This window comes from Mesoplodon mirus (assembly GCF_964341445.2).
Source record: "Mesoplodon mirus genome assembly, chromosome: X".
Lineage (NCBI taxonomy): Eukaryota > Metazoa > Chordata > Mammalia > Artiodactyla > Ziphiidae > Mesoplodon > Mesoplodon mirus.
Genome location: NC_138981.1, coordinates 40,821,764 through 40,965,942, shown reverse-complemented (window position 1 = coordinate 40,965,942; position 144,179 = coordinate 40,821,764). Strand labels below are relative to the sequence as shown.

The following is a 144,179-nucleotide window of genomic DNA, read 5'->3' as shown; positions in this document are numbered from 1 at the left end:
GTACCCATAGGCAAAGTAAGGAAGATTGGAGTTTATTCTAGGACCATTCCTGTTGCTCCAAAATCACTCCCTAGCTCACTTATTACACTATTAAATTGTTCTCTTAGAAGTTCCTTCTTGACAAGTGAAACAAGCCAGACACAGAAAAACAAATTCTGCACCATCTCACCTAAATTAGTCGAAGCAGAGAATAGAATGGTGGTTGCCCGGGACAGGATGGAGGGAGAAGTGAGGAGGTGTTGATCAAATGGTACAAAGTTTCAGTTACACAAAATAAATTCTGTAGATCGATTTTACAACATAGAACCTATGATCAACTATAATGTGTTATATACTTTTAAAATTTCTAAAAAGGTAGATCTTATATTAAGTGCTCTTATGACAAAAGGAAAGAAGAAAACAAAGGGTGCAGGAGGAAACTTTCAGAGGTGATGCATAAGTTTATGGCATTAATAGTGATGACGGCTTCACAGGTGTGTGCTTTTTCTCAAACACGTTAAATTGTATACATTAAATATCTACAGATTTTTCTATATTAATCTTGCCTCAATAAAGTGATTTTTTTAAAAAGTGCCTTCTTTAGATGAAGACCTTGCCCCTCTAAGCATCTTGTCTAAAATATTACTTTTAGGAGGAGCAAGTATGTAAATAATAATGTGCAACAGTGTATCTCAAGATTGGTCTGCTGTTTTTCCAAAGAGTGTAACTGACTGCCTGATTTCAATGTGTATCCCTTCCATCAGTCAGCAAGAAACGTCTATTTAGCCTTTACTCTACAACATATTACTACTAATAATTATAATAGCTCCAATTTATTGAATACCTACTAAGCGATTGGTTTCTGAATCTACCATTTCTAACACTTCGTAGTTCTAGGAAGTAGGTTTTATTATCTCCATTTTTTTTTTTTTTTTTTTTTTTGCGGTACGCGGCCCTCTCACTGTTGTGGCCTCTCCCGTTGCAGAGCACAGGCTCTGGATGCGCAGGCTCAGTGGCCATGGCTCACGGGCCCAGCCGCTCCGCGGCATGTGGGATCTTCCCGGACGGGGGCACGAACCTGCGTCCCCTGCATCGGCAGGCGGACTCTCAACCACTGTGCCACCAGGGAAGCCCTATCTGCATTTTGCAGGTAAAAATCTTGAGACTCAAAAGTTGATTAGTTTTTCCAGTTGTACATAGCTAGTAAATTTAAATCATGGTCTACTTGATAGCACTTCATCTCTTTCTAATGCCGCATAATTTCAGAACTGATTCTGACAAAGATCTTACTCTCAGGGACCTTGCAGACTAGTAAATGAGCTCAAAGAATAGAAATGAAGTAGGTCATGATGAGGACATGAGGGAAGAACTCTACTTCCTTAGAAGTCGATTACTGCCCAAACATTTTATCACTAGTGATGTTTTAACAGCAGGTCCAGAAGATGATGAAAACCCTGACAACACTGACAATAATGATGATTTCTAGATCAGGAAATTTGAAGATCTTCAAATTTTATCTGTAAGAGGACACCAAGCATGAGATCATTTTAAAACAGACCCCGTAAGACGTTTTAAATCCATCTTGAGGACTGACATTTTTTAGTGTTAACTTTTTGCTGATTATAAAAATAATGTATGTTCATCATTGAAAATTTGGAAAATACAGAGAAGTATGAGGAAGAAAATACAGTAGTCTATATTCCTATTTTCAGTGATGATAACATATTTGTGAATGTCATTCTGGTCATTAGTTCCATGAAATTTTAACATGGTTGAGTACTGACTATATATTTGATTTTCTTCCTATTTTTTAAACTTAGCAACTATATTTTGTCTCTAAATTCTTTGTGAACATTATTAATGATGCAATACTATTTTATTATTTAGATATATCATTTATTTGATTAATATTAGACTGTTTCCATTATTTTATAATTTGAATTTTTTCATGTACAAATAAATGTTTGCATTTAGAATTATTATTGCTAAGGATAGGTTCCCAGAAGTGGAATTACAGAATCGGAAGAGAGGAACACTTTTAAAACTGCTGATAAACATTGCAAAATTGCTTTCACAAAGATAATTCTTATTTTTATTTCCACTGGCAATATAGTAAACACGCATTTCACTTCCCCTTCCTTGCCAATTTTGCGTTTCATCTTTTCTTAATCTTCTATAATTTGATAGGTAAAAACATATTCTAATAGTTACTTTTAGTTTGCAGTTATTTGATTACTACCATTTTCAGTAGTTTATCACAAGCTTACTTAGTAATCGAATTTAGAATTTTGAGGAATATATACTCATAACATGGACTCATTTATAATTTGAGATCATATTTATTTTTGTGTCAATTTCCATTCTCTTTAATTTACAAAAATTTATTAACGTGTTGTGTATAAATGTTTGTTGAAAGTAATGTTCTCAACTTTTCTCATTTGTGTTTAATAATTCTCGACATTCAGTTTTTTTTTCTATCAATCAGATCTGTGTTTCCAAACACAATCTTAAATTTAAACTTAGAAATTCTGTACATGGAAGTATTAAATATTCATGTCTATTTTTTGTATTTACTTCTTGTATTGTTCGTATTTTCTTGGTTTTGATTTACAGTAATTCTTTACTCCAACTGAAATTTATTTCAAGTATTTTGTGTGGTGAGGATATAATTGATTTTGTTCCCAAATAGCTAAGTAATTTTCCAGCTCATTTTACTGATTAATTCCTCTTTTTGACCACTGATTTATGGTGCCACCTTTATTACACATTACGTGACTACCTGTCAATGATATACAGATTTATTGATCTGTCAAGGAATTCTTGCATCATGTAAAAAAAAGCTTTTAATAATTGAAACTTTATGATGCATGTTAAATATTATTATTTTGAATTTCTGCTTCCATTCAAAATGGAATAACAGGGACTTAGAACAATTTTTAATAGAAAAAAAATGAATGAAAACAACAGTTTTCAAACATTGGACATCAGGCAGTGGAGGCCACTGATCCCTGAGAGAGGATAAACAAATGAGTTGAGCAAGTTGAGCCTGCTGCTCAAAAAGAATTTCCTGGCAGCAATGCAGGGAGGGAGAACCCCAGTGAAGCTTAGTGGTTTCCCTGAGTTGAGTTTTCAGGACATATACTGAAGAAGAGAGTGTCTAAAGAGAGTTTTCCACAGATCTTGCATAGGGTCCTTTCAAATGAGAGCTGATCGATGCATGTGCATAAGAGAACTACCAGAGGCTGGGGAATGGAACAATCCAAAAACAGGAGAAGGAACAATCTCCAGAATTCACAGAGTCAAGAATAGTTTTTGATCCTACTAGTTAGACAGTAAAACCTCATAATTCACAGGGCATCAGAGAGAGTAATAACATGGATATTGACTGAATCATGAAATAAAAATTAGACCTTCACTAAAGGCTACTCAGGTCTCATCTTAACAAAGCTTAAAACAAAGCCCTAAAATAATCAAACTGTTTTCAAGTAGCTTAATTACATCCTAGAACAAAGCTTGAAATTTTTTTTAGGAACACAAAAATATCTAACTACCAAAAGGTAAAATTTACAGTGTCTAACAACCAATCAAAAATTATCAGGCATGCTATGACAAAGGAAGCAAGCATATACTATGGAGGAAAGGCAGCCTCCTCAATAAGTGGTGCTGGGAAAATTGGACAGCTACATATAAAAGAATGAAATTAGAACACTCCCTAATACCATACACAAAAATAAACTCAAAATGGATTAAAGACCTCAATGTAAGGCCAGACACTATAAAACTCTTAGAGGAAAACATAGGCAGAACACTCTATGACGTACATCACAGCAAGATCCTTTTTGACCCACCTCCTAGAGAAGTGGAAATAAAAACAAAAATAAACAAATGGGACCTAATGAAACTTGAAAGCTTTTGCACAGCAAAGGAAACCATAAACAAGACGAAAAGACAGCCCTCAGAATGGGGGAAAATATTTGCAAATGAAACAACTGGCAAAGGATTAATCTCCAAAATTTACAAGCAGTTCATGCAGCTCAATATCAAAAAAGAAACAACTCAATCCAAAAATGGGCAGAAGGGCTTCCCTGGTGGCGCAGTGGTTGAGAGTCCGCCTGCCGATGCAGGGGACACGGGTTCGTGCCCCGGTCTGGGAAGATCCCACATGCCGCGGAGCGGCTGGGCCCGTGAACCATGGCTGCTGAGCCTGCGCGTCCGGAGCCTGTGCTTCGCAACGGGAGAGGCCACAACAGTGAGAGGCCCACATACCACAAAAAAAAAACAAAACAAAACAAAAATGGGCAGAAGACCTAAATAGACATTGCTCCAAAGAAGACTTACAGATGGCCAAGAGGCACATGAAAGAATGCTCAACATCACTAATTATTAGATAAATGCAAATCAAAACCATAATGAGGTATCATCTCACACTGGTCAGAATGGCCATCATCAAAAAATCTACAAACAATAAATGCTGGAGAGGGTGTGGTGAAAAGGGAACACTCTTGAACTGTTGGTGGGAATGTAAATTGATACAGCCACTGTGGAAAACAGTATGAAGCTTCCTTAAAAACTTAAAAATAGGGCTTCCCTGGTGGCGCAGTGGTTGAGAGTCTGCCTGCCGATGCAGGGGATACGGGTTCGTGCCCCGGTCCGGGAAGATCCCACATGCCGTGGAGCGGCTGGGCCCGTGAGCCATGGTCGCTGAGCCTGCGCATCCGGAGCCTGTGCTCTGCAATGGGAGAGGCCACAACAGTGAGAGACCCACGTACCGCAAAAAAAAAAAAAAAAAAAAAAAAAACTAAAAATAGAGCTACCCTATGACCCAGCAATCCCACTACTGGGCATATACCCTGAGAAAACCATAATTCAAAAAGAGTCATGTACCACAATGTTCATTGCAGCTCTATTTACAATAGCCAGGACATGGAAGCAACCTAAGTGTCCATCGACAGATGAATGGATAAAGAAGATGTGGTACATGTATACAATGGAATATTACTCAGCCATAAAAAAGAATGAAATTTTGCCATTTACAGCAACATGGGTAGACTTGGAAGGCATTATGCTAAGTGAAATAAGCTGGACAGAGAAAGACAAATACAGTATTTCACTTAGATGTGGAATCTAAAAAATATAACAAACTAGTGAATATAACAAAAAAGCAGACTCACAGATATAGAGAACAAACTAGTGGTTACCAGTAAGGGGGAGGGAGGTAGTAAAGGGGTGGGGGAGTGGGAGAAAAGGAAAAAAAATTAGAATAGTTGTCCTTTGTGCTGTTGGTTATATATACTAAAGGCAAATGAAATAATATTTGGTGATTTTATAATACTAAAAAAATGCATATGTCCTTTTTCATGGCTGAGTAGTATTCTATTTCATATATATATATACCACACCTTCTTTATCCATTCATTTGTTGATGGACATTTAGGTTGCTTCCGTATCTTGGCAATTATAAATAATGCTTAAGTGAACATTGGGGTGCATGTTTCTTTTTGAATTAGTGTTTTTGTCTTTTTTGGATATATACCCAGGAGTGGAATTGCTGGATCATATGTTAGTTCTATTTTTAGTTTTTTAAGAAACCTCCATACTGCTTTCCACAGTGGCTGCACCAGTTTATATTCCCACCAACAGTGAGGAGGGTTCCCTTTTCTCCACATCCTCGCCAATATTTGTTATTTGTGGTCTTTTTGATGATAGCCATTCTGACAGGTGTGAGGTGATATCTCATTGTGGTTTTGATTTGCATTTCTCTGATGATTAGTGATGTTGAGCATCTTTTCATGTGTCTGCTGGCCATCTATATGTCTTCTTTGGAAAAACATCTATTCATATCTGCACATTTTTTTAATCAGGTTTTTTTTCTTGATGTTGAGTTGTATGACCTATTCATATATTTTGGATATTAACCCTTTATCGACCATATCTTTTGCAAATATTTTCTCCCATTCAGTAGGTTTTATTTTCGTTTTGTCAATGATTTCCTTTGCTGTGCAAAAGCTTTGAAGTTTAATTAGGTCCCATTTGTTTATTTTTGCTTTTGTTTCCTTTGCCTTAGGAGACAGGTCCAAAAAATATTGCTACAATTTATGTCAAAGAGTGTTCTGCCTGTTTTCTTCTAGGAGTTTTATGGTTTTCTAGCCTTACATTTAAGTCTTTAATCTATTTTCAGTTTTTTTTTATGATGTGAGAAAATACTCTAATTTTTTTCTTTTACATGTAGCTCTCCAGTTTTTCCAGCACTACTCATTGAAAAGACTGTCTTTTCCCCATTATACATTCTTGCCTCCTTTGTCATAGATTAATTGACCATAAGTGTGTGTGTGTGTTTATTTCTGGGCTCTTTATTCTGTTCCACTGGTTTTTGTGTCTGTTTTTGTGCCAGTACCATATCGTTTGGATTACTGTAGTTTTGTAGTATAGTTTGAAGTCAGAGCATGTGATACCTCCAGCTCTGCTCTTCTTCCTCAAGATTGTTTCGGGGCTTCCCTGGTGGCACAGTGGTTGAGAGTCTGCCTGCCGATGCAGGGGATGCAGGTTCATGCCCCGGTCTGGGAAGATCCCACATGTTGCGGAGCAGCTGGGCCCATGAGCCATGGCCGCTGAGCCTGCGTGTCCAGAGCCTGTGCTCCGCAACGGGAGAGGCCACAACAGTGAGAGGCCCGCATACCGCAAAAAAAAAAAAAAAAAAAGATTGTTTTGGCTATTCAGGGTCTTTTTTGCTTCCATACAAATTTTTATATTATTTGTTCTAGTTCTGTGAAAAATGCCATTGGTGTGTTGATAGGGATTGAACTGAATCTGTAGATTGCCTTGGGTAGCATGGTCATTTTAACAATATTGATTCTTCTAATTCACTAACACAGAATATATTTCCATTTGTTTATGTCATCTTCAATTTCTTTTATCAGTGACATAGTTTTCTGATTACAGCTCTTTTACCTCCTTAGTTAGATTTACTCCCAGGTATTTTATTCTTTTTGATGCGATTCTACATGGGATTGTTTCTTTAATTTCTCTTTCTGATATTTCATTGTTACTGTATAGAAATGCAACAGATTTCTGTATATTAATTTTGTATCCTGCAACTTTACCAAATTCATTGAGGAGCTCTAGTAGTTTTTTGGTGGTGTCTTTAGGGTGTTCTATGTCATGTCATCTGCAACAGTAAAAGTTTTACTTCTTCCTTTCCAGTTTGGAATAAAATTTTGCCATTTGCAACAACATGGATGGACCTGGAGGGTATTATGCTTCGTGAAATAAGTCAGACAGAGAAAGACAAATACTGTATGTTATCTCTTGTATGTGGAATCTAAAAAATAAAACAAATGAATAAATATAACAAAATAGAAACAGACCCACAGACATAGAGAACAAATTAGTGGTTGCCAGTGGGGAGAGAGAAGAGGAGAGGGGCAAGATAGGGGTAGGAGATTAAGAGGTACAAACTACTATGTATAATATAAATAAGCTACAAGGATATATTGTACAGCACAGGGAATATAGCCAATATTTTATAATAACTTTAAATGGAGTATAATCTATAAAAATTTTGAATGACTATGTTGTACACCTGAAACTACTGCTGTAAATCAACTATACTTCAATAAAAAATGGGAAAAAAGGCATATGCCGTTTGATTGAATGCCCTTTGACTGAAGGATTTCAGTCTTGAAAATCTCCTCCTTACAAGTAAATTACCAGTATATAATGATGTTTGTACAAAAATGCTTATTGTTAGGTGGTTCATAGAGGTAGAATGCTAGAAACAAATGGAATCAAAGAGGGAATGGTTGAATACATTATGTCCATCAACTGTAGACTATTATCCAATCATTGAAAAGAAGGTACCACTTGATTTGGAGGGATTTTTAGAGGAATGTTCAGGGGGAAAAAAGATGCACAAATAAGTGGTTGAGAGTCCGCCTGCCGATGCAGGGGACACGGGTTCGTGCCCCGGTCCGGGAAGATCCCACACGCCACGGAGCAGCTAGGCCCGTGAGCCATGGCCGCTGAGCCTGCGCATCCGGAGCCTGTGCTCCGCAGCGGGAGAGGCCACAACAGTGAGAGGCCCATAAACCGCAAGAAAAAAAAAAAGATGCAAAAATAGATGTGTAGTATGATCCACTTAGTAGTACAAATAAGCTATAACAAACACCCAAACGTGTGTATGTGTATATATGATTATATAAGCTTGGTAAGAACTATGGAAGGATACATGCTAAGTAGTCAACATGGTGTGTGTGAGTGCACTAATGCGTGTGCGCATGGGTGTGTGTGTGTGTGTGCAGGAGGACTGGCTGTCGGTGACAGTGGGGGGGTGGATGGAGGAGCCAAGCAAAAGTGAAAAAGGAAACAAAAAGTTTACATTATTGAAATATATGTATATGAACACATGTATGAATTCACGTAAAATTTAAAAAATGCATTTTAAAAAGAATGTTATAAATAACAATGCTTTGTGTGCTTCATATCCATACTTAAACAACTTTGGAATTTGAAGCAGACTCTTACAGATGTCTTTTGTTTTGAGAGCCTTGAGCTAAATAAAGGAAGCATTGTTTTCCTCTAGGAAGGATTTCAGGATCATGTAGTTCATAACTTCTGATCTTACTGCCAAGAAAATATCAGAACCTCAATCTATGAAATACATCCTTTGTTTTATGTCCACATACACACGCCCCCTCTCCATTGCTTTGTCTCAGGCATATACATCTGACCAACTTATTTTAAAATGTTTGTTGTTATGATCAGAATTCGATATTTTATGGTTGTTTCTGAAGCAATTGGAGGATAATATAAAATTTATCCCAGCTAAAATTTTTCATTGCTTTGGATGGTTTGGGTCTGAGCAATTACCTTGAAAAATCAAATAAAGAAGCTGTGCTTTCCCCCTAGAATTTAAATAACACCTGCTTTTTCTCAGGACAGTTGGATCAAGCCCTGTCATGTGCTATTTTACTATAAAGAGGTCCGAGATATGAAGCACCTTGGGCACCAACGTAATTCAGAATGACTTAAAGGGCACCAGCTGAATGAAAGGTGGTATCTTGAATCAACAGATGGGCTTAACAGCATAGGAAAAATACAAGAAGTATTTAAGTCTGAAACACACAGGACAATGTACAAGCTGCTGCTCCTTATCCCTAAAAATTAAGTGAACAAACAAACAAACAAAACCAGAAGGCTTCTTTAGGGGAAGTGAGATTCTCTGGGGTGTTTAAAAAAATGGAGGGACTATGGCTATTGTTTTTATATGGAAATGACAGGAGACTGTGACCAAGAAAGATAAAAATATAATTCAGGCACAATTTTTTTTTAATCTAACAGCCCTGGAGACTTGTTGCTGTTTGAAACTAACATATATTTGAATCTCAGCATCTAATAGTTTTATAGAAAGTTAACCTCAAGCTTAATTTTTTATGTCTCTCCATCCTGAATTTTGATCACACTGCAGTGGATAACTTGCCTGCAGAATCTAAACATGTGGGACTTCGCTGCTCAAATATTAATTTTGTGAATTTATTAGTCTCTAAGACAAAGCTTTAATGTGTCTGGATTGTGTGCATAAAAGAACTGTGGAACTACATGCACTGCCTTCCTTGTGGGACATTTTGGTTTGTCTCTATGCTACCAAGTGCACTTAGGGTCAGAAAGAAAATGGATGCAATTGACCCCAAAGAGTACTTTTAACTGGAAATGTAGTTAAAAGCTAACTCTTGAGTGATTTGAACCATCACTCAAAATACCCAAATTCTGGGCATTCCAAGTAACTTATATTCTTTTTGTTTTTAATTCTTTTGAATTTTTTTTCTTGACCATGCTAAATAGTAGGGGTTTTTTTTTTCTAAATTTTTATTTATTTATTTATTTTTGGCTGTGTTGGGTCTTCATTTCTGTGCGAGGGCTTTCTCTAGTTTTGGCAAGCAGTGTCCACTCTTCATCACGGAGTGTGGGGCTCTCACTATCACGCCCTCTCTTGTTGCGGAGCACAGGCTCTAGACTCGCAAGCTCAGTAATTGTGGCTCACGGGGCTAGTTGCTCCGTGGCATGTGGGATCTTCCCAGACCAGGGCTCGAACCCATGTCCCCTGCATTGGCAGGCAGATTCTCAACCACTGCGCCACCAGGGAAGCCCAATAGTAGGTATTAAGTAAATTTTAGTTGGACAAATTGGTATTTAAAACTCCCCCTTTGAGGCAGCTAATGGTGTAATTGCATCTGCTTTGATTCAGATCCCTCCACCCCTTTCCGGAATGATGGAAATACATACTCTTGACAGTCTATAGAGTCCCCCACATCCCCTTAGGTTACTGAAGTCAGCAAGATCAGCCTGAAATTCAAATTCTTTTCCAGCTTAAAATTATTCAGCAGCTTCCCTTAATTTTTAGGATACACTTCAAATTCTTTACCCTTGATATGCAAGCAACGTGATTATGCTCCTGTTTATCTCTCCACCTTAACCTTCTATCACATCCTTCAGATTCCCTTCCTTTTGGGAACTTTAAGACATCTTGTACAAACAATAAATGCTGGAGAGGGTGTGGAGAAAAGGGAACCCTCCTACACTGTTGATAGGAATGTAAATTGGTACAGCCACTATAGAGACGGTATGGAGGTTCCTTAAAAAACTCAAAATAGAGCTACCATATGATCCAGCAATCCCACTCCTGGGCATATATCCAGAGAAAACCATAATTCAAAAAGATGCATGCACCCCAATGTTCATTGCAGCTCTATTTACAATAGCCAAGACATGGAAGCAACTTAAATGTCCATCAACAGAGGAATGGATAAAGAAGATGTGGTACATATATACAATGGAATATTACTCAGCCATAAAAAAGAACAAAATAATGCCATTTGCAGCAACAAGGATGGACCTAGAGATTGTCCTACTGAGTGAAGTAAGTCAGACAGAGTAAGACAAATATCATATGATATTGCTTATATGTGGAATCTAAAAAAAGGGTACAAATGAACTTATCTACAAAACAGAAATAGAGTTACAGAGGTTAAAAACAAACTTATGGTTACCAGGGGGGAAAGGTAGGAAGGGGAGGGATATATTGGGAGATTGGGGTTGACACATACACACTACTATATATAAAATAGATAACTAATTAGGACCTACTGTGTAGCACAGGGAACTCTACTCAGTACTCTGTAATGACCTATATGGGAAAAGAATCTGAAAAAAAGTGGAGATACATATATATATATATATCTGATTCACTTTGTTGTACACCTGAAACTAACACAACATTGTAAATCAAATATACTCCAATAAAAATTTTTAAAAATAGACATCCTGGATGGTGTGCTGCATTCATAGAGCTACTATACCCTTCTCACACAATACTGAGTCTTTCAAAAACAGTCTATTCATCTTACAAATTCTGACTTCTTCAAAATGAATTTTTGTCTGTAACATCCTCCAGAAAGCCTTCCTAGTTAAAACTTAATTTTCAAGTAACAGATACTATTTAGAGGTAGGTTAAAGGGGTGTGTGTTTTTAATAAGTATGGGAACCGTGTTTTGGTCAGCAAATCATCATAGAGAAGAGAGATTTTAAGCTAAACCTTTAAGAATGGAGAGGATTTAGATAGGGGAAGAGACTCAGGCATTCTTAGGCAAGAAGGAAAGGTTTCAACGAAAGTATTAGAAGAAAAGGTACTTATGCCAGATTCTGAACTGAATGATTTTAGTATTTATTCTGTTCCCAGTATTACAGTTTATGAGTAGACATTCGTGCTTACCCTCTTGAAGTTAAAGTATAGCATCATGTACCTTTAAAGACTATTAAGTAAACTTATAAGGAAATTTCATAAGAAGATAAGCTCGTGTTATTACAGGGCAATTAGAGACTTTGTAGATTAAAAATAAGGACAATACATACTAAAGAGCTGACAGCGAGATTAAGTAAAATGGATATTGGAAATTCAATGAGAATTGGCCAAGAAGGAACTCTAGATTTAAATTCCTTGAAATTTAATATACTTTGCCCTAGGTAAGATTTATGGCTTGCATGCTTGTGGTCTTGTATTCTTAGTAAAATGCATCTAAGGCAAAGCCTAAGAATGGCAAAGAGAATGAGTTTAAGCTTACTTTGGCAAAGTAAGTCCTTTAAGGTGTAGGGTACCTGATATATTAATGCCTAGTTACAGGGCAGAGGTCATGGGATCTCAGTGGACTTATTATGGATAGTAGTAAAATTATGTCATGATTTGAAGTCAGTGACATTATCATGAACCAGCAATTAAAAGCCTTTTTCTCCACCTTTTTTTTTCTTTAAAAGAAATGTAATCATAAAATATATAGGTATGCATGAAAATGCACAGACAGTAGTTCCTTCTTTATTCTCAAACTGGGCAGGACCATGCTAAAATGCCATATCTATTCCATGCTCTCTAATGTAGGACAGATCTAGAGACCTAATAGTTCAAAGGAAAGTCACTTTGCCCAGGAGAACAAACTCCATAAAAAACTGTTATTATTTTTGTCTGAGAATGAGATGACCTAGGGGTCAACTTAACAGTGCTTTAAATATACAAAGCACAGGTTGATGAGAGTGAGGTTTATTTTTCCATTTCATTGAAAGAAAAACCAAAGCAAGACTTTAACAGAATGAAGCTCTTAGATAAGATGGAATGAAAGAAGGGCTTTTTGACAATAAGTATCTAATAAACACTCAAATGAATTACTCGATGACCTTGGAAATCTTCCAACCAAATCTTCTGTAGACAATTACAAGAGTGCTGGGCTGGGGATCAAAAGACCTTTAACCCTTAGTCACTAATTAGTTCCATGACCTTGGACAAGTTACTTAGTTTCTCTGGGTTCTAATTTCTTTATCTGTAAAATGACAGCTTTCGACTAATAAAGGACACTTTCAATTCTTACCTAGATTCTCATTTTGCTGAGATGATTCCTATCTCAAGTCAAGGAAATGGAATAGATTTCTTTGCTAGGCTAGCTAATGGCTGACCTCTTATGCTTTTCCTCTTAAAGCACTAATTCCTTCACATTTTCTTATCATTTCATCAGCACTCTGAAATAGAAAAATGCAAAATATCCTTTTTTTTCTAAAGATTCATATCAAACATATATTTACACTGAAAGGTCAAACTTCTATGTTGTTTGAACTTTGATGCTTTGCAAAGAGTACTATATGATTTCTTGGAGCTCTATACAACAATTCACCCAGTACCAAGAATAACTTCTATATGCTATGATGGAGGCAGATGTGTGAGTCCAAATGTGCCCAGAAGAAGGTATTCAGGCCAACTGAGGGGGTTCAGGGAAGGCTTCCTGGAGGACAGGACATTTGAAATGTATCCCAAAGAATGAGTAAGAAAGCATTCTAGTTAGGGTGGCCAGATACAATACAGACACACACTGAAATCTGAATTTCACACAAACAATTTTTTACCATAATTTTTAGTATAAATATGTCTCAAATATTGTATGGGACACACAATTATTTATTGTTCATTTGAAATTTACATTTAACTGGGCATTCCGATTTTTTTTTCTTTTGCTAAATGTGGCAACCTGAATTCCAGTCTCAGCTCTATCTGCTCTTCTATGCCTCTGACATACTACATTACTCATCTCTCTCCAAGGCAGTATTATCCCTTCTATAGCATCTTCCCAGAATGGCCATCCCTGACCATGGGGGCCCCACCCCCATTAAAGTTAATTACTCTCTACTATGTGCCAAGCCCATTCTTTAACATTAATCTCTATGTAAAGACATCATACTGTATTGCAATTATTTTTTATGTATTCAATAATATTTTATAAGGAGCCAAAAATACACAGCGGGGAAAAGACTGAGTCCTCAATCAATGGTGTTGGGAAAACTGAACATTCACATGCAAAAGAATGAAATTGGAAACTTATACCACTTTAGAAAACCTGAAATAGATTAAGGACTTAATTGGGATTGTAGGCATAAAACTCATAGAAGAAAATATAGGAGAAAAACACCTTGACATGGGTCTTGGCAATGATTTTTTAGATATGACACCAAAAGTTCAAACAATAAAAGCAAAAATAAATGAGAGACTTAATCAAATTAAAAATCTGCTTGGGCCTCCCTGGTGGCGCAGTGGTTGAGAGTCCGCCTGCCGATGCAGGGGATACGGGTTTGTGCCCCGGTCTGGGAGGATCCCATATGCCGCGGGGTGGCTGGGCCCGTGAGCCATGGCCGCTGGGCCTGCGCATCCGGAGCCTGTGCTCCGCAACGGGAGAGGCCACAACAGTGAGAGGCCCGCATACCGCAAAAAGAAAAAAAAAAAAAAATCTGCTGTACAGCATCAGTAACAATAAACAAAATGAAAAGACAATGTACAGAATGGGAGAAAATATTTTCTTCTTTTTAAAAAAATTTTTTACTGGAGTATAGTTGATTTACAATGCTATGTTAGTTTCAGGTGTGTATTACAATTATTTATTTAGTGTCTATCTTACTATTGGAACATAAGCATCTGGAGGGCCATGTCTTATTTATCTTGGTATGTTCAGAGTGCCCGGAAGTAGATGAGATCTCTGTGAACATTTGTTGCCTAAATGAATATATGGATGTAGATATGAGTGAATGGTTCATGTAACACTGATTTCCAAATCAATCAGAGAACAAATAGGAATGACACTTTGAATAAGACCATTTATATATTTTTTTCTATTTTCTTCTGCAAGTTGAGTATATTGGACATTTATCATGTAGTGGATATTTTTCTCCCTTTTGATTGCCCAGGATCTAAACTCCTTTCTTTTATTTGGGGAATCTGCTATTGAATTCACACAATGACATGGTGGGAGACAGGTCCTGGCAACTAGAGCATGGTCATGTGACCCAAGCCCAGTCAATTAATATGGACTTTAAATTTAGAGTGCATTCAGGGTTTGGAAATCAGAATGAATGATAAGGGGAGTTTAGGCTTTATTCTGCCATTGCTAGTGGTGGCCAGCAGTGCCCAAGGGTGACATGTTAACCAGGGAATTTTCCTTCTGCATGACTGTGACAGTCCTGAGTGCTGTTTGTCACCTATCTCCAGTTTTTTTCCTTCTTCTGGGAACATGGTACAACTTTCATTTCCTGGCTGCCTTGTGGTTGGGTGGAGCCATATGACCAGTTATGGCCACTGGCAAGGTTTGAGATGGTGGTTGCCTTATCAGCCTGGGGCCCTGAGCGACTATGCTGAGCAGAGGTCCTCTGTCAACCCAAAATGGATATGTGGATTGAGTAAGAAATAAGCCTTTATTGATTTAAGCTGCTTAAACATAACCTAGGCAACCCTGTAACTTTGGTTCCTGTTTATTTATTAGCCTAGTTCTTTAGTCTTCCCACTGATTCTGTTAGCCAACCTATATCTTTCCAACAAATCTTTGTTTCGTAAGATAGATAGAATTGATCTCAGTTGTTTACTCAAGAATATAAAGTGGCCCACTAGGGATATAGTGACAACTGTGACAGAAGATGGTCATTGCAATGTCCTACCTTTAATTTGTAAGAAGAAAGTTATTTGTGCCTAAGAGTTGTTTTCCCAAATTGTTATGAACAAGAAGTAGAATATCCAGGAGGAAAGAACATTGTCAGAAATCCTAACATTTTATGGCTCGGTAGCTATGCTACCTCTGGAATGCAGCTGTCACTGTTACCATTTATCTATTCCTCCCGGGTTGATGTGAAGGTCACATAAGAAATGTCATGTGAAATTGCTCTGTAACTTTAGCAAGGTTGTACACATGTGACAGCTTATTCCTCACCCAGGCTGGGACTGAACCAGTCTAGACCATGGAGAATTGAAGGAGTCCCATTGCAGTAACACTTGAGACTGAATTATTAAGTCTTTATGCAAAGAGAAGATCACTGCAACCACTGTGTAAATATGGGAGGAAAGTAGGAACCTTGGGAAGTAAGAAACCAAACCCTAAGACATCAGCTTGAGTTTCATCTGGGTTTGGGTACATGGCATGTTAGAAGAACATCTGCCTGGATGTAAGCTTTTTCTATACAGAATGGATAAATAACAAGGTCCTACCGTATAGCACAGAGAACTATATTCAATATCCTAGGATAAACTATAATGCAAAAGAATATTAAAAAAATAATGTATATATGTATAACTGTATTGCTTTGCTACACAGCAGGAACTAACAGAACATTGTAAATCAACTATACTTCAATAAAAAAAATAAAATAAGATAAGTTGCGCTTCCCTGGTGGCACAGTGGTTAGGAATCCACCTGCCAATGCAGGGGACGCGGGTTCGAGCCCTGGTCCAGGAAGATCCCACATGCTGCGGAGCAACTAAGCCCGTGAGCCATGGCCGCTGAGCCTGTGCTCTAGAGCCCGCGAGCCACAACTACTGAAGCCTGTGCGCCCAGAGCCCGTGCTCAGCAACAAGAGAAGCCACTGCAATAAGAAGCCCGCACACTGCAATGAAGAGTAGCCCCCACTCACCGCAACTAGAGAAAGCCCGCATGCAGCAACGCAGCCAAAAATAAATAAAATAAATGCATTTTAAAAAATAAGTAAATCAGGGCTTCCCTGGTGGCGCAGTGGTTGAGAGTCCGCCTGCCGATGCAGGGGACACAGGTTCGTGCCCCGGTCCAGGAAGATCCCACATGCCGCGGAGCGGCTAGGCCCGTGAGCCATGGCCGCTGAGCCTGTGCGTCCGGAGCCTGTGCTCCGCAATGGGAGAGGCCACAGCAGTGAGAGGCCCGCGTACCAAAAAAAAAAAAAAAAAAAGTAAATCAATAAAATAAGTTAAAAAAAAAGAAGAAAACCATCTGCCTGCCCTCCCAAGCTGTCACTGGGATGAGGCCAGAAGCGCTATAGGCTAATGGGGAGAGAATTACATCCAACTGAAGGTTCAGTTGAAACCTTGCTTCTTATCATGAGGCAATTGCTTCTGGATTCTTCTACTTGACAAAAGCATTGTATCAGACCCTTCAGGTGCATTGCCTCATATCCTGCTAGCACATCATTTACCCCCACTCTTGAAGTAGCAGCCCGTTTTGCTCAGGTATATGCTCATCGTTCTGTCATTTACCAGTTGTGTGATGTAAGGAAAGCCCCCATGCCTGGTAGTCATAGTGTCCTTCTGTGTGTGTTTTTACTGAGGAGGTGACTTGGGTTTCAAGTCATCTTGTAAATAGCCAAAGGTAAGGCTGTGACCTCTGGAATTTGGACTCTGCTACCCTTGCCCCTCTGACTTTGGCGACCTTTGCCCAGTTAGGAATTCTCAGTCGCTCTGCTATTGCTTGTGTGGCTGTTATTTTTCCTCACAGTGATTGGGTATACACTTACTTTATTTTAGAGTTATTTGTAGCTTGGCATTTCTGGTTTTGTACACTCTTACTCTGTTTAGCCTATTTTAAATAATTTTTCTATGAATTACTACTCTATTTTCTTTTCTATTCTTTGACCCTCTAAGATGTATACTTTAAAAAATTCTTCCCTTTGATTATCTCTTCATTTTCTATGACCTTTTATTTTTCAAATCACCTTTATAGTATTTTCATTCTTTTTTTACTTCCAAGATACTAACAAACTCTTTTGATTTCAACTCCTTACATTTTCACCATTTTGTTTAATTTTATTCAAATGTTTAATATGCTAAATATCCCTTTTTACTACAAGTTTTTAACTGCTACATTTCCCCATCATTTTCCCCATCATTTCTACAATTCACTGTAATTGTAACCTGCTGTTACAGTTTTTCAGGAAGAAACTGTTTTTTTTTTTTTTTCACATCCAGATCCCAAGCTGAGATATGTTCTTTTTCTTCTGCCTTTCAGGCAGGTGGCTTGTGTCCAATGAGCCCTTTCATTGACCCATTCTTCTTAGTGTTTGGGCTTCATCCAGCGGTCTCAGCTTCAACATCTCATGCAGCATGAGTCCAAAGCACTGCCTCCTATCCTGTGCTGCCCTTAAAAGCCAGTTCCCTTGGTTAGGAAAATCATCAAAGCCGCACTAGAGCTATAGTTTCATATGACCAATTTCATTTCCATCTGCCTCCCAAATTTTAACCCCTCGTGATTTCTATCACTTTCTTATTAACCTGGCCATACATTTATTTATTTATTTATTTATTTAAATTTATTTATTTATTTATTTTTGGCTGCGTTGGGTCTTCGTTGCTGCCATGGGCTTTCTCTAGTTGCAGCGAGCGGGGGCTACTCTTCGTTGCGGTGCATGTGCTTCTCATTGCAGTGGCTTCTCTTGCGGAGCACGGGCTCTAGGCACGTGGGCTTCATTCAGTATTGTGGCGCACAGGCTCAGTAGTTGTGGTGCACGGGCTTAGTTGCTCCACAGCATGTAGGATCTTCCTGGACCAAGGATCAAACCTGTGTCCCCTGCATTGGCAGGCGGATTCTTAACCACTGTGCCACTAGGGAATTCCCAGGCCGTACATTTAAAAAGATGTTTGTTATGTCTCTCTATGTTTTGTATTGAGATAAATTTCACATAACATGAAATTAACCATTTAGAAGTGTACAATTCAGTGATATTTAGTACATTCACCATGTTGTGTAACCACCACCTCTGTCTATTTCCACAACATTTTTATCATCCCAAAGGGAAACCCTGAACCCATCGAGCAGTTAATCCCCCATTTCCCAACCCCAGCCCCTGGCAACCACTATGCTGCTTTTTGTGTTTATGGATTTACCTACTCCAGATATCTCATATAAATGGTATTGTATAATATGTGACCTTTTGTGTCTGGCTTCTTTTATTTAGCATAATGTGCTGTCTGTTATATTTTATCTAGTGTTTTTAGCTGCTTTGGGTTGGGAGAATTTTCAGGACATCTAGTATATACATCATGTTGCTGGAAATAGAAGTCCTATATCTGATTATTACCGTGAGTAGGAAATTAAGGGACATTACTGAAAATCCTTTTCACTGATATTTATCTGTTGGAGTTCAGAAACTTTCACTCAATGTTTTACTTTTTTTTTAAAGCAAGAAAAAGAGAGTTTCCTCTAATATTTGGTCAATAATTCCCTAAAACAGTAGGCATTCAAAGTATACATTCATTTTATCCATATTTTGAATACACTAAATTGCACTTAATAAATTACTAGAAAAAGTGAATTTTTTCTAACTTCACTATAGGGAAAAAATTCTTGAATCAGGAAAAAATGTGTTGTGAATACATCTCCTTGCTTATCTCTCCCATAGGGATCAATTCTTAATGAACTTCCAAATACTAGTTAGAAGTAGCAATTGTTTCTCAAAGTGAGGAAATAGAGTCTCTAGGATAGTATAGCCAGAGGCAAACAGTATGGCACCTACCTCTTTTGATAGAATAATTTTGAATGTGCAAGATTTTCGTGCGGTTTTGAACTGATAGAACAGTGTTTATCAGCTGAAGAGATTTGCCTCTTGGGAGGTTCTCCAGATTTTCAAGGATCTTTCTCCTTTTCCTTTATCATGGGCAATTTTTCTTCTCCCCCAAATTGTAGATGAAGAAACATTTGTTAAAGGTAATCATCTCTGTAATTAGCCAGTAATAATCTGGCTTTCATTTTCAGATGCACTTATTTTAATGAGCAAATCTGATGAGGTCAACACAGGACCACTGAAGACAGGATCTTTGAAGTGAATGTGTGTGATCTTAATGGATGTAGTTCATCATTTGCCTTTTCATCACCCAGTATTCATGTCTCGCAGCACCTTTATTCATCTTAGAGATGAGCTTCTCAAATGCATAGGCCTTATTTGCTCAAATTGTCCCTTATTTGTCTCAGGTGGATAGGAAAAGAATTACATTAGAGACTTCTTAGACATCTAATTCAACCAGTATAGGGTGCTTTCATCTAGACCAATGGTTCTCAACAGGGGGTGTTTTCCCCCCCCAGGGGACATTTTGCTATGTCTGGAGACATTTTTGTTTGTCATAAACAAATGGCGGGGGAGGGGAGAGCAGTGGTGATGCTACTGGTATCCAGTGGGTAGAAGCCTGGTATATCATTTAGCGTTCTCCGGAGAAACAGAACCAGTGAGATGTACATATATAGATGATGAGGAACTGGCTCACCCAACTGTGAAGGCTGAGAAGTCCCATGATCTGCCATTTGCAAGATGGCGATCCAGGAAAGCCAATGGTGTAACTCAGTCCAAATCAGAAAGCCTGAGAACCAGAAGAACCAGTGGTTTAAATTGCAGCCTGAGGGCTGGAGATCAGATGAGATCTTTCAAGTCAAGCAGGCAGGCAGGCAGCAAGAAGGGCAAATTCTTCTTTCCTTCACCTTTTGCTCTAGTTAGGCCCTCAGTGGATTGTGTGATGCCCACCTACACTGGAGAGGGCAATCTGCTTTACTAAGTCCAAAGATTCACATGCTAATCTCATCTGTAAACGTTCTCATTGACACACCCAGAAATAATGTTTAATCTGGGCACTCTGTGGCCAGTCAAGTTGACACATAAAATTGACCATGATACCAAGAGTGCTGCTAAGCATCCTACAATGCTCAGGACAGCCCCCATAACAAAGAATCTTCCTGTCCAAAGTGTCAGCTGTGCAGAGGTTGAGAAACCCTGATCTAGCCTGAAGCAATTTCAGAATTTAAATAATGTTCCTTCTTGGTCTCAGATGATTTTTAAAAATTATTTATTTATCTATTTATCCATCTATCTATCTATTTATTTTTGGCTGCATTGGGTCTTAGTTGTGGCATGTGGGATCTTTCATTGCAGTATGCAGGCTTAGTTGCCCCACGGAATGTGGGATCTTAGTTCCCCTACAAGGGATTGATCCCGCATCCCATGCATTGGAAGGCGGATTCTTAACCACTGGACCACTAGGGAATTCCCTCAGGTGATTTTTAAAGACTTTTAAAAATGCATTTGAAGTCTGCCAGGCCAGAGAAAATGCTGTTCTACTAACACTTTCATAACAAAGTGTTAGCAATCTAAGATTTAGTCTCTCACTTTTTAAAAAAACATCTTTATTGGAGTATAATTGCTTTACAATGGTGTGTCAGTTTCTGCTTTATAATAAAGTGAATCAGCTATACATATACTTATATCCCCATACCTTCTCCCTCTTGCGTCTCCCTCCCACCCTCCCTATCCCACCCCTCTAGGTGGTCACAAAACACCGAGCTGATCTCCCTGTGCTATGTGGCTGCTTCCCACTAGCTATCTATTTTACATTTGATAGTATATATAAGTCCATGCCACTCTCTCACTTCGTCCCAGCTTACCCTTCCCCCTCCCCGTGTCCTCAAGTCCATTCTCTACATCTGCATCTTTATTCCCGTCCTGCCCCTAGGTTCTTCAGAACCCTTTTTTTTCTTTTTTTTTTTAGATTCCATATATATGTGTTAGCATACAGTTTTTTTTCTCTTTCTGACTTATTTCACTCTGTATGACAGACTCTAGGTCCATCCAGCTCACTACAAATAACTCAATTTCGTTTCTTTTTATGGCTGAGTAATATTCCATTGTATATATGTGCCACATCTTCTTTATGAGGAAACAGGCAGTCTACCTGAAAAAGAATTCAGAGCAATGATAGTAAATGATGATCCAAAATCTTGGGAATAGAATGGAGAAAATACAAGAAATATTTAACAAGGAGCTAGAAGAACTAAAGAGCAAACAAACAATGATGAACAAACACAATAAATGAAATTTAAAATTCTCTAGAAGGAATCAATAGCAGAATAACTGAGGCAGAAGAATGGATAAGTGACCTGGAAGGTAAAATAGTGGAAATAACTACTGCAGAGCAGAATAAAGAAAAAAAGAATGAAAAGAATTGAGGACAGTCTCAGAGACCTCTGAGACAACATTAAATGCACCAACATTGGAATTATAGGGGTCCCAGAAGAAGAAGAGAAAAAGAAAGGGACTGAGAAAATATTTGAAGAGATTATAGTTGAAAACTTCCCTAATATGGGAAAGGAAGTAGTTAATCAAGTCCAGGAAGGGCAGAGGGTCCCATACAGGATAAATCCAAGGAGAAACACTCCAAGACACATATTAATCAAACTATCAAAAATTAAATACAAAGAAAAACAATTAAAAGCAGCAAGGGAAAAACAACAAATAACACACAAGGGAATCCCCATAAGGTTAACAGCTGATCTTTCAGCAGAAACTCTGCAAGACAGAAGGGAGTGGCAGGACATATTTAAAGTGATGAAAGGGAAAAACCTACAACCAAGATTACTCTACCCAGCAAGGATCTCATTAAGATTTGACAGAGAAATTAAAACCTTTACAGACAAGCAAAAGCTAAGAGAATTCAGCACCATCAAACCAGCTTTACAACAAATGCTAAGGGAACTTCTCTAGGCAGGAAACACAAGAGAAAGAAAACACCTACAATAACAAACCCAAAACAATTAAGAAAATGGTAATAGAACATACATATCAATAATTAGCTTAAATGTAAATGGATTAAATGCACCAACCAAAAGACATAGACTGGCTGAATGGATCCAAAAACACGACCCATATATATGCTGTCTCCAGGAGACCCACTTCAGACCTAGAGACACATAAAGACTGAAAGTAAGGGGATGGAAAAAGATACTCCATGCAAATGGAAACCAAAAGAAAGCTGGAGTAGCAATTCTCTTATCAGACAAAATAGACTTTAAAATAAAGACTATTAGAAGAGACAAAGAAGAACACTACATAATGATCAAGGGATCGATCCAAGAAGATATAACAATTGTAAATATTTATGCACCCAACATAGGAGCACCTCAACGCATAAGGCAAATACTAACAGCCATAAAAGGGGAAATCGACAGTAACACAATCATAGTAGGGGACTTTAACACCCCACTTTCACCAATGGACAGATAATCCAAAATGAAAATAAGTAAGGAAACACAAGCTTTAAATGATACATTAGATAAGATGGACTTAATTGATATTTATAGGACATTGCATCCAAAAACAACAGAACACACTTTCTTCTCAAGTGTTCACGGAACATTCTCCAGGATAGATCATATCTTGGGTCACAAACCAAGCCTTGGTAAATTTAAGAAAATTGAAATCATATCAAGTACCTTTTCTGACCACAATGCTGTGAGACTAGATATCAATTACAGGAAAAAGTCTGTAAAAAATACAAACACATGGAGGCTAAACAATACACTACTTAATAACCAAGAGATCACTGAAGAAATCAAAGAGGAAATCAAAAAATACCGAGAAACAAATGACAATGAAAACACGATGACCCAAAACCTATGGGATGCAGCAAAAGCAGTTCTAAGAGGGAAGTTTATAGCAATACAGTCCTACCTCAAGAAACAAGAAACATCTCAAATAAACATCCTAACGTTATACCTAAAGCAATTAGGGAAAGAAGAACAAAAAAACCCCAAAGTTAGCAGAAGGAAAGAAATCATAAAAATCAGATCAGAAATAAATGAAAAAGAAATGAAGGAAACAATAGCAAAGATCAATAAAACTAAAAGCTGGTTCTTTGAGAAGATAAACAAAATTGATAAACCATTAGCCAGACTCATAAAGAAAAATAGTCTCTCACTTTTCAGTGTTCCAGCTCAAGAAACTTAACACCTATATTCTGGTTGGATATTTCCCAAAATACAATCCTTAAAACACTAATAGGTGACAAGGGTTCCCCTGGAGAGCTGTAAACAGACCTAAAAATGTAAATTTTTACATTGCATCAGTGTTTCTGATCACATGCAATTCCATAGACTTTTACTGAATTTTGTGGTACTAGTTCTTTTTCTACTGGAAAGTGCAATGAGTAGCATCAACAGCTATGGAATCTTTCTCTGCCGAAGTCATCCTCAGTCAAAAAATGATTGAGAACCACTGCTGTGAAAACTTTTCTTTTCAACAGCTCCTCCCGATCAGCCTCCTGCTGAGATGGTCCATTCTTTCTCTCTGCTACTCTTTTCCTATAGATCTTGGTCTTCCTTCAAGACCTACCTCAAGACCCTTCACACTCATGGATGCATTCATTTATTTGTTCACTCATTACACGCACTGAGAATTTACTAAACACCACTACCACTATGCTAAGGGCTAGGGACATTGGAAAACCCCCCAAAGACAGAGTTCCTTGAGTAGCTCATTGTTGGAGGAATTCTGACCTCTGTTAATACTTCCCTTTCCCTGCACCCCACAATTTAATACTTAATTATATCCTGCTACTTATTACTCTCAAATTGATTTTTTTGGCGTTGATTTCTCCTCCTGAACCAGAACAAGATATCTTTTCTGGCTAGGGTTGCTAGATAAAGTATGGGCCATCCAGTTAAATTTGAATTTCAGATAAACATCTAATGTTTTCAGTATGAGTGTGTTGCAAATGTTGTATGCAACACATTTATATTTTAAAAGATTATTCAAACAACAAAGTCCTACTGTATAGCACAGCAAGCGTTCTCTAGTGTTTTCCCTACATCTCCAAGGACATATGAGAGAGGCCTGGATGTGCAGTCAGGACTCAAACAAGCACTGAAATAAGCAGCTGTCTCATTCCTTTGAGGAACACAGAAAGTTAAAATACTCGTCCTCCAAAGGTAGGAACAGTGAGTAATTTGTTCTGGTTGATAGTGACATCATAGCTAAATCAGTTGTGATCTGAAGCAGGAGCAGGTTTCCAGGAAATGGTGGAGTTTAGGATGTAACTTCTAAAATATCAAATTAGGAGAGAAGAGAATCCATGCCCTAGGGATTTTTTTCTTCCCTCCAGGAGGATAGGGTGGATGACAGTCTGTCTTTTAGTCCCATCCATTCCAAGGTGAGTTTCACATAGGGCATGTATACTGATAATGCAGGGAAACAACTTGTTTCAGTCTCAATTATTTGGATAATTAATCACAGAAATTTAACCACAAATAGTATTTTTTTTTCCATCTAGCACTTTGCTATCAATGAACACTATGCTATTTCTGTGGTCAACATTGTAACTGAAAATACCCGGAGCTGTTCCTGAAATCTCAACAGTGATGAAATGACTTGACTTAACTGCCCAGAAAGCATAAACAGCCATTGCCAAATAGCATCCATTTTGAGCCCAGCAGGTCAGAGTTTCTGTTTGCAACCTCAACTACAAGTATTGCTTTTTGGAGCCTGAAAATGCCCTGCTATGTGGAATTGGTCGGTAAATGTCACACACATATAGTCCAAGTATTATATAAACAGGAACTACTGTCACACAAAATGCCATGACAACTTCACGACACGTGAGCTTTTTCATTCTTGTTTTTCATTGCCAGGAGTCCTGCATTTTGGCTGTATAAAAGGGTGCTATTTTTTGCAGGAGGAAGGAGTATCAGAGATGAAATTACTTCTTGTTCCTATTTAGAGCCTTCTGTCTGTCTCACTGTCTCACTATTAGGGCCTGCCTGACGCTGACATTGCTCCTTGGTCCCGAGGCTTTAGGTGGACTGCTATACGGACGTGACTGGAGATGTAGACCAAATAGCTCCAAAGGTCTTTTCCAGCTCTGTGGCCCACATCATCATTCCTCTTAAGATGGGAAGGTATTAACTTTTCATCTGTCTTGAGGAGATGGAAAGTTTATTTGAATTTGTTCTAGGTTATTCCAGGTGGAGAACCAAGAAACTGAATAATTTACTAGAGTAGGAAGTAAGGAAGATGGGGAAACTTTATTTTCTTCGGAATACAGTAAATCCTCTATTATCCAACATAATTGGACAGTATTTTTCAGATTAACACAAATTTATCAGCCAATGACCAGTTTTCAAATCTTTTGAACATAATCAAATATGCTTAATAAAATTACAGTAAACAGATTTTTTAAAATATCTTATTCTGAAAAATTTCATAAATGACACAAGTAGAAAGAATAGTATATAAGTGAAGTAAGTCAGACAGAGAAAGACAAATATCATATGATATCACTTATATGTGGAATCTAAAAAAAAGGATACAAATGAACTTATTTACAAAACAGAAATAGACTCACAGACATAGAAAACAAACTTATGGTTACCCAAAGGGAAAGGTGGGGGGAGGAAAACTAGGAATTTGGGAGTAATGTATACACACTACTGTATATAAAATAGATAAACAACAAGGGCCTACTGTAGAGCACAGGGAACTTTACTCAATATTTTGTAATAACCTATATGGGAAAAGAACCTGAAAAAGAATATATATGTGTGTATGTATATATATATATAACTGAATCACTTTGTAGTATGACTGAAACATTGTAAATCAACTATACTTCAATAAAAAAATAACAAAATAATGTATTCCTCATGCACCTATCACTTATCACCCAGCTTCAATATCTATCACCATTCTCCTAGTCTTGCTTTATTTACAGCAATCACTATGTCCTCTTAGTGTATTTTAAAGCAAATCTCAAACACTATGTTGTTTTACACTCAAATATTTAGTATGCATCTCTAACTGTTAAGGATATTTTTATATAACCACCATGCCCTTATCACATATGTCAAAATGAACAATAATTGCTTAATATCATCTAGTAACCAATCCATAGTCAAATTTCTCCATCTGTCCCCAAAATATAATTGGTGTACTCTAATCAAGATCCAAACAAGTCTACACATTGCATTTGGTTGAGCCTTTCAAGTTTCTTTTCTAGCGAGCACAATTTAATCTGTTTTTATTGGACAATTTAGAAAACATTCCAGGATTTCAGAGACTCTTGGGATCCTTAGCATAATAATAATTACACTGCACATGGCCAGATGTCTGTGAGTAAGTGATTATAGTATACAGAACATCAGACTGTGGTTTAGAGCTTTGGGATAGAGAGCTTCTTCCAAGTGATACACAAAGAACCAAAGTGAGACCATGGCCTTTGTCACATAGCTTCTTTCAGAAAAATGTGTAAAAGACTTAGTTGAGCTTTGTTGCCTTTGTTGTACAAATGCTTTAGCTAGCATTTTCCAGTTTAAAACAAACACCTCCAAAACACTACCTAAAGTCAAGACTATCTATTAGAGAAATCACAGTAAAATTTGAAGACATTTCTACTGCAAGAATTTTATGGGTGTAAGGTATGTCAAGAAAGAGCTAATGGGTCATTTTGATTTACTGAGAGAGAAAATACACCGTTTCCAATAGGATGAGAGGCTTCACCAAAGCAGCTAGCTAGGCTCAGGAAACTGGGGAAACCACATGACAGGGGACCAAGAGGGGAAAAAAAAAATCAAGCAGCGGTAACACAGAAGGTTATTGGGTTGGTCAAAAAGTTCGTTCGGTTCGTGAATACATTGTTTAATACAGTTCTTGGTGAAAATGAAAAATGTCTTATTTTTACTTAGAACTGAATGAACTTTTTGGCCAACCCAATACATGAGGTTTCAGCAAAGTGACTCAGAAAAAGGTACCTGAAGAGGGCTAAGATAAGAGGAGAAAAAAATCCTGATACTGTGCATTAATCTGCCATAACAAACTGTCACACACTGGGTGGCTTAAAACAACAGAAATTTATTTCTCAGTTTTGGAGGCTTGGAAATCTGAGATCAGCGTGCCAACATGGTCAGGGTGTGGTGAGGCTTCCTGGCTTGTACGTGGCCACCTTCTCGCTGTATCTTCACATGGCAGAGGGAGAGAGAGCAGGAGAGAGAGAGAGAGAGAGAAAAGGAGAGAGAGAGAGCTAGAGGGCTTTGGTGTCTCTTTCTAATAAGGGCACGAATCCTATCATTGGGGCCCCGAGGAAACCCATCTAAACCTAATCACCTCCCAAAGACCCGACCTCTAACTATTATCACACCGAAGAAAGGGCTTCAACATATGACTTTTGGGGGGACACGTAGCACATGGGAACCAAGGGAATGGAAAGGAATGAAGGGCAGGGTCGTGCCAATTGTCTGAAGACAAGAGTGCCACTGTTCTCTTGGGAAATGCAAAGACAGAAAGTATATTGAACAGTTTTCCTACCCCTGTATAGGAAGTGCAACCTATATACGCCTTGGATGGAGCAGGAAAAAATGAAGGTGATAATGTAAGAAGCATGATGCTGACTTATATAAAGTATAGGAAAGCAAGGCTCAAGCAAGGCAGGCAACCGTTTGGATTTTCCAACTAGTTTTGGGTGCAGATAAAGCTGTTAAACAGCTGGACTTAGCAAAGTGCTGAAAACTAGACTGAAAGCTCTCTAAGGGTAGGGTCTGGGTCTCTACATCATTGCTGTCTTTAACACTTAACAGTGCATCTGCCCTGTGATGGGCATTCAATCCATACATGAATAAGTGAACTACTTAGTCCTCATGGAAATAAAGTGACCACAGGTGTGCAATGGTTACTGTGCACCTGCCAGCCTGGCTATAGCAAGACCTTTGAGGATGTGATAGCATGTTTCCTGTCCCCAAGGTAGACATATTCAATCAACAGAGTTTAAACCGAGTGATAGGGAATTCCCTGGCGGTCCAGTGGTTAGGACTTCACGCTTTCACTGCTGTGGGCGCGGGTTCAATCCCTGGTCGGGGAACTAAGATCAGCCAAGCAGCCAAAAAATCAAAAAAATAAAATCAAAAATTAAAAATTGGTGTTTTACGGATTCAGTGTAGGTGGAGATGAAGGGGGCCTGAGGACCCCGGAAGGTTAATGTGAGCAGAGAGACTGACCTAGACATTACAGGAGAGGCAAGGGGCTTGGGTAGGCAGCGGGAAGACAGAGCAGTCTGGTGATGGGTTGGTAAAGACAGGGAATGGGTAAAAAGCAAAGACGCAGGGGCTGCAACGAGCCTGGGTGGTGGTGAGGACGCTTGCTCAAAAGGATATGCATGGGGAATTATGGGGAGGGCCGTTAAAAGCAGGGGGACCAAGGTCAGCTCAAGGGATGCCATGAAGCCAGGTAAAGGGTCTTAGACGTCATGTGAACACCACGGGGGCAAGTTTGATCATATTTTCCCATCTTTTCGCTTAATATTTCTGCATTCGAGTCATTGTTAGGAAAGTTTTACCTACTCCTAGTTTATAAAGGATTTCTCTGAGCACTTGTATAGTTTAATCTTTCACATTTAAATTCCTGATCTGTTTGGAATGTATCCTGGTATATATTGTGAGACATGGATTCAATTTTATCTTTTGCTTTATGGTTATCTAGTTATTTCAGTACCATTTACTAATAACTCTGTCTTTGGGGGGACATGTCAGAAAGACAAAGAAGTCAGCTTGAAGGAGCACCCCAACTCACAGACAATTTGATCAAAATAAATAAAGATAGTAGTGGATTATAACCTACTGAATAAAATAAGGATCCATGAGTCCATCCTGCTGTAAATAATAAGCAAAATACACTGAAGATTTGATGAGGAATAAGATATTTACATAGTCTCAAAGTACCTCTCCACGAAATAGTTATTAACTACAAACGAAGAAAGTAACTTTATAGAAGAAGCCTGGAAGATACCACCTTAACCAAGATACCAAAATTAACATCACTAGTAACGGGACCAATTGAAATTGTACCTGATAGGATGCAATTAGGAGAACACAGACTTCTGTGAGATCCCTACCAAAGATGCATAAAATGAATCTAATCGCAAGGAAACAACAGACAAACCCATGCTGAGGGACATTCTACAAACTTCCTTGACTAGGGTCTTCTAAAATGTCAAGATCATGAAAGGCAAGGCAAGACTGAGAACTGTTCCAAATTAAAGGAGTCTAAAGAGACAGCACAACTAAATGCAACATATGATTCAGGACTGGGTCATTTTGCTAGAAAGGACATTATTGGGACAACTGGCAAAATTTGAATGGAGTCTGAGGATTAGATCACAGTTGTGAGACAACATTAATTTTCTCATTTGGGGGGCTGTATTGTGGTTTTGTAGGAGAATGACATTGTTCCTAAGAAAGACACACTAAAGTATTTGGGGGTCGTGGTGATGGGACATCGTGCCCACAATTTATTCTCAAATGCTTCAAGGAATAAAAGGTTCTTTGTACGTACTTGTAACTTTTCTGTAAGTTTGAGACTGTGTAAAACAACACAGTTACAGAGAAAAAACCACCTCCACCTTTTCCTGATTTGAGATTCACCTTTTATCACATGGTAAATTTCCATATGCAATTGAATCAATTTATGCAATTCCATTCCATTGAGCTGTGGATTATATAGTTCATGAATTAATGCCACTCTGTTTTAATCATAGAACCGTTTCTACTGTTAAAAAACAAAATTCAACTGAGTAAATTTAAAGATCTAATCGGCTTTATTCAATGGTTCATGAATTGGGCCAATATTATAAAATATTGGCTATATTCCCTGTGCTGTACGATATATCATTGTAGACAAGAGATTTTAATAAAGTAATAGGTTATAGAATAAATATACAAAAATGAAAGTCCTCCATTAAAGAAAACAACATTATATTCAAATATATAATGAAACAAAAGATCTCATTCACAATAGAAAAAAAATACCTAGGCATAAAATTAACAAGACACATCCAAAACCTATATGAGGAAAATTACAAAACAGTTTGGAAGTATACAGAATTCTACTTGATTGACTAGAAAAATATATCATGTGCTTGGATAAAAGGAGTCAACATCATAAAAATGTATGCTCTTCCCAAGTTAATTTTATAAATTTAACAGATTCCAGTAAAATCTGTCAACCCCCTTTAGGGGTTGCCTCAGCTGTTGAAAGCCGTGTCACCATCCCCAGGCAGCCCACTACCAATGGAGGATGAGGCAGGAGTACAAAGGCCTGGCCCCTGCTCCAAGGGGGAACAAGTCTGCAGGACCATTCCAGTCCCAGAATTCCCTGCACAGTTGGCTGAACCTTCCACTGGGACTGAACTACAGGTCAACTTCTCTAACTTCGTGCTTCCTTCCTTTCCCGTCTGCAGTCCTGGATCCTGAGAGCACTCCCTAATAAATCTCCTGTTCACTAACCTCTGTTAAAGTGATTAAACACCCTGATGCCTTGATAGCTTATGTGAGCAAACTAATACCTAACCGAGTTCAGGCAGTTGTATCCAAGGGATGGAAATTCAAGAACAACCAATCACAAACAGCCAGCTAGGCTTTCCCAGATAGGCAGCTGCTTAAGCTCTAGCCAATCAAATAATTCCCTTGCTTTGCTTCCTTCTCTGATGTGTAGAAGCCTTGCCCCTAGCTCCTGCCATCCAAGTGCCCCCCAATCACTTTCAGTTTGGCACTACTCCATTCGAATAGATTTTTGCTCAAATAAACTCCTGAAAATTTTCATGTGCCTCAGTTTATCTTTGAACACCTCTATTTCAGAGTCTGTTTCCTGAGTAATCTAGACTGTGACCAAGGCTGTTGGATTTGGCTTGATCTGTGAGGACAGAATCCTCCATTCTTCATGCTTTGGGCACAAGGCTGCTCTCTACCCCTGAAGAAAATTCTCTCAAACTCATTACAATACCACTTAAGTTCCTGGGGAATGGTAAATTCCTGCAGTGTCTCTAGGTTGCCCCCTCTCATAGAATATTTTTCCTCCCTTGTAGATGTGGGTGTCTGACTTGAAAAACATGATGATGCTATATAACTTCTGAAGAGCCCCCCACCAGCCTCGGCTGCTGGTCCACAATCCTGGCTGCACTGCCACAGACAAATGGATCTCTGTGTGCACTGCCAAACACTCATATTCATTATGTAATATATCTACTTAAGATATATTATTTTATGTGAATAGTTATAATATATAATTAATTAATATGGACTACATTAATATATATATATGTAATATATAGTTCTATGATTATATTCAGTCTATTACTATATGTTTCAGAGGTATGCTCAGGTTTTCTACCTTCTGTAATACATTTCAGGTTTTTGTAGTAGATTGCCCAATTCCCGCTTCACTTATTTTTACAGTTGTTCATAGTTGAAGCCCCTAATGGTCACAACATCCATAGTGAAGAATACTTTTTTCCTTCTTTAACACCTTGATTTCAATCATTTCGTATAAAGTGAATGTCTATTACTTAGAAGAGTTCAAGTAGCTCAAGCTCTAGCTATTAGCATAATTTTGTAATGTGTAACCCTCTCCACCAGGAATATGTCTTGCTGTGATAGCCGTCTATGAGGGGAGATTATTCAACACAGGACTACATAAAGATAACCAAAGGATTGATTCTGCATCCGTGACCTCACACTATGAAATGAGAATCATATAAATAAGAATAATTAATTTATTCAACAAAGAGTAGTTAGTATATGGTGGGGCTCTAATACTCATTTCTAATTTCTTCTTCCCCAAAGAATTGGTGAAAACCCTTAACACGGTGTCCTTGGGAAATGTTCTGAGCTTCTCTTCTTCCTGAGCTGAATAGTCTGCAGTTTGCTCTACCCCTGAGTGTCCCCTACAATCCTTGTCATGTCATCTGATACGTCACCCCTTGTTTAGGAAACTTTATTGTGATTCGTAGAAATATTCTTAGTCTCGACATACAGTCGTAAAAAAAAAAACAACACTTTGGGTCCAGTTGGTTTAGCACTTATGTTGCAAATAAGATTTGTTTTTCTTCATCAGGCTCTGCAACATGTCTAGGTATATGACCTCTGTCTCTCTGAAGCCTTGGAGCTTGGTGTTTTGGCCTGAGGCCATATGTTCTGGGGCCCACCCCTCTGTGTTGTGCCTCTTTGTCCCAGTCCTGCCCTGTTGTAGCAATGAAGTCATAGAGGAAAGAGGCATCCTCTGGCTCCTTGGGCAGGAAGAGTCATTTCTCTTCCCTCTCAACCCTGTGTCTATGAGCCAGCTCAGAGCATCCATCTCACTGCCGGCCTGTTAAGGGCAGTCGTGAAGACCCACCTGTCCTCTGCCTTGTTCTCTGCCAACTCTGCTTTGATCCAGTTCCTGACCAGTCCCTTGTCCCTGGGGCAGGTCTTTCCTTTGGCATCTCAAACCAGCCTGTGGACTTTTGAGTTGAATCTCAAGCTTCTAGCCCAAAGTCCCGTGAAGGGCTTTGACTTTGAATGAAGCTAGGCTCCCCCAACTCTCTGGCTGCTTGAGGATGTGATTCCCCACTAAGCAAGTCCTTGAGGCCAAAGGTAAGGTCTTGGCCCATCGAAAAATCCCCTACTGCCTTTTTGTTGTCCCCAAGGAGGGGGTTTAGACACTCTTAGATTAGGATCCAAGCTGATGATGGATTTTTCACTGGGCTGAACCAGAGGCCCTATAATATTTAACCATTGTTAAGTTGTTAAAATTCGTATTTAACACTGTTAAAAAGCAGCGATGGCTGAGACCCTTTCATCATTTGACACTTCCATGTATATTTCAAAAAAAGATTAACAGAGAAGTTGGGGGAAAGAAACTGGTAAACTCTAAAGAATCTAATTTTAAAACAAGATTTTCTATTTCCTGTCAGGCTTCCAGCGTTCAAAAACAAGTGAAATGTACAACTTAGATAATATCTGGTGAACTCTGCTCTACACAGACTGCCTCTTTATTGAAACCTCCTGTGGCATCAAAAGAGACTCACCTAGATATCTGTTAATGAAAAGCTGGACAGCAAGAAAGAAGTAATAAGGACATTTTTATCTCTTTGGCAGTCTTCTAATAAAAAAAATGAAAGGAAAGTAAGTTCATTTTAATTGATGAAAGAAACACGGATTTCATCAAGTTGGAAAAGGCAGATAAACACTGCTCAGGGCAAACAGCATTCCTCTGTGCTTCTTGTTTAAAGATGCTGAGCATTGCTCTACTGCAACGTGAATTAGGTTCATGGTAATTGTCTGTTTTCATATTTGGTTTTCCTAGGATTAGCATCATTTCTGATCGATAAGGGAATATTTCCAATGATGAGCACAGTGCCTGACACAGAGCTGGTGTTCAATAAATCATTCTGGAATGGATGAATAAAAGATAATGCAAGATCTCTTCCTGCAGGAATTTATTATCTACTTGGGAAGAGAAACACACACACACACACACACACACACGATGGTTCCTATCATTTTCTTCATTGTTAATATTTCACTGTTATCTTATTTTTCATTATTAGTTTTGTAGTGTTTGTAATAAGTCCGAAAGGTGGTCAGAAATGTTCTTTGTACCCTGGACTGTGTCCAATTTTTCCAACTCTCCAGCCTCAAGCTTGCTTCCCAACTCTGCCTGGAGTGCTCATCTTCCTCAGCAGTTGCCTAACTCCTGTTCACCCTTCAAGGCTCAGCATAGTTGATGTTCCATAAATGCTTGTACAATGAACACACATCTTATCATTAAGATCACCTTGAGATAGGTCAGGGGCTCTGGACCGTGGAGCTGGTTCTGAAACTGATGGGGAGCAGAAGCCTGGAGAAGAGTGGAATGTGTTCAAGGTGTGTGGTCCACAGACAGCAGCACTGGCTTCACCTGGGGCTTGTTAGAAATGCAGCTTCTCAGGCCCCGCCCCAGACCTGGGTGATTTGTACCCACATCCAAGTTTAAGAAACACTGCTTTTAGGGCTTCCCTGGTGGCGCAGTGGTTGAGAGTCCGCCTGCCGATGCCAGGGGACATGGGTTCGTGCCCCGGTCCGGGAAGATCCCTACATGCCGCGGAGCGGCTAGGCCCGTGAGCCATGGCCGCTGAGCCTGCGTGTCCGGAGCCTGTGCTCCGCAACGGGAGAGGCCACAACAGTGAGAGGCCCGTGTACAGCAAAAAAAAAAAGAAACACTGCTTTTAGAGGCTTCATTTTGCCACATGATACCAAGGGAGAAGATGGACCTTGGCAGTTACCCCACCTGGGAGGCCGAGGACCCTGAACAGGCCTGGACAACTGCCCGGATGTGTCTCTAAAGGCTCCTGTTCCCTCCACAACCAAGGCTTGAGTTCAAGACATTTTTGGCCTCATAGAGCACAACGTAACTGATTACTTTTTTCTGGGGAAAATGCTGTTTGCCAGTGAGTTTTCTCCGTAAACACCATGGAACTGCAGTTCCTCTCCTGGCCTTGCTGCCCGTTGGATATCGAGAAAGGATAGTCAACCTTCACTGGACTCAAAGTTTTATATCCCCAGGCCTCTGGCTGACTTTTCATTGCTGGAACCAAGCAAAAGACATTCCAAGCAGATCTCACAAGCATCCTTTCCACCCAACCCGTCCCACCCTCCTAGATGTGTGATTCTCTTGCAGGCTAGGTAAGGGGACAGAGTGTCCACAGCTAAGGAGCCCACAACTTCAGGGACCTGTGGATAAGGAAGACTTGACAAGGAGGCCAGCACAGGCTGCCTGCTGGGTGAGGCAGTGGGGACGTGGGCTCAACATTCAAACACAAGAGCTGTTTTACACCAAAGCGTGAGAGATGGAAGTTTCCAGAATTCAGCTTAGAGCTGGACCAAGACTTTCTCTGCCACCAGTGACTTCTTAGTCACAGACATGCCCAAACCCTCTTCTAACCTGAGGGCAGCAAGAGCTCAGAATTCTTTGGCAGCCAAGTGGACACACGGACTGGGGTGGGATGAGATAGAGGTGTACTTCAGGCTTCACCAATTCACCAGACCTGGAGCCAGGCCCCCACCAGGCCCACAGCTTCCCTATTCTGAACAGAAGCACTTCACAGTTATTTCTTAAAAAAGCCACAGTACACTGCTTCTTTCTGCTTTTGGTTCTCAGATGGCTTTCCGGGTGGTATGAAGAAGTACACCTCTGTATTACTTAGAGCTGCCTCAGCTTAAACGTCTGTCATCTCGTTGAATCATCCTACATTTGGCAAAGCCCAGGCCCATGTCCCAGGGCCATGACTAACTCCCCTTGCTGATTCAGGGAGACCTCTGAATTCTACCCTGACCATCCAAGGCCTCACCCTGACACCACCAGTTTCCTGGGTTCCTGCCTCAGCAGCTCCCACAAGGGACACACTGGGTTGCTCAAGGAGCAGCTGGCTGTTTTGATCACTTGGAAACATGAGACTTTTTAAGATAAACTTTAGGTGTTGCATTTGCAATACTAGGGAAGAACCTGCTTGAGTTCACCGTGGACATAAGGGCAGGGAGAGTGGGGAAAGAAGTGGGTATTCAGAAGCAGGTGAGAGGGGTTGGCAATCCCACTCAAGTATATGCCAAGGTAATGGCAATACTGTGTGGTAGATCAAGGTGGGTCTTGGAATCTCCCTGGCTTTTTACAAAAGCATTATTTCTGCCTTTTTATCTTGCCTTTGCCCCTCGCTAACTACTTTATCTCACTTTCCTCATCTGTAAAATGGGCTGTTGTAAGGTTTAACTGGGAATTATGTATGTAAAATGCTTACTACGGTGCCTGGTACCAGAAAAGCCCTCATTTACTGTTTGCTATTCTCTCTACTGCTCCTTTCCAGGGAGTCACTGGGGTGCTGGAGGAAGACACCCAATCTGCCATCCTCCCAGCCCCCAAGCTGAACAGCGCACCAGGGAAGCTGATGGGAAAATACCGTGCAGTGCAGAAGGCCAAAGGGTGGTGGTTCCAGGCATGGACTCTTGGAGGCCCTGGGTGACGACCTCTCTGCTCCGGAGTCCGCCCTCCCCAGGTTTGAGCGGCGGAGCTCCGGGCGGGATCGGGGGCGGTGCGCTCCAACCAGGACGGCGCGTAGGCGGGCGGGCGGGGCTCCGCGACCCGACGCCCTCGGCCGGCAATATAGCCGCTCGGCTGAGGCGCTGGTGCGCGGGGGCAGCGCAGCGTGCGGGGGCCGCGAGCCAGACACCGGAGCAGCTGCCACCGAGGTGGCCCGGAGAGGGACGAGCAACATGAGCAGCAAATGCGACGTGGTCGTGGTGGGGGGCGGCATCTCAGGTCAGTGGCGGCTGCGCGCCCTCCTTCCTCCTCCCGGGCTCCGACAAGTGGCCGCCCAGGGAGGCACGCGAGGCGGCAGTGGGGCGGGGTGCCCCCAAGGGCCCCTAGACCCTCCGTGCGCCCGAGGGGATCTAGAGGGTCCCGAGCGTGCACACGGAATCCTCCCTCGGGGGAAGGATTTGGTGCGCCCCTGGACAGAAGCCGGGGGCTGGAAATCTGTTGAAGGTCTGGGGCTGGACTTTGAACTTTTCCCCGGACAGTTGCCAAGCCTGAGCTTGCTGGAATTTTCAAATCGCGGGGGAAGAAAATGGGCAGGGGACAGAGGCTTGCTAGGGGGTGGCATAAAGGTCAGTCACTTTGTTGCAGCCTGACCTGAACACTCTACATCCTTACTTGGAGCAGGCGTGCACCACTGCGTGTTGTTATTCTGGTACCAGGAAAACGACCTTGAACAGCTCCCAGTTCAGAAAGGATTGGACCCTGGGGCAGTCGATTACCAACGACCCTCCTGACCCTGATTCTTTGTGGTTCCATGATTGCCATGTGTCTGCCTGGGGCTGTAGGGCCTTCTTGTCAAACGCCTCTTCTCTCATTCCCTCCTCCCCCCACTCAGTGGCGGTGGCCAAGAAGCCCAACAGGAATGGGGACAGAAACTACCCTCTTAGACACGGGGGGAGAAGGGGGGAGAGGGACCGTGCACACAGCAGGGCCCCCCAGAAAACAGAAGCCAGAAGAGGGATGGGGTCAGTGGGGGAACCCACCCTCTCAGGAGGGTCAGGCGGATCCTATGGGATGGAGTCAGTGGAAATAAGCAATGCTTCCAAAACAGCCTGGCTAACAGACCCCTGGCGATGCTTTGGCTGAACCCCCAGGACCTCCTGGTGCTTGAGCAGTAATTAGGACACCTCCACAAGCCATGAATGTGTTGGCTAAAATATGCCCTAACCAGATCAAAGGAGCAGGGCTCCACCTTGTTCTCTGTGGGGCGGGCAAGGCAGAGGTGCTCTGACTCCCTTGTGCCAGGTGAAGAAACCAAGGTGTTGGATGTTGGGTGCTGCTCTTCCACTCCAGCCTTCCTCACCTTTGAGTCAGACCTCAGGGGTTACCACTTCTGTCTGCCCAGTTCCTCCTGAGCTCACCCATGCCAGGCTCTGTGGCCGGTGCTGCAGGTACACAGGTACATAAGCACAACAGCATGCTGCGGTAGGCTAAGGCTATATAGATGCCATTGTCTTTCAGTATTTTTGACATCTTCTCTCCTAGAAGAACTTGGACTCAGAATCATATCTACCTAGGTGTTTTAGAAAATATCGCTAGATGCGCCTCCATGCTGCCTTGCACAGCACCCCATCTTAGGGAAGCTGAAGGCTCTCTTTCTGGGCCCCCAAAGTCTTTTTCTTGCCCAAACTATGTCTAACAGGTTCAGATTCTTCTGTTTTCCCTCTTACTTTGGCCTTTCTGATTCATACTCCAAACCTTCAAGCTCACTCAAATTATTCATGTTAGACTCGTATGGGAAGGATAGATAAGGTTTTAGCTATTTTTCCAACAGTGGTGAATCTCTACTCTGACCCCCAAACTCTCCAGACAAGGGACTGGTGAGTAGATCTGCCTTTTCTCAAGAACCGTACATAGAATAGGCATTGTTCTACATGAGGATAAGACCAACTAGTCAGCTAGGTTACAAGGGCCTTGTGAAAGGTAAGTGAAGCACTGTGTGTGAAAATGGCTTTGCAAAGTCTGACATATGTATGACATAAGGTCTTACAAGAGTTTTGCTCATTTATTCAAACAGTAGGCATTAGGGCCAGCTGCGGTAGAGGATGCAAAAATGGGTCCCATTGTTCTTGGCCTGGAAGATTTGTCCATTCAGGAAGGGAGGTGAGGTATCCACACGAAGGCAGTACAAGGTAGAAAGCGGTAGGTGTCACAAGAGGGGTCCACTCATTAATTCATTATCCATTCATTCAAGGAACATTTGCTTCCTGTCCCACATCTTACCCCAAAGGGAATGAAAGATGAATTAGGCAGAGCCATTGCCCCTGGGGTAGTCACACGCTGAGGCAGGAGGCATAGTCATGAACAAGTGAAACTACTGATCTATGATAGATGCCTTAGTAGCAGGAAGTTCTCGGCAAAGTGCATGTCCAACTCTGCCTGAGAATATCTGGGCAGACTTCACAGAGGAGGTGACACTTGAAGTCGATCTTAAGGAATGGATATGAATTCACCAGGAGACTAGATGAAGAAAGTATTTGAAGCTAAAGAGCAGCTTATATAAAATCACAAATGTGTGAGATGTTCTCATGCTTAGGAAACATAAGAACTTCAGTGTGGAGTGTTGGGGGGACTTGGGAGAGACCAAGCTACGAAGGTGGGTTGGGATGAACTGTGGGGAGCCTTGTATGTCATCCCACAAAGATTTAGTTCCTTCTGAGGTCAGTGAACAGCCAGTGATGATTTTTCATTCACAGAGTGGCATGTGTCAAGTGACAGAAATATGGTGATGCAAAAAGAGGGACGTGCAGAAGAAGAAGAGCAGGCTTGGGGGAAAGATGGGACATCTAGAGTGGGAGGTGCGGGGTGAACTCCCAGGGAGAGATGTCTAGCAGCTGGAAGTGCAAGGAACAAGTTGGGCGGACAGATTTGTGTGACAGAGACATTTTATCTGAAGCCACTGAAGTCCATGAAATGACCCAAACCAAGAGCAGAAAGAGAAGAGAGGATGCCTGGGACAGAACTGGACAAGGGCGTGCTTACCTCCTCCACTGGGAGGAAGATATTACAGTCATTCTTTTTTCTTTTTTAATAATAATCTTTCTTTTAATTAATTAATTAATTAATTTATTTATTTATTTTTGGCTGCGTTGGGTCTTCATGGCTGCGCGCAGGCTTTCCCTAGTTGCGGCGAGCTGGGGCTACTCTTTGTTGCTGTGCGTGGGCTTCTCATTGCGGTGGCTTCTCTTGTTGCGGAGCATGGGCTCTAGGCACACGGGCTTCAGTAGTTGTGGCACGCGGCCTCAGTAGTCGTGGTGCACAGGCTTAGTTACTCCGCAGCATGTGGGATCTCCTTGGACCAGGGATCGAACCCGTGTCCCCTGCATTGGCAGGTGGATTCTTAACCACTGAGCCACCAGGGAAGCTCTACAGTCATTCTTTAGAGTTTGATGAAAGATATGAGGAAACTGAGAAACTGAAAAACAATTAGTTAACCTCAGATCTTAGCTCAGATGTCATTTCCCCGGAGCAGCCTTCCCAAATCCCTCTAAATGGGATTAGATGCCTTTGTTTAATTTTTCTCTGCCATCTTGTTCCTTTCCATGAGTTTTTAATTGTTCATATATTAATGTCATTTCTTGTTCAATATCTTTCTCCTCCACTAGGCTGTAAGCCTCTGGAGCCCGGGGAGGTGTTTCTTTTTCTCCCTGAGAACCCTTAACCCCAGCTCCAGAGCTCTGCCTGGCCCAGTTAGCACTCAAAATGAGTTGAATTAATGAACTTTAACTTTACACCAACAAAGCAGCAGTTGATTGGATCTGATATTCATATCCATTCACTACCAATCCTTTTGCATGTCCTGCCAAATCATATTGTGAATGGGAAAAGTGGTAAAATCAGAATTTGGGGATTAGTCGGTGACTGACAAAGTGGTTTAAAAGAGTCTGAATTCGGGGCTTCCCTGGTGGCACAGTGGTTGAGAGTCTGCCTGCCGATGCAGGGGGCACGGGTTCGTGCCCCGGTCTGGGAAGATCCCACATGCCGTGGAGCGGCTGGGCCCGTGAGCCATGGCCGCTGAGCCTGTGCGTCCAGAGCCTGTGCTCCTCAACGGGAGAGGCCACAACAGTGAGAGGCCCGCGTACCGCAAAAAAAAAAAATGAGAGTCTGAATTAGACTCTGTTTTTTTAACTTTGTTAATTATTAAACTTGGGACATTCTGGTCATTCTGGTTAATTCTCTGATAGTTTGCAAAGCTGTCAGCAAATTTTAATCACTCCCTTTGGGATAAACAGATGTACTGGGGGTACAGCTGGTTAATATGTAACTTTTTTTTTTTTAGTGTTTGAAAAATTCCAAGGCAACTATAGAACAGCTTTTTTGTTTTTGGAAATGTGTGTGGTATATACATGCACACCTCCTGAAATCTCTTTCGCCCCAGGAGCAGCTCATCTCTGGAGGCTTGGCAGTGTAAATGGCATTTCCCACATGGAGCTGGACAGCAGCATATGGTTTCTGTTCCGAGTCTTGGTTTTAAAGTTTGGTTTGGTAGAACCATGGAAACTATCTTTTGCAATTCTGGAATGGCTCTTGCTCAAGCCTCAAAATAAAAGCTAAAAAGGGAAACTTGAAGCAGAAAGGAGAACTTTTTTCCCCCCCAGGCTTGAGAGAGGAGATCTGGCCATGTGAGGGTGGCAGGCACTTGGCTAAGAGTCTGGAGGAATCAGAGCCAGCTTTCCAAGTGGTAACCAACACCTGGGAGGTGATCTGTGCGGCCAGGAGGGCCAGTTTGCTGCTGGTTGGCAGGAGTGGCCTGGGCAGGGGCGTCAGAGAGGGCCCACGAGGGATCATGAGTTGAGGGACGCAATAGACAGACGTGGCCTGTATGTTAGTGGCAAAAGCCCCACCTCACCTTTGATGAAGAAAGATGGGGAACTTCCCTGGACTCCTGTAACCCACCTCAATGTTCTAAAAAATAGTAATCGGATAGAAGTGCTTGGAAATTTGTATATCCCGGTCAAGGACAGGATATAGAGAAGCAGTATGGCAATGTTTAAGCAGCATACATCAAACATCAAACAGACTTGTTATGAATCCCATTTCCTACACTTACCTATTGTGTCACCTTAAAATTTCCCTCACCTCTCTGCTCTTCAGCTGCCTTATCTTTATTTTTTTTAATTTATTTTATTTATTTATTTATTTATTTTTGGCTGAGTTGGGTCTTTGTTGTTGCGGGCAGGCTTTCTCTAGTTGCGGTGAGCGGGGGCTACTCTTTGTTGTGGTGCGTGCGCTTCTCATTGCGGTGGCTTCTCTTGTTTCGGAGCACGGGCTCTAGGTGCACAGGCTTCAGTAGTTGTGGCACACGGGCTCAGTAGTTGTGGCTCGTGGGCTCTAGAGCACAGGCTCAGTAGTTGTGGCGCACGGGCTTAGATGCTCCACAGCATGTGGGATCTTCCCAGACCAGGGCTCGAACCTGTGTCCCCTGCATTGGCAAGTGGATTCTTAACCACTACGCCATGAGGGAAGCCCCCAGCTGCCTTATCTTTAAAATGAGACTCCTAATGCCTTTATTGGTGGAGAGGTTGTTGCTAGGATTAGAAAGAATGCACATGAAGGACTGTACACAGTGGTCATTATGGTGTCAACTTGTACCTTTTTTTTTTTTTTTTTTTTTGCAGTACACGGGCCTCTCACTGTTGTGGCCTCTCCCGTTGCGGAGCACAGGCTCTGGACGCGCAGGCTCAGCGGCCGTGGCTCACGGGCCCAGCCGCTCCGCGGCATGTGGGATCTTCCCAGACTGGGGCACGAACCCGTGTCCCCTGCATCGGCAGGCGGACTCTCAACCACTGCGCCACCAGGGAAGCCCTCAGCTTGTACCTTTTGAAAAAGACATCTTTTTTAGCTTCTAGGGTTTTTTAATCTGTGGGAGCAGAGGCAGGCACCTCTGTGTAATCACATCTCCCTCTTTAGTAACCAGTCATTTTTCTTGCTGTGAGGCATTTATAAGGTGGCAACAGGATGCAAGGTATATACGCAGGCATGGTTCCGGCCTCATCCTGTCACCCCCATCCCTTGATTCCCTCTGATGAGGAGCCTGAAGAGCTCAGGCTTACCTTGGGCTTCAGAGCCACTAAACCCACTGTGCTCCTCTTCAGAAGACATTTTAAAAGCACTAGATCTGGGGGCTTCCCTGGTGGCGCAGTGGTTCAGAGTCCGCCTGCCGATGCAGGGGACACGGGTTCGTGCCCCGGTCCGGGAAGATCCCACACGCCGCGGAGCGGCTGGGCCCGTGAGCCATGGCCGCTGAGCCTGCGCGTCCGGAGCCTGTGCTCCGCAATGGGAGAGGCCACAACAGTGAGAGGCCCGCGTACCGCAAAAAAAAAAAGCACTAGATCTGTATCTCATCACTACCCCAGCCCAGCTGTTATTCCGATTCTGACCTGGTCCTCATTTTCAGCCACCTGACTCCTATCTTAATTATAAGAAATAATAAATGGGACTATTATTTATGTCTTTAATAATATTAATTATTTAATAATAATAAAAGAGCCAGCATTTTGAGTGTTGTCTATATGCTAAATTGAGTAACAGTGAGGTGATCCTAGTATTAACATCTGCCGAGCACCAAATGAATTCAAAATCTTCGTGTAGAAGTCTGTTCTGTGTTTAGAATTTCTGACATGTTTATCTCTTAAATATATATTAAAAATAATTGGAGTTGAAGATTTTTCTTTCAGTTTAGCTGCTGACTTTCGTATATCATCTGAGTTAGTAAATCACATACAAGCCAAGAAAGTAGGGCTGCAAAGCAGCATCCCTGTTACAAGATAATATTCCATGAGTGTGTGTGTGTGTGTGTGTGTGTGTTAGGGTGTGTACATTCACAGCCACTAGCCACCCCCTCAACCCAAGGTTTGACAGTGGAGTCGACTGGCACACTGCCATTTCAGATCCATTAGTGGTTAGTGGCCATTTTGTCAGCCTGATTAACAATAATAGCCAAGGTCTGCTGTGTGCTTGCCAGATGCCAAGCCCCATTCCAAGCACTTAACATACATTTTCTCTTTTAACCCTTTAAACCGCTTTTTGAAGTATTATCCCTACTTTCTAGATGAGAAAACTAAGGCATGGAAAGGTTACCAACTTTGCTTAAGGTGGCACAGCTGGTTAGTGGTGAAACCACAATTAACGCCATGCTCTTAACCTCTATGCTCTACCAATGCTGATTTCTTCTGCTCCCAGAGAAAATGTCATTGCATGAGCGGTTCCAGCCTCTTAACCTTTGCCCATCATCAGACCAACCATTTCCTCTGTAACAATAACTTAGAATTTGCTTTGATACAATTTGTTCACACTGGAACAATGGAAAAGACATACACACTGAGTAATACAACTGATATGTATGTCATCAAAGTTTGAAAATCAGCTGGTTTACAGCTTAATATTAAAAAACCAAACAACCCAATCCAAAAATGGGCAGAAGACCTAAATAGACATTTCTCCAAAGAAGACATACAGATGGCCAACAGGCACATGAAAAGATGCTCAGTACCACTGATTATTAGAGAAATGCAAATCAAAACTACAATGAGTAGTTGACCTCACACCAGTTAGAATGTCCATCATTAAAAAGTCTACAGACAATTGATGCTGGAGAGTGTGTGGAGAAAAGAGGACCCTCTTACACTGTTGATAGGAATGTAAATCGGTACAGCCACTATGGAGAACAGTATGGAGGTTCCTTAAAAAACTAAAAACAGAGTTACCATATGATCCAGCAATCCCACTTCTGGGCATATATCCAGAGAAAACGCTAATTCGAAAAGATACATGCACCCCAATGTTCATAGCAGCACTATTTACAATAGCCAAGACACGGAAGCAACCTAAATGTCCATTAACAGATGAATGGATAAAGGTGCGAGATCTATCTATCTATCTATCTTATTCAGCCATAAAAAAGAATGAAAATGCCATTTGCAGCAATATGGATGGACCTAGAGATTATCATACTAAGTGAAGTCAGACAAAGTCAAATATCATATGATAGCAATTATATGTGGAATCTAAAAAATGATACAAATGAACTTATTTACAAAACAGAAATAGACTCACGGACATAGAAAACAAACTTATGGTGACCAAAGGGGTTAGCGGTGGGGGAGAGATAAATTAGTAGTTTGGGATTAACATATACACACTACTATATATAAAATAAATAACCAACAAAGACCTGCTGTATAGCACAGGGAACTATATTCAATATCTTATAATAACCTATAATGGAAAAGAATCTGGAAAAAAAAATATATATGTGTATATATATATATATATATATATATATACATATATGAATCACTTTGCTGTACACCTGAAACTAACACAACATTGTATATTAACTATACTTCAATTAAAAAATGGTTAAGGGCTTCCCTGGTGGCGCAGTGGTTGGGAGTCTGCCTGCCGATGCAGGAGACACAGGTTCGTGCCCCGGTCCGGGAAGATCTCGCATGTCGCGGAGCGGCTGGGCCTGTGAGCCATGGCCGCTGAGCCAGCGCATCCAGAGCCTGTGCTCCGCAATGGGAGAGGCCACAGCAGTGAGAGACCCGTGTACCGCAAAAGAAAAAAAAATAAAAAAATAAAAGATGGGAGGAATAATATAAGGCCATAGGCTCCAGTTGACAGGTGATATTTCTGTTTATAGGAAGGTAGAAAGTACAGCAAGTCTAGACTAGTAGGATGGGGAGATAATGGGTAATAAAGTTAGAAGGAGGAGGGCAGGATCAAGCAAGGAAAAGCAAAGTGAGTTGGTTACGTTTTTCTGTGGTTGGAAAGAAGGAAGCATTGATAATTTTTACTATAAAGATAAGATGGGCAGTTGTGTGCCTGATAGGTGAAAGAGGGCAACCCTAGAGCCAGGGCAGCCAAAAGATGGGTAGTAATTCAGGAATAGGTTGAGAGGTGATCAGCTGTATATCATGAATTGAGTTATCCTGAAGCTCAAGGCAGGTCGCAGGAGAAAGGGAGGGGAGGCAAGAATGGAAAGAACTACTGCAATGGTACACGCTCCTTTTTTCTATTTTGCTGAGAACATACCCAGAAAAGAAGTATCACAAAAAATAGTATTTCCCCCCTGAAGTTTTATAATTGAAATGGAAGGACTTGACTGTATTTTTAAGTTTCCTTTTTTTAAAAAATAAGATCAAAGAGATCTTCTTCCTAAGGGTTGTGACCCAGCTTACTAAATGAGGAACACACATCTTGGGCAATCTCAAACACAAAGTGAGTAGTTCATCCTGTTTTGTAACATAAAAGTTGTCATTGAAACTTGCTGTTTTGTGAGAGAGAGGGCAAAATCAGAAAGCAAGTTCAGGTAGGTTTGGCCTTTCAAATGTTAGTTATGTTACCGTAGTCTCCATTTAATGGCATCTTAAATGTCATGTTCTAGTTAATTTCAACTTCATGTCAGAAGTTTACACTCTTGATCTCATGTCATCTCATCCCTTACCTGGGCCATTTTTCACTCTGGACTCATCATCATCATCAACATTTATCAGAATTCCACAATGGTGAAGGTGTCCTTCTAGGTCCTTAGTTTTATTTGCTCTCCTTCCAGCCTAAATAATCCCCCCTTTTCGTTTACCTTGCAGATATTTGCAATGATTCTTTTATAGTGAATTTGGAATCCTGACCTCATCTTTTGGAATTGGAGCTACTTTTTATTCCTGTGATCCCAGTTGTGTTTCTGTCTTAAATTGTGTCTTTATAATTATGTTTAATTCTATCTCCCTTCTTTGGGTTATTTTCCAGTTAAAGCAACACGCTCTTTGGAAAAGTTTTGTTATCCAACATGGCTCCCTTTCAGATAACTTAGGGTAAAGTGAAGAATTAATAACCAAAGTTCCCTCGAAAATTTTTAGGAAGAAAGGCCACTGATGTAAATGAAATATGAAATCACATTCCTTCTTGGTTATTTACAGCTTAAGGAATTTTTTTGGAGATGTGGGAACATTTTTTTAATAAGGTGAATTGCAGAAATTATATTTATTGTGAAAATCCGTAAGTTACAGAAAGAGACAGAAACAAAATGAAAATCATCTATAATTGATTCCCCACACACACACACTCAAAACAGCCATTGTTACTATTGTCACCTATATTTTCTTTTTGCAAACCACCTACTGTATTTACTGCACTCGCTGGTAGTTCTTTTTAAATAAATAACATATTATGAATGTTTAACCATGTCTTAAATGCTCTTCTTCTATACGATCTTGATAACTTTATATTATTTCATCTGATTATATTTATTTACCAATCTTCTATTGCTGAACATTTGTGTTGTTTCCAAATTTCTGCTATTTTAAACAAAGCTATTATGAATATCTTTATACCCAAACCTTTGTGCACAACTGATTATTTCTTTAGGAAATTCCTAGAAATAAGTGTTGGGAATCCTTTTAAGGCATTTAGTAATGATTACAAAATTTTCACTCCAAGAAAGTTTCATCAGTTTAAGGTGGAATTTTAATAATGGGCTTCTTAGTTACTTCACTAGGAAACCAGTATTTTTCCCTCTCTGACACAACACAGAGAAAACCATGGTTCTTCACCAGCTCAGTGTTGTAATTTAATGAAATTGTAGGTGCTAGGTTTTGTAAATGATCTTTAGTCTTGTAAAATTTCAGTGGTGGCAAGTAATTCTTGCTCTCTACGACATGCAGGCAAACCACTTTTGCAATTAATGCTCTATGCCTACCATGATTTACTAGGTATTTATATATTTTTATAGTGCTTTAACATTTTTTGAATACCATTATCCTGTGCTTCTAGAAGTTTGAGATCATTAATTAGATAATTCTGTTGTGTTTCAGTGCAGAAAAGAAAAAAGGATAGTCCTGTAGCAAACCATTTTCTATGATTATTTTTACCCGTCTAGATAAGACATGAATATAGCCTTGGTCCACAGTCTATTGTAAAAGCTGATCAACCAGCTGTTTCATGTTTTACATTTTAATTTCCTCTCTAGTTTGCATTCAAATCCTATGATAGATTTTGGTTTATTTAGGAGTCCTATAAGATACAGTTGATTGTTTTCAGAATACCCCTTTTATGCTATGCCAGTTAAAGTGAAACAACCCTTGTTAAGTACTGATGATAAGCACACATAAAGGCATACACTCAAATGAGTTATCCTCATTTGATCAAACATGTTTTCTCATTTTGTTGTTTCTGCAGGGGAGAAAAAGAAGTCAGGTTTGCCCATTCGTTGATTGATTGATTCATTCAATAAACCCTTATCAAGTTCCTTATTTACCAAGCATTGGGCTAGGCGTGGGAATATCCAGATGGGTAATCCATGTTTCCATCTTTGAAGGGTACACCAAGCAGAGGGAGGAGCATGCAGCCACATACAGGTGAATTCTCTGAGGGGTGGTGTGTGCTGAGAAAGATAAGTTCATCTGGTTCTGATGACACAGAGGAGAAGAGGATGGCAGTTTCACCTCAGGGCCTCAGAGGACCCAAAGGAAGACTTGGTGATAGGATTTATTAGAGAGATAATTAGCCAATTCAAATATTCTTCCATAAAATATAGCATTAAGTGGTTGAAATTTAAATCTACATTCTAATATACACATGGCATTGAAATTTCAGGTTTGTTCTTCTTGCTGTTGGCCTTAAAATGGCAGTGTAGTGGATGCTGTAGTGGGCTGCCCAAGCCCCCTTTAGGACAGTTATTCCCCCATCTGCTGAGAGTGTTGGCTGCTGCTTGTTCACAGCTGAGTCCCTCTCTGGAAATTGCCCTTGACTGGGGGGAGCTGACTTCCTGCAACACAGATGTGGGGGTAGAGAGGCCTGGCCCCCTTGCCTCAATGCAAGACAACTCTGAAGGGCCATCTCAGCTGTGGAGCCCCCTGTAGGATTGACTGAGGCCTATGTTGTGACTGCATTTCAGTTCAACTTCTTCCTCTGTCCAATCCTGCTTCACTTACATTTTTCTTCGTGTTGAACCCTGATGAGCTCCTATATGCAAATCAGGTTCAGAAGCTTCTTGCCACGGACCCTAATTTAGACAGACAATAATTGAACAGCATTTTTGTTCTGCACATCACAAGATGTTCTAACCACGAAGCTTCAGTCAGTTGGAGGTGGAGGCCATTAAAGGACTTGGCCCTTTCCAGGATTCAAGATGCCAACAGGGCTGGGGAGGGTGGTAAGCCTCATCAGTTCTGGATAATCTCTCTTAGGTGTCCTGAGGGTCCCTGGAACAGGGGTGGATGGTGGAGGCTGACCACTACAGTGGCCCATACAAGCTCTGGGGAATTCCATTCTCTCATCACTCTGTGTGCTGATTTAGAGGTGAGATTCATAGGCTCTGATCTGGACTTGCTACAGATGTGGATGTCTTTCTTTATTGGAGAAATTTGTGGCAGTGCAGCCAAGGCATAAATTATGAAACAGACACCCCTAATCTGTGAAGACGATTCAGGTCAGGAGCCATCCATCTCTCCCAGGCTACCATTTTGGATCCAGCTCAGATTCTGGGTTATTGGCAAAATGGTGCTGTTGATGTCAACCTCTGTTCTTCCCCTAATACTACAACCATTTCATGCAGCTTCCTGTAGGATTTCTTATAGGGAATTGGAGATAGTGAAAGTGATTCTAGAAATGGATGATGGAATCCCAGAAGGAGAAGAGAGAAAGTGAGGCTGTGAGGGAGCTGTTGGTAGGATTTGAGTGGAAAGGTTCATAGATCGAGGGTCTTGGGTTAAAGGACATTGATATGAGATGGATTTGAACAACTGAACTAGAAAGATAGAAGATCGTGATTGCAAGGGAGGGTGCTGTAGAGTTTGGACAGGTAACCTTTGACTCTACTTCTTAATGACCATTAATAGCATTTAAATGAGTTGCAACATTTTGAATCAGCATGTCCAGAGATAGTATTCTCTGTGTGATTCAACAAACAATTTAAAGGCCAGAAAAATGAATGCCTTTTTTAAAAAATAGTAATCTGCTCTTGGTTTTACAATTGGGCAGAGGACACAACTATTCATTAAGTCCAAGTTTAGGGATGACTTAAGTCTAAATTTAGGGAAGGCCCATCTGCTGGATTGAGAAAGGCAGGAATCCTGTGCTTTGGATCCTGAAGATTCTAAGCAGAGGTCTTTGTTCAAATTGCACGCACATCACTGAAAGGATAACCCCTCAAATGCTGACTTGTGTGTGACTGATGGACGAAGAGTAGGGAGGGGACCCAAAGCAAGGTGCTCAAGGTCTGGCAGTGCAGAGCAACAGGGAGACAAAGAAAGACTTTCCCTACCCGCTTACTTTTTTGAAGATGATTGGAAAAGCATGGAAAAAGGCAAGGACTATATATAATTCAGCATTATATGAAGTCCAATAGGGACAACACATTGTCACATTCCACGGCAAAACAGAGAGAGGAGAGAGAGAGAGCCTGTCCTTCCCATGCCCTGCCAAACCAAAGATTATAGAGCTAGACTATTAGTATTATAATGACATTGACACTTTTGAGGATTCTGTTCTCTGATTGAAAAAGATGAAGCACATTACTTATGGAAATGTCTGTAAAAGGAAATTGTGGGCTAGTTTTTAATCCTGTGATTCAGCCTCTTCTGTTTACTATCTACTGAAAAATCTTGTCTGGCAGCATGCCAATCTGTTTCTGTCCATCTGCTGCTAGCCTTTGATTGAGAAAACATTAAGTGAGGGCCTTCTACGTGCCAGGTGCTAGGAATGAACAATCAGGAAACAGTTCCAGTTTAACACAGGCACGCACACACAAGGAATCATGTTAAATTACATTTCCTGTGCCTAGTTATTGTTGATGCATGCACAAAAATGTCCTTTTTCAATGAAAGAAACCTCTGTGTACCTTTCAAGAGATCACCCTTGGACCAAGTTAGAATAGATGCTAAGATAACTTTGGTTTGGGTTTCCAGGTGTTGTGGCCTCTGTTACCTTTTTTAGTCTTACTCATAGATCGTGTGATACTTCTGGCCTTAGGAGGGGTACGGAGAACATCACAAATGCCTTTTCTGTCATGAGAAATCAGGTTGCATACGGGAACGGCCACAATCTGAAAGGAAATCACATGGGTCGCCCTAGTCGATAAAAGGCAGAACATCCAAAATACACTGCCTGTGATCTCCTTTTCTCCCCTTGTTCCTTTCTCTCTGATTTCGTGAAGAATATGTCCAGAGGGAAATGAGTTTTCTGTAGATAAATCAGTCTGCTGGTCCACAATATTGCGTTTCCAGTGGACAGGTCTGAGAAATGGGGAAAAGTACAGAGGTTGAGCTGACTGCAAGGTAGGCGAGGCAAAAACATTCTATGTGCAAAAGAAAAATCATCTGGGGCTTATGCTTGCTTTATTTCTGGATTTTATTTGTGAAACAGAATACTATGAGAAGCTGATGGAAATGAGAGAGCATTTTTTTTTCTCCTACTGTGTTCTTTTAAAAGGTATATTTCAGTAAATAGATATTTTTTAAATATGGCTTCCTTTCCCATAGATGAATTCCTTTGAAAGGAATTTATAGGTTTAAAGATTGCATGAGAGCAAGTTTAATACCAGTCCTTAAAATTCAAAGCATAGTGAATTGTAAATTTCCAATGAATATATGTGTGTGTTAAGATATTTGAATACTTTTTCATAGAAAAATAGGGGTTTTTAAAAGTATGAGCAGTTAGAATTTAAGCCACTCTTCAAATCATGCATTCTATATATAAATTCTTGGCATTATTTTTCAATATTTTTAAAATACAATGGATGAAGCCCTCAATGACAATGAAAAATGATGCCTGCATTTTTCAAGTTACAAGTAATTTGTAAACTGAGAGCTTATTCAGTCTTGCTGCTAAAACCTTTGCAGCTATGTGTGAAGAACACGTGCAAAATATAGTAACAAAAATACAGTATCTGCCTGGTATTTCTAAAGGACCTTGGTTACATATAATTCCGTACATATAAGAAAGGCAATATTAGGGGTTTTTTTCCTCCACAAATATATCCTTCCTATAAGGTGGTATGTGCAGTATATTGATTTGTACAATTTTACATGAAGCGGAAAGTCAGAAAGAGATGGAGTGTGGAAACACCTTGAAAGCTTTTATTTCTCTCACACTGTTACTTGTCTGGTTGAATATCGTTTCCTCTGTCTTTGGCATCTGAGCCTTGTGGTCCAGCACAGTATAAGGGTGTTTGGGTCCTATAACCTGTTATTTAACTAATACTGTTTTCTAGAAGAGTTCCCACTAAGGTTTTTCAGCTTCTCGTGCTATGTGTTAACCAGGCATTTTAAACCATCACTTCTCATCACTCCCATGATCCCACCGTTTCATGCTTCCCTCCTTCTCTAGCTGCTCCTTCAGCCTCCTGTGCCAGCACCTACACGCTTCACCTCCAGTGTTCCCTGTTTTGGGAAATAGAATCACCTTCAGACCAGTTTTCAAGTCAAGACCCTTGACACTGGTAGCAGACATTGGAGGGGTCCCACCATCTCCCCTCGGCACCCATTCCCATATACAGGGACCTACGGCTACTGAGTGCTGCAAGTCTATGCCTGAGGGCTTTCTCTGGCCACTGGAACCCATAAGGGCTTCCACTCAGGACAGGCCAGCAGTGGGGTGGGGTTAATGCCCCCAGGAACAGCCATCTTCCTAAGACTGACATGATCAATCAATCCCCTCTTAGTTGGAATCACTAAGGCATGTTCTGCACAGTCTCCCAGAGGTCTCGAGTGGGATCAAGCCCCAGTTGCCCACAGTAACAGCCTGCTAGATGCTGTGTCTTTACTGCCTACCTTCCCTTCCTTGTTTCATCTCCCCAGAGTCCTACCGGGGCTTCCTGAGGTCACCTCCCAAATAAACTAGTGGCATCCAACTCCTTGTTTCAGGGTCTGCTTTTGGATATTAGATACTTTCTTCTTGTCTTATTCCTAAAGTCCTAGTTGCAAAATAATAGCTTGGATCTGTCCACCTCACCGTCTCCGTGTCCCTGCAGACCTGGGGTTCCACACGTGGGACCGCTACAGTTCTGAGTCTGCTCGTTTAAGTCCCATCATTTGGTCCAGCCCTTCTGCAGTCCACTCTTTTTCTTTTTCCTTTTTTACTGTGATAAAATATGTATATAACGTAAAATTTACCATTTTAAGTGTACAATTCAGTAGCAGGAAGTACATCTATATTGTTGTGCAGCCATCACCACCATCCATCTCCAGAATTTTGTCATCAACCTAAATTGAAACTCTGTCCCCATTCCTCTCTCCCCTCAACCCCTGGTAACCTCCATACTACTTCCTGCCTCTATGAATTTGACTACTCGGGAACTTCACATAAGCGGTATCATACACTATTTGTCCTTTTGTGTCTGGCTTCTTTCACTTGGCATAATGTCCTCAAGGTTCATCCATCCAGTCCTTTCTTACATTAAAGGAAGAATAATTTGTTTTTAGTGGGGAAAGCACAAATTTGATGTTTCTAAGTTACAAAAAAATATTTATTGTCAGAAGTGATGTAAACAAAGTTGTTCAAAGACAAAAGCTAACTACCCATCGGCCTTTATCCCATCCCAACCCTTCTGAGGTGACTTGTGTTGACAGCCTGGCATGTATCCTTCCAGACTTTTCTCCTGGAAGGATAATCTTTCTAAAATATAAATCTCATGAGGTTACTCGTGTGCTTCAGACCCTTCAGCAACCTTCCAAGATCAAGTCCGAAATGATGACTGTGGCCCAGACACACTGCAGACCTGAGAGCTCCCTACAGTGGAAGCCCAATCTCCCATGACTTCTTGTGTTCACTGTGTAGCCACACTGGCCCATTTTCAACTTCTCAAATAATCTACCATGTTCTTTATGGTCTCTGGCCTTTGCACTTGCTCTTCATGTGGATCTCTTCCTAGCTCTCCTCCTGTTACTGAAAGTGGGGTCTGGCTGCTCACCTCTCGAAAGCCAATAAAGAGGTAAGGTTGGTGGAAAGGAAAGTTTGCTTTACGTTGGAGGCCGGCAAGCGGGGGTGGGAGGGAAGGGCAGAGTCCTGTCCAAAGGCCGACTCCCCCCCCACTGACAATCAGGGGGCAAGAACTTTTATAAGCCGAGGGAGGGGGCTACATACAGAAACAGCACAGTCAGCTCTGACAGTCATCTTGAAATTGGTCATGCGGTGGTCTGACCAGTGTGGTCTTGATTGTTTTAAGTACAGTTAGTCTTTAGTTCCAAGGTCGGTTTGTTCATATATCTTTGAGGCCAGCTCTCAGAATTGTGGCAGCTTATGTCCTGGCTCCAGTCTGGTCACCATGTAGTTAACTTCTTCCACCTGTTGGGGGTTTGGTATCTATAAGACAGCTCAAAAAATATGGCTCTGAATATTATCTATAGCCCTTGAGGAGGAACTTAAAGGTCCTTGACTATTTTTAATGACTGAACTATTATTAGTTAGTCTTGTTGGACTGTTTTCCTTTGTTTCTGCATTTTCTCACTTCTCTGATTAAACTTATTCTTTGGCTTAAGTTTTTCCACAGACAAAAGGCAGGTCGAGGACATGGGGGGCAAGGACCATGGGGTCCTGCTCCGTTTTGCTCCTTCCTACCTATGACTTTGGTAACTCTTGATCATCTTTCAGAGTTTATTTTAAAACTTACTTTTTAGGGGGAGGGTCTCCTTATCTGATAGCTTTTCCCGCAAACTACACTGTACCCCCCGTTCTTCCTTCCTATGGCACCTTGTTTTATACCTTTCTTGCTCTCCCTGGGATAAACTCCAGGAGTGCAGACACTGTCTTTTTCACCACCTAGCGCAGTGCTTGCACCTAATAAGTTCACAGTAAATATTGATGCCATTTGCAGCAACATGTATGGACCTGGAGATTATCGTACTAAGTGAAGTAAAGACAGTAAAAAAAAAGTAAAGAAGTAAAAAAAGACAGAGAAAGACAAACATCATATGATAGCGCTTATGGCCTTTCTTTGAGAACCCAATTTAGAACTTTGGGTTTTAAATTTCATTTGGACCCCTCTGTGTTATCCCTCTTTTCTGAGTTACTTTAATGTACTTATTATGTTGGGTTAGTAACTATTTTTTTCCCAAATAACAGGGTTCATTTTTTTTCAGTTATACATATATGTGTAATCTGTTCTTTTTCAAGTTCTTTTCCCATTTAGGTTATTACAGAATATTGAGCAGAGTTCCCTGTGCTAGATAGTAGGTCCTTGTTGGTTCTCTATTTGAAATATAGCAGTCTGTACGTGTCAGTCCCAAACTCCCAATCTATCCCTCACCCCATCCTTCCCCCTGTAACTATAAGTTCGTTCTCTAAGTCTGTGAGTCTGTTTCTGTTTTATAGACAAATTCATTTGTATCATTTTTTTAGATTCCTCACATAAGCACTATCATATGATGTTTGTCTTTCTCTGTCTTTTTTTACTGTCTTTACTTCACTTAGTACGATAATCTCCAGGTCCATACATGTTGCTGCAAATGGCATTATTTCATTCTTTTTAATGGCTGAATAATATTCCATTCTATACATGTACCACATCTTCTTTATCCATTCATCTGTCGATGGACATTTAGGTTGCTTCCATGTCTTGGCTAAACAGTGCTGCAATGAACATTAGGGTGCATGTATCCTTTTGAACCGTGGTTTTCTCTGTATATATGCCCAGGAGTGGGATTGCTGGAACATATGGTAGTTCTATTTGTAGTTTTTTAAGGAACCTCCATACTGTTCTCCATAGTGGCTGTACCAATGTACATTCCCACCAGCAGTGCAAGAGTGTTCCCTTTTCTCCACACCCTCTCCAGCATTTATTGTTTGTAGATATTTTGATGATGGCCATTCTGACTGGTGTGAGGTGATACCTCATTGTAGTTCTGATTTGCATTTCTCTAATAGTTAGCGATGTTGAGCATCTTTTCATGTGCCTCTTGGTCATCTGTATGTCTTCTTTGGAGAAATGTCTGTTTAGCTCTTCTGATGATTGGTTAGTAACTATTAAACCACCTAGTTGGCTGGCAAAATTATATTTTTAATGAAGGGAATGTCCTCGTTTTCCTTGAGTCTTCTTGTCCGATTTTCAACACCCATGTCCTCAGCACTTATTTGATGACAGCTATGACTCTAATCTACCATAATACAGGCCACAGTCCCTTATCTGCACTTCCCAAACACCCAGAGCTCTGAAAATTGAAAGTATTTTCAGGAGCTTTCAGTAAGAGCTGACCAGAACTGATGTGTCTGGTTTGCTATTAGTCATATGTTTTACTGCAGACATAATAATGCAGGTGATCTCAGAGTGGTTGTCCCAGTTGTCATTAGGACTATTACATAATGTACACCTATGTACTGTTTTGTCACTCTAAAATCTGAAAAATTCGAAGTTCTGAAATGCATTTGGTTCCCAGAGTTTCAGATCAGGCCCATCTTTAAAAATTTAAACCAGGGGAGCTTCCCTGGTGGTGCAGTGGTTAAGAATCCGCCTGCCAATGCAGGGGACATGGGTTTGAACCCTGGTCTGGGAAGATCTCACATGTCGTGGAGCAGCTAAGCCCACGCGCCACAACTACTGAGCCAGGGCTCTAGAGCCCGCATGCCACAGCTACTGAGCCTGTGTGCCACAACTACTGAGCCCGTGTGCCACAACTACCGAAGCCCTCCCGCGAGCCTAGAGCCTGTGCTCCGCAACAAGAGAAGCCACCGCAATGAAAAGCCTGTGCATAGTAACGAAGAGTAGCCCCCGCTCACCGCAACTAGAGAAAGCCCGCACGCAGCAATGAAGACCCAATGCAGCCCAAAATAAATAATAAATTAATTAAAATATATATATATATAAACTAGGAGGATGGCATACTTTGGAAAATATAATACCAAAATGAAACAGTCATAAGTTTATTCTGTTCATCGTGAGGTTTTAGTTTGTTAGTTGGTGGGTTTTTGCTAAGGAACACAGTTCATCGTTCTCAGAAAAGACCTGACTATTCCCACCAAACTTTTCAGCAAGAATTCAACATGTAGGAGTACCAACAAAGTTTCCAATTTTAAGCTTTCAGTACTTTGGTGGCAGCGCTTCCATGGCGTCTGCTGTTCTGTCCCTCTGAGTAGGGCCATCATGCTAACTGAACCCCAGAGGACAGTAGGGTTCTCTACTCACCAAAACTTGGCTGACTCTGGAACCTTCCATCTGCTAGTCTCTGCCAGCTCTAGTGTCCCTGCTCTGATCCCCTGAAGCCCTTGCTGCTGTTTCCACGGACTAGACACGCTGCAGTCGCCCCATCCACAGCACGGCACTGGGAGGTGCTCCTTCTACACCTGTAGGCTGAGGTCTCAGAATCCTCTGGTTGGAACCCCCAGGGAAGACAGTGGCTCCAGAGACCCCTGCTCCAAAGGCCACCACATTTCCCATGCAGCCTGGTATATAAAGATGGGCTGTAGTTATTATGGCAGTTGAAGGAAACTCGGCATTATTTGTAAAACCGAGTTAACAAAATCTAATTCTAAATCTATCTCTCTGTGTCTGTGTTTTTTCTTTTAATAACTTGACCAATTATCATCATTCTAGATCTTTCTAGTGGGGCAAAATATGGCTATTATTTGAGAAAGGAAGAAAGAGTAGCATGTATCTTGGCTTGGGTTCCCCTAGAAGCTGATCCTAAGACAGAATGTGAGTGTAAGTCATTTATTTGGGAAGTGATCCCAGCAGACCCCAGAGGGGTTTGGAAACCTAGAGGAGGTAAGGAAGTCAAAAAGGATGAATTTTCAAGCCTGTTTCCACTGTGGGTGACTGGAGCTCAATCCTGCTGGGGACCCCGGGGGAGACAGTGGAGGATCCTCCTCATTTATCCCCACTGAGTTGTGAGGTAGAGTCAGTCAGGGGCTTAAGTAGAAACAAATGAGGAGGGGATGTAGGGGGGTGGGGCATGGACAACACCTGTTACACATCTTTCATTAAAACCTCAACATAACTTTAAAAAGGTATGATAATAATTGTAAACCTTATCAAGTTCTAAAATTTCATCTTCTCAAAGTTTTTAAATGACCCCTTCGTTGATATATACAATTCACATACCATACAATTCACTCACTTCCAGTGTACAGTGTAATGGTTTTTAATATATTCACAGGGTTGTGTAATCATGACCCCAATGTGACTTTTGAATTTTTTTGGCCCCGCAAAAGAAACCCTGCACCCATTTGCAGTCATTCTCCATTCCCCATCACCACCACCACCATCACTACCCGCCTACCCTCAGCCCCTGGCAACCACTAATCTACTTTCTATCTCTAGATATTTGCTTGTTCTGAACATTTCATATAGATGGAATCATACCATAAATGACTTTTATGTCTGGCTTCTTTCACTCAGCATAATGTTTTCAAGGCTCATCCACATTGTAGCATGTATGAATACTTCATTCCTTTTTATGGCTGAATAATATTTCATTGTGTGGATAGACCACATTTTGTTTATCTCTTCATTAGTTGATGGACATTTGGGTTGTTCCCACTTTGGGGCTATCGTGGATAGTGATAGTGCTGCTATGAACATTCATGTACAAATTTCTGTGTAGACATATGTTTTCATTTCTCTTGGGTAGATACCTAGGAGTGGAATTGCTGGGTCATATGGTAACTCTATGCTTAACCTTTTGAGAATCATCTTCCTAAGATTTCTTAAAAAATTATATATATAATTTATAATGTATATAATTTAACATATATATAAAATATATATAACATATATATATAATGTGTTAACTTCTGCTGTACAGCAAAGTGATTCAGTTATATATTCTTTTTCATATTCTTTTCCATTATGGTTTATCACAGGATATTGAATATATTTCTCTGTGCTGTATATACAGTAGCACCTTGTTGTTTATCCATCCTATATATAATAGTTTGCCTCTGCTAATCCCAAACTCCCAGTCCTTCCCTCCCCTACCCACCTTGGCAATCACAAGTCTGTTCTCTATACCTAAGATTTTAAAATGTCATCTTCAGTGATTTTCTGGATACCACGTAGTGTGGATGCACCTAGAAAATGGTATTTTGTGTTGCCTTCTGGAAAGAGAAGTTGACTGTATTAGTCCAGGAAACTGGAAGGAGACAGGAGGGGCTTGACCAGCTAAGCTGCCTGCTTCTCCCGTATGCTTTTCCCAGATGGTTGGGACTGGAAGAGATAGATCCTTGGGGCAAAATGCCCCAACATTCACAGGAAAACCCTGACCAAAGAAAATACTTACTGGTGTATTGAAGTATATGCTTATATATAAAATGTGTATATTTACATGAATATAGTTATGTGTATATTTAAGTATAATATTTAACATGTAATAAGTATTTTCCTTAGTAACAATTTTCCTATGAACGTTGGGGCATTTTAGTTGGCCTGTGAGCCTGGAATACAGATCTTGATGCCAAATTCAATTCCTTAATAGGTGAGGGATAATTGCATTGTATTCGTCAGTTTAGAAAGCACAATATAAACAATGTCATTAAGTTCCAAAATTTACAGGGTAATCTAATAAAGATGTATTGGTGGTGTTTAAAGAAAAAGCAATTAAGGGAAACAGCTCCTGAGCCTTAAAAAAAATAATGTACATCCTTCGCTCTTTTCCCTACTGTCATCATTAGGTTATAACTGAAGTAAATTTCATAAAATTTCAAGTAGTTGAGTTTATTTTTATTAGATTTGATATACAGCTTTGGGAAAGCACTTTTGTCAATTTACTTGCATACAATTTTTTTCTGAAATAGGGAAAGTTAGTGACAATATAAAGGCAGGTAGACTGATTTACAGAGAAGTTTTGCAATTATGTGACTCTAAGTGCTTAATTTTAGGTCTCTAAAAAGTATAAATTTATAACAAAAAATCAATCATTTATACAATGAATCCTGGAAATAGCCCAGTAAACGAAACTACTCATCACAACTAATAAATTTTTTTTACTAATTCTGGATGAATTATTTTCATAAGTTCATTTTTAAGTCTTATCATCCAAAGACAGCCACTCTTAACATTTGGGTATATTTTATTTCAGCCTTTTTTCATGCATTTGTTTGTTTTCTCTGTGTGTGTGTCACACATTTATATTTATAGTCATAGAACAGACACAATTTTATATCTTTTCACCTGATATTAAAACATAAGCATTTTCCACATTATTACAGTCTTTATGAACACAATTTAATATCAAATAAGCTTACCATAGCTTACTTAACTAATACCAGATTATTGGACATTATATATTATGTGTGTGCACTGTTATTATAAACGACACTGCACTAAAGATCTTTAGGAATAATATTTTTTCCACATTTGATATTATTTCTTGGAATTGAATCATAAAGTAATAATTTCCGATTTAAAGATATGGATACTTTAAAGTTTTTGACAGATACTGCCAAATTGCTTCTCTCAAATGTTTTACCAATTACTATTCCAGCCAGCTTTGTTTCATCACATTGTTGGCAGCCTTTAATATCATCCTTGTTTTACAATCTTTCTCAGATTGCAAGTGAAAATGGTATTTCTCAGTTTCTCAAATTGAGAGGTGAAAATGGTTGTTTTTAATTACTAGAAAGTTGAACATTTTTCTTGTGTCTGTTAGTCAATTACATTTTCTGGGAGGGCTATTTTTATTTCTTTTTTTTCTTCATTTGTGGTTAGAATCTGGGGTGGAATCTATTCTTCTTTTTGAATAAACCAGTATTTACGTATATGTTTCTTGGTTACAGTTAAAAACTTTAACCAACATGTTTAAATACTCTTTGAGAATGATTATGCCCTTCTAATGCAGGTAGTCTTCTGTGAGCTTCTCGACCCCTTCCAAATGTACCGATTTCACACCCAGGTGTATGGCCAAAAGCCACGGGATGATTCTGATACTGCAATTAAAATGGTTTAGTCCAATAAGGAGACTTCCTTGAACATGTTTTCCTTGTGGTATTATTCTATGCAAAATTTGTATTGTGATTCTACTACTTTTACAAACCCCCAGGGGAACGTAGCAGTTTCAGACTTCACCTGTGCTAAGATGACTCCCAAATCACTATGTATTTCCAGCCAAAGTCAACAGATGGGAAAATAGATAACTATTGGCTTTGTAGTTGGGTCAGTTATGAGAGACAAAAGGAACTGGGGAAGTATGAGATACAGATGGACATAGTAAGACTAAGCTAAGAACGTACATGGAGACCCACACAAGGATATACACAGAGTAGAGGAGCCCCAGAAATAGACTCAATGAATCAAACAGAAATTCAGCTGGACAAGGGGGCACAGAAGAACAGAACATCACAGCACAACTTTCTAGATTTAGAATTTTGTTACTAAAGGCTGTTAAATGTATTTTTGCAATTGTGGGTGTAAGTGTTGACATTGGCATTTTCAGTTCCATTTGCTCCTTTGTCTAGGAGGAATTTGTCAAGGATCAGAGGACCCCCAGGTCTGGATTACACCTCCTTTCAACAAGACGGAAGCCACCTCTAATGAGAGGTGGTTTCACCTTTCAACGTGGAATGCAGATTGGTATTACAATTTGGTGCTATGCCCAAAGCTTGGGAGTACAGAGTGTGTTTAAGGTACTTAAACACACACACACACACACACACACACACACAATTTCAGCTAGAGCATAATATTAAAACACATTTAATGTATAAGAAACTTCTGTCAGTAGCTGGTACAACATAGACCAGGTACCTTTCTGTTCCACAACCTAATGGTGCAGGTTTAAGATTTAAATGCTCCAGAGGAATTCATAATTAACAAAGCCTTTAAAAAAATACCTTTTTAAAATATCAGATGCTCAAGTGATCTTCTGCTGAGGAAATAGTTTAGTTTTCTGATGGGTGCCCAGACTATGTTATTGATTAAAGGAAACTCTGTAGCCTTTAGATGTGAGGCAGGCAGGTTGTGGAGCTGACATTGTACTGTTAATATTTGGAGACCTGTATGAATCCTTCTCCAGGTGGAAGACTCCATTTCTATGTTGACACTTTTTTCCTTGCAAATTTTTGGGAATAAGTTTGTAATTAAAAAGATATTTGGAACAGAAAATTTGGGGTTGAAACTTTTAAAGGGCACTTGTGATCAAATGGTCACACTGACATTAAAATAAGTTTTGTGATACATCAGATTTTGAGTAGAAATGCATTCTGATGAACCCACTAGAGTAAGTGCTTTGCACAATGAGCCCCTGTTCATCCTTTGCAGCTGAACTAGTTGACTTGTCTGAGTTGTTTCATGCCAGCAACAAATATTTATTGAGGATGTCTACATGTCAGATATTCTCCCAGGTTCTGGGAATAAAGTAGGAAACAAAACAACTAAGACCCTGCCCTCACAGAGCTTATAATCTAGTGAGGAGGATCACACAGTAAATAACCAAAAAATCAACCAAATAAATACCTACATACCTACATACATACAAAGTACTACCAGTGGCAAGTAATCCATGAAAAATAAAATAGATGGTGTGATGGAGCAGAGTCAGGGAATACCTCTTCCTTAGAGGTGAGGTATAAGCTGAGATCAGAGATGTTGAACATGTAAGTATCAGGGAAAAGAGTATTACAGGAGATGGGAACAATTGACGCAAAGCCCATATGGTGGGAACAACTTTGAAGTGTTCAAGGAACAGAAGGAAAATCAACATGGCTGGAGTGGGATGAAGTGGGTACTAAGGCAAGATACACAGGCAAGAGTGAATTCATATGTGGCCCTGTAATAAGTAATGAGGTGGGATTACCTCTTTGCAATGTAAGTCATTGGAAGATTTGAAGCAGGGAAATGTCTTGAATTTGATTTTGCTTTAAAGGATATTCTACCCTATGTAAGTTGAAAACAGAGAAGTTAAGAGTGGAAGCAGTTGCAGTTGCAAGGCTATTGCAATAGTCCAAAGGAGAGATGCTTTCATCTTAGACCAAGGTAGTAGCAGTATGGGTTCTAAGAAATGGTTGTATTCAGGTATTCAGTTGACTTACTGATGTATTGATTGGAGGGTGGAGTGGCCAGGAGGAAAAAAGAACAAGGATAATTCCTGGATTTGGGCCTGAACAACTGGGTGAAGTATGGTACCATTACTGAGGTGGAAAAGACTGCAGAAGAACTGGTTTGGTGGAGGGGACTCAAGACCTCTGTTTGAGATATGTTAAGTTTGAGATGATTATTAAATAGTTGAAGGCACAATTAAGTAGGCAATTTCTATGTCAAGCTTGAAGTTTCAAGTCTATAGGATTGAGTGAGATCACCCAAGAATGATTTAAAAAAAAAGAGAGAGAGATCCAAGAACTGACTCTTGGGGCTCTCCAACATTTAGAAGCTGGGAAAAGGAGAAAATCCAGCAAAGGAGTCTGAGAAGAAGCAGAGTTAGAGAGGAAGAAACCCAAGGAAATGTGTGGCCCAGAAACAAGTGGAGACAGTGGGTCAAGAAGGAGGACAAGGGAGTTCCCCAGTGGCCTAGTGGTTAGGATTCTGGGCTTTCACTGCCTTGGCCCAGGTTCGATCCCTGGTTGGGGAACTGAGATCCCACAAGCTGCATGGCGCAGCCAAAAAAAGAGACATTAAGGCAGATCCTACAGACATTATAAAGAGAGAGAGAGAGAGAGAATAAGAAGGAGGATAAGACGAGAAGCTGCTAAGAGAACAATTAATTTAAGGACCCAGACTGGACCACTGGGTTTGCAATATGAAAATCACTGACATCCTTGACAAGAGTAGTCTAGGTGGAATGGTAGGGATGAAAGCCTGACTGAAGTGAAGTGGAGAAATAGAGGCAATGGGTGAAGATAACTCTCTGAAGAAGTGTTATGAAGAGATGCAGAGGGAAGGGGTTGTAGCTAAAAGGAGATATTGGGCCAGTTAGGTTTTTTGAAGATGAAAGATACCAGAGCAGGTTTGTGTGTCGATGACAGTGATCCAGGAGAGAGGGAGAAATCGATGATTCAGGAAAGAAAGTATATGATTAGAGGATCAAAGCCCTGGGGGGAATAGGGTCCAAAGAGAGTGGCGAGGGTTGACTTCCTTAAAGAAGCCACTTCACTTAAGTCATAAGAGGTAAAGAAAGCAGCACATGCAGGCACAGGTGAAGGTATATAGCTGGATTTATTATGGAAAGATGATATTTTTATTTTCTTAATAAAAAATGTAGCAGAGCCATCAGTCAAAGAGGGCTGGGGGCAGGGGAGGTGGTGTCATGGAAGTTTAAGAAGAAAAGGCATGAAATAGCCATTTTGGACAGTGGGAAATTACATACTAAGGTTCAAAAACATTATTCATTTAATTGCATGAAGGTATCTGTCAAATATAATAGTCTTAACTTTAGAAAAGAGATATTAAAATATTCTTCCCGAGGATGATTAATCAAAAGATACTGCTTGGATTGCTCCAAGTCCATGATAAAAATGTTATCAACAGAGAAAAAATTGCTTTACCTCTTCGCTGCTATGGTCAGTGGGCATTTGTCCAATCTATGATAGAATTTATCCATTTGTTTTGTTATAGGTTAAAAAGGTGGTTTAAGACCCAGTCATTTTTTGTGTGATGCACAGTTTGAAGAAATAATAAAACCTGGGATGTTATGCCAATATTGTAAGACGTGGGTCTATAGATAAATCATCTATACTGAATCAAAGGTTGATGAGACATGCTATAAAAAGGCTTGAGTTGCCAATAAGTATTTGTGGGGAGGTGGAACTTAAGGAAGCAGAGGCATGATTAATTCCCTGGCAGGCCCAGCCTGCCTATCACTATATGACAACAGCAGGCCCAATATATGCAAGTAATTTTGCACACATAATCTTTGTTTCAACTCTGCCTGCAAGGTACGTCCCTGTTTTACAGACTGGAATTAGGAGGAGTTCAGAAGTTATTTGCCCAAGATTCCACAGTGCCTAAGAGGCAAAGTGGGGTCAGAACCTCATTCTTCCAATTTCAAAGCCAAATACTTCCTAAGATGTTGGATCCATTAATTGAACAGATATTTGTTGAGTATATACCATGCAACAGGCAATGTTCTAAGAGCCTTATATATTTTGCCTCAATTTCTTTTCACAACTACTTGATAAGGTAGGGAGTAAATACTTCCACTCTTCTACAGGTCAGGAACTTGAGGTTTAAAGGAGGGGATAAATTTAATCACCTAACCAATGGTAGACCCTGAATATGAGAGATGTCTGATTTTTCAGAAAGATGAATATTTCCTTTTTGAAGTGATACAAAGCCAATTTCACACAAGGAATTAATTAAGACAGTTGGATTGGTAAGGGTTGGGGCCCACTGCTCAGAATGAAATCTAGATATTCTGACTAAAAGCACCTCAATTTGTTTTTGATTTGGGGTAACTGAGTAGATGTCCTAAAGTGAATGAGGAAACTGGATCCCAGCTACAGATACCCCTGAAATAATTTGCCCAGACAGCAACAGATATTTTGTTTTTCTCTACATTTTGGCACTAGTGTTCATTTTTGTGTGGCAGGTTCTCTTCTGATATTAACCTAACAACTGAGTCCAGGACCTCTAACTGAGATTTAGAGTGATCCTTTTTTACTTTTTCTGAGAGTATAATTTTCCCTAAAAAGAATTGAACCTATGAACATACAAGTAACTTCATCTGAGTTCCATTTGAGGTCCTGTCTTCACAAACATTGACAGCTTGTTTTGGCTTTCCGGAAGCCTTTTATCAAACCACAAGGTGGGTTTTGGCCAGACATATGGAGAGCTTTCAACCTATCTCCAAACAGTTGGTATGAAATAACAGGAAAAGCCTCTTTCCAAAAATAATTTGAGTGAAAAGTTTAAAATTATAGAGCTCCCATAAAAGAATGAGGAGACCATGGTGGGTCAGGAGAAGGTAGGCTGAGGCAGAATTTGCATCTAAATCCCCAAGCCATTAAAAAAAATTGACATATATTAGCTTTAGGTGTACAACATAAAGATTCAATATTTGTATATACTGTGAAATGATCACCACAATATGTGTAGTTAACATGCATCACCACACAGTTACAAAAATTTTTTTCTTTGGATGAGAATTTTTTTTTTTTAATTTTTATTTATTTATTTACTTATGGCTGTGTTGGGTCTTCGTTTCTGTGCGAGGGCTTTCTCTAGTTGGGGCAAGTGGGGGCCACTCCTCATCGCGGTGCGCTGGCCTCTCACTATCACGGCCTCTCTTGTTGCGGAGCATAGGCTCGAAACGCGCAGGCTCAGTAATTGTAGCTCACGGGGCTAGTTGCTCCGCGGCATGTGGGATCTTCCCAGACCAGGGCTCAAACCCGTGTCCCCTGCATTGGCAGGCAGATTCCCAACCACTGTGCCACCAGGGAAGCCCTGGATGAGAATTTTTAAGGTCTACTCTCTTAGCAACTTTCAAATATACAATACAGTCTGATTAACTATAGTCACCATGTTGTACATTACATCCCCATGACTTATGTATTTTTTTTTTTTTTTTTTTGTGGTACGTGGGCCTCTCACTGTTGTGGTCTCTCCCGTTGTGGAGCACGGGCTCTGGACGCACAGGCTCAGCGGCCATGGCTCACAGGCCTAGCCACTCCACGGCATGTGGGATCTTCCTGGACTGGGGCACGAACCCGTATCCCCTGCATCGGCAGGTGGACGCTCAACCACTGCGCCACCAGGGAAGCCAGACTTATGTATTTTATAACTGGAAGTTTGTACCTTTTGACCACCCGATTTAACTTTTTTTTCCAGAATTTTTTATTGTGAGGATTTTCAAGGAATTATACACTCATATACCTTGCAACTAGATTGTACAGTTAACATTTTCGCTATATTTGCTTTGTTCCGTATTATCCATCTATCCATCCCTCTCTTTATCTATCAATCCCTCTTTTTTTTATGCATTTCAAAGGAAGCCACAGACATGGGACCTTCTACCTCTAATTACCTTAGCACGCCTATCTTTAACCAGCTTTGTTTGCATCTGCATTTTCTTGTCGTACAACAAGCACAAAAATCACGTTTTTTTGTTTTGTTTTGTTTTTATCACAATGCTTTTATTATAACAAAATTCACATGTTTTTTATTAACACCTATTGATGTCACTCAAATTGCATGCTCCACAGGGCAGACTTTGGGCTAATGCTTTGGGGTTATGAAGACACCACGTATGTAATGAAATTCCAGGTTATTTAAAATTGTTGTCCTGTCTCATGTAGATTAATCACAGAATGGAAAGGGGGTTAATCATTCATTTTACAGATGGGGAAAGTGAGGCCCAGAAAGGTGGGGACTCTTGTTCAAGGTCATACAGCCCAGTAGACCTATTTGGCATAGAGCTTTTCTACAGAATGACAATGTTCTGCCTTGTCCTTGAATGAGGCTATGTTTTCCTTTTTGCACACCGCTGACTGCCTTGGTCTTTGGCTCACAAGGGTGTTTCAGCGGCAAAGTAAAACTCCTGGGCCAGGCTCCAAGCTAGGCTCCCAAATGACTGCTTTGTAACTTCATTTCTTCCAGTTACTTGTCACATCTCATCCAGATTTCTTTTCCTTGGCAATGTCCACATTTCATTCTATTCTTCTAGAATTCCAAATTAATCATCTCATTTTTGGTGAAAGGAGATGTTGAAATGAAGAAGTGTTCAAAGTATTCTACAGCAGGCCTGTGACCCTCTTCTGGGCATTTGTAACACCCAGCTCTTTCAGAGACTAAGATCTAGGGAGTGGGTGAGCCAAAGGGGGAATGGTATCTCTCCTATTTTATATTCTACCTTAAAGATGTTTGTGATTCTAAAAATCATGTTGGTAAAATAAATAAAAATCATGTTGGTAATACATAGGAGGGCAATGAGATATTTCACCCTTAAATCACAGTCAAGGAAACTATCGTGGCATCATATGATTATTTTCGATACTTAAAAAACAGTATTCTTAAAGGAGAGTGTGTTTATTTATATATATTCCATTGAATTTCCAAAAGGTGAATTAAACGATTAGTTTTATGTAACAATTTTAAAAATGAAGACTGTAACACACAAATTTGGGAAAGACAAGGCTGTAATTTCTGGGTTTGCCTCCTTTTTTCATGGGAGACCATATTGAGGTCAAGCAGAAACAAATTTTGTGTACCATGATTATAATACACGAAAGAGAACCCACTCCTTTCACACGACAAAGACAAGAGCTTGGCTATGAAATGAGGCTCATTATGATTGCTGACATTTTAGGGAAATGCAGTAATTTACATGTAAAGCGTGATGAAACAATTTTTATGGTTTTAAATGTATTCTGAAAGGCCTTGGAAGGCAATGTCATTGTAGTATCTCAGAAGCAGCCGCATCTGGAGAAAGGTTTCTATGGCAACTCATGAAAGCTTGATGTTTTTTTCTCCTTTTTAAGAGCATAAATCATCCCACGGCCTGAGGCTTCAGTAAAGGTCTCCTTTATTTTAGAAGCTATTGCCATTTGTTCTTGTGTTGTATATTTTGACTGTCGAAGAGAAAACAGAGCAAAGGGCTTCCAAGAGGGCTTGGAGTCTTTTTCCTATCTGGGGGCACGATGTGAATAACGTAATTCTAGACTTTGCTTCTCAGTGATCAAAGTGATGGTACATACACATTGATATGTTTGGTTTATATCATGTGTTGTTTCAGTTTTCAAGAAAGTTGTGATCGGTGCGTTCTCAGGAAAGAGGAGTTAGCCTGGAATGAGGAGGAACTGTTTGGCCAAAGCACCTCTTAATGAGTAGTTCAATGGCGGTATCCTAGAGGGCACTGCGAGACTCTAAATGTCTTCAGATCTCCCTGTAAATGTCTTGGTCCCAGGGTTTTGGGCACTGACAGACTCCAGGTGGTTTTTATCAACATAGTCTTTCCAAGAAGTTAATTAAACATTCTATTTTTAAAACTCGGCATGCTTTGAGAATTGTTTTTTAACAACATTGGCCTTTGTATGTTACAGGAAGTAATGTGACTAATGAAGAACACACAGTAACGCTGAGCAAGCTCTTGAATCTCTCCCAGACTCCATTTTCTAATCTGAAAAATAGGAATAACAACGAGAGCCTCAAAGGCTTATTGTTAAGAACTTAATGTGTGTGAATATTGGAAACTGTAGTGCTGTACAAATATAAGGCGGTTATTATAATTGGTTAGCCGGCTTTCTTTCCAGCTCCTTTTCTTTGAAAAAGTCAAGGGTATCCCTTTACCATTTCCGGTGTGACGAGAAGAAATCAGTTTCAACGTGTCAATATTTTAGTTTCCTATACTATATTAAATATATTATGTTTATATAGACAACATTTCAGCCATTTGTTTATTTCTTGACTAAGTAATTGTCATCTTTGCTGCAGGGCATTAAATGAATACACTCAACAAACATGTAAGTGCCAACTGTGTACTAGCATCGAGGACACAAAGACTAGATAATTAAGTTCTTATCATTCAGGAAATAAGTTTCCTGAGTTTCAAGGCCACGGCATAAGCTGTTCAGGCTGATGCCGTGGAAGAGGGGGTTGTAGTCCAGCCCACACTCTGCTAGCCAAGCACCGATGTGAGCTGCATTCACCCAGAGAAAGGATGCCTTTTTGAAATTCACCTGCCATGAGTGTGTGCCTTTGTTACTGAGTCCAAGCTCGCTCTGCTCACCGCTCAACTGGACAATAAATCGGGAGACAAGGTGTTGAGGCAGGGAATAGCGATTTTATTCAGAAAGCCAGCAAACCAAGAAGATGGCCAACTAGTGCCAGTTTCTTTTCTAGAACAAAGAGGGGGAGGAGGTGAGGAAGTAAGGTAGAAGGCCATTTGCAAATATCACCTGGAATGGGCAGCCTCAGGGAGGGGATGTGTTAATTTCTTTCTTGCAGGCATTCACACGTGGGTGGGGTCAGGATGTTTCCCTGAACAAAGGCACTTTGGTTTAACATTCACGGAGAGGGGCAGGGTTCCCTGAGGCGCAGGCCATTATGTATAGACAGTGAACAAAAGCAATGGGAAGCAAAGGTTAAAGTAAAAGAAACAGATCCAGCATGTAGTCAGATTTTGTTCTTCCCTGTAACACCTTCTTGTCATTTACACAAAGGTATGGAATGTGCTAGCAGTGACCCTGATGATTATGTGGTTCATGATGTTCTATGGAAGGCTTTCAGTGTTTCACCGTTTAGTAAAGGCTGCTGGCCATGTTTGTTATCTGGAGTCAGAGTGCCTGGATTTGAATACTGGCTCTGCCATTGGCCAGCTGTGTGACCTTGGGTATATTATCTGACCTCTCTGTGCTTCTCTTTTTACATCTGCCCACTTCATAGAGTTGTTAGGAGGATAAATAAATTCTTATATGTAAAACACTTGGAATAGAAACTGGCATGCAGTCAGTGCTCAAAATGTTCCTGTTTTCAGTGATATCTTTACCTGCCTCTACTTTGTGTTGAAGAGTTCAACAATCAGCGTCTGAATTCTACCTACAAATGCTGCTTTTCTTTAATGAATTTAATCTCACATTGGTGACATTTTTCTTTTTACCCCAGACCCTTTTGTTTGTGTGTGCGTGTTTGTGTTAAGTAACTGAAAAGGCATTCTCTGTAGAGACATCAAAGAATTCCAGTTCTTTGATCAGAAGGTCACTTGGTTGTTTCTAGAATTTTCTCATAAAACCAATTTGCTTTGTCAGAAGTGACAGGTGATGAGGGCTATTTGCCTACTTTTGGCTTTTATCCTTCCTGAGGGAGGGCTTATACGGTTTACCAGTGTTATAAGGGTAGAGATGCTTTGAGGTACAGTGAATTTTTTTTCTCAGTTTCGGTTAACATGATACTTTTTTTTGGTAACTTAAAACTGAGAAAAAGTCCTTACGTAATATTGAAGTACTGATGATTCATAATGTTTTCAAAACAATTAACTTTGCATTTGAAAATGCTGACAAATTCTGTTAAATATCAGGTTTTGATAGGAAGGACATGAGACATATGGACAAAGCAAGAAGAGACCCCTTTGTTACCTGCACTGTGTACTTTTCAGTCTCCTACAGTATGTTACTCTTCGGCCCTTTTCCGTGGCACAAAACTGGAAGCATAGAATGTTAATAAAGCTGCAAACCACTGATGTTTAGGTATTTTAAATAATTTGAGTTTCTAATCTAAATTGAAGTATCCAAATAATTTAATTGAAATAGTCATCACTTTGATGAAACATTTTCCAAGTGAATTACCTGGGAAGGGAGATGAAATATTTTGATCATTTCATGGCATTAGGCTTTAGTCTACCATTAGTAAGGTACGGCACGCTATGCTTATTCATCCAAAGGAGACTCCCTGAGCCAAAATACTACGGATCCTACACCATTTAGAGGTAACAAATGAGATGATCTTATCAAGGGCCTGTCAGGGACACATAGGGGCTGCCTCTGAAGTTGCCAAATGATCATTGTGAAATAGTAACTGATCCTGCATGTTAAACTCAAGTTTAATTAGCTTTTTAAAAGTACAAAGTCATTATATGCTTGTTTCTAAATTAGTTGCAAAAATTAAATATCTGTTTAAGAGAAAAATTGATATTTTAAGATTCTTCTATTTAGATGGGAGAGCAGAATGTTTTAAGACACTTTGCATCAATCGGTGTATAGATTACTGCATTTTTAACATTTCCTTTTTGGTCCATGGGTGGTGGCTAAGAGTTCAGGTTTGGGGCTGAACCCTGACCCTGCCATTTACTAATTGTATAATCTACGGCAAGTCAGTGAATGTCTCCAAACCTCCATTTTTTTCTTTTTAAAATGAGGATGATAATAACTCTCAGCACTGTGGTGAAAATCCGATGAGCGTTATGTATGAAATGTTATTTCTTCACACAGCAAAGCAATCCTCAATGCTTTATGATGTTGGCTGCTATTACTGTGGGGTTTTTTTTTTTTTTAGCCGTTATTCCATTGTGTCAGGAAATGATTGCCTGTTTCAACTGTGCCAATTACATTGTCTAGTGTTCTTAGGGCAAATGTAATTCTGCTACTTTATGATTTTTTTTCACAATAGTATTGCATTTTAAAATTCCCAGACTTCCCAGAGAATGTACCATCTCTCATATTTTTGTTCTATGACAAAATGTGTTAAAAGTTCCAAATGGGGCTCCCCTGGTGGCACAGTGGTTAGGAATCCCCCTGCCAATGCAGGGGACACGGGTTTGAGCCCTGGTCCGGGAAGATCCCACATGCCGAGGAGCAGCTAAGCCCATGTGCCACAACTACTCAGCCTGCGCTCTGGAGCCCGCAAGGCAAAACTACTGAGCCCACGTGCCACAACTACTGAAGCCCACACGCCTAGAGCCTGTGCTCTGCAACAAGAGAAGCCACCGCAATGAGAAGCCCGCGCACCGCAAGGGAGAGTGGCCCCCGCTCGCCACAACTAGAGAAAGCCCTCGCCCAGCAACAAAGACCCAACTCAGCCAAAAATAAACAAATAGATAAATTTATTTAAAAAAAGAGTTCCAAATGACTGACATAAACATGAACTCTTGGGAAACAACCCTGTTGTAAGCTGGAGCATTTCTGGATTCTTAGTTGTTTGCTTATTCTTTGATCAATCAAACCATTAGTCCTTTTGCCAGTCATCACTAAGGAATCCCTTGAGATCTTAACAATCTTTTTTTATTTTATTTATAAAAAAAGTTTTATTGAAGTATAGTCGATTTAGAATGTTGTGTTGATTTGGAATGTTGTGTTAATTTCTGCTGTCCACCAAAGTGATTCCGTTATACATATATATACATTCTTTTTTTAATATTCTTTCCCATTATGGTTTATCATAGGATATTGAATATAGTTCTCTGTGCTATACAGTAGGACCTTGTTGTTTATACATCTTAACAATCTTAATCAGCTCCGGGCCAGACTCCAACTCCTCAGTTTCTTCTTCAGTTTCCTAAAATTCCCTCCTTCTAAACTTGCAGGGACTTTCTTAAGCCATTGGTATTCGCGTCCATTATTTTTCAAATCAGTTTTTGTCAGTTGATATCCAACAAGCATGCATGAGACAAGTTGTGAGGTATTTCTAACAACATATTCTCGTATTGCCCTATTTAAAGATATTTTTGTAATTTCTATTTATGCCTTTTTTTAAGGCACATGAGCATAAAGAACTCTATTCAATGATTTGATAAGACCCTGGCTTGTTTTAGTAAATGTTTCTGTTTAGCATCAGATACTATTGGGTAACTGCACTTACCCAGTAGTACCTTTTATGGAACATAAAACGCTAGTGTATATGAGTGATGTTGTGTTTCGTTCTGAGCCCTTTTGTTTAAGCCTCAACATGCTCAGCAAGGGTATCTGAATTCCATGATAGCACCTGTTACTAAGGCTGAATGTTACCTCATATTTCATTTGTTGAACTGATGCTTGATAAGAGAAACGGCATTGAATCGTCTGCAATTTTGACTCTAAACAGAAAGGTTTTCTCTCTTTGTTTTTTCCTTATAAAGGTAAAATTAGGAAACTGGAGTTAAAAATCCAAGCCCTGTATTTCTAAATTAGGGTTCTGCAGTGCTTGTGCACATTGCTCGCGGGGCTGTGGACTGCGGCACATCACCCCACCACCAACTGGAAGTCCCGGCCTTGCACCCAAGGACAGGGATCGGAAGATGGATTAACTCAAATAATGAAATTTCACATCAGCCTCTTTATTTATTTTTTTTAATTAATTTATTTAATTTATTTATTTTTGGCTGCGTTGGGTCTTCGTTGCTGCGCGCAGGCTTTCTCTAGTTGTGGCGAGTGGGGGCTGCTCTTCGTTTCGGTGCACGAGCTTCTCATGGCGGTGGCTTCTCTTGTTGCGGAGCATGGGCTCTAGAGTGCAGGCTCAGTGGTTGTGGTGTGCGGGCTCAGTAGTTGTGGCTCACGGGCTCTAGAGTGCAGGCTCGGTAGTTGTGGCGCATGGGCTTAGTTGCTCCGCGGCACGTGGGATCTTCCCGGACCAGGGCTCGAATCCATGTCCCCTGCATTGGCAGGTGGATTCTCAACCACCGTGCCACCAGGAAAGCCCCACATCAGCCTCTTTAAAAGAAAAAGAAAAGGTTTCTTCTTTTAGGGCAGCTCAGAGAGGGCGAATGAAGCCTCGGCTTTTCATTGTGGCTTTTATAGTAGGCTCATATCTTATGTTCCATGGATTCTTATCAAACCACAAGATACAAGTGTGTGAGGTTTTTTCAGAATATTCTACTTATTTAACGTGTATGTATTTATTTATTTATTTTGGCTGCTCTGGGTCTTAGTTGTGACACGTGGTATCGTTGCCGTGGCATGCGGACTTCTTAGTTGCGGCATGCATGTGGTATCTAGTTCCCCAATCAGGGATGGAACCCGGGCCCCCTGCATTGGGAGCGCAGAGTCTTACCCACTGGACCACCAGGGAGGTCCCTACAAATGTGTCTTAAAAACACATTGGTCCAAACAAAGTGAAAAGTATCTTTTGAAATGTAATCTCTCCCTGAAGCAAAAATTGAGAGATGCGATCTATGAAAAGGATGGCTCTGAGGCCCCGTGAAAAGCAATACTCGTAGTGGTTATAGAAACTGGACACTGGAGCGAAACTGCCCGGCTCTGCTGCTGACTCGTTATGTGACTTTGGACACTTCTTTGTGCTTCAGTTTCCCCAGCCATAAAATGGGAATATCAATAGTACCTTTCACTGAATTCACTGAATTCTCACAGCATTAAAAATATACATTAAAACACTTAGACTAGCATCTCAAATGTTGTGAGCACTATATGAATATTAGCTATTTTTACGGGAATCATTTTTTTTCACAATAGTGTGATCTAAAAGTCCCAGAACTATTATTTTTAAAGGACGGGATAGAAATTGTTTCATTTATCTGTAAGGCACAGCATCTAGTCATTTCCTTGATTTTGTTTGGTCTCATAAAGCAAACGAGTAAGGTGTTTGGAACTGAGCAAATTCAGTTCATTGTGGTAAGAGCACCAGAGTTCTCTTGTCTGAGAAAACTCTTACAAAACTCTGTAAGTTAAAGATGCAGAATTTTAAGATTTGTGAGGTCAAAAACTACATTCAGGATGTACTTATACCAAAAACTACATATTCGAACTCTACACTAAGCTTTATACTTTATCAAAACTCACTGAACTCATTGGGTAAGGTTTATTGAATGTAAATGTACCTCAATAAAACTTTTTTCTCTTTTAAGTTGAACTCATGATGGTGGGAATGTAGTAGGCATACAATAAGTATTTTTGACTACATGAATAATTAAATGAATGAATGAATGAATGGAGTCATTTCATTCTTCAGTGATGGATCATATGGGGAATTAGGACAATTAAGTGGGTTGAATCTTATGTCCTTGGTTTTGAAACTTTACATCAACTTCTAAAAGTTCGGTTTTAATAGTAAAGCTTAGGTCCTTTCACAGGTCCTTTCACATGTTTTGAAGGCCGACTCTACCCCACTCCCCAATTTACCAGATTTTCAGATTTGCCTTGAGAATGGAGTCAGTGGCTCCATTTTGTCGTGTGTCTGCTGGGGCTTACACATTTCTCTTTTGTGTGGCTTTGTGTTTTCTTTCATGTTGTCAGACACATAATCATGTAATTTAGTCTTTAAAGATAGACATTTTGATATAGTGACCAAAGAAGTTTTTAAGATTTGAGACCTTTACCAAAAATGAAATCCCTTTTATTCTTTCTAGAAATAGCAGTTGGTTTCCCAGGCTTGGACTCTGGGTCTCTATTGAGAAACCCTAGCCACCTGTAAGTTGAATAACTTGAGCATGATGATAAGCCATGTGTGTGAGCTAACATGGACTTTTCTCATTGGCTGTTAACATGAGGAGCTGATCTGGAGTCCCTGTAAAGTGTTTGATTCTGATTTTTTCTTGTATTTTCTCCTAGGTATGGCAGCAGCCAAACTCCTGCATGACTCTGGCCTGAATGTGATTGTTCTGGAAGCCCGGGACCGTGTGGGAGGCAGGACTTACACCATCAGGGTAAGACAATAATGATGGGCTGGAGAAACGTGACACTGAAGCTGAGTTTCTTGTTTCTTTCTGAAAGTCTTGAACTCCATTTGACTCTTTTTAAGAGAGTGAAAATTACTCTCCACAGCCTCTCAATTTGCTTCCTTTTCAATCCTTTTCTTCTGTCCTTTTTCTCACCTCATGATACTTGGCACTTGCTCAATAAATGATTGCACCAATAATTAGGTGTTTGAAATACATTAGTGAATAAAACAAAGACCACTGCCCTTGTGAAATGTATGTTACCTTTTTTTTTAGTCGGAGAACTATATAGTCAACAAACAAACAAAAACAGAAAAGGAGGACCTGCTCTGGTGTCCCTGACTATTAGGAATCCAGTTATGTTTGGACATGTTCAAACATAGGGAGTTTTTCTAGTCACTCTTTTTCAAAGGTTGGTCCTTAGTTGTTTCGAGTGAAGCTAATTCATAACCATATAGAAAACTTTCTACTGAACATAAGAGCAGTTTCAAAGGTTTGAATTAGGACCAAATATTCCCTAATGCTATTTTTCAAATGTCTGGATGAGCAAACCACAAAGGAAGTGGTCATCTCCTGGATGGACTTAGAGTTTATCATACTAGGTGAAGAAAGTCACACAAAGAAAGACAAATATCATATGATATCACTTATATGCAGAATCTTAAAACAATGATACAAATGAACTTACAGAACAGAAATAGACTCACAAACGTAGAAGACAAATTGATGGTTACCAAAGGAGATAGAGGGGGGAGGGATAAATTAGGAGTTTGGGATTAACAGATACACACTACCATATATAACATAGATAACCAACAAGGACCTACTGTATAGCACAGGGAACTATATTAAACATTTTGTAATAACTTATAATGGAAAAGAATCTGAAAAAGAATATATATATGTATATATACACATATATACATATATAAAAAACTGAATCACTTTGCTACACACCTGAAACATTGTAAATCAACTATACTTCAATGAAAAAAAAAAGAAAAGAAGTGGTCATTTCCTTTCTCACTTTTCCTCTAGTATTAGGTGCCTCAGAATTAGCCTGAGATACTAAGTAAAGAGAAATTCATCAATAATTCACAGCTTACAAATCTAAGCCACTAAAACCCAAAGCATGTTGTGGTATGTATTGAGAATGATGGGGTTCAGAAGTCTCTTGCCTATTTCAAGGTCAATCAATTTTGCTTTACATTAAGGAATGATTCAATAACTGTTAAGTTGCATGACTGAAGTAGAGTTGCTAACAGAATCCAGTTTTCTATAGATACACCTCAACGTGTGTCTAGAACCTATGAAATGCCAATTTGCTTATTTCAGGGCTGTCTTTTTTTTAATCTTACGAATAACATTTTCACATATATTTATTTTTTTTTCCATGGGAAAACAGAACCAAAAAGTTAAATATGTGGACCTTGGAGGATCTTATGTTGGCCCAACTCAGAATCGTATCTTAAGATTATCCAAGGAGCTAGGATTGGAGACCTACAAAGTGAATGAAGTAGAGCGTCTGATTCACTATGTAAAGGTAAGCCTGGACCAGCCTTTGAAGGATTTGAAGATTTCTCTATGGGTGTTTTCCATATATGAATTCCAGATCCTCCCCTCAGACAATCTCCTTCATCCTTGAATGATGCATATGTATTTTATAAGTATATTTCAACCATTCTGAGAATTTTTTTTTTTACTGTTATCTAAAGGAGAATTCTAAACCTATTTGGGAAGGTTATTGTTGAAGTGGTATTGCCCATTTGGTAAAAACTTTAACAAAACCAATAGAGAAAAAAACATTTGTGATTGATTTATTAAATACCTCTATTAAAATAACTGGGGCTCTTTCATGTGATACAAAAACCTGTGTATAGTTTTACTAATGCTGCCCTAGACTTCACATTATAGAGTATTTGCAATATGTCTAATGTAATATTTTGAAATTTGGTCATTATGTCCTATATATAGGCTAAACTCACTCTCTTAGAGATTTACATAAAAGTAAGTCAAGTCTCAAATTCCATCTTTCATGGGGAAGCTCCATTGATCCCCCCAAATTCCTGTGAGTTTACTGGGTTTCAACTCCCATGAACATTTGTGGCTCAGGGTTCTTGCTTCCATGTTACTTATGCTCATTCACATTCATGGCTGGTGACTCTCTTCTTTCCTTTGTTCTATGTCAACCTGGGTTCAAATTCATCTCTTTCTCTTGATTTTCTTCGGACCACCCCAAGCATTTTTGTACAGCAAAATTGAAGTTTTGAACAGTGTGGGTAAGGGGTTCAATTGCAAAAACATAAACAACTTAGAATTGAATACTGGACGTTCTAATTGTAATAAGCTCTTCACAAACAGTGTGCCCTGGGGATTTCTTACTGGCCACATTCCTCTGTGGATTCCAGTCTCCCACCATGTTTCTGCCTTTAGACTCTTCTGGCATCTCCCTGATCCTTGTTTTCCCAGCATCATTTTCTTGGTCCACAATGTCACTGATGTTCTCTGACAAGCAAAGAGTCACCTACCCTGGACCCCACTCTGAAGTCCCACGGAAGGACTGGCAGAGGTTTTGAATTTCAGTCTTTCCTCTCTCTTCCTCACTTGCCTCCGTAAGTGGAAGCAAGCAGTATAGAGCCAAGTTCCTCACCAGAAGAAATCATCCCCTTAGCAGACAGAAGAACTCGCAACAGTCAGTTTTGATATACATAACAGTGTTGACACCTGGATATTATTTGTGGGTCATAATATCAAGAAGGACAAATAATAGACTACATTGTGAATCATTTAATAAAACAGGAAATAAACATCTATCTGATTTGGTATAATGTGGGTAACATTTATACATACATTTATACATAAATGTTTTGGTTGATGTTCAGATTTTGTTTTATGAGCCTTTTCACCTGCTTCCCTATTTGTCTAGTGGAAAAAGAGACATATGAATTAGAAATGAAAATGTAGCATGGTGATAGAGTGTGATTTGTTGAACATCCATCAGCAACACTTAGTAAACATTCTTCATTGCGTTCCTCACTTTTATACGTAGCTCATCTTGACTGATTTCTTCTGTCTTTCTTGTCCTAACATTTAAGACTTGCAGAGACTGAATTCCCAGAACACTAGGATCTCTTTTAGGTTTCTCCCGACAAAGGAGATGACTAGAAATTATATTCACTTTTCTGTCTGTGTGTGGGCAGGGTTTCTTGGCAGTCAGGAGCTAAGTTCAGGACGCTTTGTTTATCTGGAAATCTTACGGCCGACATTATGTTCCTTGTTTGAAAGAGATTGCTTATAGTTATCAACTGTGGAAACGATGTAATACTTGAATTTTTCAGGGTGATGACCGACTAATGCTGCTTTCTTAATGTATTTCGTATAATCCACGTGCAGCTAAGAAACTAGAATTAAGCAGTATCTCTGACTTGATACAGAATAAATATATATGCCAACATTGCTTTGCATGAAATTCAAAATAAATGTTATTGCTTTTGAATTATTACAAAAGGAAAGCATGTTTATTGTAAAAATATAATAAAAAAATGTGGTAGAGAAAAACAATTAAAAAACCCCTCCAATAATCCTATCTAGAGAAAATCACTCTAAAATATTCTTTTGGTACCTAGATTTTCATGTTCCTATATTGCTGTTTTCTGACTTCTGCTGTACATGTTTGATATACTTACTTACTCTAATTAATCCTCATCCTGACACGATTGAAACACTAATGAATTTATGAAAACAAAGGTTTTTTTCAGTCTTGATAATGGTGCTAATTTGACCTCCTTGTGGCTGTATCCAATGAAGCGCTACACGATAATAAATAATAGTAAAGACCTTAGAGCTAAGAAGTCTAAATATTTGTTCTCCACCATCATCACCTCCATGTCTTTGCTCATATGTCATTTTTCTGATTTTGAACCTGTAAAAAGCATCTCAGATGACTCCATCCATTTCTGGGATTATTGAGCAGAACTCTGATAGCTGATCTGCTACTACATGCCAAAGAATGTAGTTCAGGAAGTTGTCTTCTCTGTCATGGTAGGCAGTACTTTGGCCATTTGGACATTACTCTCTATTACCTATTTCAATAACTACTCTTCCCAAGTGCAAATACTGTTCCCAAGTGGTTCATGCAAATATCTAGTATGTTTCTGCCTTGTTCCTTCAGTGGACCTGCATGTATTTCTCAACCCAAAGCCTGAGAATATCAAGAGTATCAAGTGTGTTACTTCTCATATTGTCAGATCCTGCAGTCCAAATCAGCCTGCTCAAGGACTCTGTTTTTTTTTCAATTTCTTACATGGTCGTTAAAAGAAGACAGAGTTTTACATGCAGCCTTAATAACATTAAGCTAGGGAATTTGGATATGATGGTTGGAATTGAAACTGGTGAAATGGAGCTACTCACAAAATGGGGCAGGGGGGTGCTACAGCAGCCCATGATAGGATAGCTATCCAAAGGAAGGGTGTGTTTCCCAAGAAACGAGGACTCCCAGTATCACCAGTTCTCTGATAGTTCTGGAAGAAATGGTCTGTTGACAGATGGGATGTGCTCATGCTAGGCCCATAACAAGCATGCATCAACCCCTGGTGTGCTGTGATGTGCAGGGCGTTTTTGCTCTCTGCCTCTGATCTGCCAGAAATGTTTCTATCTACTGAGTGGCATTCATTTTTAGTACTACAGGAGATCTGTCTTGTGTCACTAAAATGTGGTTTTCCAAAACCTTGTTTGTGATTCAAAGATGTGATACCGAGCTATATTGGGATTTAATTATCAGTGGGAAAAGTGATCGCTTCACCTCAAATCTATATAATTTAGAAGGTGTTTTCTGCACCTCTCAAATCAGTGATGCAGTCCTTCGTGCTTAACAATTATCGTGAAACATCTGTGGAAGTTTTTAATCTGTTTCACAAATTGTCATGCTAATTTCTGCTAGGATAGTTTAGAAGGCAGCTGTTTACATGCCTTGAAAGTGACTTGTGAAAAATGTTCCATTTTAGGGACTATCTCATAATTAAAAAGAAAAGATAAAAAATATAAACCTCTTGGGCTTCCCTGGTGGCGCAGTGGTTGAGAGTCCGCCTGCCGATGCAGGGGACACGGGTTCGTGCTCCGGTCCGGGAAGATCCCACATGCTGCGGAGCGACTGGGCCCGTGAGCCATGGCCGCAGAGCCTTCACGTCCGGAGCGTGTGCTCCGCAACGGGAGAGGCCACAACAGTGAGAGGCCCGTGTACCACAAAAAAAAAAAAAAAAAAAAAAAGAGCGTACAGTGGAAGCTAGATCTCTAATGATAAGACCAGTTGAGTGATCTGCTTGGAAGAGATCACTGTCACTCAGTGTTGGGGAACAGCAACAAAATTAGAGGCGAAATGTTGAAAAAGAAAATATTCAAATTTTAATTGCATTTGGCGAATGTAAACTGTCCTATGGTGCGGGACCTCAGCATCTCCCAGAAATCAGCAGACCGGGAGTGCCCAGTCCTCTTCAGACTCTTAGTATCCCCTTCTGCATGCCTCTCCCTCCAATCCTGTTAATCCAGAGAAGCCTGGATCAAAGTCCAGGGTGTACTTGCTTCTCTCACGATGACAGAAGAATCCAGAAACAGGTTAGACAAAATCTTGTATTTCATCCAGGAACAGCTGCCCCTTTCACATGAATGTCACACATGCCACACGGAGCTCACTGGTTCCGAGAGTCTGCCCGAGCTGAGATGGGCTTCCTGAACCTTCTCTTCCACCCCCACCCCCATTCCATTTCATTTATTTGTTGGAAACATATATGTCTTATCATCATGGGAAACGTTTCCCCCAGATGTGTAGAATAGTCATTTCCTCTTCAGCAAGTGAAACCCATTTGTTTAGTGATCATTCTGAAGCTTGTGTTAGTTATTCTGGAAACCACAGTACTCATTTGTGTTCTTTAGAAAATAAAGACAGATTTTCGGCATGTAATAATTTGCTGAAAATGATGCTTTCAGTGACTGGATGTGGAGCAATATTAGGGGATATGAGATGAACTTATTCTAAGCCTTCAAGGTTTCCTTTTAGAATTTAAAATATGATAAAATCAGTAAACATATTCTCTGTGTACAAATACACATGCACACACATCTGGATAAACTTAACAAAAACTAGACTTGTGGGTAACAGAGTTAGTTTTAAATTATACTGGAGGTGGAGGGTAGAGCATGTATAGAGTTCAGTTATGATGGTGAAATTCATGAAAGGAAACAAGCCTGTAGCTTAAATCCTGTGTGAAATTTTATATGACGTCTATACGATGTCATCAAGGGGTATGGCCAAGTAGCCCAAAGGAGATGCAATGACATGGGCCCAGCTCATCAGAGGATGGTGACTAATAAAGGTGATCATGTAACAGGTGAAAGCTTCCGCAGCCTGTAGGGATTGACAGGAAGTACAAGATGACCCAAAATGTGTTAGCCTAACTCAGCACACCCTCACAGAGCCCACGCCTTTCTATTGGCCTCTGCTGCAACCAGTAAATAATAACAGTGGTAACGTTACTCTGGTATGGACATCTAGAACCTTCCAAGTGCTTTCACACTTATGTCTTATTTGGACCTCACAAACGTGAGTCCCAAATAACTGGAAGTTATTTGGCTGTGAACTAGAAGTTTTGTTCCCATTTAACAGGTAAGAATATAAAGGCTAAAGAGATTAATTGCATATGGCAGGAAGCGATGGAGTCAGAGCATGAACTGAGGCGCCAAGAATACACATTGAAGAGCTCACTGTCCTCTGGATGGGAGGGTTTCTGTCATTTCCTTCCGAGCCCCAGCACCTAGCTTGCCCCTCTTCCTTCCTGCCAAACTTAACCTCTCACTTCTTGGAAAAACCCTGTTAAAGATCCACCTTTCCTTAAAATGTTCTGCAATTGACTCCAGTGATTCCACTGACTCCTTCCCAAGTCCTGTCTCCTCCTCACTTTCTTGATCACATTTTGTAATTTACAGTTATTTGTACTTTAAGATTATGCACCACACACACACACAACTTATTTCATTTATATTTGACTTTCTTGGATTCTTTTTTTTAATACTTTCACATAAAGAAGGCTTTTAGGTTTGCCTTTTCACTTATAAATATTTCACAAGTATTTTCTAATGTCATTAAAAGTTCTCTGTAGATACGATTTTAATATTCTGTCACAAGAACATTCTGTAATATGGTGGATATTTTGCCAGTCGGTTACTGTTAAGCTTCTACACTCTATTCAAATTGTCTAACATGTAATGCACATCTAATACAGGCGACTACTGTGCAGGGCACAGGGCTAAGTTATTGAATTTGAGACAATTTGGGGTGAAGTCGGTGTGGGATTTGTGGGATCAAAGATTTTTCTTTTAATATGAAAAGAAATAAACAACAAAAAAAGGAAAAGTGACTAAATAAAATAAAGCAAAAAAAAGATCCCATGGCACAATTAAACCAGGAAAAGACAGCAGCCATAGATCATAAAATTTGAGAATTGATGACAAGAAAGGGTTTCCAGTCCTGGCTCTTCAATCCCAGAGCCTACACCATTGCTGAAAGCAAACATGTTACAAAGTAAAAAATCACTAACAGGGCTTCCCTGGTGGCGCGGTGGTTGAGAGTCCGCCTGCCGATGCAGGGGACACGGCTTTGTGCCCCGGTCCAGGAAGATCCCACATGCCGCGGAGCGGCTGGGCCCGTGAGCCATGGCCGCTGAGCCTGCGCGTCCGGAGCCTGTGCTCCGCAACGGGAGAGGCCATAACAGTGAGAGGCCCTCGTACCGCAAAAACAACAACAACAAAAAAACCCCCACATCTCCAACAGTTTCTCTTAGAGCTTCAAGGTTGGTAAGTCTGCCTTTCCCAATCATCCAGGCGACAGTTTTGCCAGTGCTTTACCACTTTCTCTACCTTTCAATCCTGTGCCATTTCCTTTCTGGGCACCTGCACCCTGCCCACTAAGCTAATGGCACACAATTTAAAATTTTGTCGTAGCATCACTCCACTTCAAGGTATCATTAAATGATGATTCCAAATAAAGAACTCAAGAATAATGGATCAGCTTGGATGAAATTGGCGCTAAACATTAAATACCTTTAAATAAAGATTTAAACAAAGAATTGGAAGAATTACGACGCTAGTAAAGAATGTACTACAGACCTTTTTTAAAAAAAAGCCTTTATATGGTAAAAAATTATATAATCTATAAAATCAGAATGTGGAGAAGGTGAGAAGGGAAGAGGTATAAGAAAGGTGAGGGCTACTGAAATCTTCCTTCATAGCATGAAATCAGTATATACCAAAATAATACTTGTAGCTAATGAAAAAACAAAGGCTCAAATCTCTTAATGATTTTTATGATCTTTTGACTTTATGCTACAGGGCTCTTTCTCTTGGGTTATGCAACATTTATTTGAAGTTTAGCTCTTCCTTCAGTTTATGTTTCTTCCATTAAATTTAAGTACATTTATGTCAGTGAAAACAACAAATATGATTTGATTCTCAGGTGCTCGTATTTCTTTCTTTGCCCTTTCTTTCCTCCTTCCTTTCTTCCTTTTTTGTTTCCTTCCTCTTTCTCTCAGTCATCCATTCGTTCGCTTGTCCATCCATATCAACCAGCCAGCCAGCCAGCCATCTTTCTATATTGTAGACGCTTACACAGAAGTCTGGAATGTAATGTTATAGCTATTTTTTTAACCTGAATGGTACGATTTGAGGTAATTTGTTGCCTTCTTCATTGTATTTTTGAGTACTGCTTGAACTTTTTATGAAGAGCTCCTCTCATTTTTATTTTAAAAAATGCAATTAGAAAAAAAGACTCTAATTTTTTTCATATTCTTTTCCATTATAGTTTATAACAAGATATTGAATATAGTTTCCTGTGCTATACAGTAGGACCTTGTTGGTCATCCATTTTGTATCTAGTAATGTGTATTTGCTAATCCCAAACTCCTAATTTATCCCTCTCCACTCCTTTCCCCTTAGGTAATGATAAGTTTGTTTTCTATGCACAGACTCTACTTTTGATAGTTTATGGTCTATGAGAAGAGGTTAGGCCCAGTGTTTCCAGCAGATATCTGTGATTCTCACCTGCCTAGGCAGCAGTCTCCTGGGTGACACATCTATTAACAATAACCAAACTGCTTCCAGCCAGGCTTAGTGACTGAGCTTTGACCCTTTGAGTGTAGACAGTCTAGATCCCAAAGCAGCTGTTTGAATGCAAACCCTCAAAGACTCTTATCCTGGTATTACTGGGCCACAGAATTTTCGCAGTGTCTGCTACAGACACACACACACACTTCATCACTGACTTTTTTGGTGACCTTGGCCATGTTATTTATGCTTTTGTACCTTGATTTCTCCATTTGCAAAAGATGGACATTTGTACCTGTCCTGCTGAGTGCTTTGAGATTTTAAAGAGAAAGAGAACAGAAGACACTGATTACCATTATTTTCACCAAGAAGCCTTCTGTGATACACTGAAGATACTAAGGATGTTTTGATAGAGCTTGTTTCCTTTCCTTTTGAAAACAAACTTTTCTAATAGGCTCTGAGGAGCCTTACTACCAAGTAAAAATTTAAATGGTGAGACACCAGATAGGATAAAGCTTTACAAATTCTTTTCAAAAGAGAACCAGGCCAATAAACTCATCCTGAAAATATTTTTGTGGGCTCCTTACACACTGAAATATAACTTCTCTCACTTTAAAATCCAGTCTTCTCTTCTTTATTTAGTTCCCATATTACTAATAGGCTAGGACATCAGCATTTGGCTGCATCTAGACTCACATGCCCAGACGGAGTAAACAGATAATAAAAAAGAGAAATTAAAATCCCCCTTTTTAGTTGTGTTACCTTCTAAGTTTCCTTGCGCTCCACTCTTCAGATCCTGGCATATGGGACCATGGTTATTATTTGGCCCAACTGAGACCCTTTCCTTTGGGTTACTAAGTGCTGATGGTCTTGTAGAGCTGTCAGGAGACAGTGGGCATGCCAGAGCTTACTAATCCCTAAATAACCTAAGTTCAGAGAATCAAAATACATTAATTTTCCCCCTTTTGACAAATACGTGAAATCTGGACTACTCATTAAAATAGCTTAAAGCAGCACTCTATTAGAAATATAAGATGTGACACATATGCCATTTAAAGTTTTCTAGTAACCATATTGAAAAGTAAAAAGAAAGAGGTGAAATTAATTTTAAGAATATATTTTATTTAGTCCAGGATATCCGAAATATTATCTGAACTTGTAGTCATATAAAACATTATTTAATAAGATATTTTACATTCTTGTTTTGTATTAAGCTTTTGAAATTTGGTATGTATTTTATACTTATAGCACATCTTAATTTTGACTCGCCCCATACTAAGCACTTTATAGCTACATAATGGCTAGTGGCTACTGTATGGGACAGCAGAGGCCTAGAAAGTTAGCAAATGCTATGGATTTTTGCAAATGTTTCTAATCCATCTTCAGTTTTTTTAACAACCTGTCTAAAACATATGTCTAGATCTTATAACATAAACCCTACATTATGGCATAGATTAATTTTACTTATTCTAGCAGCTCCAAATATATGGCATCACAAAGAACTTGGAAGTAAACAAAGAGTGAAATTCCTTATGTGCCTGTTGCTTCCTAAGGGCAAACCAGCTTAGAATCCCTTTTTAAAAACTCTCCTAGGTGCCCAGGAAAATGCCATGTCCCTGAGATTTTCATGCATAAGGCAGCGAACAAGTTGGAACTAAACGAGGTCGAGATGGTCAGAGATACTGCCAGAGAGTGCTTTGGACACTTCTCAAAACCTTGAAGGACATTGCTAAATAAATTTAACGGACTAACTTCATGGAGAGCATAAATACTTTTTGTATGATGGCATTACCTTAATATTATTTTAATAAAGTTTTTAAATTGTCCCTGACTATGACTGACACTGGAGAAACCACAGAACTAACTGGCCCAAAGTGTTATAAAAGATTATTGGCTTAAAATATAGTTAAGGAAGATTCCCACAAGTAATGAGTTGTAGAGAAGATAAGGCTATAGTTCAGTGGAAGATGTTTATTTATTCATTTCATCTTTTAGCACACATGCTTCATGCAAAACTCTGAGCAAAAGGACTGCAAAGTGACCTGGAGCCTTTTACTTCTGACATTTACTGTTTCCTCTTTTTTAAGTTGGCAAATGTTAAGGGCAGCTGCTACAGACAGCATCAAGTCATGTGCAAACCAAGAAAAAAAAATCACAATTCATAATCACCTATAGTTCAGGCTCTCACATTGAACCAAACACACATGTGCATTGTGGTTCCTGAAAACTCAGTTCAAAATTGAATTTAATAGCAACAACAATAGCCAACACCGTTTGAGCTCTGAATATGTGCAAAGCACCAGTCTAAGCATTTGATATGCATTATCTCAATCCTCAGAAAAGCTTGATGGCCATTATTATCTCTTATTTACAAATGAGGGCACTGAAGCACAAGGTATTTGGGTGATTTGCTCAAGATCCCTCAGCTGGTAAGTGATGGAGTGAGGACTCCAACTCTGATCCACCTCACTTCAGAGTTTGTGTACTTGGTTCCTCAGCTGAGCTACTGACCAACACAGAAATCGTATATAAGAGTTGGGGGGGGGGCTTCCCTGGTGGCGCAGTGGTTGAGAGTCCGCCTGCCGATGCAGGGGACGCGGGTTCATGCCCCAGTCCGGGAGGATCCCACGTGCCGCGAAGCGGCTGGGCCCGTGAGCCATGGCTGCTGAGCCTGCGCGTCCGGAGCCTGTGCTCCGCGACGGGAGAGGCCACAACAGTGAGAAGCCCGCGTACCGGGAAAAAAAAAAAAAAAAAGAGTTGGGGGAAGTCTCAAGAAAAACAAGGAAAAGGGTAAGGGTGCTGAGAACTGAACTGTGGACTCAACCCTCTCCTTTCTGCTCAGGTTCTTGCCCCCTAATACTACCTTTCTTCTGTCTTATGCCTCATTGCTAATTTTTTTATCCCCATTTGACCTCCTGAGACCCACCTGATCTCCTAGTGGCATTAGGAGCCCACGGAGGCCACTGACATGAACTTTCCATCTGGCTAAATAAAGGGCTATTGAGAGACATTGAACCATCTCATTTCATTCTTAATCCAGGAATTTTTAAAAGTATTAAAGCTGCTCATTCTGGTAAGACTGCTGGAACTCTGTTATATCAGATAAATGTGAGAGTAGACAGCCATACACGTATCTCACATTCATTTCATTTTCCCACTGCAAACTGTAAACATAATATAGTTAGAAGAAGCATTGCTTTATGTACAACTTCATGCTTAGGCAGAAAAGAGAAGATAAAACAATATATTTAAGGGTGAGCTATGTAGAGTAGATGTTTTGGCAGTTGAAGGGGGGCATTATGATACCTAATGACATTGATCCTTTGGATTAGAAAGGACGAGAGTCTATCTAAAAACAACATGTTATTTCAAGCGGCTACCTGTCTTTCTAAGGCCAGTGTAGTTGTGCTGCTGCTATTTTAGGGACCTCATATTTCTCCATTGTTACCTCTAGGCATTTCTCCCAGATCATTCTTGACATCTTGTCTATATATCCAGGCTGGTTTCTTGACTGTAGAACCCTGGGAGAAAAAAAAGCAATAAAAAATAAATTAGAAGAATGAATGAAACTAAATTTTTATTATGGCCTACAAGTACCTACATAATAGCCCCTTCCAACCTCCTGATCCAGCCCACTCTAGTCCAGGCACTCTGGCTTCTCGTGTGTCAAGTTTATTCCTATTCCAGGGCTTTTTCACTTTGAAACATTAAAAATGGCCACATACAGAATCTAAAACAATGATACAATTGAACTTACTTCTAAAACAAACAGACTCACAGACTTCAAAAACAAATTTATGGTTACCAAAGGGGAAATGTGGGGGGAGAGATAAATTAGGAGGTTGGGATTAACATACACACTACTATATATAAAGTAGATAAACAACAAGATCCTACTGTATAGCACAGGGAACTCTACTCAATATCTTGTAATAACCTATAATGGGAAAGAATCTGAAAAAATATATATATATATCTGAATCCCTTTGCTATACACCTGAAACTAACACAACGTTGTAAATTAACTATACTTCAATTTTTAAAAAGTTAAAAAAAAAGATGGCTAGATGTTCTTTGACACCCCTCCTATGGGAAGGGAGAGGGGGATTCTATGCTCCCTCCTATTGGGAGGGCTCTGTAGCTGATATGACCAGTAGAATATGATGGAAGTGATGCTGTTCCAGTGTTGGGGCCCAGGCCTTAAGAAACTGGCAAATCCACTTCTCTCTTGGAGCTTTGAGTTACATCATGTATGAAGTCCAAATACCCTGAGACCACCATACTGGAGAAGCCACATATACTTACTCTGGTCTCCTGTCCCAGCTGAATCCAGCCTTCCAGCCTTACCTATCAAGGCACTAGACTTGGCAATGAAGTTGTCTTGGACGTCCAGCACAGTCGAGCCTTCAAGTGACTCCAGCTCCAGCCTCTCTCTGATATAGCCACACTAGTAACCTCAAGCAAGAACTGCCCAGCTGAGCCCAGTCAAGCCATAGAACTATAAGAGAGAATAATAGGCTAATGTTTTAAGACATGGACTGTTTCTTTATGCATCAATAGATAATCAAAACATACTTGCTATTTCTTCCATTTGGAATGCTCTTTCTCATGTCTCAACTCAAGTATCCCCTCCTCAGAGGCACCTTCCCTGATAACCCCACCTTAAGGAGTAGCCTCTTCCACCCCACCTAATATTCTCTATCCTTAATTTATCCCTTCCCTGCCTTATTGTTTTTTCAATGCACTTACACATGCTTAACATAATATCATATATGTATTCATTTTTCGTATGCCTTCTCCTGGTAGAATGTAAGCTCCATGAAGGCAGAAGTTTGTTTCTATTTTGTCCTCTGAGGTACCGCCAACACTTGGATGAGGACCTGGTGCATAGCAGGCTTTAGGTAAATGTTTTTTGCCTGAATGACTGAAAGAATGGGTCTTTGCCCCTATGTGAGCCTGTCCCTTTTAGAGTACAATTGGGCGGACTTTGATTTGGTATCGTTCTTAGGGGCAAAAGTGAAATATTTTAGTCACAAGTAATCTAGTCTTACATATAACAAATGCCTACCTCATCTAATATCAAGAAACCAGGAGACCCCCGCCCCCATCTCAACACGTACACCACCAGCTTCCACCAAAATTCCACAACTGAAGACTACTTTCTTTGTCCACAATTAAGTTACAAATAAACTTACAAATGCAGAGGCAAACAAAACAAATCCTTGCCCTGATGGAGCTTACATGTTAGCTGTGTAGGACCAGGAGTAAACAAAAAAACATAGAGAGAGATATATTTCTATATTTTCAAAATATAGAAAACCCAATTTATATACCTAAAATAAAATTGGAATTAGCCATGTTTGATTTTATATTGCTTTTAACTTGCAGTAACTGACACAATCAAGAAATATGATAAAGTGCAAAATAAAAAAGGTGTAAAATATGGATTTTCTTAAAAGTGAAGTTAATTTAGATGTACCAAAAATTCATACATTCTTTTGTATGAAACTTGAAAAAAATGCTCATTTTAAATTTAACACTCTCAGCTCTAATGGGTATATGAGTTGATTTTCAAATATATTTTAGAGTTAAAAATTGGTTAACCACCAAGTTGTGGAATTATGCAAAAAGCTTTGGCTTTTAAAATCTGTTACTTTTCCCACGTCAAGATTTAATAATTTCTACAAAGGCTTTAAACTTTTTAACCAGATCTGCTAAATCTCCCATATACATTAAAGCGATGTGTAATAAAACATCTGCTCAGCCATATTTAAGAAATATATATGTATGTATATACACACACATAATATATATGTTATTGGAAAGTTCCAAGTGCTACAAAGACTGGGAGGTGTGGGGATGTGAGAGAGTGGGATCCAATATCAAATAGAATAGTCAGGTAGGGCCTCCCTGAGGAGGTGACATTCTAACAAAACCTAACTCTCATCTGTAGGGTTTGCATGATGTAAATACTTCACTGCGGCTCAGGTCAACCTACCAACTTATCATTAATTAATACAGAGTTGGGAAGAGAGGAGCACAATCAGTTCTCCTGAGTCAGCATTCACAAGCCCCAGCGCCACACTGGAAGGTCAGAGGACCTATAGGCAGTTATAAGAACATTGGCTTTTACTCTGGTCATATGGGAATCCACTGGAAGATTTTAAATAGAGAAGTAACGTGATCTGACTTTTGTTTTAAAAGTTATATTCTACAGAAGTTCACTCATGAGCAAATAGATACTCTGTGTGTTTGTGTGTATGTAATGTGTAGCCACACATGTACATATATGCACATGAGCACATGGTTATATGTATATTTCTTCTTCATAGATGTTAGTTCCCCAGCCACCACTCGGCTCTTGCTTTTGGGTAGATACAAAAGAAGAATTCACATCCTTTCCTGCGAAGGTCTGATCCTCTTTCTTCATTGAGGCATTTAACCAAGAGCCTGCTGAAATAAAAATGCCATACATTATCATGGCTTTTAAGAATATGTTGCTTATTCACCCTTAGAGCTTCTCATAAAAGTGAAATCAGGCACACATTGTGAAGCCTTAAGTTGTAGTCCCAATTAGTTATATTACTTCATTTCATTAATTGGTGATGAAAGTATTCTTAGGATTCTGCTCTGTCCTCCAACTCTGAGGCTCATAGCATTCTATCCAAACGGATTTATGTACATTTAGGAAACATAAGGGTTGTCAGCAGACATTCAATAACTTTGAAGGGGAACATTTTGAAACTATACTTTGGCCAGTCTGCATTTCTCATTTCTATGGTCACGTTTAAATTTACTTTCAGTCACCGTAAATTAGCTAGCACCCTGTGGGCTGCTTTGGAATTTAAAGCAATCATATGAGACAATATCCCTGAATGGAATTTTACAATTGAAGCTATGCATAAGAATGGTGTTAGAGGTATTTTAGGAACCTTCTAAGTTATAGATTAATTTCGAGTGAGTCTAAATGATACAGATCAAAGGAAGAGAAAATACTTGTATGGTGACAGGCTTCCTGAGCATAAATACATAGGCTTGAAGATGGAAAAAGTGAGATGGCTGAAAATAATGTCCAGAAGAAGAAAGAAGTAAATGCTTGTAAATGTCACGGAAGACATGAATATATCTTAAATACAATACATCTTAAAGAGTGTCTCTCCTAGCTATGAGAGAAACAGCCTTTGTTTCAGTGGTCTTTTGCTAATATCTTCCACCAGCTTGAAGACGTGTTGGCATTATTATATTAAAGTTCCTCATAGCCTTGAAAATATATTTTTTGGGGGGAAAGTCAAAGATAAAACAACCAGCCCATCTGTAATAATATAAAGATTGGGATCACATAGGTTTAGAACCCAGAGGACCTGGATTTGAATTTCTGACTCACTACTTATTAGCTGTGTGATTTGAGGCAAGTTTCTTAACCTCTCTGAGCCTCTATTTCTTAATCTAAAAAATGAAGATAATGATAACACCTTTCTCGTAGGGTTGTTGAGAAAGAGAGAAATGAATTAAATATGTAAATTCCTTGAAAGAATCCCTGGTACACAGCAAACGTACAGAAAGTGCTAGCCATGATGATGATGATGGTGGTGGTGGTGGTGATGGGGATCATGGTAATTATGATGTTTGTCTATCACAATCCTTATTTCTCTTAGCCACCTTCTTCTTGCTCATGACTTCTTTGCAGTGGTGGGTTTTTTTTTTAAGCATATGGGTGTTGATCAAAAGTACCCCTTAAGTGAATTTCTTTGAAAACTCTCTCTTCCTGAAATGAATTGTTTCAAATAAGCAGATGCCTCTGGGATATTCCTTTCATCTCAGTCCAGCTGGTAAAGTTTGAACTTCCTTCAAGTGTCTTCAGAGTGTATGTGAAATTCACAAGTTGCCTCTTTGCCAGACTTGCCTCTTTCTTCCTCTGAATCTCACTCCAGGTTTCTCCTGCCAGGTCTCTTCTCTGCTAGACTCCAGAATGTTTTTCTAATTAGGATCTGCTCAGCATCCTTCTTACTGCCTCAACAAATGACTCCCTCAAATCAACACTATTCCGCCACCAGGGATTAATGTTCATAGCAGCAAAGCTCATTTGGGGGCCAAGGCAACCTTTCTATTTATGCATAAAGTCTCTTGATTTATTCCAAAGTGGAGTTCGTATTTCAAAGCATTGAATTTGAAATCTGGGAATCTTCTGACTCATCTAAGTGAATCATCATTTTGGTCTGTACCGTTAGAGATAGTAAGCATTTTCCCTCACACTATTTATGGAGTGAAAAGTTGGTATCTTTACCAGCATTAATCAGTGGCCGACTTTGGAACTGGGTGAGTTATGCAGTGGAAAGTAGAATACGTGTTGTGTTGGAAACGTTCAAGGATATGAATTTCCATCTTGTGAGGACCTCTCCGTAGAGAAAGGCAGACTGACTCTGGAGTCACAGCCCTTTGTTCAAGTCCTGGGCTTTCAGTAAATTCGCTATGGACCCCGGGTATGTCATTTACTGCTTCTTAGAACTCTCAAGTTCTAGTCTGTAAAGAGGGACTATTAGCTTCTACCTCCCAGTGTTGTCATGAAAATTAAATATGATAATATATAAAATGACTTTATAAATACCAGGTACTTTTATGATTCTAAAAAATCTTATGTGGTAGAGAAACCCTTCAGGAGAGAAATTTTTTTTGATAACTTGCTTATTTATTTATTTGTTTGTTTATTTATTTAAACTTGCTTTTTAGACACAATTTTTCTAGACCTAGATCATCACATTTCCTCAGATTTCAAAATGATAGTCTGCTAACCCAAAGAGGATAATTACTGACATTCGAGAAAAAACGCATTGTGAGAAAAATCATTTCTTTTAGAAGTCTTAATCTCTCTCTCTTTCTCTCTCTCTCTCCCCTTTGATGTTGTCTGTGCCTGAGTTACAAAGAGCTTTTTCATCTTCTCATTACTCTGTATAGTTTGGGGACATCAAAAGCATTCGGATAATATCTTTGAAAGACTAGGGACGCACCTGTCGTCTGGCACCTGTGACCCCAGTGAGGCTACAGTTGGACTAGGAAAGGGGTGCAGTTGTTTGGGATTAGTTGAACTGCTCTCTGAGGCTGGAGTTCAGGGTCCAGGTCTGGAGGTTCAGAGAGTACTTGACAGAGAAGGTGACTAGATGAGCACCTTCCCTCACAAGGGTGTACTGGGGTGAACAGTTGGGATTGATTGTTTCTGCTGGTAAATCCCAGCATGCTGAGTGATGTTGTAAGGGCAGGAAGCTTTGTGTCTTCTGCTACAAAATCATCCATGGGCTCACACAGTGGAATTCCCCTAGAGGACCCCGGGGAGATGTGTTTGGAAAGAGACATTGTATTTATTAAAATTATAACAATAGCATCCTTCTAAGCACTTTACATATAGTATCTCATTTAATCCTTGCTTCAGCCCTGGAGGTAGGTATTATTATCCACGTTTTATAAGTGATGAAAGTGTTGGCGATGTAAAGTAACTTACCTCTAAGGTCACAGAATCAGTCTGTTTCTAGAGCCAACGCTCTGAACCTCTAAAAGACAGTTGGTGAATAAAAAAATGAAATGATGCCATTGGCAGTAACATGGATGCAACTAGAGATTATCATACTAAGTGAAGTAAGTCAGAAGGAGAAAGACAAATGCCATACGATATCACTTATATGTGGAATCTAAAATACGACACAAATGAACCTATCTACGAAACAGAAGCAGACTCACAGACATAGAGAACAGACTTGTGGTTGCCAAGAAGGAGGGGGTTGGGTGAAGGGTGGGATGGGAGGTTGGGGTTAGCAGATGTGAGCTGTTATACATGGAATGGAAACGACAAGGTCCTACCGTGTAGCACAGGGAACCATATTCAATATCTTATGACAAGCCATCATGAAAAGAATATATAAAAAATGTATGTGTATGTATAACTGAATCACTTTGCTGCACAGCAGAAATTAACATAACATTGTAAATGAACTATACTTTAGTTTAAAAAAATTGAGAGTTGGCCATACCTTTTGTGGAAAGAAACGTGTAGGAACAGTAGTGATGATATTAGTCTGTATTTACACATTTGCCATGGGCGAGGCGCTCTGTTAAGAGACGTATATGCATCATCTCACTGCTTGCCAGCAGTGACCCCATGACATTGATTCTATTAACAGCCACGTTATACAGAGGTCAGACAGTGGAAGTCATTTGCCTGAGTTCACAAGTGGTTACCTAGTGCTGTGTTGAACATCACAAGCTGTGCTCTCGCCTCTAATCGCATGTATGTGGGTGCAAAAAGGGATCCTTTTCAAGCGACTTCTAATGTCTGAGTATTCTAAAATAAGGGTTGGCCATGATTATGATGAAGCCAGTGTCCCTTTTTTGCTAAGACTAATTGTGTTAGGTTTTATTTCTTTAATATCCTACAGTTCAGTCACCTGTGATCTATTTTTTACTCACCACCCCTCTGACGCTAAATATGTGGGGTTTTTCCCACACCAACCAATTCTTTAGCTCTCTGGACATCAACTGGGTAACCTACAGTTAAATTCAACTCTGACACTACCTGAAGTTACCGTAGGCTCCACAAATTAAGAGCTCAGACCCACAAAACTGCCCTCACTTCAGATGCCAGTCGAAATGTCCAGGCCTCGCCTCCTTCTGACTGACAAGCTAGAAATCAAAGGTTTCCCATGACATACTCTTCAGGTTCGAAACTTTGCTAGAACAGCTCACAGAACTCAGAGAAAACAGTTTACTTACTATTACTGGTTTATTATAAAGGACACAGATGAACAGCCAAATGAGGATGTACATAGCGTGAGGTCTGGAAGGGTCCTGAGTGCAGGAGCTCCTGTCCCCATGGAGTTGGGGTGTACCACCCTCCAGGCATGTGGATGAGCTCTAGTTCACTGACCCGGAGGCTCTCTGAACTCCCTTGCTTAGGGGTATTTATGGAGGTTTCATTTTGTAGGCGTGATTGATTAAATCATTGGGCACTGGTGATTACATCAAGATCCAGCGTCCCCCTTCCTCCCTGGAGGTCCAGGGAGTGATTAGTGGTTGGTTGCCAAGGGAACCAACCACTAATCACGTGGTTGGTTCCCTTGGCAACCAGCCCCGATCCTGAAGCTATCTAAAGGCCCATTAAGAGTCACCATCATTAGCATAAACGCAGGTTTGCTTGCAAAGGGTTTGTTACGAATAACAAAGACACTCCTCTCATCCCTATCACTCAGGAATTTCCAAAGGTTTTAGAAGCTCGCCAGGAACTAGAGACAAAGATCAAATATATGTCATCACAATGTCACACTATTGAAGAACTGTTGACCTAAAAAAATGCATAACGTGAGAGTTGTGAGTTAAGTTTGATTTGGGGCAAAATGAGGACTGCAGCCCAGGAGACAGCGTTCCAGATAGCTCTGAGAAACTGCTCCGAGGAGGTGAGCGGGGCAGCCAGGATATAGAGGAGTTTTGCAACAAAGGGCAGGTAGTCAAAAGATTATTGTTAATTAAAGAAAACCAGATATCTCAAGTTAAGGAATTTGGTGCTTTTCTATGTATGGGAAGATGCAGGAGTCGGGGCTCACTGAAATCATTCCTTTGATATGAACCTCAGCTATCTGGGGCCTGTATTTTCACTTGCTGAGTTTCCTCAGGGCTCACCAGCTCACGTTGGAGGGCTGCAAATCATTGGTGACTGTGACACCCTTTGTTTATTGATATGGCAGGAAATATTCCATTTATAAATATTCCATCCCATTTATAAATATTCCATTTATCAGAAGTAAAATTTTCCAAACCATAACATTATCTGTACGAGCATGCAATTTTACAACTCTTTAATAATGGTTATTTTAACAAGCATTTTATCAGGTTTTTTTCTATGAAAAACCACATTGGATTTACTAGTTAAACTGTAATATTAGAGCTGGGGAAACTATCTTTTGTGTAAATTATTTATGGAGGATTTTATGAAGTCTTTTAGTGAGACTAAAATGATCTTTTCTCTAATTTAAGATTACATACAAGTTAATGCAGCTAGCAGAACATGTAAAAATGCATAGAAGGGAAGATTTCAATATTTAGATTTGTTTAAAATTTATTGGAATTTGGGGATCATGTGGATTTTAACTCCCAGGTCCTTTCCTAAATAACTCAAAACATACAATAGTAATTATTTTTGTAAGGTCCTTGGAAAAAACATTTTGACGACGGCAAATTCACTCTTGCTGCTGGCACAAACCTCCATGTGAACATTAATGGGATTTTTAAATTATGACCTGTGATTAAAAGTGAGCTTTGCTTTGTAGGCCTTCTGTTGCCCAAAAACTGGGTTTGCCCCTTGGTGGCTGTCGGTAGATACCCTCTTGGTGGTTGAGCCAATAGACACAACCAAGCCAAAGCGAGGGAGAGGGAAGGATTTATTATTACTTGCAGCAAGTAAGGAGAACACTGGGGATCTTTCCCAAAGCAGTGTCTCCCCAACAGCAAAACTGGGGAAGTTTTAAGCTACAGGTATATGCATAGTCATGAGGGGGCTTGAGCAGAGGAGAATTCAGCATAGAATTGGGGCAAAGGTCTTCAGAGTACCAGCTTTAGTTGATTGAAGTCAGGAGGGTCAACATCATCATTCCAACCTCCACCTGGATGGGGGCGTTAGTTCCTGCAGAACTCAAAGGTATTGCTATGTATATCCTTTGAGGGAGCATCAGGACCCTGCCCCAAGGCTGTGCTATTGTTTCTTGACTGCTCCTCCCTTGTTTCTACATCCCCCTTCCTTCGCTGATTAGCAATTGTTTGAATCTGCCCTTTGGAACTCAGGCAAGGTCAAGGAGGCTGAATGAAGCCCATTTCCTACAAACTAGGAAAGGGAGACACAGAAAGGATTTGTACCCGGGAGCCCCACAGGGTCCTTGCTCAGTTTCACTTAGATTTGATTACAGACTTTCTCCTCTCAATTTCCCCCTGTCAGTCTGTTAAACTATGTGAATATGTTTGTAGCAGCTCTGGTAATATTTCTCATTTCCTTCAGCAAGTCTCCGGTGAGGATCACGGAGAGGATTGGGACCTCCCCACTAATCCTCTCCAAAGAAAACACCCCTATTCTCAAAGGAGGTCCCGTTGTGCCTGGTTCTACATGTTTTCCATGAGGTTTGGGCCCCCCCTAGAGCCCAGGGATTGCAAGTCTTTAGACATTGCTATAGTCTGTTGTGCCCATTCCATTGAATGGCTGCTGTGGTGGAGTTACCCAGGAAGCCAACTCCGAGATGGAGATGAGCATGCAGGAGGGTTATTAAGAGGTGCTCTGGGCATCGACAGTTGTAGATAAGAGGGGAGAGAGGCAGGAGTTGGCAGAGGGAGAAGTCAGACTGTTGCAGGAAGGAAAAGGCGGGGTACAAGAGGAGGGTCACGTCCCAGGTCTCGGATGAGTCCCTGGGACGGGCTGCCAAGAGTGGGTCCTTGGCTTCGAGCAGGAAAGAATTCAAGAGTGAGCCGCAGTAAAGTGAAAGCAGGTTTATTTAGAGAGATACACATTCCATAGGCAGAATGCAGTCCACCTCAGAAAGTGAGAGCAGCCTGGGAGAAACACACTTCACAGACCAAGTGTGGGCCATCTCAGAAGGCGAGAGGCCCCCAAATATGGGGTGGCTCATTTTAATGGGCTGGGTAATTTCATAGGCTAATAAGTGGGAGGATTATTCCAACTATTTGGGGGAAGGGGCAGGGATTTCCAGGAATTGGGTAACCACCCACTTTTTGGCCTTTTATGGTCTGCCTTGGCCTTTCATGGTGCCTGTGGGTGTGTCATTTAGCATATGCTAGCACATTACAATGAGAGTATAATGAGGCTCAAGGTCTAGTGGAAGTCAACTCGTCCACCATCTTGGATCTATCTAGTTGGTCCTAACCAGTTTATGCCGTGTCCTCAATGGCTGTCATTCTTTTAAAGGTTGTCCCCTGCCCCCTTCCTGTCTCAAAACTGTTATATATTTTCATTGGAAGCCTCTGCTAACTCTGCAAGGGATTCTGAAGATGGATGACACTTCAGAACTGTCCTGAGTGGGGCAGGAGGACAAGACCTTTCTACCCTCACATCAGTCAGTCATTGGAAATGGGCTTCCCAGAGAAGGCAGCATGACCTTGGGCAAAGTGGTTTTTCTGCAGCTGGGGTCATCTCTGAAGGGGGCTAAGAACCAAGGGCTGCCTGCCAGGAACACTCCTAGCAGGTGAAGAAATAAGACCCTTACTTCTGAATGGGGAGATGGGCAAACTTATCACAATGTCCACCATACTGACCACTTGGGTAGACCACTCTTCTCTTTAGTAGTTCCAGACAAATCTTTACTTACTGGGGCTTTTGTAGACCTTGACACCTGGCTAACGGAATGGCTGTGGATGGAGAAGCATAGGGGCGTTTGGGGTAAGATAGATGCAGTCATGAATCCTGCTGACTGTACTCTCCATGAAATAGCTCCCTTTACCCAAAAACTGGGAGTTCCATCAAGGGGCTTTGCAATATACAGCCATGTAGCCAGGTGACACCGTGAAGCCAGCCATGTGCCATGTTATAATTATGGTGCTATAATTCTCTCTATGGACCTGCCTTTCCAACTAGACTTTGGAGCTCCTTGAGCCTGGGATTGTATCTTATTTAATTTCTGTGTCTTCAGAGTGTCACGTGGTACCTGTCTCATATCTGTGGTCAGTATGTTTTTACTGAATGAAAGAAATTGTCCAAGTGTTCATAGCACTTAAAAGGATGATGCCTAGAGATTTTTCCTGGGCCTTTACAAGCCTATCAGTAAAACAATTTTAATTCTCTTCATCATTTAGCTAAATATAGTGTTAGTTCTAATTTAATAGTTACATTTTGGTTAGGATTTTGCTTAGGGCTTTTAAAGTCACAAACACATTTAAGCAGACAGAGTGGAATGGCGATGAGGTGGGCCTTATTGGTGCCTGCTGTTTCCTGTGCCCCGGTGACCATCCAGATCTTGGATCTCCTGCTGCATGAGAGGTGGTATGAGCTGGGGAACAGGCTTGACTTTAAGCATGGCTGAATTTGAACCCCTCTCATTAGCTGAGTGATTCTGGTGAAGTTGTTTATCCTGACTCAATCTGTAAAATGGATCAATATACAAAGGTTCATGCAGCATTATTCTAATAGCCAAAAAGCAAAAACAACCCAAATGTCCATCAACAGATGAATGGATAAATAAAATGTAGTCTCTCCATATGGTGGAATATCATTCAGCCTTAAAAAGAAATGAAATTCTGAAACATGTTATTTACTACATCGATGAATCTGGAAAACATTATGCTAAGTGAAATAAATAAGATGCAAAATCCGTTTATATGCATGTGGTACCTAGAATAGGCAAATTCATAGAGACGAAAAGTAGAATGAGGGGGTTAGTGGGAGGGGAAAATGAGGTGTTAGTGTTTAACAGATATGAAGTTTCTATTTGAGATGATGAAAAAGTTCTGAAAAGGGATAGTAGTGATGGCTGTACAACATTGTGAATGTACTTACGGCACTAAATTGTATACTTAAAAATGGTTAAAATGATAAATTTGTTAATTTTATGGATGTGAATTATATCTCAATAAAGCTGTTAATAAAAAATAAGGTTACTCTGTGGTGACCTAAATGGGAAGGAAATCCAAAAAAGAGGGGCTATATATGTACAGCAGGAACTGACACAGCAGAGTAAAGCAACTGTACTCCAATTATAAAAAATAATAAGGTTAATAACAGTACCTATTCCATAAAATACTTGTGAGGATTAAAAATGATATATGATACATACTACTAAGTATAAAATAGATTAACCAACAAGGACCTATTGTATAGCACAGGGAACTATACTCAATATTATGTGATAACCTATAAAGGCAAAGAATCTGAAAAAGAATATATATATATATAAAACTGAATTGCTATGCTGTACACCTGAAACTTACATGATATTGTAAATCAGCTATACTTCAATAAAAAAATTTTTTTAACTTGAAAAAATGATCTATGAGAAGTACCATGCACAAGCACCAAAGGTAGTTGTTACTAAGCATGACCTAGAAAATAAGCATTTGTTTTATGCAAAAGACCGCATAACTCTAAAAGGCAGTGGTGCTTAAGGACGGTGGTGTGCAGCTCTTTCTCTGGCCTTGAGATGGGTGCAGGAATCTTCTCTAATAATAATCCATATGTGTGTGTGTGTGTGTGTGTGTGTGTGTGTGTGTGTACAATTGGGTGAGAGCTGTCCTTTCCCAGAGGAAAAACAGAGTGCTTCTCCACTGTACATTGACCCATTTTAACAGAAGGCATATGTTTGACATTGGTCACTGCCCTCCCACCAGCCCGAGCCATCCTGTGGTCAATGGTAAGTGTTGTCAGGACAGACACAGTGGTATTTCAGTTAATCACCATGGGACAGTGACCTGACTTCACAGATGAACTCATCATGAACCCCTTCCAAATACGTGATTAAAGCATAACTGCCCTCTTGGCATTGCTACTATTTGTTTTGAATCTCCTCTGGCCTCTAAACATGGTTTCAGATGAGCACAGCATTAGATTTTTTTTTTTTTTGGCTGTGCCTTGCGGCGTGCAGGATCTTAGTTCCCCGACCAGGGATCAAACCTGTGCCCCCTGCACTGGGAGCACAGAGTCTTAACCACTGGACTGCCAGGGAAGTCCCTAGATTTTTATTTATGGGTAGTTGTAGATCATTCATTGTCATTGCTGTAGGGTATTCCATTGTGGGAATAGAACTCAATTTGTTGGTCCATAATACAGTTAACGGACATTTCACATTCTTGTGTATGTGTTTGGAGAACATTTTCTTGGGCATCTAGAAGTGGGTCGCAAGCTGTATGCGTAAGCATCCTTAGTAGGTACTGACAAAGAGTTTTCCAAAGTGGTTATACTATGTCACATTCCCATTAGCAGGACATGACAGTTCTGGTTGCTTCTTTTTAAAAAAATTTTATTATTTATTTATTTATGGCTGTGTCGGGTGTTCGTTTCTGTGTGAGGGCTTTCTCTAGTTGCGGCAAGTGGGGGCCACTCTTCATCGCAGTGCACGGCCCTCTCACTATCGCGGCCTCTCTTGTTGCGGAGCACAGGCTCCAGACGCGCAGGCTCAGTAGTTGTGGCTCATGAGCTTAGTTGCCCCGCGGCATGTGGGATCCTCCCAGACCAGGGCTCGAACCCGTGTCCCCTGCATTGGCAGGCAGACTCTCAACCACTGCGCCACCAGGGAAGCCCACTGGTTTCTTCTTAATTGCACCAACACTCGGTATTGTAATCAAATTTGTCAACCTCAAGTCCGTGCCTCTTGGGGAAGAGCCCAAGATAAGTTTCAGTTACACTCCCCGGTTTTATATACAGAATTGTTTGTATGTGTGCACTTTACTGGAGAGATTACATGGTTTTCTACAGAGTTTCAGAGGGACCCATGTCCCAGAGAAGAGCAAGGACCACTGCTTCAGGTGTTTGGCTTTCTTATAATGGTACACACAGTGTTTATTTGAGCCAAGATTTCTCTTGGGAAAGCTAAAACTGCTGGGTAGCTGTCTCTATTTTTGAGAAGCACATTATGGAAGGCCTGAGCACTCTGGCATTTTGCTAGTGCTGATGCATGTTGGGTAATGTGTTGGCAATGTTCAAAATTACACGCCCTAAGAAAAAGAGATTACATTTATTGGGATATTCTAGATGCCTGTGCTAATTTGATCTCATAAACACTTACATGTCTACAAATTGAAAGAGTGAAAAAATTGGAACAGGAAAATAGATTTTAGCTGTAGGCGTTATTCTGCTTTGGAAACAACCTCTTAACGTCAATGGTGTGTCCTGATGGTTTGCCATGTGATACAGCTGGAAATGGCTAATACAAGCAGCAGAGGATTAGGGGCACAAAATCCTGCATCCTTCTCAACACACTGTTATTCTTTGATGTAAATGTATGGGCTGGTTTTGGAAACTCTCCCCTGTGGAGGCCTCTGTCTCCATCAGCATGTGTATTTACAACAGATTATGAAAGTAAAGAGGACAAAGATATTGATCAGGTTTTGGGGGGGAAGAATTACAATTTTCAGCTTCCTAGTTGAAACATTTTATTTTTTTCAGAAGATACTAACTTCCATTGTATTTAGAAAACATTCAGTCAGTCTTCTGTCTCAGATCCTGAAGAAGTCCTCTTCTTATTTTAAGACTATTTGCCTTAGTCAATTTAGGCTGCTATAACAAAGTACCATAGATTGGGTGGCTTATAAACCATAGAAATTTATTTCTCATAGTTCTGGAGGCTGGGAAGTCCAAGCTCAAGGTTGCTGGCAGATTTGGTGATGCTGTCTGCTCACTGTATCCTCGCCTGTGCAGTCCATCTCAGGATGCTTGCTGGGGCCTCTGCCTGAAATGCTCTGCCCGCCACCCTGCTGAGCACATGGTTTCCCCCTCTCCTCTCATCTTTTCCCTCAAATGGTACCTTCTCAGTGAGGCCTTCCCTGTCCACCTTATTTAAAATTATAATCAACCCCAAACCACAACACCCCCTCTTTGGCTTTCCTACTCTCTTTTTCTTCATAGCACGTATCACTGTCTAATATACGACATGATTTTCTTCTTTATTTTCTTTAGTGTCTGTTTTGTTTGTTTATTTTGGTTACACCTATTAGAATGTAAGCTCTCAGGAGAGCAGAGACTTTTGTCTGTTGTCACTCACTACTGTACCCCCAGAGCCTGGAACGGTGACAGATACATAGGAGGTGCTCAAGAAGTATTTGTTGACCTATGTGATTTTAAAATTTCTAATAGCTGCATCGAAAAAATAAATGAATAAACAGGTGAAGTTAGTTCTTGTTAATCCTCTCGGGTAGCAATGGGGGAGCTACAGCATTATTGACATAATAAACTGCACATATTTAAGGTATAGAGTTTAAGATTTGACATATGTATACACCTGTGAAACCATCCGCACAATCAAAGGTCTTTGTGCCCCTTTGTAATTATATATGTTTAATAGTATATTTTGTTTAACCCAATTTATCAAAGATAGTCATTTTTACGTATATGAAATTGTTAGTGAGGTATTTAACATTTTTTCATACCAAGTTTTCAAATTCCAGTGTGTTTTACACTGTGTGTAAAGAAATATTTGTTGAATAAATGAGTGAATGAACTGGCATGGAAGTCATTTGAGTATGGGCTGGACTGGTCCTTGCCTGGGATCAGGAGGGAGAGCCACGGAAAAGATCTGGCTGGTCGTTGAACCCATCATCAGCTTCTACCTGGTTTGTAAGAATCTCAAGTGGTTACTGGGTCAAAATGTCTTCCAGAGACCTTCTTTACACCAACTGAGCAGTGGCTCATGGAGCAGAGATCTAAGTAAGAGCTTGAGCTCTGAATGCACAAACCCAAGGTTACATTCTGTTTCCCCTGGCGTGCAAGCTGTGTGACCTTTGAACAAGCTTCTCAACCTCTCTGTGCTTCAGAACTCATCTGTAAAATGAAACATACAATTAGCAATTTACTGACTGAGTTGTTGTGAGAATTAAATTATTTAATTAAAACCGTCAGCCTAGTGTCTGACAAATGGTGTTCAATAATTAAGAGGCTGGGAACTTTCATGATCAAGAGTATTGGCCTTTGAATGTCTGAATTGCAATCCTGCTGCCACTTAGCAGTTGTGAGACCTTGAGCAGACGATAATTATTTCACCTCTCTATGTCTCAGCTTCTCCATCTGAAAGGGTGGCTGTGAAGATTAATGAATCAATACATGTAAAGTGCACAGAGCAAGGCCTGAACGGGGTAAACAGTCTCTCTCAGCTGTTGTCATTATTGTTTGTTATGATTATTATTCCTGCAAGGCTTTGCCTAATTTCTCAGCCAGTACCATCCCCATCTTCCCTGTTTCTCCCTACATGGATGATTCTGTTGCAGGAAGGGGGACCCCTTCCAGGGCCCAAGAGTGGGTTCTTGTCTAACACTCGGAAATGAGTTGTCCAAGGAGACACACATGCTGACAAAGCAAGAGACTTTTTTAGGAAGGGGTGCTAGGCGGAGAGCAGGAGGGTAAGGGGACCCAGGAGAACGGCTCTGCCACATGGCTCACAGTCTCGGGTTTTATGGTGATGGGGTTAGTTTCCAGGTTGTTTCTGGCCAATCATCTTGCTTGGCCCCTAGTCTGACTCAGGGTCCTGCCTGGTGGCGTGCGAATCTCTCAGCCAAGATGGATTCCAGCAAGAGGACTCTGGGAAGTTGGTCCTTTCCTCCCTCTTTTGGCCCCTCCCGAATTCACCTAGTTAGTTTTCAGTGACAGCACCATGTTCCTTATCAGGACCTTCTGTTGTGAGACAACTCAGGCAATCGGGGTCTGGCCAAGGCGGGTGGTTTCAGTCAACGGTTCCCTAAACAACTCCAGACCTTTTCTGTGCTAAGCGCTGCTGGCCTGTTCCAAAAACGTTGTCACTGTTGTCTGCCCTTTCCTCCAGCTTCACCCATGTGATGATGCAATCAGAACCCCGTGCTGGGGCTTCCCTGGTGATGCAGTGGTTAAGAATCTGCCTGCCAATGCAGGGGACATGGGTTCGAGCCCTGGTCCAGGAAGATCCCACATGCCTTGGAGCAACTAAGCCTGTGCGCCGCGACTAGTGAGCCCGTGCACCACAACTACTGAAGCCCGTGCGCCTAGACCCCACGCGCCTAGAGCTCGTGCTCTGCAACAAGAGAAGCCACCGCAATGAGAAGCCCACGCACCGCAACGAAGAGTAGCCCCCGCTCACCGCAACTAGAGAAAGCCTGTGCGCAGCAACAAAGACCCAATGCAGCCGAAAATGAAACAAATAAATAAATAAATATATTTAAAAAAAAGAAAGAACCCCTGTTGACCACAGGTTCCAAGTGCTTAGACATGAGAACAGATAAACAGAGGAAGAAAGCCATTTGCCTAAGTAGAGCTTCCTTCCTTCCTCCCCCATAGGGTAGATTAAATTTCTTTTCTTCCAAACTGGAAATATAGATCAAAACTTAAGCTTGGTCCTCCTGTTTTGTTTGTGGCCCAAGGATAGTCCTTTCCAAGAGCTGTAAAAGTCATTGAGTTCTAGAGAGGCCAGATGGCCTGCTGCACAGTGAGGAGGGCGACATTCCCGTGAACAGCAGAGGAGACACGGAAAGGGAAAGGTCACTGTCGAGAAGTGGGATCGAAGAAAGGCCAGGCCACCCGTTCTTACTGCAGAGACCGGGGTCAATGTGGGGAAATAAGATGGCAAAAGGGCTTCCCAGATGCGACAGACTTCAGGGTGTGCGGTCTTTGCCTCAGAGAACAAGGGTCAGGAGAAGAGCAAGACATCTGGAGCATCAAAGTTGACATTAGTGATGTGCTTGCCTCCAAGCCAGCCCGTCTCTGAGAGCCCTGGCCCACTAGTTAGGGGGAGAATTGAGAAGGCAGATTTCAGATGTTTTTACTGAGCCTGCCAAAGCTCTTAGGCTACAAAATAAGGCCTTGTGATAATCGAGTTGGTTGCTGGTTTTCAGCAAGTCTGCTTTAAAAAGTCAAACACAAATCTTCATGCCAGGGTGTCTGATTCTAGGAATTTACCCAAAGGAGATCAATCAAAAATGTGGGCATGGGGGGCTTCCCTGGTGGCTCAGTGGTTGAGAGGCCGCCTGCCGATGCAGGGGACACGGGTTCGTGCCCCGGTCCGGGAAGATCCCACATGCCGCGGAGCGGCTGGGCCCGTGAGCCATGGCTGCTGAGCCTGCGCGTCCGGAGCCTGTGCTCCGCAACGGGAGAGGCCACAACAGTGAGAGGCCCGCGTACTGCAAAGAAAAAAACAAACAAACAAAAACTTCTCAAATCGTGCATTTAAAATAGTTTCTTTGGTGTAAATTATACCTCAGTAAAGTTGGCTAAGAAGTGTGATAGTTAATTTTATGTGTCTACTTGGCTAGGCCACAATACCCAGATATTTGATCAAACACTGTTCTAGATGCTTCTGTAGAGGTATTTTTTTTAGATGAGTTTAACATGTAAATTAGACTTTGAATAAAGCAGATTGCCCTCCATAATGTGAGCAGACCTCATCCAATCAGTTAAAGGCCTTAATAGAAAAACACTGAGGTCCCCAAGGAAGACGGAATTCTGCTAGCAGATGGCCTTTGGACTTGAACTGTGACTCTTCCCTGGGTTTCCAGCCAGCCAGCCTGCCCTGTAGATTTTGGAGTTGCCAAGCCTCTACAATTGCCTGAGCCAATTCCCTACATTAATCTCTCTCTCACTGCCCCCCTGCCCCCCTCCCGACACACACATACATCCTATCGGTTCTGTTTCTCTGGAGAACCCTGACTAATACAAGAAGAAAAGTAAGCCTGTATGATAACTCTTCCCTGAGAATCTTAGGGCCTTGTTGGGGAACAAAGAACAATATGACCATAGAATTAACTATTAAAATAGTTTCTGTAACTACAAAATCAGTGTGAGATGAATCTTTGCCAAATGACTGAGAGTTATTGTGAGATCTTGGTTGACTGTGGACCTTGAGTTACTCCAATTTGGTTGCAAGATGATGTCAGAATGCATGGCCTGACTTCTGACTTAGGTTTTCAAATGAACCTAAAGTGGTTTTTGTGGCTGTACCTGAACTGCCATTAAGTTAAGCCTCCCAGAGATGACATACAAGCTGCCATGTTAGTAATCCTTGGAGAAATATATGCCCTTTGTCTCTGTGTCGAGGCGTCCCTGGTCTTCTGGGAGAACCAGGCAGTGTAAACATGTCACAAAGAGAACCTTGAAGTTGTGTCTCTTTTTTTTTTTTTTTTGGCTGCACTGCTCGGCGTGTGGGATCTTAGTCCCTGACCAGAGATCAAACCCCAGCGATGGCAGTGAAAGCGCCCGAGTCCTAACCACCGGACCACCAGGGAACTCCCTAAGTTGTCTCTCCTTTCTGCTTTGACCTTGATCTCTGGGAACTCCTGTGTTGACCTAACGTATCTGATTCCTTGGAGAAGCTTGCTCGGCCCTGTTTTGTGGCTCTTCCTACAGATACTTGCATTCCTGCAATCGGTTTTTCATCCCCTTCTAACTTGTATAATATTTATAGTTGTCATTTTCTGACCCTCCACCATGCAGAGTCTCCTTGGCTCTGAGATACATGCAAGTATTATTGGCAAATGAGATTAGGTAACCCCACTTCTGTACTGGCATTTACATTTTACATGATAAGTGTTCCAATTTCAGAGAGAAACCTTTCTATTCTGTTTGGTGTGGCACCAAATTTCTTTAGGTAACAGGGAATTTTGCTGGAAATCTTAACGCTAAAAAGTTAAGTTGGGTTCTGAGGACACGAAGGAACTAAAACACTTGAGTGTATGTCACATATTGATAACATGATTTTGCTTACAGGTATTTAACAACGTGGCATATTTAACTACTTTTCCATTGTAGTAAATGTTCCCTTTTAAAATTATCTTGTATCTCACAGGGCAAATCCTACGCCTTCAGGGGCGCATTCCCACCTGTGTGGAATCCAATTGCCTACCTAGATCATAACAACCTTTGGAGGACGATGGATGACATGGGACGAGAGGTAAAGCTTCCTAAGCTTCTTTGATGACATTTGTATTCTTCATAATAAGTTCAGTCCTTAAAAGAAAGAAGGTGAAGCATGTCAACAGTGCCTAGCACATTGTGTAGCACAGTAACTTGCAGTAGAGATTTGTGAGATGAATAAGTGAACTTGTTTCTAACCTCTAAAAGAATGACATGTCCAACAGGCTGCAATTTGCATACTACTGATGAGGGGGGAGAAGATCTTCTGTCATTCAGCTTTCCTGGGATGATGTTTCTAATTTAGAATAGCCTCAGGACATAGCAAGTAAGACTTCTGGGTCTTTGAGTCACCACCATGCCCAAACCTGCAGCTCTTGAGTAAACACACACAGAGCTTGACCTGAAACTCCAGTTTAGACACGATCTGGTACATCTGTCTGATCTTTGTTAATGAGTTGATTTTTTAAAATTATTATTTATTTATTTTTGGCGGCGCCAGGTGTTAGCTGTGGCACGAGGGATCTACGTTGCCACGTGTGGGATCTTCAGTTGTGGCATTTGGGATCTTTTAGTCGCAGCATGAGAAATCTTTAGTTGTGGCATGCGAACTCTTAGTTGCGGCGTGTGGGATCTAGTTCCCTGAGCAGAGATCGAACCCGGGCCCCCTGCAGTGGGAGCGTGGAGTCTTAGCCACTGGACCACCAGGGAAGTCCCAAGGAGTTGAATTTCTGAATTGTTCTTTCTAAATTATAATAGTAACTTAGTAGTTGACATTTGGAAGCAGCCTGATTACAACATAGCCTCCATTTATAGCACAGGAAAGGTTATCAAAAATTAAATATGGGGCTTCCCTGGTGGCGCAGTGGTTGAGGGTCCACCTGTCAATGCAGGGGACACGGGTTCGTGCCCCGGTCCGGGAAGATCCCACATGCCACGGAGCGGCTGGGCCCGTGAGCCATGGCCGCTGAGCCTGCGCGTCCGGAGCCTGTGCTCCACAACGGGAGAGGCCACAGCAGTGAGAGGCCCACATACCACAAAAAAATAAATAAATAAATATGGATAGAGTGAATAGGAAATCTACACAGACAACATGGATTGCGCAGTAAAAAACCACTATTGGGGGAATTTGGAAAACTTGCATTTTCCTTCTTTAAGTTAGAGTTTTGAATACTATTGAAATATTTATTTAAAATGGAAAATTACATTTGCTTTTCCCCTCTGAATTGTCATCTGAATGTAGATTCCCAGTGATGCCCCATGGAAGGCGCCCCTTGCAGAACAGTGGGACCACATGACGATGAAGGAGCTGCTGGACAAGATCTGCTGGACGGAGTAAGACTCGCCATTAGGCACAGGCATTGACTGTGACTCTCTTTCAGGTTTATTTAGCAGTTCCGTTCAGCAGCTATGAAACAAGTAGCTGCTTTGTGTCCATAACCACACCACTGGGCCAGGTGGAGTGCTGAAAAATATTGGAACCATGTCCTGCCCTAAAGATGTCTGTACATCAAACCTACTTCTTTGGAATAGTTTTGCATCACAAAGGTCATATTACCCCCTAAAGTCCTTAGGACAGACCACATTGTGCCACTTCCCTTATTTAGAACAGTTTAAAGATCTCACTTATCAAGCTGTCGATGTAGGGATACTTGTAATACTCCTCACTGGTGGTCAAGTATGGAAAGAGTGCATCAGCACATGCATTTCAAACACCTGTGGGATGGAGTGGAATTCTTCAAGGCTTTGAAGAGGAACTTCTAGAGAAGTTCACAACTGTCCAGGAAACATGGATGACTGGACTGACTGCTCCCCCATTAGGTAGAAATGTGTAGCATTGAAAGAAAGTGTTCATGAGTCAAGTATTAAATTATGGTTGGCAGAGGTGGGAACTATACATGAGCTGTGGAAGCTGTATAGACAGACAGCGTGGAAAGGCCTCCCTGCTCTTGGACAGCAGGGAAAAAGGAAAGGATGGTAAGGGTTCCATCTCAAGCACATGGTGAATTTGTGGTAAGCAAAGTAAGAAAATGGCATTGCTATGAGACTGTTTGCCCATGCCAAACAGCATTAGTTGGGAATGTGGCTCTGGGGTTGATGTCTTCATTCTCTAGGCATTGTTGGGGGTGGGGGGGGGAGTTGGAGCACTGGCAACTAAAAGTAAAAAGTTTTTAAGGATATCTGAATCTAAGATATAGAAATAACCAAAAGACATAAAATGTACATACTTCTTCATACATAAATTCAACTTCTTAGAATTTAGCTTAAAGAAGGAGAGAAGAAAGAAGAGAGGGAGAAAGGGAGAGAGAAAGGGAGAGGGAGATTCAAAGCATTATTTTTAAAAGGAAAATCTAAATGTCACATAATAGAAGACTGGTTAAATTAATTATGGTTTGTCCAAAAACTGGAATACTCTAAAATCTTTAAAAATCGTGTTGAAGAAGAATATTTAATGGCTTGAAAAAAATCATACTATTAAACAGATAGAAAAGCAGGCTGTCATCAAGTATGTACAGTGTGATATATCATCTCATTTCTAAAAAGAAAACTGTACATTCACTGCAAGCAACCGAGATCCATCAGAATGTTTTTTAACATCTAATATTACAATGCAAACAGTTATCCACGTCATTAAAATTCTTCATCAAACATCATATTCATGGTTGCAGACTATTCCATGGGAAGTGAATACCATAATGTGTTTATTTATTATCATTTGACGTTTTAGTTACTTCCAGTTTTTAATCATTACCGTTATTATTATATAATACTCTATGATGAACATGTGCCTCTCCTACGTCTTCAGCCTTTGAAAGCAACCAATTTTGAAAGAGTAAAACCCTTTTATTGTCACGAAATCAATGCCTATTATTAATTACATCCTTTTTAACACTTATACTATTTACCACTCTGTTTTAGAATGTAGTTTGTAATACAACTTATTTTGTTTGTAATAAAATTGCAGTATTTACTTTTAAATTTTATACATGAGATTTTCAAAATATAGTGAGTATTTTTTACCTGCATTTGTTTTATAACTCCTGTTATAAAAAGCTTTTAATAAGTTCATTAGGTCTTCTCTCTCCAGAGAGCTTTGAAGCTCATTGAAGATAAGACTAATTATATTTCTTTGGTCTCACAGAGATCTGAGTTTTTCTGCCATAGTCCTTGGCCTAATCCTCCCCTTAGTGAATATTCTAGGCTGTTGGCTGACAAAATAAAGCATTCTGAGACGTTAGGAATATATGAACACAAAGTAATTTTTAAATTTTTCTTAAGCAAGATAAGCATGATATCATTTCCTGGTTTTAAAGGAAGTAATCCCCAGAATATCCAACCTACCGTGGTTCAAACTAAAGCACAATCATATGTTCAAAGACTAATGTTGATCGTTCTTTCTGTTATCTTTTATAAAGTGGTTTTCAGAAATAGACTAAATTTATGATGTAGTCACAGCTGTGTAAATACACTTTTTAAAACCTATAACTAGAAAAAGAAATGCACCAAAATGAGTCTAGGGATTATCTTTTGGGAGGCAGAAATGTGGAAGATACTCATTCTCTCATCTTTTTATTTTATGAATTTTCCAAATTTTATATAATATGTGTATATTTTTCATGTAGAAAACATAATAACGTTTATCTTTTAAAGAGTCAACAGGGCAAGGAACACGAAAATATTATTGCACTAGCTTCCTTGGCCTTCCATCCCTCAGATATTTTTTTTCTCATTTCTTTTCTCAGTAAAGCTCCTAGAATAAATCAAATAAAGGATTAGGAATGGCCTGGCCCTCCAGAGACAAATTACTTTTAGATCTCCCTTGATTTCAAACCAGGGTTATTTCTTTCTCACCAAATTGGCAACAGTAACAACTAGAATCACAGCTCTATTTTTATATTTAATATTGGTTATCTAGCTAGGGCAACATTAGGTTTTAGTTATTTATGACTCCCTTATACCATCCGAATTCACCTATACAATAAAGAACAAAGAAAACGGGACATCAGGAAGCAGCAAAGGATGTTTTCACTTTGAAGCAATATTTTAAACCAATCTTTGGATATTTGTTTTAGATAGAAGCCAAAAATTGCCTCTGCAAAGAAAGCATGAGTCAGCAATTTCCATCCCTTCAGTTATCATGAGGAATCTTGCAAAACTAACTTGAAGTCACTTCAACATATATGTTACACTATTTGCAGGCTTAATGACGGGGACCATCACAAAAGTGCTACAAGTAACTGGTATGTGTGTTAGGTGTGATTCTACAAACTTCCAGAGTCAAGGTACACTAGGGTAGAGGGGTGTCCCTTGGTCAATATTTGTCCCTTCAAGGTTGTCAACTTACTGATTTTAAAGCATTTTGAGGTATTAAAAGCATGAAGTTTGAATCAGGTATGATGTGGTTTGCAGTTGTACCATTTAGTGAGCTGTGCACTACATATTATTAACTTCCCTGAGACTCAGTGTTTGGGTTTGTGAACTGGGGAAAAATAATGACTGTCATTTTTGTGACAAATCGATAAGACAATGGGTTTTAAAAACCATGGAGTGTGAAAGAGTTCAATAAATGGAAGACAGTATTATTTATTCCACCCATTGTCAGCACTACCAGGTGGAAAATTCTGCTTCAGGTATAACCAGATTAACAACATGCAAACTTTATGTCAAAGTCAAAAGCGGGATTGGCCCTAATTAAAGATATCCCAGAGTACACATTACTACTGGTGAATTTTAGGATCTGTTAGATTTCACTGGGCTGTTGGAATTGCATGAGATCATTCACTTTCTGGTGTGGCTTCAGATAGGACATAACCTCTCATTTACCTGCCAACCTCAAGCAAAAGTTCGTCTATCTATACTCTATTAATCGCTTTTTCCCCTCATCCATTCTTTGAGCTGGTCTTCCATTAGACAGTAAAATAACTGAATAGATAACTGTGACTAATTCTGTACTTGGTACAGCACCTAGCATATCCTTTGAGCATTATGGATCATTTAAAAATAATGTTTAGGGAGTTTCCTGGTGGCCTAGTGGTTAGGATTCCAGGCTTTCACTGCCGTGGCCTGGGTTTAATCCAGTTGGGGAACTGAGATCCCGCAAGGTGTGTGGCATGGCCAAAATAAATAAAGAAAGAAAAGAAAAGTAATGTTTAATTGATATTTCTCATCAACCATGTATTCATTCAGTCATCTAACAAGTAATTTATTAAGTGCTTACTATGTGCCAGTCACTATTTTAGTAAAGAGGATACTATGGTGAGCAAGAAAGTTAAGATCCCTGTCTCACTGATTGATATTCTAGTGGGGGAGACAGCAATAAAAAATAATAAACCAATAATTAAGATAAGACAGTGAAAATAGTTTTAAAGCTACCACACTATGGTACAATGATAGAGAATGCCAGGGTGCTGGGAATATAGAAGCTGGTGCTCATTTTTATAGACATATAAGAGTTCATCTTTCTGAGAGGACATTAGAATAAGTAGAGAAGGTACAGGATGAGATAGGAAAGGTAGGCATGGGCTAGATCACTTAGGACTTTGGAGGCCATGGTAAAAGATCTGAATCTTATTCTGGTTTTGATAGGATGCCACTGGAAAGTTTTAAGTGAGGGAATGACATGACTTGATTTACACTATAGAAAGAGCACCACGGAGGGGAGGGCAATAAAAAGCTTTTGGCTTCAAGTGTAGTAAATAGATATTCAGTGAGGACAAGTGGAACGAGAGAGACCAGTCTGGAGGAAATAATTCTAATCATCCTGGCAAGAGGTGATGCCAGTTTGGTGGTGATGAAGGTGGAGTGATGTGGTGAGAGACAACAGGACTTCCTGATGGAGGATGGTGGGAGAGTGATGGAAAGAGAGAAATTAAGGTTGATTTCTGGAGTGTTGGCCTTAGCAAGTGGGTGAATGGTGATGCCTTTTACTGAGATGGGGATGCCTAGGAGAGTAGCAAGTGTGTGGAGAGCAATCATGACAGCATAGCATATGGAATACATGCTGATTCTGAGCTAGGTCTTTTGATTAAGGGGAAAATATGTCTCCTATTCCCCAAATCTCTGATGTCATGTTTTATAATATTAGATTCTAGTGACAATTTTCTGCAGCTTGCTAAATTGTTCTCCACTTAGCCAAGTTAAGTTTACTGCTTGAATAATTTCCAGAGAATGAAGAAGATGCTCCCCTGCATTTGCCAGCTTTGCTCTTGTTTCTTCCTGAGCAGATCTTCGAAGCAGCTTGCTACTCTCTTTGTGAACCTGTGTGTCACCGCAGAGACCCATGAGGTCTCCGCTCTCTGGTTCCTGTGGTATGTGAAGCAGTGTGGGGGCAGTGCCAGGATCATCTCAACAACCAATGGAGGGCAGGTACCCATTCATACCCCGACCGTTGAAACAGAAAACCACCACTGCCTAAAAAAGATTGGCATCATCCTTCAGTCATGAAAGGATGGAACAGGAGGCAGGCTTGTGGCTTTTAGAGCTTAATCATAGCAGCTCAAAGTGACTTTTGAAAGGGACAGTCTGTTGTTAAGTACCCAGTGTGACAACCCAGTGGCCAATGTCATTTTAAAATTAGGCTTGTCTCCTTTTTTTATGTACTTTGCAACTTTCAATTTGGATATACATCCGATGATTATTTGGTAAGTTTGTAAGAGACCAGCTGATGAACATAACTTGAGTACTTCTTGGAAAGCTGAACAAAAAACGTCAGAAACGTATTTTCAGTTTAAAACACAAGCACCACATGGAATTCATTCATTCATTCATTCATTCAGTGCCTAGTTCCTGAACCCCAGCCTCGTATAATGTGCTGTGCTGGGCACAGTAGGAAATGGATTCGAGTTCTTAGCTAATTTCCTCGACAGTCATTTTCCTTTCCTTCCCTTCCTCTTCTTGCCCCCTCCTCCACCTCATCACCCTCTTTCTTCTCCTTCTCCCCTTCCCTTCTCTTTCCCCTTCTCTGTGACCTTCTTCCTAGACCTATTTGAAATAGTCTTTTTAAAAATTAACTGAACTGAAAATTTAGGAGAAGACAGTCAGCTCAACTGTGGGCGTGATCACGCAGAACATTTGGAAGCTTTTGCAGGTGGGTGCGGTGAGGTGAAATGGCCTCGGTGGCCACAGAAACAGCAGGTACCCGACCCAGGGTGAGACAGACTGTAACAGGGAGTAAGCTGGCCTGGGGATGGGTGGGCCAGCAAGATTCTGAGACTGAGTAACAAGGAAACAGGAAACAGGCCTAGGTGTGCTCAGGCAAGTGGTGGCCTAGCAACTCAACCAAAGGATGCAGGTAGGACACAGAGCAGGGGTCTCGGCCAGGCAGGTGGGACATGAGAGTCAGGCTGAGGATGTCCAGCTGAGTTTGGAGTCTGGGAGTCCATCAGAACATAGCCTGGAAGGCTCGAAAACGTGTAAGTTTGTTGAAAGCCAGCAATCATTGGTTAGAAAACAATGGTGAAAGACACCACCCACAATGGCAGCATGAAACTGTATATCTCACACAGTAAAGATATGTGAGGAAAACTAGCAACTTAGCAATTTATATCCATTCCTATATTTCCTACCCACCTCTTGGGTCCTTTTTTCTTTCCAGGAGAGGAAATTTGTGGGTGGATCTGGTCAAGTGAGTGAGCGGATAATGGACCTCCTTGGGGACCGAGTGAAGCTGGAGAGACCTGTGATCCACATTGACCAGACAGGAGAAAATGTCCTTGTGGAGACCCTAAACCACGAGATGTACGAGGTAACCAAGAGCCTTAAACCAGGGAGAAGAGACAAGAGTCCCATAGATAATCAGAGCTTAAATAAAGCGAAAAATACTCTAGGCTTCGTAGACAATGCCTTTGCCAAAAGCAAAAAAGCTACCTCTATCTGAAAGAAAGGAAAACAGAACCATAATATTTGGGGGTGAGGGGGGAGATTTACAAAACACATATTATCAACCCTCTGTATTGGGCTCCTACATAATTAGAAAATCAAAGAAAATATTTATTTGATAAATATCAAGTGCCTCCTATGTGCCAGGCATTATTCTAGGAGTTGGGAACATAGCAGTGAACAAAACAGATAAAATTGTCTGCCTTCATGTGGCTTACATTCTAGTAAAGGAGAAAAGTTGTAATCAGATATATAAAATATAGACTATGCCAAATAGTAATGAGTACTGTGGAAAAAACCAAGCAGGGGAGGCAGAGAGGGTGTGCCAGAAGGTGAGGTGGGACGATTGGTCATGCAATTTTAAATAGGTCATCAAGGAAGGCCTCACTCAGAAGGTGATGTTTGAGCACAGAACCCAAGGAGATGAGGGATTGAGCCAGGTGGCTCTCTGGGGAATAGTTTTTCAGGTAGACTGAAACAGCCAGTGCAAAGGCCCTGAGGTAAGAGCAAGCCTGGCATGTTGAAGTAACAGCAAGGTAGTCAAAATGATGGAATTAAGAGGATTGAGGGGAAGAGTAACAGAAGATGAGATCAGAGATGTGACAGGGGTTCCTTTCATGTATGACCTTGAAAGTGACTGTAGGGAACTTAGCTTTGACTCCAAGTGCGATGGGAAGTCATTGGAGGTTTTGAGCTAGGGAGCAACAAGAGTTCATTTTGATTCTAACAAGTTTGATTCTTCTAGTTTCTCTTTTAAGAAGAGATTGAGTGGGGGATGAGGGTAAATGGGGGAGAAACATTAGAAAAAGAGCAAAAACAGCCCACCAGCAATGTTTAACCACGCCGTTTTTCTTCCAGGCTAAGTATGTGGTTAGCGCTATTCCTCCTGTTCTGGGCATGAAGATTCATTTCAATCCCCCTCTGCCAATGATGAGAAACCAGCTGATCACTCGTGTGCCTTTGGGTTCAGTCATCAAGTGCATAGTTTATTATAAAGAGCCCTTCTGGAGGAATAAGAGTGAGTACTTTTCTTTGCTTAAAAGGTCCAAGAAACTTGGTGCAAAGTCACACATTTGCGTGTAACTGTTTTTCTTAGAATTTGGACGTAAAACATTCATCCAGGTTCTAAGGTCAGTTCCATCGAGTAAAGTACATTGGCACACACTCATGCAATTAGGTTCCCTTAGAATATGATCAACTCTTTTCATAATTCAGTATAAAGTTTACTAATCCTTTCACAAAATCTTGTGAAAATAGGTTATTAACATTTTCTGATACCGGTTTTTAAAGTATGAGTTTATAGAGCCGTTCACAAAGGTGGGGATTCTGAAAATTTCCAGGCAATTTCTCACTAGTGTCAAGATTCTTCTATATGAAATTAAATTCATTTATGCATTCATATATATTCAATAAGTGTGTGGCTCTACTGGATAGAACATTACAGGGATGCCCACTAAAGTACTAGATTCTGCAATGATGGAAATGTTCCAGAGTGGCTCTGTCCAGGACAGCAGCCACTAGCCACGTGTGTGGGTATCAAACACTTGAAATGTAGCTAGTGAGACTGAGGACCTGAATTTTTCAATTTTATTTCATTTTAATTGCTTTAAAGTCAAATATAAAAAGCCATGCATGGCTATTTCATTTTAATAGCTTTAAATTCCAATGTAAAAATGCCACGCATGGCTACTATATTGGACGGCACAATGCTAGAGTCTTATCACATTGACTCTCATCACGGCTCCTTTTCTTCCAAGAGGAGTCCACGTAAGAACCCTCAGTACCTGGGACTGAGGGCAAAGGGAAGGATGGACTGAAATGAGGAGCTAGATTGCAGAAGGGAGAGGAAGGATGTGCTGGAGGCAAAGGGGGAAAGTTTCATATTCTTACCTTAGGGCGGTTCTTCCTGTATCTACCCCTTTCCACCACATTGCAGCCTCCTGATTCTCCCCCTTTGCAGGAAATTCTGTTTAGGACTGTTATTGGATTGGTGCATCAGTTGAACAAGTAATCTATCTTTCACAAAGGACGGTGCAGTAACCCACCATGGAGAGCTCGCTGCTGCTAAGCTGCTTCCTCTCGTGATCCAGGCCACCCGTTTTAGGCAGCTGGTTGCTGGCAAGTGGATAAGGTTTAGGACCGTGGAATGGAGATTTTTTTTTTCTCTTCATGACTCAGAATGCCTTTATTTATGGAGAGAATCTCTAGCTTTCCATTCATGTCCGCAGACCTTTATCTTAGGTCTGCAGTGTGCCAGGCAAGTTCATTGTTAGGTACTAGTATCAAAAAGAAAACCCAAGATGCAAACTATTATATATAGGATGGATAAACAACAAGGTCCTACTGTATAGCACAGGGAACTATATTCAGTATTCTGTGACAAACCATAATGGGAAAGAATATGAAAAAGAATAGATATATATGTATAACTGAATCACTGTGCTGTATGGCAGAAATTAACCCAACATTGTAAATCAACTACACTTCAATAAAATAAATTAAAAAAAAAAACAAAGAAAACCCAAGTTCTTCATCCTCAAGAAGAGGCTGGGTCTGACTCGGTCCTTATTGGTAATGAGCCTTGAGTTACACTTTAAAAAATGATTGTAGACATGAGAGCCTCTTCAAAGCATTTTCAAGTTCTTTTGAGAAATTGAATGTGTTTCCTCAGCCAACCTCTACTGAGCACCTATTGTATGACAGGCACTGTGCTAGGCATTGGGAATTCAAAGGCATGTTTCCTTGCCCAGAAAAATGCAGACTTGGGAGGAAGCCAGTCTTGTAAACTGATAATTGCATTACAATGTATTGAGTACACTGTTGGTGTTACCTAGGTTATTATAGAAACACAGGGGAGGGCTCCAAGACTCACATCCAATATCATTCCTGTTACATCGATAAGCAATTCAATAACAATATTTTGAAGGGTTCTATAAGGGAATGAAATCTGAGGAAGTTAACTCTTGTAAGAAGGTCTTTGCTTTGCGTCAGACTTTCAACGCCATCCCTAAAGGCACTATGATTAATGAGTAATACAAAAGCACAGGGACTATGAGTCAGCCAGATTCAAAGGGGGTGATTTTTGCAGCCCCAAACAGCCTAGCACAGTGACTGGCACATATGAGGCACTCAGCAATCAATCAGTCAAGATTACTGTTTGTTTGTTTTATAAGTGCAGCGTGGTTTGGTTAAAGAGAAGGTAACTTTTTGCCTTTTGATACAGGTAGCCCTAGCCAGTTCTTGCTGCCTTGTAGAATGATTGTCCCAGGAAATGCTTTCCAGTTTCTTAAGTGTGTAATATCTTTGTGAGTTTACAAGGAGGGGCCCCCTCTTCTTTGCTGGTCTCCCACCAAATCATCCTAAGCTCAGCCACCCTCACCATCAACACCCTGCCCTCCCGGGGTCCCTGCAGGGGCAGGGGGTGCATCACAGCCACTTTAGCTTTGCCTCCCATCCCCACTTACCTGGAGAGAGCAGGCTCTTGCCGAAGCCTTATATCGTTCAGTATCCCTCGCTTTTGCTCACCTACACCATTTCTATTTTCCCTTAAATCTAAATGATTTCAACTGAAGTTTAAAATAACAGAAGCAGTACCTGCTTTTTTTTTTTTTTTTTTTTTTTTTTGCGGTACGCGGGCCTCTCACTGTTGTGGCCTCTCCCGTTGCGGAGCACAGGCTCCGGACGCTCTGCGGCATGTGGGATCCTCCCGGACCGGGGCACGAACCCGAGTCCCCTGCATCGGCAGGCGGACTCCCAACCACTGTGCCACCAGGGAAGCCCAGTACCTGCTTTTAAAAAAAAAATTACAGAAGTGAACTTATTCACTGTAAAACTTTCAAAAAATAAAAGTGTATGAAAAATGTCCCTCTCCAACTGCCCCTCCCCTTAGGGAACCACTGTTCAAAATGTAAGTTGTTTATCCTTAGAGATTTATTGTAGGCACAGGTAATATTTTCAATATATTGTACATATATATTGAAATGTATATATACTTTATATTAAAGAATATGCATAACATTTATATGCAAATATAATTTTAAATAAATGTCATATACTTTTCCCAAACCATTTTTTAAAAAAATCATAATACACATTATACTGAAATTTGCTCTTTCCTATTAATGGTATGCCACAAACATTTCTCCACATCAGTGCATTTAAATCTACCTCATTTCAACAACTGAATAAACAGTATCTCACTGTATGGCTCTATCAAAATGTACCCGATCGGTATGCTGATGATAGGCATTTCGATTGTTTCCAAGTTTTTGCTATTATACACTATGCTACAATAAACAGCTTCCTTCATATTGCTCTGAAGATTTGAATAGGAGCATTTCCTTTTGATAAATTTGTAAAAATGCAATTACGAAGTCAATTGACTTGGGTAGACCAGCTAATAATTTTTTTAACTTTCTGCCAATCAGTAGGGGAAAATGTCCCATTTATCTATAATTTGTAAGTTTCATCATTAATAAGGCTTCAGGGCTGTGTGAAATCATTTTGTAAATTATCTATTTATCCTGTGCTTATTAATATTTTTCTGTATGTGTTGCAAATATTTTCTCCCAGTGTACCAGTTTAAAAAAATTTTTTTATGATGGTTTCGTACTCCTATGAAATATATCTACATTCGGCTTTTCTGGACCAACAGTTCTTTTCGACTGATTTTTGTCACTGGGCTCCAAATATTTTTTATAGCCCTGTATATAAAAAATTAAACATCAACTACCACTGAATATATTTATTCCTAAATTATGTACATGGACCACTGGAAAAAAGTGTATTGTTTTTCTTATAAAATATATAAGAGTAGTCATTTTTGAAAAGCTGGAATTGAAAAATAAGAATTTCTAATATCTTTCTCCACTATCCAGATGTACAATCTAGGTGTGCACACCCCGCTTTGGAGAACACAGATTTATATTCTCTAATCCTTTGGCACCACTGTACTATTTTAATCCCCGTAGCTTTATAATAATTTTGATATCTGGTAGGATATTCTCTCTTCATTATTTTTCCTGTAATTTTGTCCTTGGTAAATGTCAGTTATTCTTCCAGATGAATGTGATCGTCTTTTCAGAACTCCTCCTTCCACACTTCACACTCAAAAAGCTTCTGAATTATTTTATTCTGAATAGTCCTCTTTGTTACCTCCCATAGGTACAACATCTTCTTTTTTCTCCTTGAGAATGTTACTTGCCACTTTGGGGGAAATTTCTTCTACTCTTTGTCTTTTTTTTCCTGAGAGTTCCTTTTTGTTTGTTAGTTTGTTTCTGCTTTTGTCTTTGCTGCTTTTGTTAAAGAATTTTGTTCAATGTCTAGATGTCCTTGAATGGCCCTTCCTTTTTAAGAGTGAGGCTGGGGCTTCCCTGGTGGCGCAGTGGTTAATAATCCGCCTGCCTATGCAGGGGACACCGGTTCGTGCCCCGGTCCGGGAAGATCCCACATGCCACGGAGCGGCTGGGCCCGTGAGCCATGGCCGCTGGGCCTGCGCGTCCGGAGCCTGTGCTCCGCAATGGGAGAGGCCACAACAGTGAGAGGCCCGTGTACCGCAAAAAAAAAAAAAGAGTGAGGCTGAACCAAGCTAACTGGAAGTCCCATGTGCATGAGCAGAGCTCCTGAGCTTTCTACCTACAAATGATAGAACTGCTGCTGATGCCACATGGTTGGTTCTGGCATGAACAGGACTCTTCCGTCTGCCCCTTGTTCCTTCACTTCTGCCCAGTGCACATGCATGGTGCAGAGGCCAACTTTGTGCTGTGAAGGACGTGTCCAAGGAGCCCCTCCACCCAGAAAGCAGGGCCTCCACCCCAGCCAGCCTGGTGTCCTGCATGATCCCTCTGTCCGGTCCAGCAGAACCCCAAGTGACCCGTGTGCCCTTGCTCTTTTCTCTTATCACATCCTGTCCTCTTTCTTGTCCTCTTATAGCAAGGTGATTCCTTAACTATTTCTGTTGTATTCTTAAATCTTCTTAAATTCTTCAGCAAACTTTAAGCATTTCTCCTTCCCCTATTTCAGTTTTTCGCAATGTTTTTCTTAGCCCCAGTACACCTGAGGGGCATGCAAGTACCCCTCAATCCAGTGACTGACTAGGACATTGATTCTCATGGATGCAAAGTGGGGAGAGTCGTGGGCGGGGGGAGAGAGAAGCAAGTGCAGGTAAAAAGGCCTACAGGTGTGTCTGCTCTCACACAGGTCGGGACAGTGCTTACCCTCCAAGTTATTTCTCTGCTCTTTCTTCCTCATTTTGAAACCCACTCATTGGATTTTCTATACCACATTAGTTCCCAGGTCTTCCACCATAATTTTGTTCGAACAACCTCAATTTGCAAGTAAATGATGAAGCAGGAGGAGTGGTACACTGTAGTCGGATCTTATTATAACATTTCAAATTCTGCCCTGACATTTTCACCATTGCTCTGTTGTATTCTTTTGTTGAAATTACATATATTTTGTTCAGGAGGGGAATGAGAGAAGCTCTTTTGTGCAGAATGAGCTGAAATTGTTTTCCAAGGTGTTCCGGAGGTCCTGTTTGAAATGAGGGGTTGGGGCTCTGTGCATTTTATTTTATTATTATTTTTTCTATATCCAGCAAAGATATCTTTTTTCTTTTTATTTATTTATTTTTATTGGAGTATAGTTGCTTTTTTTTTTACTAGTAGTTTCTGCTTTATAACAAAGTGAATCAGTTATACATATACATCTGTTCCCATATCCCTTCCCTCTTGCGTCTCCCTCCCTCCCACCCTCCCTATCCCACCCCTCCAGGCAGTCACAAAGCACTGAGCTGATCTCCCTGTGCTATACGGCTGCTCCCCACTAGCTATCTACCTTACGTTTGGTAGTGTATATATAAGTGTCCATCATCGGATGAATGGATAAAGAAGATGTGACACATATATACAATGGAATATTACTCAGCCATAAAAAGAAATGAAATTGAGCTATTTGTAATGAGGTAGATAGACCTAGAGTCTGTCATACAGAGTGAAGTAAGTCAGAAAGAGAAAGACAAATACCGTATGCTAACACATATATATGGAATTTAAGAAAAAAAAATGTCATGAGGAACCTAGGGGTAAAACAGGAATAAAGACACAGACCTACTTGAGAATGGACTTGAGGATATGGGGAGGGGGAAGGGTAAGCTGTGACAAAGCGAGAGAGAGGCATGGAGTATAGTTGCTTTACAGTGGTGTGTTAGTTTCTGCTGTACAACAAATTGAATCAGCTATGTGTATACATATATCCCCTCCCTTTTAAGGAGGAGGGTGGAAAAGTGGAGGGACCCTGTGCATTTTAGTCATCTGTGTCCTCTCTGCCCTGTCTCTAGATAATCACGAACTAGTTAGCATCGAATAAGTGGCTCCTCATAAAAGGTGAATGTTCAGTCCCTTCTATTTTACAGTAATAGAGTAGTGTTTCTTGAACACATCTTTGGTTTTATCTGATTTCCTGTGAAAGAGGAAAGAGAGGCACACATATTAACAGCAAGGAAAACAAGATTTCATTAAATGTTGGCCTGGATTAATTCATAATATCACATTGCTTCTTTGCAGAGAGGGGCTTACCGTTCGAGTTTTTCACCAAATGTTGGCTCCTTAGCCTTCCTTTTTTTTTTTTTTTTTTTTTTTTTTTTTGCGATACGCGGGTCTCTCACCGTTGTGGCCTCTCCCGTTGCGGAGCACAGGCTCCGGACGCGCAGGCTCAGCGGCCATGGCTCAAGGGCCCAGCTGCTCTGCGGCATGTGGGATCCTCCCAGACCGGGGCACGAACCCATGTCCCCTGCATCGGCAGGTGGACTCTCAACTACTGCGCTACCCGGGAAGCCCAGCCTTACTTTTGACATCAGCTTGGTTTGACTTTGTATATTTAGGGTATAATATCTTATTTTCAGCCTTTGGGCTTCTCAAGTTGAAAAATGTGTGCTTCATTGTAACTGCTAAGGGTAGCTTGATAGGGTGATGATGCTTTTTTCCATTTTACTCTTCTCCAAGATTACTGTGGAAGCATGATTATCGAAGGAGAGGAAGCTCCAGTTGCCTACACGTTGGATGATACCAAACCTGATGGCACCTATGCCGCCATAATAGGGTAAGGCATGCTTATGGTGGTGTGATGATCTTCCATGTTGACAACGTATTCCTATACTGTTAATAAATGTGCCCCAAACTTTGTTCAATAATTTTTTTACCCAACGTCACTCTTCTCCAAATTCAGCAGTAGGAAAAATCTTATTGCTTTTTAAAAAAATAATGTCTTCGAACAAATTAATATTTAGAAAGGAATTAGAATACCAATAACATTTGAAAATTTGTTATACTAGTTTTCTGCTTCATGTTTAATACTGGGGGTTGATATATTCTGGTAAGCTATCTTTTGTGAAAACATGATATGAAGATTTGACTTAGGGTGTTTCACTAAGAGGGCTTCTTGTGGAGGCTGTGGAGGCATCCATGGTATTTACATGGGATGCTGAGATTTTCCAGGTCCCACTAGAGCGGGGCGAAGACCAGCCCAGTTCTCAGCTTGGCAGGGAAGAGCAGCACAGATGGGGATGTCATGGGTGGTGGTTACCTGGAGCAGCCAAAATTGAGATGGGTCTCAGGATCTGTATGAGTTTATTTCACAGAGCCAAGGGTCAAAACAGGGAGATCAAAGCTAGTTGGTAAGTTGAAGGCAATCGTAGGGCTAGAAATGGAGGTGGATTCTAAAAGGCTGGGCACTAGGGAGATACCATCTTGAAGATAGAACCAAAGAGAAAGGGCTGGATGAAAATGGAAAGTCTCAGATACATCTAAGATAGATATTTGAGACCCAGGGCATATTCCTGTTGAGCACCAGCCATGCAGTGGGAGATGGGTCAGTCATGGTATTATCCCAGGCAAAAATTATGGCCAGTCATCTGTTCTGAGTCCCTTGAATCCCTAAAACTAGAAGGTGCCTTTTAGTGTCAGGAATGTAACCAGGAAATAGTAAAACATGGAACATAAAATTATATAGTGTATGATTTGTTTCTTCTGGTTCACTTTTAACTTGTACACTAGGCATATGTGTAGCTATAGACATGAGGCCAGGATGAAAGCAGCCATTGATTTCCCCTCCTTTTTCTTGTTTGTATGTTTTAGATTTATTCTTGCTCACAAAGCCAGAAAACTGACCCGTCTTACCAAAGAGGAAAGGTAGGGGGAAAAGTACCTCCTCTTTCTTCCCTCCCTCTCTCTCTCCCTCCCCCACTCCTCCCTTATTTCCTCTGCTCCTCTCTTCCTTCCTGCCCACCTCTGTACTCCATCTCCCTTTCCTTCCTACTTCTTTTCTTCTTTCTACCCACTTTCAACTTTGCTTAACTTTTAAACTTAAAGACTGCTTATTAACACTGTGTGTATTCCCAACACAACATGTCTGTTATGTTCATTATGAGGGTCTTGTATAAAGGCACAATGCTGATAACTGAAGAACCAAGCATTCGAAATAATATTTATTGAGTTTATCGTACGTAAGATACCATGCAAGGAGCTATGGAGGATACAAAAATGGATATAGCCCAGGAGCTGAAATTTTACTTGGGGAGGAGATAACCAGGTAGACAAATGACCACATTGCAGGGCAGTCTGCAGTACATCCTGCATGAATGATGCATAACTATTACAGATTATAAGTACAGAAGGACTAGTTTCTCTGGAGGTGGCAATTTCTTTCAGCAATTAGCATTCACCACTACTAATTATTTATTCCCACACCACCACTGATAACATATTTACCAACTAAGAGCCCCTGAATTACGTTATGGCACATTCCTAACCCTCACAACCCTGCACCCTCCCCACCACCGTTAGCATGATGCTTTATGACTATTGCCATCACTGTGCTTGGCCAGGGCTATGGAATTCTGACTGACCCACTCACTAAAAAAGTGACTTCCCTGGTGGCGCAGTGGTTGAGAGTCCGCCTGCCGATGCAGGGGACACGGGTTCGTGCCCTGGTCTGGGAAGATCACATGTGCTGCGGAGCAGCTGGGCCCGTGAGCCATGGCCGCTGAGCCTGCGCGTCCGGAGCCTGTGCTCCGCAACGGGAGAGGCCACAACAGTGAGAGGCCCGCGTACTGCAAAAAAAAAAAAAAAAAAGTCCCCACTAGAATATTAACATCCACGAAGGTAGGAAGTTTTGTCTGGTGGGTTCACTGCTGGATCTCCAGTGCCTAGAACAGTGCCTTGGACAGATCTTTTCCCAATTTGTCTTTTGATCATATTTATGGCTTATCCATTTTATACTATAATAAAAGTTTAACTTTTTATAAAATTAGGTTGATCAGTTTTTAAAATCATTGCTTCCAAATGGTCTATCATGCATAGAAAAGACTTTCCCATTCCAAGGTTATGTTTTAAATTACCCATTTTCCATTACTTTTCTGGTTTCATCTATTATGTGTAAAGCTTTGATCCTTCTGAAATATATTTTGGTGTAAGAAGTCGCATAGGAGTCCAACTTTATTTCTTTCATGGGTAGCCATTTGTCCCAGTGCCATTTTATTGAATAATCTGTCTTTTTGTCATGGGTTTAGAATACTCATCTTTATGATTCTAAATTCCCTTATGTATTTGATTCTACTCCTGAATTTAATTTTCTTTACTCTGTCTGACTGTTCCTCTGCTTGTGCCAAAGTAGTCCATTTATGTAAAAACAAATTAGAAAGAAACAAGGAAGGAAAAAAAAGAGAGAGAGAGAGAGAGAGAGATGGTGGAGGGGGAGAAAGAAGGAAGGAAGGAGGGATGGAAGAGAGGGAAGAAGGGTGGGGAAATAAGGCATTTTCATATACTTTTGTTTGTAGAAAGAGCTCCTGGGTTTAAAATAATAATAGGGATTTCCCTGGTGGTGCAGTGGTTAAGAATCCGCCTGCCAAAGCAGGGGACACGGGTTTGAGCCCTGGTCCGGGAAGATCCTACATGCCGCGGAGCAACTAAGCCCGTGAGCCACAACTACTGAAGCCCGCGCGCCGCAGCTACTGAAGCCCGTGCGCCTAGAGCTCATGCTCCACAACAAGAGAAGCCAACGCAATGAGAAGCCTGCACACAGCAACAAAGTGTAGCCCCCGCTCGACGCAACTAGAGAAAGCCCGCGCACAGCAACAAAGACCCCAATGCAGCCAAAAGTAAATAAATAATTTAAAAAATACACTTAAAAAAATTAAAAATAAAATAATAATAATACTTTTGAAATCATTGGCCTAACTCTAAATCACCTGTAAGATCCCCTTTAACAATACTATTCTATAAAAATCAGAATGGAAATAAGTCTAATCTCATACCTTAACTGACTAATTATAACTTATGGCTTACATCCAATTCCCCCATAAGACTAAATTTAAGAGCTACCATTTATTGAGCATTTATTACGTATGTACCAGTTATTGAGCTGGAAACGTTATATGCTCTATATCAGTGGTTCTCAAACATAATCACCTGGAAGGTTTATGAAAACACAGTTGCTGCCACTGCTGTTTCTGAGTTAGAAGGTCTGGGATGAGGTCTGAGAATCTGCATTTCTAACAAGTTCCTGGGTGATGCAGCCGCTGTTGCTGATCCTGAGACCACATTGTTTTACCACCATTAGTGAAAAAAATCAGGTGAGTTTGTTGATAAAACTAAAGGTCAGAGAGTTTAAGTAACCTGCTCAAGACCTCATAGCCTGGAAGAGGCAGAAACAGAATTCGAAGCTTTTCCTGCTCCGCTTTGCCCATTTCCTCTTCATGGGATGGGGAGAGAAAGGAAGGTGAGCAGGAATCATGTCTCAGTCCTCCCAGAATCTCCAGTGTTTAGGAAATTGACAGCAGGTACACAATGTTTTCTTGAATGAATGAACAAATTGTTGTGTGCCCCCCGTGATGCAGGCAATGCATCACTTTCTTTTCTTTAAAGCTATTTGTGGGGGCTTCCCTGGTGGCGCAGTGGTTGCGAGTCCGCCTGCTGATGCAGGGGACATGGGTTCGTGCCCCGGTCCGGGAGGATCCCACGTGCCTCGGAGCGGCTGGGCCCGTGAGCCATGGCCGCTGGGCATGTGCGTCCGGAGCCTGTGCTCCGCAGAGGGAGAGGCCACAACAGTGAGAGGCCCGCATACCGCAAAAAACAAACAAACAAACAAACAAAAAACTATTTGTGACCTGACAGATTTAAGATATTGGAACTAGACCAAGGTGCCTTGTTTTGAAAAATTAAAATGAAATGTCAAGTGGAAGCAATAGCTCAGAATCTTTTTGAATGATGGGAATCACAGGTACCTCTTTGACTTTTTCTTACTTTTCATTTTCACTTATTTTTCCCCCTCTCTTCCCATAGGTTGAAGAAACTTTGTGACCTCTATGCAAAAGTTCTGGGCTCACAAGAAGCTTTGCACGTAAGGCTTCCCAACCCTTCCCTAAGGGAGAGAGATCTTGCTTTGTTGTCAGGGGGCTAGCAGGGATGGGCTTGTGCAAGAAGGGCTCTAGAGCTCAAGTTTTCCCTGATCTATTCTCGGAGGAGTCTGCACCAGAGTTGGTAAACTTAAGAGTTGTCCCAGAGAGTATGGGCCCTGGCTGTGCTAGTGGCAGCTTAGGCACCCTGCAACACTGATGTGTTTTAGGTGGTGCTACCCTTGTCCCTGAGTTCAAGGTGATCCCTGTCAGCTGAGTTTCCTAGACATCTCGGCAGGTAGCCTGAGGAAGCTGTGATGTTCAAATTCAAAGTCGTTCCCCTCCCCACTGGGTGGTTAAAGGTGGGATGGGATAGGTAGGGAGGCAGTGCGGTAGGGGCATTTGGTGATAGTCAAAGGGCCCATAACCAGTAGCCATAACGACCTCCTTCATCAATATTTAAAACAATGAACCGACATTCTCGTTCCATTCACAACTGCTGGGTTTTTAATGTTTTGACACGGAGTACATCACCTTTTGAAGGCTATTATTAAATCCAGTTATCCCGTGCAGCACTTGAAGACAATGGAAAAGGATGTACAAATGAGCAGTTAAAGCATGAGACAAATCTAATAAAGGGGCTAAGAATGTTTAACTTGTTAAGCCTCTTAAATCCAAATCTCTGCAGGGCACGCCATGACCTAGTTGAACAGCTACATGGCTTCATCTTATCCCTCAAACACTTATTTTGCTCAACTTTGCAGTGGCTTGCTTCCTCCTAGTCAAGTTGTGGCTTTTGAATTTGTCATTTTTGTTCATCCTTTTAAAGCAAGAGTTACTTGTTACAGGTGAAACACATGCTCTTGAAGGTTTGGGGGATTCCTCCTCAGTAAATGAACAAGAATGATGAATTGATTGGTTTGGAGAGAAACATAATAATAATGAAGAACGTGTTTTGTTTCATTTTTTGCTTTCATATACCATTTAACAAGTTTAAATATAAGCATAGCCTCTGGGCACAAGTGTAATATGAGTGAGGTAGCAAGACCCAAAGTAGATACACATTAAAAATTAATCCTACCACAGCTGCTAAAATTGACTGGTCTTTCTGTTTAAATATTCGGTTCAAGATACTTCTCCCTGGTAGATTCTCAAGCTTTTTTGAAGTTATGTTCTGAGACACCCTCAGGCTGTGAGATGGTTGTTCAGGGAAAACCCCAGTGGGAGGGGAAAGCAGTTGTGCTCAAGTTCCCCAAAAGATGATCATTTTTAATACGGGAAAGTCTCTTTTCCTAAGAAGAATGTGGATGATTAATTGCTGGTGATAAAATGAGTTGGTCCTGGGAATTCCTGGCCGTCCAGTGGTTAGGACTCTGAGCTCTCACTGCTGAGGGACCGGGTTCGATCCCTGGTAGGGGAACTAAGATCCCACAAGCCACAAGGCGCGGCCAAGAAAAAAAAAAACGAGTTGGTCGTGCTGTTGTTTGGTGTGTGTCCTGGGAGCAAGGAAAGGTGAAAGATGAAGTCCAACCCTTCTTCTGATCGGCTGGCTGGAGACAGCCAGAGAAGGATGCTCACGAGATGGAAGAGGGCCGGGTCTGAGGCATCAGAGCAACTTACACCCCTCAGACAGGGCCTCGTGCTTTTGTAAATAGGATTCGTTACAAATGACTATCCGAAGTCCCATGTGTGACTGCAAATTTTTAAAACAAAACATCTTTTCCAAGTCTATTTTTATGCTCACATTTTTCTCTTAAGACTTGCCATGTTGATTTTATCTTTTCAAAATAATACCTAATGATAACACTTATGTTATTGTAATAAAGAGCTTGAACTTTGCAAAATCTCAGCTAATGTTTTGCCTGTTCATGGCAAAAACATACTTTTCAGACCGATAGCTGCCTGCATCGCCATCAACAGAAGTGCCTACATCCCATGAAAACATTAATCCGTCTGTTCTAGTTTCTCTTAACGAAGTTGACTTGCGTGAAAAACATGAATCTGGTCATTCTTTTTCCTTAACAGGCACGCTTTTCTACTTTTCTCATCCTCCTTACTCCAGTAAGCATAAATCCCTTTTTAAACTTGTCTTGAAACCATTAGGCACTAAAAACTTCTTAATACGTAAGGCCAATTTAAACATAGAGCCAGACAATTGCAGCTTATGAATAGTACCTGGGACATGAATGAACCAAGTGAGAAAATTTTCTAAGTCAGAATTTCTTAGAAGTCTATCACCAAGGACATTTACCTGCCCAAAGTCCTATCTCTAAAAACATCGGGATAATAAGGCTCTATTTCAGACAGATACTGATTGTCCAGTAGGAAGCCTACTGGACTGTGTTTGATTTATTCGAGACTAGATTGCTTCCTTTGAGTCTGCTTTGAGTTTTTGTCCCTCTGTCTTGCAGCCGGTGCACTATGAAGAGAAGAACTGGTGTGAGGAGCAGTACTCCGGGGGCTGCTACACGACCTACTTCCCCCCGGGGATCATGACTCAATATGGAAGGTAGAGTAAAAGTGGGCTCAGTTCTAACTGAAACTCCCTGAATCTGAGCCCGTAACTGTAAGAAGGTTCGTGGAGCTCTTCTCCCCTGTTCCTTGTAAATGCTGAAAAAAAATCCCCAAATCCCCAATTTCCTTTGGATCTTGTGAATCTCACTAATGAAGTCATTATAATTCTGCATCATGGTGGTGCCCTTGACTCTTAAGTCCTCTGAAGGAGCAATCCCAATCAATAGAACCAAAGAAGGTGGCAGCATAAGAATAGGAATTTAGATAGAGGGTTCCCTTATATTGTCAGAAGAAGTGTCTTTATACTGAGTTTAGGGCTCAGTGGAACTTCTTCAGTGGGCACTGTATAAGTGCCAATACGGGTACAGCATTATAAAAGCAAATTGTGTTCTAGACTGGGGGTAAAGGGACTTGGGTTCAAACCCCTGATCCTACCAATAACCAACTTTGTCATCCTGGACAGGTCACTTCTCCTCTCTGGACCTTACTTTCCTTAGCAGGTGGATGAGAAAGCATAAGATGGCATACAGTAGACAAGAATCAGTATGTTAAAAGGAGCATAAGTTAGTTTTCACATCTTCATTGAGATATAATTCACATACCATAGAGTTCACCCATTCGAAGTGTATAATTCAATGGCTTTTAGCATTTACAGTGTTGTGCAGCCAAGTATGACTCATTGGTGTTTAGTTCATTGTATTTGATGACAACAACAAGGTATGAATTAATAATATAGTAGTAATTATTATGACCATCAAAGTAATACTAAACGAAGCAATCATTTAATGCCAAGAGCTCAATCTAAACAAAATAGGAAATGTAGAGTAATGAGTAAAAGGCTGAGTATGCAACAAAAAAAGGGTGTTAGTAAATGTAAATGGCTAATCAATCTGTTAGTGAAAACCAGTCAAAGAAGGATTAAAACCTGCTTGTGAGAGGATACATAATGGCTTTGGTGAGCGCTTTCCCCATCTTCCTGAAGATGGCAAAATATCATCTATGAGATCATTCAGAGGGTGCCACCTGATTAGCTACTGGTCATTAAGTTAATTTTTGGATATGCTGATTGTAGAATATGTCAATAGTAATTGTTTCATTCAGCACTTATTGGCTAAGTGCCAACTATTTGCCAAGCACTCTGCTGAAAACTTCAATATATAGGTAGACCTTGAAGATATTGTGAGTTCGGTTCCAGACTACTGCAATAAAGCGAGTCACACAAAATTACTTTCTTTTTGGTTGCCCAGTGCGTATAAAAGTTATGTTTACATTATACTGTAGTCTGTTGAGTGTGCAAGAGCATTATGTCTAAAACAATGTACATATCTTAATTAAAAAATACTTTGTTGCTAAGAAATGCTAAGCATCATCTGACAATGCAGGGTTGCCACAAACCTTCAATTCGTGGAAAAAAAATGCAATATTTGCGAAGCACAATAAAGCAAAGCACGACAAAACAAAGTTTGCCTGTACCAAGATAAGCCCTCCCTGCTGTAAAGGAGCTGACGGTGTTAGGAGCTAGGGTAGGGATGGGGAGAGGAGAGAATATCAAACATTGACTCAAACATACTATGGTAAGTACTCTAAGAATAGAGGGGCATAAAAATGCCATGGGGGCCCAGGGAGGGATGGGCTAGCCTTACCTAGAGAAAGCTGAGAAGGCTTCATAATACACATACCACCTGAGAATTGTAGAAGGCAGAGAAAGGCTATTGGGAAATGTATTCTAGGCAGACAGAACCATATGAGCAAACGCTTCCTACAGGAATCTAACAAGTTCATGGAATGTCTGGGGAAAAGTTACACGGCTGGGCCCTATGGGTTATTTTAAGGATAGAATAGAGAGTAAGAAAGGCAGATAGGATCCTTTGCGTCATAAAACACATTTAGGATCCTTTGCATCATAAAACACATTTAGGAATACAAAACTTAACCTCTCAACAGAGAAAGACCATCAGTTTTGTGATGTGATTAGATTTCTGACCACGGGGTAGCTAGTTTCATGCTCAATCCCATAAGGAGTGTCAGGAAAATGCCTTGGGAGTGATGGAGTCCGTGGGGGCGGGGCGGGGGAGGGAAGGACACTCACCTGCACTAGCCTGACCCTGACCACATGAAAGAAGCAAGGTAAACCCCATCATATCAGGCATTTGTGGTGACATGGCAGCACCCTCCTCCATCTTTATTCCTTCTCAGGGCCATGTTTCAGGCTTCACGTGACTAGCTTTAATTTGTAGGATAGAAACTGAGGCAGATCATATCTTACTGACATACCTCTCCATCCAAGCAAGGACAACTGGCCCGCAGGGATTCCCTTGACCTTTCAGGTCCATGACATTTGGGATACTGCAAGGAATTTTATCTTCATGGCCTAGATATTATGCAGTAAATGTTCTGCTTCCAAATGGAAGACAGAGGACAGTATTGACAGTACAACTCTAGTAAAAAAAAATAAACTCACATTTCTTAAGGTTTTTTACTTTAAGAAATGTGTGTTTATTTCTTAGACTGAAATATTGGGTTGGGTTTTTCTGTAAGATGTTATGAAAACCCGAATGAACTTTTTGGCCAACCCAACACTTGAGTGATTAAGTAGTGGTAAAACACATAAGGAAATATTTTACTCCACTCAGCCACAAGAAGTATACATGGAAATATCCTATAGTGTCTATTCCCTCACCTGCACGAGAAACGGCAGGGATTTTTCTTCCCCAGTTTTGGGGCTTTTTCCCCAAAGAAAGAAGATTTCCACATGACAAGTGGAGGGAAGATAATCTTCGCCTGTTTGAAATAAATTCTTGGTTTTTACATTTTTACATTCCAGTAGTCAGCATGATTAATTCTCTAAGCCTTTATTCTCTCTTCTAATATTTAATTCTAGGATTTGGCCAGGCCTCCCAGAGGTTTCCAATTTGGGTTCCATCTGTTTGAAAACAGTGATTCATGTGGTGAAAGCAGCACTGTTTAATGAACATGGAAAAAGCAAAATTACCTTCTCTTGCCGAGAACCCTTCCTGAATACGCTTAGGCTCTCCAGCCCATGCTGGCTATGAATAATTCCAGATTATGCTATGTATTATTATCGGCATTCTAGTATTCTATAGTATCTTCTATTCTCCTTCCCTTTTTTTGCTTGATGGCGACAATAAGGGTAGGTGAAGGAAAACCCACCAATTCAAGCCAACTCATTTGGTTTTCTGTAAAAGGCCCAGTGGTATACAGTGTTGACTAAGACAGAGCCTGGATGTTAGCTCTGGACATCCACATCCATTATCTGTAATATAATGGAAACCTGGAATAGGATGAATAATGACATGTTGATGGCGCTTCCCTTATGGTATTTTTGTCAGGGTAACAACAAACTGCCCCTTGTAGAAACTAAGTGCTGTGACACTCTGTCCTTTTGTGTAGCATATGGGCACTCTTTGTTAACTAGTGATGATGATGATACACTAGGAAAAGTATATAACATAAAGACAGAGACTTTGACATCTGGTCGACCTAGTTCAAATCCTAGCTCTGCAATTTTCTAGCAAGTGGGTCTTGGCAAGTCAGCACACATTTCTCTAAGCCTCAGTTTCCTCATGTGTAAAATGGGATAACTGTAGCTATGCCATGAAGTTCTTTAAAAAGATTTAAAAAATAATGGAGGATGTATAACCAAGTGGTTAAGACTGTGGGCTCTGGAGTCAGATGACCTGGATTCAAATACTGGTTCTGCTACTTACTAGCTATGACCTAGTGTAAATTACTTTGTCTTTGTTGCTGGTTAGATTCCCCAGCAAAGCAGACTCTGAAGCAAAGATGAGCATATAGGATATGTACTAGGGAGAGCCTAGGCATCAACGTCTGTGGAAGGGAGAGGAAGGAAGCAGGAGTGGGCAGAGAGAGAAGTTGGGTTTCTCCCAGTGAAGTTCCAGTGAAGACCTCAGCTGACCCTTCAGGGAGCTCTAGGACTAAGATGACCCTTCAGAAATGTCCAAAGTTGGGGCGAGGGGTCAGGTTTTTATAGCCCTGTGATGATCAGTCACTGGATGCAATTGCTGCTGGAAGGAGGCATGACCTTGAACCAGGCAATTTTCTTTAGTGGCGGCAATTGCCAAAGAGGGCTGACATCAGAAGGCCATCTTCCTGCAGCACTTCCAGCACCTGAGAATAAGTCCTTCATGTTTTTTTGTTTTTACTATATGATTCCACTTATATAAAATACTAGAAAATGCAGACTAATCTATAGAGACAGAAAGCAGATCAGTGGTTGACTGGGGAGGGGGGCCTGGAATGGGCCAAGAGCAGGGAAGAACAGCAAGGTCCTTCATTTTTGAAGGGAGGGCTAGGCAGGGCACCACAGTGTCCACCACAGCCTCTGTACCTCCATATTCTCACCTGCAAAATGGGGATTATAATCGTACTGACCTCATATGGTTGTGGTAAAGATTACTGCACTTAGAAGAGTGTTTGGCGCCCCCCAAAATGTTAACTGTTATAATTTAATGCAGTAAAACTCTTCACACTGGTAGAGCTAAGTGCTCAAGGAATGGTGGTTTTGGAGCCATAGTCATACTCACAGATTTGTTAAATGTTACTAATAGAAAAGGTTTTAAAAATTATTGGATCATGCCCCTTAGGAGATGGGGAAGCCAGAGCTCAGTGAGAGGAAGTGATTTGCCAAGTTCATTGGTGGAATGACCAGGCGGGAAACTGGGGGCACGTGTCCCCTCGCTCAAAGTTGGTGAACCAGCTATCCATGTCTGGGCCTATACAGTCCCTCACTTTACGTATGTGAAGCAAATACTTACTTTACCTCCATTGATGTCCGTCCCTTTACCTGTAAGCTCTTGGTGCAGGAGTGAACTGTGGCTTTTATTCCATTTTGTCTGTGACAAAGATCATGTAAGAACTGGGGAACTCATGAACATTATTCCAAAATTGCCAATGGACTTCCTGACACTTAGAGTCTGAGGAAACGGATCAGCCTTGGTCTTTGTGGGAAGGCTCTCCTCTGGCTCTCTGAGACTGACCACTTTTATCTCTTTGCTTTGCTTTCAAGGGTTCTACGCCAGCCAGTGGGCAGGATTTACTTCGCAGGCACGGAGACTGCTACACACTGGAGTGGCTACATGGAGGGGGCTGTGGAGGCCGGGGAGAGAGCAGCCCGAGAGGTAAGGCCTGGGGTCACGGGCTGTGGGGAAGGACGCAACTCATGGGCCTGACAACCAGGTTAAATATGTCTGAGATCCTGGAAGCCAATTCCCCATGAACCCTCATCTGAAGGACAGTGAAACACCTTTTTTAACAGTAGTCACAGGTGAAATGAACACCTTAACCCAAAAGTAACAATGAGTCCAAGGTAAAAAGAGTCCATGGGGCAAAAGATCACCATGGCTATACTTGAGAGATAACCTAGGTCTAATATTATAGAACCAAACATGTTTACACTAGGATTCAGGATTCATTTATATATTTTCCCACAGTTCTTCTGATCTCATCCCTATTAAGGCGTGTTCACGGCTATTAAAATTTATGGTGAGTCTAATGGTTGGACCTTCTTATGTTATAGATGGAAGACCTTTTGGATCTTTTCAAAGGTTCAATGGACTACACTGGCTTTTACCCTGGTGTTTTTGATGGATATCCCAAAAGACATTGTTAGTCCTTTATTTAAAGAGCAGATTAGGAGAAAGATGGTGTCATTTTTGTTATTCACCAAGATGTGCTTTCTTTTCAGATCCTGCATGCCATGGGAAAGATCCCAGAGGATGAAATCTGGCAGCCCGAACCAGAGTCTGTGGTAGGTTATATTTTATGTCATGAATTTAAATCTCTTTCCTCTAAAAACAATTACTTGTGAATAGAACACACTTGTATATATTCACAGGCCTTCCCCTAAGTGATTCAACCCATGAATGTTTAAAGAGATGCCACGGGTTAGGGCAGAGGTGAGGGATTTAGAAGAACTTTGATAAATTTGCAGCTGCCACATGCCTTGCAGATTATTAGGAAAAAATAAATTATTTTTTGGTCGGATGAGACATTACTCGGAGAGTTCTAGACTTATTAAGAACTCGATAAATGTCTGTTGAATAAATCTCTAACCTGGTGATAGGGGGGAGGAAATGAAGATATGTCAGTATCCCCTGTCTGGGGACAAAGGAGTGGAATGAAATGGAGCAGATTTAGGTTAAAAATGCATTTTCAATATACCTATCATTTTGTAATAAAACCCCAGGAAATTTTCCTGACTGGAAGGAAGTATACACATCATAGAGGACAAGGGTCTAAAAGGTCAAAGTTATTCGTCTGTCAAGTGTAAGGTTAAAAACAGTAGCCTGGCCACTCCAAAGTCATTGTCTTAGTGCTTCTGTCAGAGATGGGATTGAGGACTGAGTGGACCACAGATGCATCCACTCAGCAAATATTTATTGTGCACCTGCTTTGCATCAGCCGCTGGGATAATGATACAGCAGTGCTTTCAGAGCTCAACATGTGGTGGGGAGAACAGATGAGAACAAAAAAGCCCACCTACCATGAAGATGACATGCTGAGAATGTAAAAAGAGGGGGTCATCTTAGTTTGGGGACACTGGAAAGGCTCCGAAGGAAGTGAGATATAAACTGAGACTTGAAGTTAGTGGTCAGAATTAGTTAAGTAAAGGGCCCAGTGGGGAACGGGGAATGAATGTTCTGAGCAAAGGGAATGTGACGTTTCATGGCCTAGAGGTTGGCAAGTGTGAGTCACGTTCGGAGAACTGGAAGAAATACAGACTTTCTGTACTGACACCAAATATTCTCTGAACCCAGGATGTCCCTGCGAAGCCCATTACCACCACCTTCTTGGAGAGACACTTGCCCTCCGTGCCCGGCCTGCTGAGGCTGATTGGATTGACCACCATCTTGTCAGCAACTGCTCTTGGCTACCTGGCCCACAAAAGGGGGCTACTTGTGCGGGTCTAAAGAGAGGGCATCTGTAACCACACCCTCTTCTGCTTTCTGTTTGGTGTGTGGGTTTGGGGAGGGAGTTGTAACAAAGTTCCATGAAGACACAAAGAATGTAGAGTGAAGTGGGGAGCATGACGATAAGTCAGACTTCGACCACAGGAAAACACAATATCTCTTTCTCCATTTTGATCTCTGTGTATTGTCTAGTACCTAGCTTAGCACTCTGTTTCACCCATTTCCAAGTTCACTGGTCTCAGAATCTTTACAGTAGTTAAACAGGCTTGTTAAAGGTCCTTGCTATCCTACCGTATACATTGCCCAGGCACAAAAAACTAGCTTTTTCCTACCTCTGTGGCTTTGTGCTTGTCCTTCCTCTTACCTGTAAGGTCCACATCTTCCAAGATGTCTGCATTTGTCCTTAGAATCCTGTATTGTTACAGCTGGAAGAACTTAGACACCACCTTGTCCTTACTTGCTATTTTAGAGTTGAGCAAACTGAAGTCAAGAGAGGTGGGACTTAATTGCCCAAGGCCCACAATAAGCCACTGATATTTTGTTGAGTAGAACACAGGTGCATTGCTTTATCCCATTTCCCAGGGTGAATTTCCCAATCACCCTCTCTACTCCCTGCCATGGTTGCTAATCATGTTGCCCCTTGTGTGGGTTTACTCTGTACTAAGTTGTTTTGTGCTACTCAGTATATTTCCTTAAGTCTTACTGTCTTCTGCAGTGTGTCTTCAGCTCATTTAAATTTTTTTGAGGGTAGAAATCTTGTCTTTTCTTCCTCTTGTATCCTCCCTTGTATCTGGATACGAAGGTTAGTACACGTTTGGGTAATTAAAAATAAAGTTGATTGACCAGATGTCTGTTGCCTTTTCTTTTTGGGTAATGACCTTCAAGGGTTTTGACAAACCAAATCAAGATCCAGTATTAGGTATATAATTGTGGCTTAAAAGCATTGAGTCAAAATTTTCTTGAAGCTCAGATGATGCGTGCATTTGGATTGTGTGATCCATCATGGGTGGTGTCTATGTGAGCACTTGGTAAATGATTTATAATGATATCATAAGGATGCTAAAAGACACAGCTCCTTGCTTTCACCCCCTCTGCCCCCGAAAAAAGGCTGTCAAAATAATTGACATATTAATAAGTAAGATGCTTTAACTATTAAGACAATTATAATATTTCAGTTGACCTTTCATATTCCTTATCAGTGCAAAGCTTTTTACTAGGTACACTCATTGATTTAAAACCATAGTTGCATAGTCCATTAAATCCTATTTGAACTACTTTTTAAATGAGATCATCATTTCAAAGTATTCATACCTGTCAACTCCCAAGATGAGTTTTTATCAGGATATATATATATTTTTTAACATCTTTATTGGAGTATAATTGCTTTACAATGGTGTGTCAGTTTCTGCTGTACAACAAAGTGAATCAGCTATACGTATACATATGTCCCCATATCTCCTCCCTCTTGTGTCTCCCTCTCTCCCACCCTCCCTATTCCACCCCTCTAGGTGGTCACAAAGCACCGAGCTGATCTCCCTGTGCTCTGTGGCTGCTTCCCACTATCTATCTATTTTACATTGGGTAGTGTATATATGTCCATGCCACTCTCTCACTTCGTCCCAGCTTACCCTTCCGCCTCCCCGTGTCCTCAAGTCCATTCTCTACATCTGCGTCTTTATGCCTGTCCTGCCCCTAGGTTCTTCAGAACCTTTTTTTTTTTTTTTAGATTCCATATATATGTGTTAGAAGACCTGACCTTTTTGAATCACTAGTATTTCCAAAGCTTAGACATTTTTATTTTCGAAAGAGCTTTTTCTTGCTCTCTTACCACGCAATCTAGTCCCAACCTCTTCTTGATAATGTTCTTTTGCCTTTTCCACAATGTGGATCAAAGAATGAAAATCATTCAACAATAACTCAACAGATATATATTGAATACTCTCTCTATTCCAGGTATTTTTCTAGGTGCTGGGAATAGAGTCGTGAACCAAAGTGAGAAAGACTCTTTCCTCATGGAATGTAAAATCTGATAGGTAGACGGTAAATAAGTAAGTAAGTAAATAAATAAATGCTGTCATATATTCTGTCAGTGGAGAGACGTGTTATCAAGAAAATGTAAGCAAGGTGAGGGGGTGGGCAGAGAGTGATGTGGCAGTGAGGGATGGCTCTAGGAAATTTGGTGGTCAGGTTAGGCTTTGCTGAGAAAGTGACTTTTAAACAGTGGTCTAAATGAAGGGAATGAAGCATGGTGCTGTTTGGAAGCAGAGCATTCCAGGCAGGAGAAACAGGAAGCACAAGGTCCAGAAGGGAGACGGGATGGTTGGAGTAATAAAGGAAGAGAAAAGGGGCCAGGGTGACAGGAGGAACAGTAGCAGAACACTAGTGGCAGGAAGTGAGGTTGGAGAGTTAGATAGGGGCCAGATCAGGTAGGGAGTCTTAGGCCATATACAGTAAAGGCTTTGGCTTTTATTCTAACTGTGAAGACAATCCACTGGGGGATTTCTAGTAGGGGAGTAGGTCTGACAGATGTTTATTAGAATCACTCTGTGGTGGATACTGTGGTTCACTGCCCACATCCTACCTTCAGGACTGCTGCCCTCATTCTCCCAGCTGCTGGGAGCTGGGAGGCTGACAACTCATGGCTGTGTCCCTTTCTGTGGGCTGAAGAAAGCCCCCAGGCCCAAAGATATGCCCCTTCCTAGGGGGAGCCCACATCCAATGACTGAGCAATGAGGGCGTACAAAGGACCATCCCAGCTTCACAGCTTCCATGGGATCAGCTGATGCCTCTGTTGCAATTGCATCAGAGTTCAACTTCACTTTCTGCCCCGTTTTGCTTCCTTCACTCCCTCCCAGGTGTTGATCCCAAGGGCACCCTCCAATAAACTTTGTGCATGCAAATCTCCATCTCAGTGTCGGCTTCTTGGGAAATCCAGTCTGTGACACACTTTGCAACGTGGAGTCATGTACAGGAAGAGGGGAAGCAGGAGGCTAGTTCAGAGGCCAGGGCAGTTGTCCAAGCCAGAGACTCTGGTGGCTTGGTGATATCCGTGGACATCCAAGTGGCAATGTTGGGTAGTCTGTTCACTATATCTGTTACAGTTTAGGGGAGAGGTTGGGGCTGGTGATATAATTTGGGGAGCCATGGGATTGAGTGTAGAGAAATGTCTCCTTTCAGCATTTCTGTTATATATTTCTGGAGGTCACACACCTGGTTAAACAATCTGCTGCTATATTTAGGTATTTATTGTCTGCTACCTCCCCAAAAATTTGAGACAACATCCAGTACACGTAAATATAAAGTTAATAAAACAAAAACAGAAAGTCAAGGCTCATGCCAAAAGGAGTTGATAGGTGAGCAGTAAGTGGATGAGGAGAATGTGGATGAACAGTTGGACACGGGGAAGGCCAACTGCTACGTAGGTGGGGAATCCGAGGAACTTAGCAGGGACACACTGACCCAGGCCTGAAATGTAACTATTTCATTTTGTCGCACTGGTGAAATATTACATCAGAAATCCTGTTGGATTGGGGTTTCTCAAAATGCACATTCAACTCACCAAGTGGATTCCTGGCACATCTCACCCTAGTGTGAATAAGCATCAAATTGTAGTCAACCAGGAATAAAATCTACTCTGAAAATGAACTTCTGGGCAACATCAGCCCAAGGTGACTGCAGGATGTTGGGAGACCCAATGATTCCTCCTTCCCCATGACTTCCTGGGTTCCTCTTTCTGCCCTTCTCCTCCATGTCAGCTTTTCCTCGTGTCTCTCCTTGGCTTCCTCCTGGAGCCCTTTCAGTTGGTGACCTCCTCCTTTCCCAAGATCCTGCTGATGCCGAGAAATAAGCCCACGCACCCATGGTCAACTAATCTACAGCAAGGTTGGCAAGAATATACGATGGAGAAAAGACCGTCTCTTCAGTAAGTGGTGCTGGGAAAACTAGACAGCTCCATGTAAAAAAATGAAATTAGAACATTCTCTAATGCCACACACAAAAATAAACTCAAAATGGATTAAAGACCTAGATGTAAGACCGGATACTATAAAACTCCTAGAGGAAAACATAGGAAGGACGCTTTGACATAAATTGCACCAAGATCCTGCTGATGGAGGGAGGAGGGTCCCATGTGCGTCCAGTGCTTCCCAGGGACCAGCAGGGGGATGCTAAAAGATACTTCATGGCTCGGCCTCAGAAAGATGGGTTCCCTATTTGAAAGAGTTACATGAAAAAGTGGATGGGTAAGAGAACTAAAATAAAGATAGGTGGGGGGGGGGGAGGCTGCAGTGAGTTTGATTGGCTTTTTGTCTACCCAGCTGACTGTGACCTGAGACCCTTCCCCTGGGACTTGCACCTGTGAGCAGTACTATTTCCTCTCCCTTGGGCATCCTTCCCTATTGTCAGCCTGGAGAATGTCTACATTTTGTCTTCAGCCAGTCAGCTCCAGAATATCTTTCTTCAGGAAGCCAAGGAGAGGAGAGTCATCTGGGTCCAGTGAGGGTTTTCCCTCGGGGCAACCCATCAAGGCTGTCAGTACCAATCACACTAGAACACCTGGCTTGGTAGGGTGACCCAGACAGGTGAGCAGGTCGGGCAGGCCGGTGATTTAGTTGAGGTTCCATGGAGACTAGTGCAGGTGGATTCAGGGGCCCAGACCTCAGCAGGGGTATGAAAAGTCATATTCAGCTGGGGGGTGTGGAGGGTAGGAGATTGGCGGTGCCTGGGTTCCAGCTTTATCCCTGCTTCCTAGGGAGACATGGTGAGAACATGGTAGTTAAGGTGCACAGTGCAGACCACTGGCCTAGGACTGGGTCTCAGGCCCCATATTCTCACAAAGGGTCTGCCTGAGGGGACAAGACAGAGGCTCCACGCCCAGTAGCCATCAGAAGTCCCCTGGGAATTCTGGGCCCAGCAGCCTCTGCTTCGTGTGTGTGTGTGTGTGTGTGTGTGTGTGTGTGTGTGTGTGTGTGTGTATGGGTCCTCCTGCCTGAACTTGAAAGTGTGCCCTGTCCTGGATTAAGATTTGCTGCTGTTATTCTCTGCCAACCTCCCGAGAAACCTAGACTGAGGATGGCTGGACACTTGCACGGCAAGCCCATCTTTTCCCCAAACGTTCCCTGACCACCAAGACTATCGGTTCCCTTTGCTTACCCTGGCCATGCCCCTATGTTGCCTCTGCCTCCGGAGATGGAATTGTGCCAGGCACAGGCTCCTTCTTTCTGTCTCAGGGGGACTGGCCATGCAGATCCAGTTTTCCTAGACATTGATCCAGGAAGGATGTTATCTGCCAAGCGCTTGAAAGCACCCACCGGATGCTAAACAACCCTCATATTGTCCCAATACTGTCTTCTCTCTTTACCTAACTAGGAATATCTACTTTGGACAGATTCATGTGTGTGCCTGGGTCTGGGGGCACAGAGGGTGGAGGAGAAGGTTGGCCTGACTTTGAGAAGCCAGGGGCTGCCCTTTCCGAGTGTGCCCTGTGTCAGTCCTCGCCCTTGAAGTGAGCTGAGGTGAGGCTGGATTTGTTCCTTTCTGTGCTGGTTAATTTTAATTTGTTAATTTTGTATTTCAGCCAGATACCCAGCTTCCCCTCAAGACTGGGCATGTCATAAATGATTGAGTGAAATAAATAATGAATAAATGCTTCTCTCTTGGATTCCAATTTAAATCCAGGGAGCCCTGGTGAGATCTGAGGACTGGTCTTGTCAATTATTTCTTCCAGACTAACCTCCGGTTACTAATTGGCTCATTTAAATTCCTTCTTTTGAGGACATGTTACAATGGAAGTAAGATAATTAAAAGAGCAGCAAACTTGAGTTTGCGGTTGGATACGTTTGAAGCTATGTCATTACCATTATGATACTGGATACCATATGAAAATGTGGTCCAGGGAAACAACAGTCAGTTTTAATCTTTCTCCTGCAAATGATGTTTCATAGTAAAATCTGAATATTAATGGTGATCCTTGATTCTTACTTGCTTATATCTCTATGTGTACCCAGAATACTAGCTTTAAGGCAGTGCTTTCCAAACTTTTTCACATCAAATCACATAGAAAAAAAAAATGACTGTATTTGTATGGCATATTTTGTAAATGGATAAGGTTACTCCATGCCTGGAAGCGAGGAGCTTGAGGGCTCCAGGCACGCGAGACACATCCCTGTGCCCAGAGGGCTGATGGCCTCCAGATCGCTGCACACGTAGAACCCATTTGGGGTGGGACTTATCATCTGGGGAGACATCAAACATCATTTAAACAAATATGTAATTTTAAATCTTTATGGAGGGAAAGTAAAGATAAGGAATTATGATGGTGAATTAATTGTGAGGAAGGGATTGTCAGGAAAGGCATCTCCTAGGAAGTGATATGTCATCGGTGACCTGAAGGATTTAGCCAAGTGAAGAATGGA

General features: G+C 40.8%; 1 protein-coding gene across 1 annotated transcript; it reads left to right on the top strand.

The window, feature by feature from the left end:
- The first annotated feature begins 36,458 nt into the window (after positions 1-36,458).
- MAOB (monoamine oxidase B) lies at positions 36,459-138,613 on the top strand. The gene is made up of 15 exons (XM_082610004.1): positions 36,459-36,687; positions 75,289-75,383; positions 76,801-76,938; positions 107,972-108,076; positions 109,280-109,371; positions 114,261-114,402; positions 115,631-115,780; positions 116,773-116,932; positions 123,915-124,011; positions 125,046-125,099; positions 128,250-128,307; positions 130,714-130,811; positions 135,864-135,975; positions 136,542-136,604; positions 137,614-138,613. Exons 1-15 carry the CDS (start codon positions 36,642-36,644, stop codon positions 137,764-137,766), a joined length of 1,563 nt encoding a protein of 520 aa, XP_082466130.1. The 5' UTR covers positions 36,459-36,641; the 3' UTR covers positions 137,767-138,613.
- The last annotated feature ends 5,566 nt before the right edge of the window (positions 138,614-144,179 follow it).

What these genes read in the sequence shown, in the direction of transcription:
- MAOB (XM_082610004.1), top strand. Translation starts at nt 36,642, where the DNA reads ATGAGCAGCAAATGCGACGTGGTCGTGGTGGGGGGCGGCATCTCAG. An exon ending in GCAGGACTTACACCATCAGG is followed by an intron (nt 75,384 to 76,800) that starts GTAAGACAATAA and finishes ATGGGAAAACAG; the next exon opens with AACCAAAAAGTTAAATATGT. An exon ending in TGGATGACATGGGACGAGAG is followed by an intron (nt 108,077 to 109,279) that starts GTAAAGCTTCCT and finishes ATCTGAATGTAG; the next exon opens with ATTCCCAGTGATGCCCCATG.